The sequence below is a fragment of the Apodemus sylvaticus genome, chromosome 11, assembly GCF_947179515.1.
Source record: "Apodemus sylvaticus chromosome 11, mApoSyl1.1, whole genome shotgun sequence".
Taxonomy (NCBI): domain Eukaryota; kingdom Metazoa; phylum Chordata; class Mammalia; order Rodentia; family Muridae; genus Apodemus; species Apodemus sylvaticus.
The window spans coordinates 49,163,486-49,307,664 of record NC_067482.1 but is presented as its reverse complement, the minus strand read 5'-3'; positions in this window follow the sequence as shown (position 1 = coordinate 49,307,664).

The following is a 144,179-nucleotide window of genomic DNA, read 5'->3' as shown; positions in this document are numbered from 1 at the left end:
GCTGACCTCCAGTTGAACCAGCACCATTTGTTGAAAAGGCTATCTTTTTCCCACTGGAAGTTTTCCACTAATTTGTCGAAGATCATATGACCATAGGTATGCGGATTCATTTCTGGGTCTTCAATTCTATTCCACTGGTCCACCGACCTGTCACTGTACCAATACCATGCAGTTTTTAACACTATTGCTCTGTAGTATTGCTTGAGGTCTGGGATATTGATTCCCCCAGAAGTTCCTTTACTGTTGAGAATAGTTTTAGCTATCCTCGGTTTTTGTTATTCCAGATGAATTTGAAAATTGCTTTTTCAAAGTCTGTGAAGAAATGAGTTTGGATTTTCATGGGGCTTGCATTGAATTTGTAGATTGCTTTTGGCAAGATGGCCATTTTATAATTGGCCTATATTAAACCTGCCAATCCATGAGCATGGCACATTTTTCCATTTTCTGGTCTTCGATTCCCTTCTTCAGAGACCTGAAGTTCTTGTATAGATCTTTCACTTGTTTGGTTAGAGTCACACCAAGATACTTTATATTGTTTGTGGCTATTTTGAAGGGTGCCATATCCCTAACTTCTTTCTCAGTCTCCTTATCCTTTGAGTATAGGAAGGCAACTGATTTGCTTGAGTTGATTTTATAACCAGCCACTTGCTGAAGTTGTTTATCAGCTGTAGGAGTTCTCTGGTGGAGGTTTTCGGGTCACTTAAGTAGACAATCTTGTCATCTAAAACTAGTGATAATTTGACTTCTTCCTTTCCAATTTGTATCCCCTTGACCTCCTTATGTTTTCTAATTGTTCTAGCTAGAACTTCAAGTACTATATTAAAAAGATATGGAGAGAGAGGACAGCCTTATCTAGTCCCTGATTTTAGTCAGATTGCTTCAAGTTTCTCTCCATTTAATTTGATGTTTGTTACCAGTTTTCTGTATATTGCTTTAACTATGTTTAGGTATGCGCCTTGAATTCCTGTTCTTTCCAAGACTTTTAGCATGAAAGGATGCTGAATTTTGTCAAATGCTTTTTCAGCATCTAATGAAATGATCATATGTTTATTTTCTTGGAGTTTGTTTATGTAGTTGATTGCATTGATGGAATTCCTTATATTAAACCATCCCTGCATTACTGGGATGAAGCCTACTTGATCATGGTGGATGATCGGTTTGATGTGCTCTTGGATTCGCAAAAATTTTATTAAGTATTTTTGCATCAATATTCATAAGGGAAATTGGCCTGAAGTTCTCTTTCTTTGTTGGATCTTTGTGTGGTTTTGGTATCAGTGTAATTGTGGCTTCATACAACGAGTTGGCTAGTGTTCCTTCTTATTCTATTTTGTGGAATAGTTTGAAAAGTACTGGTGTTAGGTCTTCTATGAAGGTCTGATAGAATTCTGCACTGAAGCCATCTGGTCTCATGCTTTTTTTGGTTGGGAGACTTTATATGACCCTTTTTATTTCTTTAGGGGTTATAGGACTATTTAGATGATCTCTTTGATCCTGATTTAATTTTACTGTCTGATATCTGTCTACGAAACTGTTCATTTTTTCCAGATTCTCCAGTTGTGTTGAGTATAGGCTTTTGTAGTAGGATCTAATGATTTTTTTAATTTCCTCAGTTTCTGTTGTTATATCTCCCTTTTCATTTCTAATTTTTTTTAATCTGGGTACTGTCTATTTGCCCTTTGGTTAGCCTGGCTAAGGGTTTATCTATTTTGTTGATTTTCTCAAAGAACCAGCTCCTGGTTTTGTTGATTCTTTTTGTGGTTCTCTATGTTTCTACTTGATTGATTTCAGCCCTGAGTTTGATGATTTCCTGCCTTCTACCCCTCCTGGGTGAAATAGCTTCTTTTTTTCCAGGGCTTTCAGGTGTGTCATTAAGCTGCTAGTGTATGCTCTTTCCATTTTCTTTTTGGAGGCACTCATGGCTATGAGTTTTCCTCTTAGCACTGTTTTCATTGTGTCCCATAGATTTGGGTATGCTGTGTCTTCATTTTCATTAAATTCTAAAAAGTCTTTGATTTCTTTATTTCTTCCTTGACCAAGGTATCATTGAGTAGAATATTGTTCAGTTTCCATGTGCATGTAGGCTTCCTGGTTTTTTTTTTGTTGCTATTGAAGACCACTTTTACTCCATAGTGATCTGATAGGAGACATGGGATTATTTTGATCTTTTTATATTTGTTGAGGTCTGTCTTGTGACCAATTATATGATCGATTTTGGAGAAGGTACCTTGAGGTGCTGAGAAAAAGGTATATTCTTTTGCTTTAGGGTGAAATGTTCTATTAAATATCCGGTCAAATCCAATTGGTCCAAAGCTTCAATTAGTTTTACTGTGTCCCTGTTTAGTTTCTGTTTTCCTGATTGGTTCATTGATGAGAGTAGAGTGTTGAAATCACTCACAATTATTGTGTTAGGTGCAATGTGTGCTTTGAGCTTTAGTAAAGTTTCTTTTATGAATGACGGTGCCCTTGCATTTGGAGCATAGATGTTCAGGATTGAGAATTCTTCTTGGTGTATTTTTCCTTTGACCAGCAAGAAGCGTCCTTTCGTGTCTCCTTTGATGACTTTAGGTTGACAGTCAGTTTTATCTGATATTAGAATGGCTACTCCAGCTTGTTTCCTGAGACCATTTGCTTGTAAAATTGTCTTCTAGCCTTTTACTCTAAGGTAGTGTTTGTCTTGGCACTGAGGTGTGTTTCCTGTATGCAGCAAAATATAGGGTCCTGATTAAGTATCCAGTCTGTTAGTCTATGTCTTTTTATTGGGTAATTGAGTCCATTGATGTTAAGAGATACTAAGGAATAGTGATTATTACTTCCTGTCATTTTTGATGTTATATTTTATATTTGATTGGTTATATATGGGGTTTCTTCTTTGGGGTTTGATGAAAGAAGGTTACTATCTTGCTTTTTCCAGGGTGAAGTTTATATCCTTGCATTGGTTTTTATCTGCTATTATCCTTTGTAGGGCTGGGTTTGTGGAAAGATATTGGGTAAAGTTGGTATTTTCATGGAATATCTTGGTTTCTCCATCTATTGTGATAGAGACTTTTGCTGGGTATAGTAGTTTTAGCTGTCATTTGTGTTCTTTTAGAATCTGCATGAGATCTGCCCGGGATCTTCTAGATTTCATAGTCTCTGGTGAGAAATCAGCTGTGTTTCTGATAGGTCTTCCTTTATATGTTACTTGACCTTTTTCTCTTACTGCCTTTAATATTCTTTCTTTGTTTAGTACATCTGGGGTTTTGATTATTATGTGACAGGAGGTATTTCTGTTCTGGTCTAGTCTGTTTGGAGTTCTGTAGGCTTCTTGAATATTCATGGGCATCTCTTTCTTTAGGTTAGGGAAGTTTTCTTCCAAAATTTTCTTGAAGATATTTGCTGGCCCTTTAAGCTGTAAATCTTCACTTTCATCTATGCCTAAAATCCTTAGGTTTTGCCTTCTCATTGTGACCTGAATTTCCTGGATGTTTTGGGTAACAAGCTTTTCACATTTTTCATTTTCTTTAACTGTTGAGTCCATGGTTTCTATAGTGTCTTCAGCATCTGAGATTCTTTCTTGTATCTCTTATATTCGGTTGTTGATATTTGCATCTATGCTCCTGATTTCTTCTCAAGATTGTCTACCTCCAAAGTTTTCTCCATTTGCCATTTCTTTATTGTTTCTAAAGCTTCTGTTTTTAGATCCTGGATGGTTTTGCTCAGCTCCTTCACTGGCTTGTTTGTGTTTTCCTGTAATTCTTTAAAAGATTTTTGTGTTTCCTCTTTCATGACCACAGCCTGTTGACCAAAGTTCCCCTGTATTTCCCTACGTGATTTTTGCATTTCCTCCTTATTGACCCATATTTTCCTGAATTTCTTTCAGTGATTTTTGTGTTGCCCTTGTAAGGGCTTCTAACTTTTGATCCATTTTCTCCTTGAATTTCTTTAAGAGATTTATTTATGTCCTTCATGTGTTCTTGTAACAGCATCATGACCAGTGATTTTAAATCCAAATCTTGTTTAAATCCAAATATTGGTGTGTTAGGGTATCCAGGACATGCTTTTAATGAAGTATTGGGTTCAAATGCTGCCATATTGCCTTGATTTCTGTTAGTAATGTTCCTACGTTTGCCTTTTGCCATCTATTTTTCACTGGTTTTAGTTGGTCTTGTTGTCACTGCCGGACTCACCAGTGCAAGCTGCCTCTTCCTAGCTGGCCTCCAGGTGCACAGCTGGCCTCCTGCACTGCCTGGAGATGGGGGCACCATACCCCAGGCTGTTCCCGATCCAGAGACAGAGACTGGAATACTCCCGCCAGAGGCCTTAGGACTGGATCCTCTGTTCTGCAGTTCCAGACTCACCAGTGCACGCTGCCTCCTCCCAGCCTGTCTCTGGGTGCACAGCTGGCCTTTTGCACTGTCCCCCGCTATTTTTTTCTCAGAGACAATTAAGTAGGAAATTGCTTAACAAACTTTTAAACTAGTCCATATGTATTGTCACAGAAGAGAAGAGGGCTATTATACCACCTTGATACCAAAAGCATATGTTTAACAAATGTCACTCCTAGCAGACAATATTGAAAGATAATTGGAGACTCTGTGTTCACAGTGATTTTTGTCAGGTGTGTGCTGTCTTGGGGAGAGGGAAGGACTAGAGGTTTCTTTGAGCAATTTGTGATCCCACTACTGATATGGCTGGAGATGGCTTATAGGAGGAATGAAGTCATACATGCTATTACTTATATAAATGGAAAGAAACTGGAAAGTGGAGGAGTATTCAGTCTACATTCTTTCCTCTTTCTTATCTGTTTCATGGGTGTCCCAGTGATACATATTAAGAAAAAAACAGCACAGAGAAATGTGAACATGGAAGTGGAAGAGGTTGTACAAATATGTATCCAAAAATACCTAAAAAACAATGCTATATTTAGTGTACTAAGATAAAAAGGGAAACACACACAGAAAAATTATTACTTTGTTATTTTAGACAAATAAGAATCAATACATAGTAGAGGAAATAAAAATGACAGAAAATTTAATGAGAAACAATAAAGATTACAGATTATTATAAATACTTAGACACCCTTATATGGATGAGCAAAAAAAAAGTCTTAATCCTACATATAAAAATTAATCAGAGAAAAACACAATTGGAAATATACATATATATATAATATCATTCATACTGACTATATATATACATACATATATATATATATATATATATATATATATATATATATATATATATATATATATAAAATCTTTTAAAAATCAAGGAATAGTCTACAGAGGAGTTTAAACTGAGAAATAGGAAGAAGAAAATTATCTTTTATTACAATTGCAGGGTATAAATGAAAAAATTTTTTAAAGAAATAAGATTGTTTTCATTCATACGATTTTCCTCCCGAGAGCTGTGATTGAAGGAATGTTTCACCATGCCTGGTACTAGCAACATAATTTTTTCAAAAGCAAATAAAAATCTCTTTGAAAAAAATTGGTAATCATTTATGGTAATCATAGGAGATAACTGAGATATGTTGTTAGTACTGGGCAAGGTGAAACATCCCTTCAAACACAGCTCTCAGGAGGAAGATCACATAGGTCTTGTTGAGTGTAAGTTTGAGTTCAGCTTGGTCTACATAGTGAGTTACAGCCCAGGCCAAAACTGCAGAGAGAGCCCCATTTATTTGTTGATTTTATGGGGATTCCATACATGAATATAATGTTTTTTAAACATACTCACTCCATAATTCACTTCGTAACTGTTCCCATTCCCAAATTCACTGTCTTCTCACCAATCCCTTTAAAAACTTAATGTATTTTTTTCTGTGTAATTAGTTTACCTTCAGAATGCTTTCTCCTTTTCAGGTTCCCCCTACCCCATCGGTCTCATAAGCCCTCTTCTTTCTGCCCATTTCCCAATCATCCCATCTCATTTCTCTGCCTGGTACTCCCCTAAAATGCTGGATCAACTCTTTTCAGAACCAGGGCCCTCTTCTTCCTTCTCCTTGGGAATCATTTGATATGCTAATTGTGTCTTGAGAATTCAGAGTTTCTGGGCTAATTAATATCCACTTATCAGTGATTGCATTCCATTTGTATTGTTTGTGATTGGGTTACCTCACTTAGGATGATATTTTCTAGTTCCAACCATTTGCCTAAGAGTTTCATGAATTCATTGTTTTTAATTGCTGACTAGTATTTCATTGTGTAAATATACCACATTTTCTGTATCCATTCCTCCATTGAGGGACATCTGGGTTCTTTCCAGCTTCTGGCTATTATAAATAAGGCTGCTATGAACATAGTGGAGCTTGTGTCCTTATTGCATGCTGGGGAATCCTCTGGGTATATGCCCAGGATAGGTATAGCAGGGTCCAGCAGTGGAGGAGTGTTCCTCTTTCTCCACATCCTCGCCAATACCTGCTATCTCCTAAGTTTTTAACCTTAGCTATTCTGACTGGTGTGAGGTGAAATATCAGGGTTGTTCTGATTTGTATTTCCCTAATGATTAATGATGTTGAACATTTCTTAAGGTGCTTCTCAGCCATCCGAAGTTCTTCAGGTGAAAATTCTTTGTTTAGCTCTGTATCCCATTTTTAATAGGGTTATTTTGTTCTCTGGGGTCTAACTTCTTGACTTCTATGTATATATTGGATACTAGCCCCCTGTCGGATTTAGGGTTGGTGAAGATACTTTCCCAATTTGTTGGTTGCTTTTACAGTGTCCTTTGCCTTACAGAAACTTTGTAATTTTATGAGGTCCTATTTGTCAATTCTTGATCTTAGAGCATAAGCTATTGGTGTTCTGTTCAGGAAATTTTCCCCTGTACCCATGACCTCAAGGGTCTTCCCCAGTTCCTTTTCTACTAGTTTCAGTGTTTCAGGTTTTATGTGGAGGTCCTTGATACACTTGGAGTTGAGCTTAATGCAAGGAGATAAGAATGGATCAATTAGCATTCGTCTGCATGCTGACCTCCAATTGAACCATCACCATTTGTTGAAAGGGCTATCATTTTTCCACTGAATGTTTTCAGTTCCTTTGAAGAAGATCAAGTGATCATAGGTGTGTGGGTTAATTCCTGGGTCTTCAATCTTGTTCCATTGCCTGTCACTGTATCAATACCATGCAGTTTTTACCACAATTGCTCTGTAGTACTGCTTGAGGTCCACGATACTGATTTCCCCAGAAGTTCTTTTACTGTTAAGAATAGTTTAGCTATCATGGGTTTTTGTTATTCCAGATAAATTTGAGAATTGCTCTTTCTCACTCTATGTATAATTGAGTAGGGATATTGATGGGGATTACGTTGAATCTGCACATTGCTTTTGTCAAGAAGGCCATCTTTCCTCTATTGCTATTTACTGTATTTTTAACATGCAGTATTGAGTTCAATTAGTATTCTTCGCATATTCCTGGGTCTGGGCCCATCAAATAAAATGTGGACAAACATCCAGAGATCACAGTGAGAAAGATAAATCTTCTAAATGTAACATTTATCCCCTATCATTAGTTAGGAATAGGAACTTGTGGACCACTCACCTTCCTAGCATTGTGGAATGCTGACTGCATTGAGCTTGTGAGGGTCTTTAACTGGTAAGCATAGTTGCTGTGATTTCATGCATACTTAGGTTATGTAATATGCAGAAGAATCCACTTGGTGGAGGCATCCTTGTATCTAACCTTTACAGTATTTCTGCCCCATCTTTCATGATTTTTCCTAAGACATGGGCAAAGAGTGTTTGATATAGATGATCCATTTGTGGCTACTAACTCTGAAACATTTATTTTGTCCATTTTGAACAGTTTTAACTTTTGTTCTTAACTGACATTCTCTTCACATGTATCTCTGTTGTGGACTAAGTGCCACATCATCCAGTGGACAAGGATATAATGTGTATGTAGAGGTATACACTATTCAAGGTACATATTCAAGGTATGTACAGTGAATTGTGATAACATGCCCATATAGCAAAAGGATAGCAGCAGGTTTACCTCTAGTGACTTCAAGCTCCTAACCACTGGTTACTAGTTAAATTTACATTTAAATGTGTTATCTCATGTAGAACAAAGTCTCAAACTCAATAAGAAAGAAAATGTTTATCTCAACAACATTCAAGTCATTATTGCATGGATGTTTAAAACAGACTTTTATTTGTAGACTGTGACATTCATAACTGGCCAAGAATGTTGATTTTTTTCTCTCAGGAATCAATATAAAAAAGAAAGGAGGTACTGGAGAAGGAAGACGAAGGATATTAAATGAAAGACATATATTCTTATTTTATAGATAATTGTATTAGTTTCCTTTAATGAATTCTGAGTTTTTAATTATGGTTAAAAGACATCCTTTCCTTCGGTCTGCTCTACTCTTTGTCTCTGCATTTCCTTTAGACAGGAACAATTCAGGGTTAAAATATTTGAGGTGGGTGGGTGGATACATCCATCAACTGTTACCAGTGGCTATCCACAGGATATGGTCTCTACAGGTTCTATCTCCCCTTTGTTGAATATTTTGGCAAATGTCTTCCCAGGCAGCTAGGACAAATGTCTTATGTATAGCTCACATCAGTGACACACCTATACTAACAGAGCCATAACTTCTAATAGTGCCACTCCTTGGGCCAAGCATATACAAACCATAACAGAATTTGACCTAACATTATTTGAATATAGCTACTGTTTATTTTGTATTTTAATATATGTATATATATGTATTAAATATATACATATATATGTTTAAAGAAAGTAAATCAAATACATCTGAAACTTGTTAAAATCAGGAGATAATGACATTGAATTATGGCTAATCTAAAATTGTAGAGTCCCAATTCCATGATTGTTTTCATGTTGCAACTATCATCTAACAGGTAATTGGCTTTAATTCTTGTGGGTTTGTATGTTGCACACAAGTGTGCTTTCCAGTCATACCCATGGCTTTCACAGCTGTTTCATGATATCTTAAATAGGTTCTCAGATCAAGAGCTGAGTTCAACACACATAGGATTAGTTCCATGTTTACAAGTGATAGTTGTTCGTCCTAAGTATGAAAACTTAGTAAGTCCAAGTCAAATTTGCTAGAACAGCAAGTAGGTCTCCCCATGCATTATACAATGTATTAACAATTATTTTCAGAATGTGTTCTCAAAATCATTTTGAATTCTCTCCCTGGGAACACATTCATTTAAATATTTAATAAATAATTGATTGAGTTTAAAAATGTTAATAGACTTATATTCTATTAGGACATATTTAGCTTACATTTTAGCAAATCTATGATTGGTCCTTTTAAGTAAAAGCCTGTATGAAGAAATTTCACCTTATTTAGAATTAAGTGGTGTTAGGATTTTAAGATTTCTTTTAGACATGAAAAAATAGTATGCCAGTATAGATATGAGAGTGAATTAAGATTGTATGAATCTGTCTCTGTCTCTGTCTCAGTCTCTGAGACATATATATGTATGATATATATATATATATATATATATATATATATATATATATATATATGTGTGTGTGTGTGTGTGTGTGTGTGTGTGTGTGTGTGTGTGTGTGTGTTTGTGTGTATAAACATACCCACATATACATACACAAACACGTATACATATATATGTATTTTATAACTTATTGGATTTAAGATTCTTGCACTCACAAAACCCAATTTTCTACATATCATTGCATGGCATCTTCAGAGCAATTATAAATTAGATTCAACTTCCAAAATCCTAACTTAATTACTTATGAGGAAAATGGATATTGAAGCAATCTTCTTTCTCATAGCAGCAATCTTCACAATTTTGGTTAGCTGCCAGGCTAATTCTCTTTGGAATGAACTAACTTTATTTATTTATTTTTTTGCAGGAAAGGGGAGAGTAACTCAGTAGCATTTATTGCATGCTTTTTCATAACAAAAAATTCATGGCACTTTGAGCCACACACTAATTATTTTATATTATAGTATCTCCCCTATAACTCACATAATTGCTGGTCACTCCTGAAGGTACAGACAGCAAAAGGCACTGTTCCAAGTTTTCAAATTTATGTGACTTTCAAATAAGATTAGATTTCTCTTCTTCCAAGAAGATGGATTTAAGAAAACATGATTTTTCATCATAGGCATACACAAATCTTAAGATGTATAATATGTTTATTTATATATTAACATAGCCTACATGTATATTATCCTATACAAACCCATATATTCTATCACATCCTGGAAGTTTAGATAACTTTGAAATGTGTCAGAATTTTTCACATTCAGATAATTAGAAATTAACACTGAAAATATTCAAAATGAGGAATAGCACATTTGATATGTTCATTCAGTTCTTTCACACTATACAGATATATTTTAAACATTTAAACACTTTTGATTATTTTCCTAGGGAGGCTGCAATAATTAGCACTGGCGATGATTTCAGACTATATAAATTTCTCATAGTTCTGAAATTAATTAACCAAAAATTCCCACTTCATTGAAAGAGAATGTGAGCCAGGCAGCACTATCTCCAGGAAACTAGAGAAGGGGACATATTCCATCACTTTCTGAATATCCGATGTGATGATGGCTTATGGTCAGATTAGCTTCCGCCCATCTTCTCATCACTCTTTGGGTATTTAAGTGTGTACTGTCCATGCGTTCCATTAATATCACTTTATAGATTCAATCTTCTTCATCTGCAGAGTCTGAATTTATAAATGCAAAATTTTTCCCATATAAGAGAAGACTTGCATGCTCCAAAGATTTTATTATGATATACTTGACAGCTATTATCAGCTTATGATATCTTTTTTCTATTAATCATGTCTTACACTTTGGTAATGGTGTGGATGTTATGCTTTCATCTACTTGGATGATTTAACTCAATGAAGGTTTTTAATAGTTTACTCCTTTCATATTTCTGTACAATGTTATTTTGAATAACATGTGTCACAACAGGAAAATATTCTTATTTTTTGGCCAGTAAAACAGAACAGATTGAGTTGACAGTTGTAAAGTGATAGTCATGCCAATTTCAACTGAATCAAACCAGCAGATTCTTCAAAATCACTGGACACCCTTCGGTCAGTGTTAGGCATTGCTAATTTGACTTGAAAAATGATGAACTGGATTGGAAGGAAGACTCACTTTCTCTCATTCACCTACTTGCATTTTGGGACTGAGAAACGGCTAGATCCTTGGACTTTCAATACTTTTTGTTGTTGTTGTTGTTGTTTTGTTTTGCTTTGTTTTCGAGACAGGGTATCTCTGTATAGTCCTGGATGTCCTGGAACTCACTTTGGGAGCCAGACTGGCCTTGAACTCAGAAATCCACGTGCCTCTGATCCTTGGACTTTCAATAACAACTGCTGCTGACCATTGTTGGGAGTTATACTACAGACTAAATGCAAGCTGTGCTTAAAAGTCTTCAGCAGAAAACTCAAATAAAAACACTTTCAGTGAGCAAACTCCACAGTCTTCTATGCACAGCACATCTGGAGAGAGTGATCTCCCAGCAGCGCCTTCACTTCTGAGTGCAGGGGTGAGATCTCCACCTTCTCTCTGGAGGAAACCAGTTAGAAGCACACAGGGCATAAGATCAGTGGAGCAGCTAGGATGAAAGTCTTCCTGCTGCCACTTGCACCAGGGAGCCAGGAGACACCACAGTCTTCTGTGCATAGCCTGCCAGGAGAGAGTGATCTCCCAGCAGTGCTTTCATGTTTGAGCTCAGAGGAGTAAGGACAAAGGCTTACAGGCCCACAGGAAGAACAAACTCCAGCCAGAGACAACAATACAAACTAGCACCAGAGATAACTAGATGGTGAAAAGCAACAAAAGAACCCTACCAACAGAAACCAAGGCCACATGACAACATCAGAATACAGTTCTTCCTCCACAGCAAGTTCCGGATACCCCAACACACCAGAAAAGCAAGAGTTGTATTTAAAATCCTATCTCATGATGCTGATAGAGGGCTTGAAGAAAGACTTAACTGCCTTAAAGAAATACAGGAGAACATTGGTCAATGGGTAAAAGCCTTTAAAGAGGAAACACAAAAATCTCTTAAAGAAATGAAGGAGATCATGGGTCAACAGGCAGAAGCCCTTAAAGAAGAAATGCAAAAATCCCTTAACGAATTACAGTAAAACACAAACAATCAAGTGAAGGAACTGAACAAAACCATCCAGGATCTAAAAGTGGAAGTAGAAACAATAAAGTTATCACAAAGTGAGACATCTCTGGAGATAGAAAACCTTGGAAAGAATTCAGGAGTCATAGATGCAAGTATCAACAACAGAATACAAGAGATAGAAGAAAGAACCTCAGGTGCTCAAGATACCATAGAAAACATTGATTCAACAGTCAAAGAAAATGCAAAATGCAAAAAGTGGGTAACCAAAAACATCCAGGAACTCCAGGACACAATGAGTAAACCAAACCTGAGGATTATAGATATAGAGGAGAGCATGGATTTACATCTTAAAGGCCCAGTAAATATTTTCAACAAAATTATAGAAGAAAACTTCCCTAACCTAGAGAATGAGAGGCCCACGAATATACAAGAAGCCTTCAGAACTTCAACCAGACTGGACTAGAACAGAAAGTCCTCCCAGCACATAATAATCAAAACACCAAATTCACTAAAGAGAGAAAGAATATTAAAAGCAGTAAGAAAAAAAGGCAAGTAACTTATAATGGCAGACCTATAAAATCACACCAGACTTCTCACCAGAGACCAGGAAAGCTATAAGATCCTGGGCAGACCTCATACAGACCCTAAGAGAACACAAATGCCAGCCCAGGCTACTATACCCAGCAAAACTATCAATCATCATAGATGGAGAAACCAAAATATTCAATGATAAAATGAAATTTATACAATATCTGTCCACAAATCTAACCCTACAAAGAATAATTGATGGAAAATGCCAACACAAGGAGGGAAGCTACACCCTAGAAAAAGCAACAAAGTAATCTTCCAACAAACTCGAAAGAATATACCCACACAAACATAAAAATGACATCAAAAATAACAGGAAGCAACAATCACTATTCCTTAATATCTCTTAACAACAATGGACTCACACCCCAATAAAAAGACATAGACTAACAAAATACTCATGTAAATCTTCAATTTTATCAGAAAGTGTAATTTCCATTTTTATTAATTTAGTAATGTTTTTATGTCTACCATTTTATCTGTATTCTTTTTCCTGATAATCGTCAATTTTAATATGTCTTTCTATATATTTCCTGTATTTTATTAGAAATGTTTTTAATGTAAATCTTTGCTTTTATCAGAAATGTTTCTAATTCCAACTTCAATTAATTTAGAACTTTTACATCTACAATTTTATATATAAATTTTTCCATAAAACAGTCAATTTTAACGTTTGCCTATATATTTCTTGAATTTTACCAGAAATATTTTCCATGTAAATCTTTGATTTTATCTGAAAATGTTTATAATTCTACCTTCAATCAACTTAGAATTATCCTTATGCCTATCATTTTATCTGTATAATTTTCATGATAATCTTTAATTTTAACATGTTTTTCTATATATTTATTCAATTTTATCAGAAATATTTTCCATGTAAATCTTTAATTTTATCATAAAGTGCTTTTTACTTCCTTTCTATAAAAAAAAGACAAAAAACCCAAACAAACAAAGAAAACAAAAACAAAAAACACTTTGAGCAAAGTGGCATGATACAAATTCAACATTTGAAATTCCTCAGCTCTTCCAAATGTCAATAATGAACGTTTTGGGAAAGAAATAAAAGAAATAAAAGCCAATTCTTAAGAAAATTTAAAAAATTATAAGGATATGGGTATATCTCAGATAAAGTACTAGCCACACAAGTGTAAAGACAGGAGTTCAGATCTCCGGTACCCAATGGTGAGTGAATCTGACTGCTACTCTATAGTCTGATTTGTCCCAGGCATAAGCTGGCTAGATAGAGTAGTCAAACTCTGTCTGAGTAAATAATGTGTAGAATCATCAAAGATAAGTATCAACATGTGTTCTCTACATTAACAGGTGCCCAGAGACATAATCTTTTACTATGTACTCCTATATACTTGGAAACATATTATACTCACATCTTATTAATATCCCCTACTCTCTCTCTGTATCTCTGTCTCTCTGTCTGTCTCTCTCTTTATGTCTCTCTGTCTCTCTCTGTCTCTCTGTCTCTCTCTCTGTCTCTCTCTTATACACACACACACACACACACACACACACACACATACACACACAACAGCAAGGGTTAGAGGAACATAAGTAGGAAGGAAAATTAAGTCAGGCTCCCTGAGATGGTGTCTTCTTTTCCTAGAAGACTCTGCCAAGAGAAAAAGCAAAAATGCACACTACTGATCATCTACAGAGGAACAATCTAGAAAGTAAAAAACTAAGGACCCTCCCTATTAAATATTCAAACCAGCATCTGCTTAACTGACATCAAGTCTCAAGCTTCCCCATTCAAAGCATATAAAATTATCAATTTGTTTTCCTATGAATCTTGGTTTTCTGGCTTTCTTTCCTGGTAATCCAGTTGGTTTTTTATGGAAAAGAATAAAACTTGTCAATTACATAAATACCAATGACCATATCCATTAAACCCAAACACAAAAAATAAATCAATAAAAGCACTTGTGTGAAAAAAATAAAAAAATGATGAACTGTCCACATTCTCCTTATATTTTATTTAGAGCAGGCTGTTACATATTGACTATTTCTATCTTTTCTAAAATTCGAGTATTTAATTACTCTTGTAAATATATTGGGTATCTATTTCACCAACTTTCAGTGACAGCTCCAAATTTAATGCAAATTTAATGGAAAAGGGAAAATCATTTGAAATGTAAATAAAATATAACAATTAAAAAATACCTGCAAAAAAATTTAATGTAGTATGGACAACCCACATGTGATTGAAATGAGAAAGAAGCTAATCCTATGAGCAGTTTTTGATATTGAAAATCTGAAATAGTTTCAAATACAAATTATGTTATATAAAACTAAAGAAAGGCTATGATGTACAGAAAACAAATACTTCATTGTTTGCTTTGAAAAGGATTCATAGAACCAGGGGGGAGGAGGATGGGATAGGGTGTTTTTAGAAGGAAAACCAAAAACAGGGATAAGATTTGAAATGTAAAATTAACCAATAAAAAGTTTTAAAAAGAAAAACAGAAGAGAATATATAAAAAAACGAGAATTAAAGATTTGCAGCACTCAGAGCAGTTGATAAGAAACTTCCAGAAATCCCACATTTGTTGCTTGGAGCCAAGTACAGCCATCACCACCAAATCTCATGCTCACTCCAAATACCCCTCCCTTCATATCCAGTGCTTTCTGCTGGGGCAGAAAACTAGTTAGTTTGCTCCACTGTAGATACCATATCCTGAACCAACCCAGATGATCCACTACCCACAGGGCAACTGACACTATAGCAGGAGACATCTAAGGAGATCTGCTTCACACAGGGCAACTGAACAAGTGATCTCCAACTTGTCTACACCCCTGAAGACACCACAGCTTGAAGGCATCCCAGGAGCTCCTCTGTACAGGGCAACTGGGCAACAGACACTGAAGTTTGAAGACCTCCTATGGGCTCTGTGGCATGCATGGCAATTAACCCAACAGACTGATAGCCTCCCTGGAATACTGCTATAGAGAAAAACAGAAACCACTGTCAGTAGACACCCCTGGAGAACATCTTCACACAGGACAATAGCCTGTCTGCTCCTCTGAAGACAAAACAGTCAGAAGGCCTCTCAGAGAATTTACTGAAGCCAGGGAAACAGATCAGCAGCTTCTCTGCTCCTCTGAAGAGCTCCCAGTTAGAAGGTGCCACAGGTGGTCTGCCACAGCCAGGACTAAAAGCCTATCAGGAGACCTGAAGCTTCCCAGAGGCAAAAGAGGCAGACTCCAGACAGAGTCACCAAGACCATAAAACACCATGGACAACCAGATAGCAAGAGGCAAGAACAGGACCATAAGCAACAGAAACTAATGTACATGGATACCATCAGAACCCAGTTCTCCCACCACAGAAAGCCCTGAATACACCAAAGCATCTGATAATCAGGAAGCAGACCTAAAATCTATCTCATAAAGTTAATAAAATCCACTGGATTGTATAAATAACTCACTGAAAGAATTACAGAATAACAAAGTCAAACAGGTAAAGGAATTGAATGAATCAGTCCAAGACCTGAAAGTGGAAGCAGAAACAATAAAGAAAACAAAAATGTAGGCAAACCTGGGAATGGAATACTTAGGAAAGAGGTCAGGAATTACATATGTAAGTATCACCATCAAAGTATAAGAGATAGAAGAGAGAATCTCAGGTGTAGAAGATACTGTAGAAGAGGTTGACAAAATTGTCTAAGAAAATTCAAAACATAAAGAATTCCTAACTCAAAGCATCCAGGAAATTCAGGACACAATGAAAAGGCCATATCTAAGAATAATTAGAATAGAGAACGAAGATTCCCAACTCAAAGGACCTAAAAATGTCAACAAAATAATGGAAAAAATATCCTCTCCCAACCTTATAAAAGAGAAGACTATAAAGGTACAAGAAGCCTATATAACACCAATTAAATTGGACAAGAAAAGAAAATCCTCTTGTCACATAATAATTAAAACATTAACCATCAGAACACTGAAAGAATACTAAAAACTACAAGAGAAAAGGGCCAAGGAACACACAAAAGTAGACCTGTCAGAATTAGACCAGACTTCTCAACAGAGACTATGAAAGCAAGAAGAGCATAGTCCAAAGTTATACAGACACTAAGGGAACACAAATGCTAGCCCAGGCTACAATACCCATCCAAAGTCTCAATCAAAATAGATGGAGAAACCAAAATATACCGGGACAAAACCAAATTCAGAGAGTATCTTTCTACCAATCCAGCCCTACAGAGGATACTAGAAGGAAAACTCCAATACCTACACCAAAGAAAAGACATTAAGCATCTTACCACAAAGCCAAAGAAGAGAACCAAAAGGAAATAAAGTCACCTACAAAAACAATCATATCAGGAACCAACAGTCATCTGTCTTTATATCTCTCAAAATTAATAAACTCAAGTCACACACACACAAAAAAGACATAAGCTAAGAGACTGGATAAGCAAAAAAGATCCAGATTTTGCTGCATACAAGAAACACATCTTAATAACAATGACAAATACTATCTTTGAGTAAAAAGTCTTCCAAGCAAATGGTCCCAGGAAACAATTTGCCATTCAATACCTAATAAAATAGACTTTTAACCAAAAGTTACCAAGTGTGATAAGGAAGGAAATTTCATATTCATCAAAGGGAAAATCAACCAAGAGAAAGTCTCAATTCTGAACATCTATGCTCCCACTGTAAGGGCACCCAAATTCATAAAAGAAACTTACTAAAGCTCAAAACACACACTGAAACCAACAAAATAATAGTGGGAGACTTCAAACCTTTCTCTCAACAATGGCAGGTCATTGCAACAGAAACTAAACAGAGACACAGTGAAACTAGTAAAGGTTATAAACAAAATGGATTTAATAGATATCTACAGAACATTTCACCATTAAACAAAAGAATACACCTTCTTCTTAGCACCTTATGGTACTTTCTCTAAAATCAAGCATATAATTGGTCACAAAACAATCCATGCATTCCAATATAACTATGGCCTAAGGCTGGTCTTCAATAACAGCAAAACCAAGAGAAATCCCAGATACACCTGGAAAGTGAACTATGCTCTACACAAAAATAACTTGCTCAGGGAAGAAATAAAGAAAGAAACTAAAGATTTGCTGAAATTTAATGAAAAATTTGACACACCCAAACTTATGGGACACAATATAAGAGGTGCTATGAGGACAAATTGTAGCACTTGGAACCTTGGGAAAGAATCTGGAAAGAGTGCCTGAGAGTTCTAGAACAAAAAGAAGCAAAAACACCCAAGAGTATAAGACAGAAAACAGTCAAACTCAGGGCTAAAATCAATCAAACAGAAACAAAGAGAACAATGCAAAGTTCTTTGAGAGAATCAACAAGATAGATAGACCCCTAGCCAAACTAACTAAAGGGCCTAGCAGCAGTATCCAAAATAAAATCAGAACAGAAAAGGGAGATATAACAACAGAAATTTAGGAAATTCCAAATATCATATAGATCTTACTACAAAATCCTATACTCAACAAGACTGGAAAATCTAGATGAACTATTTGGTTTCCTAGATAGATACCACATACCAAAGTTAAATCAAGAGCAGATAAACTATCTAAATAGGCACATATCCCAAAAGGAAATAGAAGTTATTAAAAAACAAAACAAAACAAACAAACAAACAAACAAAAACTCAGAACTGTAAAATGCCCAGGGCAAGATGAATTTAGTGCAGAATTCTACCAGAATTTCAATGAAGGCTTGACACCAATATTTCTCAAACTATCATAAAATAGAAACAGAAGGAACACTACTCAATTCATCCTATGAAACCGCAAACACTCTGATACCTAAACTACACATGGGCCCAACAAAAAAAGAGAACTTCAGACCAACCTCGCTTATGAATACAAATGCAAAAATACTCAATAAAATTCTTGAAAACTGAATCCAAGAACATATCAAAAGCATCATTCACCAAAATGAAGTAGGCTTCATTCCAGAAATGAAAGGTTGGTTCAATATATAAAAATCCATTAATATAGTCCACTTTGTAAACAAACTCAAAGAAAAAAAATCACATGATCATCTCCTTAGAGGCACAAAAACTATTTGGCAAAATACAATACCCTGTTAAAAGTATTGGAGAGATCAATAATTCAAGGCTCATACCTAAATACAATAAAAGCAATTTACTACAAACCACTAGGAAATGCAAAATTAAATGGAGACATACTTGAAGCAATTCCAATAAAGTTGGTGACAAGACAAGAATGTCCACTCTCCCCATATCTATTCAATATATTACTCAAAGTACTATGTAGAACAAGACAACAAAAAGAAAGCAAGGGTATATAAATTGGCAAAAACAAAATAACAGTATCACTATATGAAAATGATATGATTGCAAACATAAGCTACCCCAAAAATTCAGGGAACTTCAGCTGATAAACAACTTCAGCAACGCAGCCAAATATAGGAGTAACTCAAATAATTCAGTAGCCCTCCTCCTTTATACAAATGTTAAATGTGCTGAGAAAGAAATTGTGGAAACAACTCTCTTCACAATAGCCACAAATAATATAAAATATCTTGGGATGACTCTAACAAAATAAGTGAAATATCTGTACCACAACATTTCAAGTCCCTCAACAAAGAAATTGAAGAAGATTTCAGAAAATGGCGCGATCTCCTATGTTTATAGATTGGCAGACTTAACATAGTAAAACTGGACATCCTACTGAAGGCAAGAATCAATGCAATCACCATTGAAATCCTAACACAATTTTTCGAAATCATAAAAATAGCAATTCTCAAACTCATCTGGAAAGGCAAAAAAAAAAACCACCAAAAACCAGAGTATCAAAAACAATTCTTAACAATTAAAGAATGGATGGAAGAATCACTACCTCTGGTACAGAGATAGACACATTGATTAATAAAATAGATTGGAGACCCAGAAATAAAACAACTCACTTATGGCACTTGATCTTTGACAAAGAAGCCATACACATATAATGGAAAAAAAGAAAGCATCTTTAATAAAGGGTGATGGTCTAACCAGATGTGAATATATAGATAAATGAAAATAGATCCATATTTGTCACCTTGCACAAAGATCAAGTATAAGAGGATCAAGGACCACAGCATACAACCTGATACACTGAATCTAATAGAGGGAAAGTGAGAAAGACCCTTGAACTGATTGGCACTGGGGGAAATTTCCTAAACTGAACTCTAGTGGCTCATGCTCTAAGATCAAGAATTGATAAATGGGAACTCGTGAAACTAGAAAGCTTCTGTAAGGCAAAAGACATAGCCAATAAGACAAATCAGTAACCTACAGATTGGGAAAAAATCTTCACTACTCCCACAGCTGATAGAGGGCTAATATTCAATATACATTAAGAAATCAAGAAGTTAACCATCAAAAACTGAACAAGCCAATCAAAAAGTGGGATATAGAACGAAACTAAGATTAACAACAGCAGAATCTCAAATGGCTTAGATCAAGTAGGCTTTATCCCGGGATTGCAGGGTTGGATCAATATACGTTAATCCATCAATGCAATCCACTACATAAACAAACTCAAAGAAAAAAACCACATGGTCATTTCATTGGATGCTGAAAAAGCATTTGACAAAAATTCAGCATCCTTTCATGCTTAAAGTCTTGGAAAGAACAGGAATTCAAGGCCCATACCTAAACATAGTAAAAGCAATATACAGCAAACCGGTAGCCAGCATCAAACTAAATGGAGAGAAACTTGAAGCAATCCCACTAAAATCAGGGACTAGACAGGGCTGCCCCCTTACTCCTTATCTTTTCAATATTGTACTTGAGGTACTAGCTTGTGCAATTTGACAACATAAGGAGGTCAAAGTGATACAAATTGGAAAGGAAGAAGTCAAACTATCATTATTTGCAGATGACATGATAGTCTACCTAAGTGACCCAAAAAACTCCACTAGAGAACTCCTACAGCTGATAAACCACTTCAGCAAAGTGGCAGGTTATAAAATCAACTCAAGCAAATCAGTGGCCTTCCTATACTCAAAGGATAAGCAGACTGAGAAAGAAATTAGGGAAATGACCCCCTTCACAATAGCCACAAACAGTATAAAGTATCTTGGGGTGACTCTTACCAAACATGTGAAAGATCTGTATGACAAGACCTTCAAGACTCTGAAGAAGGAAATGGAAGTAGACCTCAAAAAATGGGAAAACCTCCCATGCTCATGGATCGATAGGATCAATATAGTTAAAATGGCCATTTTGCCAAAAGCAATATACAGATACAATGCAATACCCATCAAAATCCCAACTCAATTCTTCACAGAGTTAGAAAGAGCAATTCTCAAATTCATCTGGAATAACAAAAAAACCCAGGATAGCTAAAACTATTCTCAGCAACAAAAGAAAGTCTGAGGGAATCAGTATCCCTGACCTCAAGCAATACTACAGAGCAATTGTGTTAAAAACTGCATGGTATTGCTACAGTGACAGGCAGGAGGATCAATGGAACAGTTTTGAAGATCCAAAAATGAACCCATACACCTATGGCCACTTGATCCTCGACAAAGAGGCTGAAAACATCCAATGGAAAAAAGATAGCCTTTTCAACAAATGGTGCTGGTTCAACTGGAGGTCAGCATGCAGAAGAATGCAAAATGATCCATCCTTGTCTCATTGTACTAAGCTCAACTCCAAATGGATCTAGGACCTCCACATAAAGCCAGACACTGTGAAGCTAATAGAAAAGAAACTGGGGAAGACCCTTGAGGACATTGGTACAGGAAGAAAGTTTCTGAACAGAACACCAATAGCGTATGCTCTAAGATCAAGAATTGACAAATGGGACCTCATAAAATTACAAAGTTTCTGTACGGCAAAGGACACCATCAAGAGGATAAATCAGCAATCAACAAATTGGGAAAAGATCTTCACCAATCCTACATCAGATAGAGGGCTAATATCAAATATATATATAAAGAACTCAAGAAGTTAGACTCCAGAAAACCAAACAACCCTATTAAAAATGGGGTACAGAGTTAAACAAAGAATTCTCACCTGAAGAACTTCAGATGGGGGAGAAGCATCATAAAAAATGCTCGACTTCATTAGTCATTAGGGAAATGCAAATCAAAACAACCCTGAGATTTCACCTTATACCAGTCAGAATGGCTAAGATTAAAAATTCAGGAGACAGCAGGTGTTGGAGAGGGTGTGGAGAAAGAGGAACACTCCTTCACTGCTGGTGGGGTTGCAAATTGGTACAACCACTCTGGAAATCAGTCTGATGGTTCCTTTGAATACTGGGCACCTCACTTCCAGAAGATCCTGCTATACCACTCCTGGGCATATACCCAGAGTATTCCCCACCATGTAATAAGGGTACATGTTCTACTATGTTCATAGCAGCCCTATTTATAATTGCCAGATGCTGGAAAGAACCCAGGTATCCCTCAACAGAAGAGTGGATGCAAAAAATGTGGTATATCTACACAAGGGAGTACTATTCAGCCATTAGAAACAATGAATTCATGAAATTCTTAGGCAAATGGATGGAGCTAGAGAACACCATACTAAGTGAGGTAACCAAGTCTCAAAAGGTGAATCATGGTATGCACTCACTAATAAGTGGATATTAACCTAGAAAACTGGAATACCCAAAACATAATCCACATATCAAATGAGGTACAAGAAGAAAGGAAGTGTGGCCCCTTGTTCTGGAAAGACTCAGTGAAGCAGTATTCGGCAAAACCAGAATGGGGAAGTGGGACCGGGTGGGTGGGAGGACAGGGGGAGAGAAGGGGGGCTTACGGGACTTTCGGGGAGTGGGGGGCTAGAAAAGGGGAAATCATTTGAAATGTAAATAAAAAATATATCGAATAAAAAAATGCTCCTAATATAAAAAATCCGGGAAATCCAGGACAAAATGAGAAAACCAAACCTAAGGATTATAGGTATAGAAGAGAATGAAGATTTCCGACATAAAAAGCCAGTAAATATATACAACAAAATTATAGAAGAAAACTTCCCTAACCTAAAGAAAGAGATGCCCATGAACATACAAGAAGCCTTCAGAACTTCAAATAGATTGGACCAGAACAGAAATTCGTCCTGTCACATAATAATTAAAACACCAAATTCACTAAACAAAGAAAGAATATTAAAAGCAATAAGGGAAAAAGGTCAAGCAACAGGACCCAACATTATGCTGCAGACAGAAAACACATCTCAATGTCAAAGACATTACCTCAGAGTAAAAGATTGGAAAACAAGTTTTCAAGCAAATGTTTCCAGGAAACAAGCCATAATATCAGATAAAAATAGACTTTCAACCAAAATTCATCAAAAAGACACGAAAGGATACTTTATACTCATCAAAAGAAAAATCTACCAAGAAGAACCCTCAATTCTGAAATTCTGTGCTCCAATACAAGGGTACCCTCATTTGTAAGAGAAACTTTACTGAAGTTTTAAGCACACATTGCACCTCACACAATAATTGTGGGTGACTTCAACACCCTACTTTCCTCAATGGACAGATCAGGGAAAGACAAACTAAACAGAGACACAGTGAAACTAACAAGTTTTGGACCAAATTGATTTAATAGATATCTATAGAACATTTCATCCTAAATCAAAAGAATATAGCTTCTTCTCTGCACCTTATGGTACAGTCTCCAAAATTGAACATATAAATGTTCACAAAACAGACCTCAACAAATAGAAGATCAACCTAATCCCCTGTCTCCTATAAGATCACTATGAAGTAAGGGTAGTCTTCAATAACAACAAAAACATTAGAAAGCTCACATACACATGGAAGCTGATCAATGCTCTACTCAATGATACCTTGGTCAAGGAAGAAATAAGGAAAGAAATCAAATTCATTTTAGAATTTAATGAAAACTGAAGGCACACATACCCAAATTTATAGGACACAATTAAAGCAGTGCTAAGAGGAACACTCATAGCTCTGAGTGCCTCCAAAACAAAGCTGGAGAGAGCATACACTAGCAGCTTAACAGCACACCTGAAAGCTGTAGTACAAAAAGAAGCTAATACATACAAGAGGAGTAGAAGGCAGGAAATCATCAAAGTCAGGGCTGAAATAAACCAAGCAGAAACAAAAAGAACTATACAAAAGAAGAAAAAAAAAAACCAGGAGCTAGCTCTTTGAAAAAAATCAACAAGAGAGATTAACCCTTAGCCAGACTAACCAGAAGACACAGAGAGATTATCCAAATGAACAAAATCAGAAATGAAAATGAAGATTTAACAACAGAAATTGAGGAAATTCAAAAAGTCATCAGACACTACTACAAAAGCCTATACTCAACACAACTGGTAAATCTGGATGAAATGGACCATTTCCTAGACAGACACCAAACACCAAAGTTAAACCAGGATTAGATAGATCATCTAAATAGTCCCAGAAGCCCTAAAGAAATAGAATAGATAATTGAAAGTTTCCCAACTAAGAAAAGCATAGAAGCAGATTGTTTTAGTGTATAATTCTATCAGACCTTCGAAGAACTATACCAATACTCATCAAAGTATTCCACCAAATAGAAAGAGAAAGAACACTACCCAATTCATTCTATGAAGCCACATTTATGCTGATAGCAAACACACACAAAGATCCAACAAGGAAGAGAACATCAGACCCATTTCCCTTATGAATATCAATGCAAAAATATTCAATAAAATTTTTTGCCAACTGAATCCAAGAACACATCAAAACAATCATTAAGCAAGATCAAGTAGGCTTCATCCCAGTGATGCAGGCATGGTTCAATATACTGAAATCTATCAATGTACTCCACTACATAAACTCAAAGGAAAAAAAACCACATTGTCATTTCATTAGATGCTGAAAAAGCATTTGACAAAATTCAGCATCCTTTCATGTTAAAAGTCTTGGAAAGATCAGGAATTCAAGGCCCATACCTAAACATAGTAAAAGCAATAAACAGCAAACCATTACCCAACATCAAACTAAATGGAGAGAAACTTGAAGCAATCCCACTAAAATCAGGGACTTGAGAAGTCTTCCCTCTCTCTCCATATTTATTCAATATAGTACTTGGATTTCTACCTAGAGCAATTAGACAACTAAAGGAGGTCAAAGGGATACAAATTGGAAAGGAAGAATTCAAATTGTCATTATTTGCAAATAATATGACAGTATACTAAAGTAACCCAAAAAACTCCACCAGAGAACTCCTACTGCTGATAAAGAATTTCAGCAAAATGGCCGGATATAAAATTAACTCAAACAAATCAATTGCTTTCCTATACTCAAAGGATAACCATGCTGGGAAAGAAATGAAGGAAACCTGGCAGTGGTGGCACACGCCTTTAATCCCAGTACTTGAGAGGTAGAGGCAGGCAGATTTCTGGGTTTGAGGCCAGCCTATTCTACAGAGTGAGTTCCAGGACAGCCAGGGCTACACAGAGAAATCCTGCCTCTAAAAAACAAAAAACAAAAAAACAAAAAAACAAAAAACAAAACAAACAAACAAGCAAAAAGGACAGAAACTATACGATTCACAATAGTCACAAACAATATAAAGAATCCTGGTGTGACTCTAACCAAACAAGTCAAAGATCTGTATGACAAGAACTTCAAGTCTCTGAAGAAAGAAATCGAAGAAGACTTCAGAAGACGAAGAGTTCTCCAGTACTTGTCGATTGACAGATTAATTTAGTAAAAAATGGCCTTCTGGACAAGAGCAATATACAGATTCAATGCAATTCCCATCAATATCCCTACTCAATTCTTCACAGAGTGAGAAAGAGCAATTCTCAAATTTATCTGAACTAACAAAAACCCAGGACAGCTAAACTATTCTTAACAGTAAAAGAACTTCTGGGGGAATCAGTATCCTGGACCTCAAGCAGTACTCCAGAGCAATAGTGTTAAAAACTGTGTAGTTTTGGAACAGTGACAGGCAGGTAGATCAACAGAATAGAATTGAAGACCCAGAAATGAACCCATACACCTATGGTCACTTGATCTTCAACAAAGAAGCTAAAACCACCAAGTGGAAAAAAGATAGCCCTTTCAACAAAGGTGCTGGTTCAACTGGTGGCTAGCATGCAGAGGAATGCAAATTGATCCATTCTTATCTCCTTGTACTAAGCTCAAGTCCAAGTGGATCAAGGACCTCCACACAAAATCAGACACACTGAAACTAATAGAAAAAAACTGGGGAAGAGCATTGAACACATGGGCACAGGGGAAAATTTCCTGAACAGAACACTAACATCTTATGCTCTAAGATCAAGAATGGACTGCCTGTAATCCCAGCATAGGCAGGCAGATTTCTGAGTTAAAGGCCAGCCTGGTCAACAGAGTGAGTTCAGCACAGCCAGGAATACACAGACAAACCCTGACTCAAAAAACAAAACAAAACAAAAACAAAACAAAAACAAAAACAAAGAATTGACTCATGGACCTCATCAAATAACAAAGTTTCTGTAAGGCAAAGGACACTGTCAATAGGACAAAATGGCAACCAACAAATTGGAAAAGATCTTTACCAACACTACATCTGACAAAGGGTTAATATCCAATATATACAAAGAACTCAAGAAGTTGGACTCCAGAGAGCTAAATAACCCTATTAAAATGGGGTACAGAGCTAAACAAAGAACTATCACCTGAGGAGTATTGAATGGCTGAGAAGCACCTAAAAAATGTTCAACATGCTCTACAATCAGGAAAAGGCAAATCAAAACAACTTTAAGATTTCACCTCACACCTGTCAGAATGGCTAAGATTAGAAACTCGGAGACAGCAGGTGCTGGATAGCTTGTGGAGAAAGAGGAACATTCCTCCACTGCTAGTGGGAATGCAAGTTGGTGTAACCACTCTGGATATCAGTCTGGTGGTTCCTCAGAAAACTGGGCATGACACTTCCAGAGGACCCTACTATACCACTCCTGGGCATATACCCTGAGGAGTCCCCAGCATGCAATAAGGACAAATGCTCCACTATGTTCATATGTTCATATCATTTATAATAGCCACAAGCTGGAAAGAACCCAGATGTCCTTCAACAGAGGAATGGATACCGAAAATGTGGTATATTCACACAATTGAATACTACTCAGCTAGTGAAAACAATGAATTCATGAAATTCTCAGGCAAATGGGAGGAACTGGAAAATATCACTCTAAGTGAAGCAGCCCAATCACAAAAGAACACACTATGGTATGTACTCACAGATAAGTGGATACTAGCCCAGAAGCTTGGAAAACCTAAGACTCAATTCACATATCAAAGGATGCCCAAGAAGAAGGAAGAACAAAGTATGGATACTCTGATCCTTCTTAGAATGGGGAACAAAATACCCACAGAAAGAGATACAGAGACAAACTGTGGAGCATAGTCTGAGCGAAAGACAATCAAGAGACTACCTCACCTAGTCTTCCATCTCATATACAGTTACAAAACCCAGACACTATTATTGATGCCCACAAGGACTTGCTAACTGTAGCTGAATATAGGTGTCACCTGGGAGGCTCTGCTAGTGCGTGACAAATACAGAGTGGGACACTCTCAGCCAGCCATTGAACTGAGCCCAGGGTCCCTGGAGCTAGAGAAAGAATCCAAGGAGCTAAAGGGGTTTGCAGTGCCATAGTTGGAGCAATGATATGAGCCACTCAGTACTTCCCAGAGTTCACAGGAACAAAAACATCAACTAGATTGTACACATGGTGCTACCCATGGCTCCAGAAGCATAGACAGCAGAGAATGGCCTTGTTGGACATCAAAGGGAGGAGAGGCCCCTGGTCCTGGAAAGACTTGATGCCGCAATGTATAGGAATACCAGGACTGGGAAACAGGAGAGGGTTAATTGAGGAACGGGGGATGGGTGATGGCTTATGGGTTTTTCAGGGGGTGGAACCTGGAAAGGGGAAATGATTTGAAATATAAATAAAGAATATATCTAATAAAAAGTTAGTTCTGAGAAAAATAATGTGCTGCATGTCAGACTTAAAATAACTCAAAGCCTCTGATTCTTGGAACCTTGGGATGGTTGCACAAAATTTGTAGTTTTAACAGGAGAATGACCCAAGTATCTCAAGAGCTAATTATTCTTTTTAATCATTCACAACTAGAAAAATACATTGAAAATTTCTAGATTTAAATTACAGATATATCTAGATAGAGAGAAAATTGTCTTCTACTGCAATAAGTGCTCTGATTTAAAGAAATAAACAGGAAAAGAAATATTGTCTTCTGTGATTTATTGACTACAATGTATGTAATTCTATAACTTTAAACTAACTATAATCTGTGGTGCATTAGTTGAAGTGACTTACATTTGTACTTGGAAATATTTTTTCTTTCATAGCATAAAAAGAAATTATGATATCCTTAACCTGAGGGAATAAATGTGAATGTAGCATTATAAGTTTCAAAAACCCAAAGTGAATACAAAGTAATATTTATATCAGTTAATTCACCTCAGTTTCAACATCTCATGAGGAATGCCCTTTGAGTTCTACCCTCTACTGTTAACATGCTTTTATTATACCTGATAAACTCAAAGCTCTACTTTTTATTTCATTACCATAGTTGGCTATCTGGAATAAAAATTGATTAGGAATTCTTGAAATATATGTTACGCTTTTATCTTCTGGCAAAGGGAACACAGATGATAGAATAAAACTGGAACACATTGCTATTGTAATTAAAGAATATCAGAAAAGAGGTATAGAGGGGCATCTTTATGGCATTTCTTAGTAAGTAAAAGAATAAGTTATTTTGTTCTACAATTTTACATTGATAATATTTTTGAAAGATAAACTAAAATTGCACATACAGTCATCTTCCTGTAACAGTATTTAGACTGACCGAATTTTGTAACAACATATTCTTAATTATTCACATATATTTTATTATAATATCGAGTCGAGGAAGGCCAAACATTTAAAACATTATTACACTCAGGTTTCCAAATGTCTAGAGTTTATAGAAAATGTCTTTTTTATAGAGTTCTTGTGATGTGGAGCAGCTACTTTAAAATACCCGCAGACTGACACAGTATAAAACATGATTAGATTTCAGCAACAGCTCTTGTGGATGACAATAACACAAGAGGCAAAATTGACCTTTAGAAGTGAACTGTGTGCCAAAGTAAATGTTCATCAAAAAGAAATCCTATAAAGAGAAATCTCATGGTCCAAGAGTCAAAGCAAAATTGTGTTTCCAAAATATTCTAGTCTATTCTCCTTCCAGATGCAGAACTAATTGTAACATCTAAGTTTTCTGTTTTGTCTTATTATCTTCATCAACTTGCCACTACTAAAACAAACACTGGAACAATATAAAGAATAATGGTTAATGGTATTTTACAGCTTTAGAGTGGCTTGCTCCAACACAAGTTGCCCTTCTTCCTTAAAGGCCTATGACAGGCAAATAAGCTCATCATAGCAAAAGCATCTGCCCGAGTGAAAATGGTTTCCTCTAGTTTAGGGAGGAAAGAAAAGTATGGGACTAGAGCACAAGCCTTTTAACTTAAGGACCTCCTATTAAAATCTACATCATAAAGTTTCAGCCACCCTTCAACAGGTCTACATTTAGGCCTTACCTCATGAACATTATCAGAACTTAAAGATTAAATTAGAATATTTATTATAGTCCTAGATATTGCTATTGCATAGATTTGAATGAATTTCAAAAGGAAAAAGATAAAGATTTTTGTTTTCCTGCTGTTTTCTCTTTAATTCTCCATTTCCTCCTATCTGTATATGAATAAGGATGAGAGGATGAATATACAAAAGTAGTATATGACTGTACTGGGTGATTTTGTATGTCAACTTGACAAAAGCTGGAGTTATCACATAGAAAGGAGCCTCCGTTGAGGAAACCTTTCCATGAGATCCAGCTGTAAGGCATTTTCTAAATTAGTGATCAAGAGGGCAGTGCCCAGACAACTGTGGGCTGGTAGTCCTGGGTTCTGTAAGAGAGCAGGCTGAGCAAGCCAGGGGAAGCAAGCCAGTAAGTAACATCCCTCCATGGCCTCTGCATCAGCTCCTGCTTCCTGACCTGCTTGAGTTCCAGTCCTGACTTCCTTTGCGGATGAACTGCAATGTGGAAGTATAAGCCGAATAAACTCTTTTCTCCCTGGCTTGCTTCTTGGTCATGATGTTTGTGCAAGAATAGAAACACTGACTAAGACAATGACGAATGACAGCTTTTATTGTGCATTTTATAGCTTCATTTCCACACCGTGTGTGTGTGTGTGTGTGTGTGTGTGTGTGTGTGTGTGTACATTTATGTAATTTTAGAGTAAATGTTGCCATTGTAAACTTTTATTCACTATTACTTTAATAAGTAGACATGGGGTAGTGGTAGTCAAAATAAACTCTAGTGATCAGTCCTGAAAATATACACACAAGTAGCATTTTATAAACTGAGAAGGTTATATTTAGGAATTTATGCATAAACAAATACATATATGCAGGCAACTACAGCTCATTTAAAAAAGAGGCTTTAAATTTTAAGGGAAGTAGAAAGGGTGTATAGGAAGGTTTAGAGAAAGGCAATGAAAGGGAGAAGTGTTATAATATTATCATTTAAAAACCAGACAAAATGATTTAAATGGTAAAAGTGGAATTAGTTCATTCTGCTAGCATCTGACCTAAGTAGTGGCTTATATTACAATGACTGTCTCTGCAGAATGAGCTTAGAGATCAAGAGCAATAAATCCAACAAATGTTTTAGTTACTATTAGCATCCCTTGTCAAATTAATTCAAGTACTGACTTCAATATGGAGGAAATAAATAAAATAAAACTAGAAGAGTCCAGACGAGTAGAAAGTAGAAAGTAGAGCTTTTTCCACAAGTTGGAGGAAATAAGAGGTTCTCACCTGCAGTTAGTAAAGCAATAATCAGAAAAAGAAAACTAATGAGGAGCACAGTCTAATTCAACTCACATTTGCAGCAGAGATTAATGCAAGTCCACAGTACCATGTTCATTCTTAGAAGTTCTGGCTCAAATTGGAGCTCTCACAATTAAGACTCAATTCAAGTTGATCACCCCAAAATTCAATTGCACAAAATGACCGTCAGTAAGAAAACCGAAATATCATTTACATACTTTCAGAGTATGTATTATGGCGAGTTACATCAGAGAAGCATGGTGTAATTAAATAATTAACATTAATTAATTAATTAGTATTTAACAAGTATTTAATTAGTATTTAATTAGTATTAGTTAACACTAATAATTAACAGAAAAGATAGAGTCAGGAAAGAAAAGGCTTGTCATCAGTCAGGGAACTATATACAGTACAATGTTTATTTGATACCAGTACAGAGTTAAGTAACAAGATCTTAAGGAAGATTATTGTCTTTGAAGAGAAGTGCCACCCATAATATCATACCTGCAAGTGGAGTGGAAAACACTTGTGCATCTCTAGACAAGAATAAGAACATATTGGTTCTTATAATATGATTATCCTACAGACAGCAGTTGAGAAGTGATCGTAAGTCCATTTCTTCTGTATGTCTTAGTCATATTTTCTGAGAAATTCCCTTTCTTCTTTCTACTGCCTAAATCTTTGGAGGTGGAAATGAAATTTACATATCTTTGGAAGCCTAGCTTTTTCAAACACTCAGCTTCTAGTCTGCTGTGGTTTGTACCTAACCATGGAGTCACACGTGTTGAAGGCAAAGGATAAAGAATTACAACTTTGGACATTTAAAGAGATTTTCAGGGCTCTGACCTCCTCAATAAACTAATCTATTGAAGGCCTTAAAACTGAATGGGCCATTGCGAACAGTTCAAAGTTTTAGAGATTGGAACTAATCAAGAACTAATGTATCTTCCCTCTTCTCTTCTCTACTAGTTCCAGACTTTCATAATTACATGAGCACCTGCTTCATCATCCTTCTCTACCTTGACATACAGCCCCATACCTGGCCCAAAAACATGGAGTCAAGCCATTATAGGAGCAATGCTGCCTTTGCTCCTTTATACATATTTTTGCCAAATGTCTTATAATATTGATGGAGCAAGAAGACTCTGATGGTAGAAGATTGATAAGCATTTTAATTCTCTTAAGTGCATCAAGGCAACTGGTATACATAACTTTTCTTTCTTAAGTCCTTACTTCGACCTCAATATTACCCTCATTATAAAAACTGTTAAGAAGTATGATGGTTTTTCTTCATTGTACATAGTTCTAACTGAAGCATTCTTCTTCACAAAATGTTTTATTATTCATGTAACTTTATCTTTTATTTTTAAATTTGGAATGGAAAGCCAAGTCTATCTTCCAGGATAATACAATCAACTTAAATGAGTTTTCTCCCCAATTCCACATTTGTTTGGAATGCAAGAACTGTGATGAGAATGTGACCATGGGAACCTGAAGAGAACACTCTATTGGCACCTATACCTTTATTCCTAGTTATTACAGTGCAGACAGGTTGCTGCTCCAAAGCTTTAAAGAAAAAGATTACTTTATTGTCTGTAAGTGACAAGGATATGCTGACATGTTATAAACTTCAACTGGTTTTTATTTACTACATAATATATAATGGGTGTTGAATCAATTAATAAATTATCAAAGTTTGAAGTATTTTATTCAGTGTTATTTTTATTAAAAGTAATCATCAAATAGAACTAAAGTGTGTCCTTTTTAACTTACCTTTATTTTATTGAAAAAGGTATTGATCTTTAATACTGTTTCATTATCAATAATAGATTCCAAGTTAAATACAATCAGAGCTAACTACATATACAACTGTATGTCAATTTGAGAATAAGTTATAATATATATGTGTGTATATGTGTGTGTGTGTACACACAATGAGGAAAATAATCCTATACATAGTATTATCTTTTAATTTTAGTGTAAAATATGTACCTTTAATATCATTTTAATCTTATAATTGACAATATTGCTTGAAATTTATATTTGTGTTATGATTTTGATACATTTAATTCCCTTTATATTCTTCATTTATAATATTTAATTGTGATCACTACAATCATATGAATGATTAAATAATCATACTGTATGTCACAGTTGTGAGTAGCTACTATAGGCACAATAGAAAAATTTAATCTTTAAGTATAAAATATACTAAAATATACAAAATGTAAATATAGACTTTAATGTCTTATTGCCTTTGACTGAAGAATCCTTATAAATTTCACAATGCTTTACTTGAATGTATAACTAAAAAATAGAATTTGTAATTAAAAGTTGAATGAATTATGGTAAAGAAACTTTATTCTCTTAAGTAAATTATATTTGCTGAAGAGATATTTCATGGGTTACCTACCATCAGGCCTTATATCTTGAGATAGTCAAATAATAACGTTCACTACCTGTGAAAAAGTGATACTTGAAGAATGATAAAATAGGCTTCATAGATGCCATAGGTCAACACTGGGCATACCTGAGGAAGTAAAGACGGAAACGTTAAGATTAGCCAATTCACAACAAATCTCAGGAAACTTACACATGGTGTGAGGACAGAAATCACATAAGTAATTTGAGAAATAAGCCCAGAAGTACCATCCTGTTTGATCCATTCAAAACAGAGTCTTGTATCATACTTATTTTAAGGAGGTATGTCAGTAGCTATATTAAGCACAGTGTAAATTCCCACAGACTATCAGCTAAGTACAGAATACTTTCTATCTATAAGATGATTTACTATCTTATCTGTAATAAGTCAGGAGCAAATTATGAACAACCAGGACATCTGTGATGCTACACAGACTGATCAAAAATTCTGACATCTATTTTTGCAAAAAACCCTCAGCTTAGGATTTTGTGTAACAACACACTATGTAGCTTGTTGTGTATTTTGTATGATCAGTTATATCTCAGAGGGAGCTTTAGAGTATAGTTTTGCTAAAATTATTGATAAAATCAGAGAAAAAGAAGTAAATGTTCTATTATAATCGTCATGACATAATTACTCACAAAATTCTATTTAATGTAACTGTGATCAGAAATAATTACAATAAATGTTAACACTTGATATAATCTTTCATTAGTCTATAGAATATCCTTTATTTATTGTATTTTATTTAGTTTATCTTTTGACGTTTTTATTCAGTGTATTGGATGTGAGTCAGTGAGACTTTTATAAAACCCTTCTAATTTCTGAAAACTGTAGTTTTAAACATTTAACTATGTAGTTATATATTAGGTTTTAACAATCTATAAAAATCTTTGGAATATATGCTAATGTTTACATGTACACATAGAGAGATATAAATAAATAGGCATACATTTGCAAATGTATATATATGCATATACACATATGCACACATACATACATATATGCATATTCATACACACATACACACAAACATTGTTTATAGGAATGATGCTTCATCTCAACTGAATATAATTCTTACTGAAGCAAGAGGAATCATACTATTTTTATTCATAGTTTTCATAAAACTTTGCTGTAGTACCATTCACACAACTTATTAAAAATTTTGTAACAGACAGCATTTTTTATTGGTTATTTTATTTACATTTCAAATCTTATGCCTCCCTACTCCCTCCCCCATTCTCTCCACATCTATGAGGGTGCTGCCCTAACCACCTATTCCCACTTCAGCCCTACAGCATTCCCTACACTGGGTCATTGAGCCACCATAGGATCAAGGGACTCCCCTCCCTTTAATGCCAAATAAGGTTATCCTCTGCTACATGTGGACATGGAGCCTTGGGTCCCTCCATGTACACTCTTTGGTTGGTGGTTTAGTCCCTTGGAGTTTTGGGAGCCTGGTTGGCTGATATTACTGTTCTTGCTATGCGGTTGTAACCCTTTCAGTTCCTTCAGCCCTTTCTCTAACTCCTCCATTGGTGTCACTGTGCTCAGGCTGATGGTTGGCTGTGCATCCGCATCTGTATTGGCCAGGCTCTGACAAAGCCTCTCAGAAGACAGCTATACCAGGCTCCTGTCAGCTAGTGCTTCTTGACATCAACAACAGTGTCTGGGTTTGGTGTCTGCAGATGGGATGGATCTAGGACCCAACAGGAATGACCTTAGCCAAAATACCCAACAAAGGGGAGATAGAAACTATAGAGACCATATCCAGTGGATAGGCATAGCCCCTGTTTGAGGGATGGGACCACTGACCAATCTCAAAACTATTAATCCAGAATTGCTTCTGTCAAAAAGAAATGCAGGGACAAAATGTAGTCAGAGACCAAAGGAAAGGCCAGAGAGCTTTGTGATAGCACAATGCTCTTAATTCATGTAATTTTATCTATTCAAATATTCACTCAATATCAGCATGTAGCATATTTCTATATTCTTATACATGAAACAGTTGATAATTCTATATTTAATATCTGTCACAATTTGCTTGGAATATGGAAACATATACATACATTGTGACTACTGCCAAATAGAAGTGTGCACTTGGTGTTGTAATACAAACTTGTTTCAAATAAACTACAAAAAGTTTAAATGAACATAATTAGTAACAAATATAAAGCATAAATATTTAATATTTTATATTGTATTTTCTTTAATATTTATTCTTTTCATTTGTTCCATGTAAATTCTTCTATACTTTATTTGACACTGTGGTTCACAGCTTCTTTTTCATCAATTGTAAGAGCATGGCAATAGTGTTTTTCTTTAGAACTTAGGAAAAGGGTAGCTATTAGAGTACTTAGATAAATAGGATTGCTTTTTATTTCAGAACAAAAATTGTTGGTAGATAAATATGTGTACATAATGTCAGCATGGAATCTTCCTTTCAAAGGGAAAATTTAAGAACATAAACATGACTCATAAACTTTTAATCTTTCCTCCAAAATATGGTGATGGTTATATAATTTGGGAACATGTGAACACGAGGAGGCCGGGAGTGATGAGCAAGTATGAGTTTGCTAACTGCATCACCATGGAGCACCAGGGAGCCTCCAAGTTACTCAGAAGGGTAATTATCACCTCTCAGGCATCAGCCTTTCCAGAGATAGTGTTCACCCTCAGATAAAAGGGGAGGGCCCCTCACAGGAGTTCTGTGCCAAGCAGCAATGGTCTTTATTTTCAGAAGTAGTGGTTATGAATTAAGGCCCACTGCTGCTCTAATAATTAGGATTTGTGGTGTTTAAAAATTACTCCTATTAGACATGTAAAATGGTATTAATAGTGTGAGTGCCTGCTGAGAATTATAGAAACACCACTTCCTAAGACAGCTGTTCAATTGTTGTTAGAATGTGCAAACTCCCAGAAGGGAGGGTTGATTTGGAGTCAATCAGTGCCTGGCAAGGAAAAACAGCAATAATGGAGAGAAATAATAACCCCGAAGATATGAGAGTCCTCTTGAGCTGTTGGAACAATTACAACACAATCTACATCACTAAGGGATCACAGAATTGAAGAGAGGGAGTAAAGCTATATTCCCACAGAGATCTACAAAGACAATAGAATTTTCAAGGCAAGTTTACTTGAGAAAAACGTCCTTAGATTAGATTGGAAGATTTAACTTGTGTTTTTTAGTAGCAACTGAAAACCATTTGTATTAATTTACCCATCAAATCATTGATTGTATATGCCATATAAATGTTTTAACTTGCTAAATCTATAAAAAAAATTTTTTTCATTTAAGTGTTGTACATTAGTCAATCAATTGCCAAGTCAAATTGGGGAACCACTAAGGGAAATGTTTCCAGATAAATTAAATTTCAAATGTATTCTTAAAGAGCTTGCTGACAGAGCCTGGTAATGGCTGTTCCCTGGGAAGCTCTGTCAGACAGAGGCTGACCAATACTCAGTCAGATGCCAGCAGCCAACCATCAGACTGAGCACAGAGGTCCCCAGTGATAGAGTTAGGATAAGGACTGAAGGAGCAGAAGAGGATTGCAACCCCATAGGAAGAACAACAATATCAACCAACCAGACCCCCCAGAGCTCCCTGGGACTAAGCCTCAACCAAAGAATACATATAGCTCCAGCTGCTTATGTAGCAGAGGATTGCCTTACCTGGCATCAATGGAAGGGAAGACCCTTGATCCTGTGGAGACTCAATGCCCCAATGTAGGGGAATGCTAAGGCAGTGATGAGGGATGGAGTGAATGGGTCGGGGGACGGGGGGAGCTCCCTCATAGAAGCAGGGAAGGTGGAATGGGATGGGGGAATTGTGTAGGGCAAATTGAGAAGGAGGTGACATTTGAAATGTAAATAAATAAAATAACCATTTAAAAGATAGTAGCAAAAAATTCATTTTTAAATTTCCTTTTCCTTTTTTTAAAATATGATTTTAAAAAATATGATTTTACAGATGAGGAAACTGAGGCTAAACAGCTTGAAGATTTATTTATTTATTGTGTATATAAGTATATTAAAGCTGTACAGATGGTTGTGAGCCATCAGGTGGTTGCTGGGAATTGAACTCAGCTCACTCTGGTCCCAATCACTCTGACCCAAAGATTTATTTACTGCTAAGTATTCAAACATACCAGAAGAGGGCATCAGATCTCATTACAGATGGTTGTGGGCCACCATGTGGTTGCTGGTATTTGAACTCACAACCTTCAGAAGAGCAGTCAGTACTCTTAACCACTGAGCCATCTTACCAGTCCCAAATTTCATTTTCCTATTTCTTAAAATATTAGTGTGCTTAATAAAATAGAAGTTTATAATGTGTTAAAATATTTTATTTGCTACAATGTGTTGAGGATACAAGAAATATAACGGCATAAATTTAAGCTACTACTTTTCTAAAGAAAATATTAGGATTGTCAGCGCATCCTGGAAAAAGAATGGTCTGAGAAAAAAATAGAAGTAGTGTTTGAGTTGAATATGATGCAAATACAATGTGCACTTGTATGAAATCATAAAAGAAAAAAGAAAAAATTTAAAAATCTTGATTAATACATTAACTTTTAAATTAAGATTTACTACTAAGTAATATTTTGTTCCTTTTTAAAAAAGAGTTAATGAAAGAATCTTGTATGTAATTTTTAAAAAATATTTTATAAATATTTGATAATTATATACATTGAAATTTTTCATATTCATACTCTCCTTAATCTTTAAGATCTAGTCCTCTGCCACAGTTGTTCAATTTTCTGTCCTCATTTAGTTTAAACTAATTTTGTCCTAGTAGTGTTGCCTATAAACTTTTTGTTATGTGACTTTTGATGGGATGTCAAAACTTGTACATGTAGATTTTGTGACAATAGGGCAATGCTAACAAAACTCATTTGAGCAGTATATTGAAGAAAGGTATTAAGTATAATAATAAAAGTGGAGAAGAATTTCACAAGAAAGGATAGGTATCAGGCAGAGAAGAGAGCATGATGTATACTCATGGGAATTAGGGACAAATGCTATATGATAGTATCAGTAATGAAGAGAACGTAAAATTCTAAAAGACATGTCTGTTGTAGTTGTTCTGTTTCAGTCCTTGTATAGACAGTCATGTGGTTGAGACTCTATGGGTGTAGCTTTTCAGCAAACTCCCTATTCTTCTGGATCTTAAATATTTTCCATTCATTCTTCTGCAATTATTCTTGAGCTTTACAATAAAATGCAAAAGTAACTTTTATTGGCCTTATGTAAATGTTTCAGAATAAGCTTAGAATTTTTAGGTCTTTCTGAACTCTGACTGGCTGATTCAACTTAGGTGTTCTGCCTCAAAGGCCTCTCCATGCTGATTGCTTCAAATTTCTTCCCTAGGCTTTTAATTGAATTGTTCTGCTTGTTCTCCAATTTATTCTGTTTTAATCTTCTGGTTCCTTCTTGTTCTCTGACTTCAACCACTTCTAATGACTGGATCTAAAGTTTATGAACTTACCAACAAACTCTCTCCCAATTTACTGAACTGAATCCCACCAAACTACATTGACTGAACTCAATGGACTCTACTTAATTACGTTAACTCAACTGAACTGAATCAACTTGAACTCAACTTTCTCTCTTTTTGCATTTCTCTTCAATAATTTCCTTTGTCTATCTGCTCTCATGAGAGTTCAGTTTATCCTATCTCTGACTCATTCTTTCAAATCTTTCTCTGATTTGTCATTTTGTCTGTTAAATAATTAGATGCCACTTTCAAAAATGACTGTTTCCTTCTCCAAACTAACCTTACTTACACTGTTTGGGATTAAATGTGTGACTAAAGGTGTGCTTGTCTTCCAGCAGTTAGGTATGTTGCTGGATTAACATTCCATTAAAAAGGTAGGAGGCAAGAGTTTGGAATTGAGTAAGGAAAGGGAAGGTGGTATAATTATTTTGTAATCTCAAAATATAAAAGATACAAGCTTTTAAAATCCTATGGGAGTTATAGACTGGAGAATCAACTGTAGTCTAATTATATTGGAATGGATCATTTAGAGAATTTGAACACAGAGGTAACATGCATGGGATTAATTAGTATATCTAAAATTCAATCATAGAGTTATAAATGTGGGGGAAGAGAGTCCTTTTCATCAGAGCCACTTGTTTTGGACCTCCAATCATCACCAACTTTTTTCAACATGCCAATTAATGAGGATTTAGTAGGAGATGGGGATCTGAGGACATTAAGTTGGAGACTACCTTAGACATGCAAAAGAGCCAGAGTCAGGGAATAAGTAACATAAGGCCCAAAATTAGGTGACAATGAAGCGAGTAGTGAATGCGAGAGGGCAGAGTGTGCAATGCTGGGACAGAAAAGAGACAAACTAATTTCTTGATGAACAAGTAAACCTCACTATGAATAACTTAAGTAAAATTCTAATACAGTACCATATTTATGATATAATTCAGTATCTATGGGACACTCAACAATTTTAAAGCTTATTCCAGATTAGTTTCAATAAGAAAGAGGCATTTCTGGTAACATGTAATGTAAAGATGAACTGATGATCTCCAGTCTTCTTGTTCTTTCCAAGCAAGAAGAGAAATTATAATTAATTCCTCTTAATTTTAGCCTTCTTCTCAATTGCTATAGAACTGATGAAGTGCTGAAATTTCAGACACACCTTTCAAGTGCCAAAAATTTTCAGGCCCCCATAAACTGTAAGAAGTGAACTATCAGCCACCAGGGTGAAAGTCATTTTCTTATAAAAAAACATGGATGGAAATAAAAAGCATATTTGTCATCATAGAATTGTTGGTATGGCTCTAATGTCTACAGAGGCCACCATTAACAAGCAAATGTTAAAGAATAATGAGCTGATGATGCTCCAAAGTTGAATGATGGATGAACTTTTTTCTAAGGTACCATAGGGCATTAAATGATGAACACACATCAGGGCAAATCTTGCTTGCAATCTTGCAATCCATTCCCATGCATGTCCTGCACATGAACTTTCTAAACCTTAGTCAGACTAAGATATAAACATTTGAAAACAAAATTCTGTCATGACAATGCAATGTGTATATTTATTCATTTTCCTGAAAGTCCGAAAGTTTCAATGAGGTACAAAAGAGTAAGGCTTTGGGATGGTGTCATTCCTCTACATTTCTAAAACAGTTTGATTCTGAACACTAAAATTATTAATTTATATTATTATTACTACTATTATTATTATTATAGCTTATAAATTATTTTATTACTCACCTAACTAGAAAACAAAGCAGTTAAAATTTATATTCACATTTAATAAAATAACTAACGAGTTTTAAGAAGACATATACTCCGCAAACTGCAGCAGGTTTACCATGCATGAGTACCCAATAATAAGCCCTTAGTAGCCTGTGTAATTAGCTGATATCTCAGCTTCTGTTTTATGAGAACTCACTTACATATGCAGTTTCACATCAATATGTTTTTAAAATCTCTGTTGAATTAACTGAAGGAAAGTAAGCAGGTAACTAATTTTCCCACCCCAAAATCTGAATATATTTGGGTTTGTAAACATATGAAGATATTTACTTCCATCTAAATATATAAACTGTAAAGAAAATGTGAGTTTCATTAAGTATAAATTCATTTCCTGTATTCTATTTTACCTTTTAATTTGGCAATTACGCATGAGTATGAATATATTGCCATTGATTAAGGTGAGTCAATATATATTAAGAACCCAGAGGATATCAAATCTTTCTGTACCATAAGAATTTAAAACCTGGGTCTGCCTGCACTCAGGAACTGAGCACATAAGCAATTTGTCTGCCAGTCCACCAGGCTTGGGGCCTGTGTCCTGCCCAGAAAGCAGCAGAGGAAGAAATTCCCCGCGGCCATATTTGCTCCCTGCCAGGACAGAAAAGCATCACTAGGTACTGTATCACCCTGAGCTTTAGACCTCTGGGGTTGCAAACCACCAGGGGTCTGCCTGCACTCAAGAACTGAGCACATAGGTGGTTCATCTGCAAGCCAGTCGGTCACAGAACCTGTGTCCTATGTGAGAATCAACAGAGGGAGTGACCCCCACCATACCATCTTCACTCCATAACAGAGCAGTCAGAGAACACCTGGTTCTCCTTGACAACCCAAGTATAACATTGCTTGAGGCAAGACTGAGCAGGGATCCAAAGGCACAAAAAGGAAGACAGCATATCAGTAATCTGTGCCAGAGGAAATCCAGTCATCCAGTGTTGCAAAAATAACCTTAAAGATCCACAGTAGGTTGAAGCACCAGCCAGTGACAATAAGACCATCTAACACCAGGGAGAACTAGATGGCTAAAGGCAAATGTAGGAACGTTACTAACAGAAGTCAAGGCATTATGGCAGCATCTGAACCCAATTCCCCAACAATAGCAAGTCCTGGATACCAGAACACACCAGAAAAACAAGAGTTGGATTTAAAAGCACTAGTAAGGATGCTGTGAGAGGAACACATGAAAGACATAAAAAGAAATTCAGGAGGAAAATGATCAAAAGCTAGAAGCCCTTACAAGGGAAACACAAAAATCACTTAAAGAAATTCAGGAGAATATGGGTCAGAAGTTAGTAATCAATAAGGAGGAAATGCAAAAAATCACTTAAAAAATACAGGAGAAGTTTGATCAACAGGCAGAAGTCATGAAAGAGTAAACACAAAAATCGCTCAAATAATTAGAGGAAAACACAAACAAGCAAATGACAGAACTGAGCCAAAACTTCCAGGATCTAAAAACATAAGTAGAAACAACTAAGAAAGCACAAAGGAAGACAACTTTGGAGATAGAAAACCTTGGGAAGAAATCAGGAAGCATAGATGCAAATAACAACAACAGAATACAAGAGATAAAAGAAAGAACCTCAGATGCCAAAGATAACATAGAAATCATGGACTCAACAGTCAAAGAAAATGCAAAATGCAAAAAGCTTGTAATCCAAAACATCCAGAACATCCAGGACACAATGAGAAAGCCAAATCTAAGGATTATAGGCATTGATGAGAGTGAAGATTTGCAACTTAAAGGGCCAGCAAATATCTTCAAAAAAATTATGGAAGAAAACTTCCCTAACCTAAAGAGAGAGATGCCCATGAATATACAAGAAGCTTACAGAACTCCAAACAGACTGGACCAGAACAGAAATACCTCCTGTCTCATAATAATCAAACCCTAAATGTACTAAACAAAGAAAGAATACTTAGGGCAGTAATAGAATAAGGGCCAGTAACATATAAAGGAAGACCTATCAGAATTACACCAGACTTCTCACTAGAGACCATGAAAGCTAGAAGATCCTGGGCAGAGCTCATGCAGACTCTAAGAGAACACAAATGCCAGCTGAGACCACTATACCCAAGCAAAATTCTCAATCACTATAGATGAAGAAACCAAGATATTCCATGACAAAACCAAATTTACACAGTATCTTTCCACAAAGCCAGCCCTACAAAGGATAATAGGGGGAAAACACAATTAAAATGAGGGAAACTATACCCTGGAAAAAGCAGGATATTAAGCTTCTTTCATCAAACCCAAAAGAAGATAACCACACAAGTATAAAATTAAAATCAAAAGTGATAGGAAGCAATAACCACTACTCCTTAATATCTCTTAACATCAATGGACTCAATTTCCCAATAAAAAGACAGACTAACAGACTGCTTACATAAACAGGACCCTACATTTTGCTGCATACAGGAAACACACCTCAGTGTCAAAGTCAAAAACTACCTTAGAATAAAAGGCTAGAAGGCAATTTTATAAGCAAATGGTCCCAGGAAACAAGCCGGAGTTGCCATTCTAATATCAGATAAAATTGACTTTCAACCTAATGTCATCAAAAGAGACATGGAAGATCACTTCTTGCTGGTCAAAGGAAAGATCCAACAAGAAGAACTCTCAATCCTGAATATCATTGCTCCAAATACAAGGGCACCCTCATTCATAAAAGAAACTTTACTAAAGCTCAAAGCACACATTACACCTAACGCAATAATTGTGGGTGACTTCAACACTTCACTCTCACCAATGGACCGATCAGAAAAAAAAAGAAATTAAACAGGAGACAGTGATAATAATTGAAGCTTTGGACCAATTAGATTTAACAGATATATATAGAACTTTTCATCCCAAAACCAAATAATATACGTTTTTCTCAGCACTTCTTGGTACCTTCTCCAAAATCGATCATATAGTTGGTCACAAGACAGACCTCAACAAATATAAGATTGAAATAATCCCATGCCACCTATCAGATCACTATGGAGTAAAAGTGGTCTTTAATAACAATAAAAACAATGGAAAGCCCACATACACATGGAAACTGAACAATACTCAATGATACCTTGGTCAAGGAAGAAATAAAGAAATAAATCAAAGATTTTTTAGAATTTAACGAAAATGAAGGCACAACATACCCAAATCTATGGGACATAATAAAAGCAGTGCTAAGAGGAAAACTCTTAGCTTTGAGTGCCTCCAAAAAGAAATTTGAGAGAGCATACACTAGAAGATTAATGGAACAACTGAAAGCCCTGGAACAAAAAGAAGCTAATTTGCCCAGGAGGAGAAGAAGACAGGAAATCATCAAACTCAGAGTTGAAATCAATCAAGTAGAAACCAAGAGAACCATTCAAAGAATCAACAAAACCAGAAGCTGGTTCTTTGAAAAAATCAACAAGATAGATAAACCCTTAGCCAGACCAACCAAAGGGCACAGAGAAAATATCCAAATTAACAAAATTAGAAATGAAAAGGGAGATATTACAACAGAAACCGAGGAAATTCAAAAAAATGATCAGATCCTACTACAAAAGCCTATACTCAACACAACTGGAAAATCTGGAGGAAATGGACATTTTCTTAGGCAGATACCAAATACCAAAATTAAACCAGGATCAAATAGACCATCTAAACAGACCCATAACCCCTAAAGAAATAGAAGGGATCATAGATAGCCTTCCAAACCAAAAAAAGCACAGGACCAGATGGTGTCAGTGTAGAATTCTATCAGACCTTCAAAGAAGACTTAACACCAATACTCTTCAAACTATTCCACCAAATAGAAACAGAAGGAACACTACCCAACTCCCTCTTTGAAGCCACTATTGTGTTGATACCAAAACCACACATAGATCCAACTAGAAAAGAGAATTTCAGGCCAATTTCCCTTATGAATTTTGATGCAAAAATACTCAATAAAATTCTTGCAAACCGAATCCAAGAACAAATCAAAATGATCATCCACCATGATCAAGTAGGCTTCATCCCAGGGATGCAGGGATGGTTCAATATAAGGAAATCCATAAATGCTATCCACTACATAAACAAACTCAAAGAAAAAAAAAACGTGATCATTTCATTAGATGCTGAAAAAGCATTTGACAAAATTCAGCATCCTTTCATGCTAAAAGTCTTGGAAAGGACAGGAATTCAAGGCCCAAATCTAAACATAGTAAAAGCAATATACGGCAAACCAGTAGCCAACATCAAACTAAATGGAGAGAAACTTGAAGCAATCTCACTAAAATCAGGGACTAGACAAGGCTGCCCGCTCTCTCCATATCTTTTCAATATAGTTCTTGAAGTCCTAGATAGAGAAATGAGACAACATAAGGAGGTCAAAGGGATATAATTGGGAAAGAAGAAGTCAAACTATCACTATTTGCAGATGATATGATAGTATATTTAAGTGACCCAAAAAACTCTACTAGAGAAGTCCTACAGCTGATAAACAACTTCAGCAAAGTGGCTGCCTACAAAATCAACTCAAGCAAATCGGTAGCCTTTATATACTCAAAGGATAAGCAGACTGAGAAAGAAATTAGGGAAATGACGCCCTTCACAATAGCCACAAACAGCATAAAGTATCTTGGGGTGACTCTAACCAAACAAGTGAAAGACCTAGATGACTAGAACTTCCATGCTCCTGGATTGGCAGGACTAATATAGTTAAAATGGCCATCTTGCCAAAGGCAATCTACAATGCTATCCCAATAAAAATCCCAACCTAGTTCTTCATAGAGCTAGAAAGAGCAATTCTCAAATTCATCTGGAATAACAAAAAACCCAGGATAGCTAAAACTATTCTCAACAGTAAAAGAATTTCATGGGGATTCAGTATCCCAGACCTTAAAGTTTACTACAGAGCAATCATGAAACTGCATGGTATTGGTACAATGTCAGGCAAGCAGATCAATGGAATAGGATTGAAGATCCAGAAATGAACCAACACACCTATGGTCACTTGATCTTCGACAAAGGAGCTGAAAGCATCCAGTGGAAAAAAGATAGTCTTTTCAACAAATGGTGCTGGTTCAATTGGAGGTCAGCATGCAGAAGAATGCCAATTGATCCATTCTTATCTCCTTGTACTAAGCTCAACTCCAAATGGATCAAGGACCTCCACATAAAACCTGACACATTGAAACTAAATAGAAAAGAAACTGGGGAAGACCCTTGAGGACATGGGCACAGGGGAAAAGTTCCTGAATAGAACTCCAATAGCTTATGCTCTAAGATCAAGAATTGACGAATGGGACCTCATAAAACTACAAAGTTTTGGTAAGGCAAAGGACACAGTCAAAAGGACAAAATGTCAACCAACAGATTGGGAAAGGATCTTCACCATCCCTAAATCTGACAGGGGGCTAATATCTAATATATATATAAAGAACTCAAGAAGGTAGAACCCAGAGAACCAAATAACCCCATTAAAAAGTGGGGTACGGATGTAAACAAAGAATTTTCACATGAAGAATTTCGGGGGGCTGAGAAACACCTTAAGAATTAGGTGTTATTAATCATTAGGGAAATGCAAGAGGCCGACTGGGAGGACACAGCCAGTGTGCTCCCGTGGGTCGGGCCCACAGAGCTTAGGTTCAAGTCCTGAGGCCTCTGGCTGGAACCTTCACATCTCTGCTTGGGGATCCAGAACAGCCTGGGCTACAACACCACATCTCCAGGCCTTGCAAGGGGACAGAGGGGCACCCAGGACGCCGGCTGGGAGGAGTCAGTATGCTCTGATGTGTCCAGCAGGCCCCAGGCAGGAAACTTCAGGTGTCTGCTTTGGGATATGAACAACCTGGGCCATAGCACTCGGTCTCAAGGAAGTGCAAGAGGCCTGGTGTGCACCCAGAGGCAGAATGGGAGGACACAGCCAGCTGCTCCAGTGGGTTGGCCCCACAGAGCTTAGGTTCCAGTCCTGAGGCCTCTGGCAGGAGCCTTCAGATCTCTGCTTTGGAATCCAGTACAGCCTGGGATACAACACCTCATCTCCAGGCCCTGCAAGAGGACAGAGGTTCACCCTGGAGGCCGGCTGGGAGGAGTCAGTGTACTCTGGTGAGTCCAGCATGCCCTGGGCCGGAGCCTTCAGGTGTCTACTTTGAGATCTGAACAGCCTGGGTCACAGCACCCTGTCTCCAGGCAGTGCAGGAGGTCAGCTGTGCACCAGAGGCCAGCTGGGAAGAGGCATCTTGCACTGGTGAGTTGAGCATTGACAACAAGACCAACTAACACCAGTGAGAACTAGATGGCAAAAGGCAACCGCAGGAACTTCACTAACAGAAATCAAGGCAATATGGCAGCATCCGAACCCAATTCTCCTTTAACAGCACGTCCTGGATACCCTATCACACTAGAAAAACAAGATTTGGATTTAAAATCACTGGTCATGATGCTGGTACAGGAACACATGAAGGACATACTTTAAAAATTCAGGAGAAAATGGATCAAAAGTTAGAGGCCCTTACAAGGGAAACACAAAAATCATTGAAAGAAATTCAGAAGAATACAAAAGCCAATAAGGAGAACACAAAAACCACTTAAAGAAATACAGGAGAACTTTGGTCAACAGCTGAGGTAATGAAAGAGGAAACACAAAAATCTCTTAAAAAATTACAGGAAAACACAAACAAGAAAGTGAAGGAGCTAAGCAAAACCATCTAGGACCTAAAATCAGAAGTAGAAACAACTAAGAAAACTCAAAGGGAGACAACTTTGGAGATAGAAAACCTTGGGAAGAAATCAGGGGACATAGTTGCAAATATCAACAACAGAGTACAAGAGATAGAAGAAAGGATCTCAGACGCTGAAGATACCATAGAAACCATGGACTCAACCATTAAAGAAAATGCAAAATGCAAAAAGCTGGTAACCCAAAACATCCAGGAAATCCAGGACACAAGAGAAGACCAAACCTAAGGATTATAGGCATAGATGAGAGTGAAGATTTACAACTTAAAGGGCCAGCAAATATCTTCAATAAAATTATGGAAGAAAACTTCCCTAACCTAAAGAGAGAGATGCCCATGAATATATAAGAAGCCTACAAAACTCCAAACAGACTGGACCAGAACAGAAATACCTCCTGTCACATAATAATCAAAACCCCAAATGTACTAAACAAAGAAAGAATATTAAAAGCAGTAAGAGAAAAAGGCCAAACCAAGTAACATATAAAGGAAGGCCTATCAGAATCACACCAGACTTCTCACCTGAGACTATGAAAGCTAGAAGATCCTGGGCAGATCTCATGCAGACTCTAAGAGAACACAAATGCCAGCCACTACTATACCCAGCAAAACTCTCAATCACCATTGATGGAGAAACTAAGATATTCCATGACAAAACCAAGTTTACCCAATATCTATCCACAAACCAAGCCCTACAAAGGATAATAGGAGGAAAACACCAGTACAAGGAGGGAAACTTCACCCTGGAAAAAGCAAGATAGTAACCTTCTTTCATCAACCCCAAAAGAAGATAACCAATCAAATTTCAAAAATAACATCAAAAATGACAGGAAGTAATAATTACCATTCCTAATATCTCTTAGCATCAATGGACTCCATGCCCCAATAAAGACATAGACTAACCAACTGGATACGTGAACAGGACCCTACATTTTGCCGTATACAGGAAACACACCTCAGTGTCAAAGACAAACCCTAGCTTAGTGTAAAAGGCTGGAAGACAATTTTACAAGCAAATGATCTCAGGAAACAAGCTGAAGAAGTCATTTTAATATCAGACAAAATTGACTTTCAACCCAACGTCCTCAAAAGAGACTCTGAGGGACACTTCTTGCTGGTCAAAGGAAAAATTCAACAAGAAGAACTCTCAATCCTGAACATCTATGGTCCAAATGCAAGGGCACCCTCATTCATAAAAGAAACTTTACTAAAGCACAAAGCACACATTGCACCTAACACAATAATTGTGGGTGACTTCAACACTGCACTTTCCTCAATGGACCGATCAGGAAAACAGAAACTGAACAGGGACACAGTGAAACTAATTGATGCTTTGGAACAATTAGATTTAATAGATATATATAGAACATTTTACCCTAAAGCAAAAGAATATACCTTTTTCTCAAACCTTTTGTTAATAACCCTTGCAATGCATTTACTATAAAGTACAATTAAATTATTTTCAGATTAATATTATTTTCATATATTAAAAAGTATGAGTTTTCTGTTGATTTCCTTTGCAGCATATCTATCATCAATTTAAAAATAAGTTTGTTTTTAAAATTATTAATATGTAGATAATATATGAAATGCACTGGTACTCAAAAAGTTTTACCTTATCTTTCTGCTGAGGGAAAGTTAGACAATGCTACCAATTTAGTTTTGATAGTAATCACTGAGCTTGAAACTACACACACACACACACACACACACAGACACACACACACACACTTACAAACACACTCTCTGCCATGCAGTATGATTTTGCATTATTATGAAAGTATTTATTGAGGTTATACCAAACAACTCAGGTGTTCTTTGGACCTCCCCATTCCTTCTATTTTTGCATTGCCTTCTTTATCCCACTGACAACTGAAATTTACTTTCCTAGGTTTTTCATTTGTTGCTTCAGGGCTAATAATGAACCACACACACAATAATAAATACTAGATATGAACCCTAGACTAAGAGAAAACCCTACTATTACCAGTCAAGAGAAGTCTCTTTAGGAGTGGTTTATTAAATCAGTACAAATGACTTCTGAAACAATATAGACTATGGCCACTGCTCATGGTTGCCTCTCCAGAAGTTATATGTAAAAGTCTCCATTGCTGATGACACCTGATTCTTAGGATACTGAACGTGGCGGACTTGAGATCCAGCTTACTTAAAAGCCAATTTTCTGTGATCTACTTTATATGTGAACAGAAAATACCAACTCGGTAACCAAGTGAGCAGGAGACAGAAGCAAATTATAGTCTTACCTAGTTGATATACCTATGAATGATAATAATATTTATAATGACAAGATATTCAAAAAGGTACAGAATCATTCACATGGGGGTAGTAACCAAAATTGTCTAATTGGACTTACTCTAAGGCTTACTCAACAGGAAGGAAGCAGTGCTTGGTACTGTAAACCTAGCCAGATTTGCAGGGCTAGTGAGATAACAGAATCAACTACAGCAGCTTTGCTAGAGCACCATAATTCCTAGCTTTATTCTAAATCCTATCTTTATATAAACAGATAGGTCTAGCTATCACCCCCTCATCAAAAAACCTACTTTTTGTAGCAAATGGAGACCATCAAAGGAAAACACAGCTTTTCCAAGTACAGAGATAAACAGATTAAGAAGCACCAAATCCCAGTAGGTAACTCTAAATGAAAACATCTTGATTTATAGTTCAGATGTCATGTAAGATGGTGGGATTCTAATAGCCACAGTGGCCGAGAATGTGATATATTTAATAAAATGTCTGTACAAACAAGATATGAACAATGATAGTATCCATGGACAAACTTGTGTCAAAGGAAAAGTAGTATAATTGATTTTCAATTAAAATATATAGACACAAAATAAAATAAAATATATTTAAAAGTTTAATTTTTCTTCTTTTGATTTTGCCATATAAACCAGTAAGTAAATTTTGAAAATATATTAAACAATGTGAAGAGAATTAGAGGATCTTATACAACACCATTTAGTCAACGTGTTTTCCTCATAAAGTTTATACTATATGTCTTGCTTTTGTTTTGGTTCTTTTAAAATTAAATAGAAAAATCACTAAGGAGCTATTGTATTGATTACTTCATGATGTTTTATAGAACCTTTAATACATAGGCATTAATGATTTTAGTCACATCTTTCATACATTCTTACATACAACATTAATAAATATGTATCTTATGAAAAAGTATTTTATATATTTTCTTACTATTTAGAAAGCAGTAGCATTGTAACAAATGTATTGTCTAGTTTTTAAGTAACATTATGTGCACACTATATTTCACACTACCTGAGATATTCATTTAGCTTCATTGATATTTGATTTGAATGCTATATTTATTCAATATATATATATATATATATATGTATATATATACACATGTGTGTATATGTGTATATATGTGTTGCCACATATATCTATATCTATATCTATATCTATATCTATATCTATATCTATATCTATATCTATATCTATATATAAATTACCATAACTTCTCAAAAAGATGATGAATACAGGCCTGGGGTTTAAGGAAGAAGTTAATTAAAGTGATTGACAATACATTGCCAATTTATTATAAGATAAGGAAGAATTTAATATTTTATTGAGAGAGAAAATAAAGTGCTCAATCTTTATTGATTAACAGCTTATGGTGCAAACACCAAATTTAAACAGTTCATTTGATTTTGTTTCTCAAATGTTTTGCTCACATTCAAAATATTAGATATTGCAGGTAGGAAATAAGACATTTAATGAAGATCTGTGTCTGGCTTACTATCTTGCAAAAATGAATAAATGGGTTACATAAGCCAAAACAAATCATACTCCCAACTTTTACCATACAATTGCTGCATTCAAACTGCCGCTTTGTTCAACTTTACCATATATATTCAAGGGAACATGGATTATATTTCAGAAGGTAGCTATAAAATATGTCCTTCAGGAACTGTCATTCCTATTTCATTGTCTTGTTACATTATGTATTTATTTCCTATTTATTTTGCATGAGATTAATTTAATATACAGAATGCTTAAGGAATAAATAAGTTGGTGACTATGAACACATCATAAATAAAATTCTCATGTGATCTAGCTATCTCATACCTTATTTTTAAAATAAAATATGGGCTCTAGCTTCTTTTCTCTGTCATGATACGATATGGTAGCAACAAGTTTACAGGATGTCTTAGTGTTCAAGAGCGGTAAAGAGACACCATAACCATGGCCAAATTTATAAAAGTAAGCATTTAACTCGGGCTTGCTTATATTTTCAGATCTTTAGTTCATTATCATCATGTCAAGAAGTATGGCAGCATACTGGAAGACATGGCAATGAAGAAGTAGCTGAGAGTTCTACATCTGGATCCTCAGGCAATAGGAAGAAAGCCACTGAGCCTCACCTGGGCCTTTATAAGCATTCAAGTCACCTCCAGGGACCCACCTCCTCCAACAAGGCCATGCCTCCTAAGCCTTACAAATTGCCTTCTTCCCTGGTGACCAAGATGTGGTGTGACATACTTTACCATGTTACAGTCTTCATGAGGGGAATCACAGCAGAGACTCAGGCAGAAAGTAAAATTATAGTTTTGTTGAGTAGAGTCACTGTAGGAAAAGCTACTATTGAGGGTAGGCTGCATGGTAGATGGCCAGGTGTAAAAGAACTTTAGTGCACTTTTGGAGGATCCTGTCTTATCACCGTAGCATCCTTCCTCCTTTATTCTGTCCTCGCTCCCTTCTTCCCTTCATTCCTCTCTCAAGCCCTCCTTTTTCTCCCTCCCTCTATTCCTCCCTCCTTCCCTTTGTTTCTCTGTCTCTCTCTGTATCTTTGTCTCACTCTCTCTGTATCTGTCTCTCTATGTGTGAAAATATCTGCCTCTCTTCTGTCTCTGTCTCTTTGTCTCTCTATGTGTCTCTCTGTCTCTGTCCATGTCCTTGTCTCTGTCTCTATATCTCTCTCTGCCTATCTCTCTCTCTCTCTCTCTCTCTCTCTCTCTCTCTCTCTCTCTCTCTCTCTCTCTCTCTCTCTCTGACACACACACACACACACACACACACACACACACACACACACACACACAATACTTTTTCCCCTAAAAATCCTTTGTGAGTATATTATGGCTCTGATGTTGTGGTTTTTGAGTTATGAGCTTTCTTAGTGTACAAATATGCAAACACTTGGCTTTCTTTATGTACTTTTTTATATATGTTTGTGTGGGGGGGTGGTCTTGCTTTCTTTTCCTTGTTGATAGTTTCAACCTATTCTGATATATTTTATTTTATTTTATATCATTTTTTTTATTTTATTTATATTGGTCTGCCTGAAGAACATGTTTGAGTCCTAATGAAAGATAGATGTGTGGCAAATATGAAGAGTATAGTAGTTGGGGAGGAATTAGGAAGAATAAAGCGAAAAGAAACTATAACAGGACACAGTATATGAAAAAAATATTTTCAATACAAGAAGAAATAAGAATAAAGCAGAAACCATAGAGGTATGCTGCTCCCAAGAGTTTATTCTTTTCATTTTTTAGGAGCTGGGTACACAATGATCAACACTGGGCCATCCCACATCAATTAGCAAACAAGAAAATACTCCACAGACATTCCCAAAGTCTGAGGGAGTCATTCCTTAATATGCTAGGTCTGATGGAGGCAATGCCTCATGTGGGATTCCCTCTTTCCAACTATAGCTAGTTTCTAGTAGAATTACAATGCCTAAAATCTGCATTAAGCTTTTTCATTGATGCAAATGATATGTCACCTTATGGAGTATTTGCCATTTGCTGTTTCAGAAGCAAATTTATATTGAATTATATAAACACTAGCAAAATTAGTTTTTCCAGTAAAATGCCTGATGAGTTGAAAACTTTCTATAAAATATGAGCCTATAAAAGGGAGGTCAAATCAATATCCATATCCAATTTATTTGATTTTGCTTCTGCCTATATAGTGAGGCACCAACCTCTGCTGTACTCATTCATACAGAAAATGAGTAGAGATTCAATGGACTGGAACTTACGTTTGCCAGTAAGATTAGCTTGTTTCTAAAACCAATTTGTGTGTGTGTGTGTGTGTGTGAGTGTGTGTGTGTGTACACGTATGTGTGTGCACACACACTCGCACATGTTTGGGTATGTTAGTATATGACATATATGTTTGTATGTATTATTTACTATCATTATCAGCAGGATAAGATTTAAAAGGAGGACATAGCTACCTGAATTTAACTATCACATTGAACTATCCACGGTATAATCATTAGTAAAAATTTGTTGCTTCCCTCCCTTCTGCCTCTTAAACGTAGCTCTGCAAAAACTGAAAACTTTGGTGTTAAGCACCTCTGTAATTTTCCACATCTTATTATCTTTAAGGAAACAACTTAGATTAATGTGTATAAATTCACTTATTTCTTCAAATAAAAGCAGGGTTTAATGAATATTAGAGGAGACTCAAAAATAACATGATACATATATATATATATATATATATATATATATAAAATGAAGTCTACATGTTAATTGTTTCTCTTGTTTTCATTTTAAGATGACCAATTTTTTGAACTTGATTGAGTTGCACATGGAACACAGCTAAGTATGTATATAAAATAAAAACAACCCACAAAATAAATGAATAGAAATGGGAGGATAATGGAGAACACTGACATGCATACTTTTCAAGTAGCTTTATGTGCTTTAACCTGATTATAGTGAACATGGATCCACTCCTGATGGCATAGAATTTGAAAATCCCACAGGATGGGGTGAATAATAACTGAGGTGTATGTCATGTAAATAAAACCAATAATTAAAAAGTTTGACTCATTGATTATAACATATACCAAAACTTAACATTCACATTAATATTAAGAGATGGATACTATATATTCTGGGTACTTCTTAGTGATTTTTTAACTTTTCACTTTTTATAAATTAAAAATCTATTTTGAATCTGTAGTTGTGAAATTTGATTAAACTATCAGTTGGATTTAAGGCAGCCTATCATCAGAGCATAAAGAGGCTTTAATGTCTTCAAAACTGTTTGGTTTTTATTGAGTAGCTTCTAAGCTAATTTAGCTACTGTATTGATTTTAATCAAATGTTCTTCAAATGGCAAGCACCACATGACTCTGGCCCTAGGTGGGTTCAGTGCATGAGGGGCAGTTCAGCTTTCCACAGATATCTCTTTCTAATGATAATGACACTTGAAAATACGTTCTGCCGTGTTTAAAAACTAATGAACAAACGTGTAAATAGAACATTTTATCAAGATACATAATAAACGGAATGTTATTGATAGTTAAGTATAACTTTATTCTTTTGTTTCATAATATTCAGAATTATTAGATAAAATTTTTCTCCTGAGATAATATTAAAATTCTTCATTTTTACTAAAATATGAAACTTTTAATTAGTTCTCTTGACATTTTGACTTTGTTTTTGGTTTTTTGAATTTGTTTTTGTCCAAACAGGGTATCTCTGTATAGCCCTGGCTGTCCTGGAACTCACTGTATAGACCAGCCTGGCCTCAAACTCAGAAATCTGCCTGCCTCTGCTTCCCAGAGTGCTGGGCTTATAGGCGTGTGGCACCACTGCCCAGTTGAATTTTAGACTTTTTAATCTTTGTTTTTGCAAGTAACAAGTTTTCCACAATATATATTATATATTTAAAATTAGAAAATAAACATTTTATAATATAGTCAATATCTTTACACAAAAATATGAAATTTATTTGCTAATATATTTTAACTGGGATTTAGACTTAATATATAATAGCAGAATAAATCATAATACATAAATTATAGAAAAATACTGATAATAGATTTGCTACTCTGAATCTCCAGTGGTTATTATGAAGTGTGAATGTTTCTCATACAAGGAAACCTGTTTATAACACTGCTATCTTCCCTTCCACATGCTGAATAATTTAAAGAAGATGTTGATTAATGCATGAGTATAAAATAAAGCAGGCTGTGGTTTCAAAACCTGTCCAATTTTTACTTGCTGCTATAAAAACTGTTGAAGGATTTTTTTTCTCCTGTTTTGAGAAAAGTCTGTATGGTCAAGTTGTCTCAAACGCACAGCAATGCTATTGCCATGGTATTCCTAGTACTGACATGCAACCATGTACCCTACCATCTGGTGCAGTTTAAAATAATTTTTAATAGTAACCATTCATTAAGATAGATATCACTAGCCCTTAACTGAAGTAATAAATGTTAAAACATTGAATGTAATAAAATGAAATTCTTGGCTCTTTTAGCAGTGTACCTGGGAGATATTTTAGTGGATATTTTCTTTATTGACATTTCAATTTTTATCCCCTTTCAAGGCTTTCCCCCTGGAAATGCGCTATCCCATCACTCCTCCCTCTGCTTCTCTAAGGGTATTCCCCACCCATCAAGCCATTCCTGCCTCCCTCCCTGGCATTCCCCTCACTAGGTTTTCAAGGGGCCTCAACTTCACAGGACCAAGGGGCCTCTCCTCCCACTGTTGCCAAATAAGGCCATCCTCTGTGACATAAGCAGCTGGAGCCATGCGTCCCTCCATGTGTACTCCTTGGTTGGTCCTTTAGTCCCTGGGAGCTCAAGGGGGTCTGGTTGGTTGATGTTGTTGTTCTTCCTACGGGGTTGCAAACCCCTTCAGCTCCTTCAGTTAGTCAGATTTTAGGTACATAGGTAAATATATTTGTAGGATTATTAATCATTGTAGTCTCTTATTCATAACTAACAACATGAGAGAGGAACATTTTAATTAGTTTTCATTGATTTGTTTCATAAAACTAGACAATAATCCTATAATATCATTAGCTGTTTATTAGTTTTATAAGATTTTTTTTCTTATCAAAAAACAGACCATGGTTCTCCCTTATTAAGTTAGACTCATGTACTTTATTTTTTATATTACAGAAGTTGACAATTGATGGATTTGGGCAGTTTTAGAGACTATATTTTCCATTTTTAAAGTGTTTTAATTCTTTACATATTGTGGGATTTTAAAGATACACTGTTTTACATTCTGATATTATTACAAGAGCTTGGTGAAAAAGAAATGAAAGGCCATGGTTAACAGTAACCTCTTAATATCTTGACAATTGTGCTATTCAGTTTTGTCAAATTCACAGGAAATTTGGTCAACAATGAGGATATGCATACATAAGAATACCCTGTAAGCAAAAATGAGGCTTGTTGTGTTGTAGAAGGGCTCAGCCTTTTGGACATGATTCACAGCTAGGATGTGAGCCTTGGTTTTAAAGGAAACGAGCAGAAAAAAACAATGAGCAGGTTCAACCATGGCCCAAGTGAGCCATGATAGAGAGCAAAGGAGGAAGCAGGTTCCTCCATGGTTTCTGCTTCAGTTTCAGCTTTCAGATCTCTGCCTGAGATTCCATCTTTTTTTTTAATTGAAAGTACTCTTTATTTACATTTCAAATGCTATTCCCTTTCCCAGTTTCCCCCTCCCAGAAAACCCCCAACCTATCCTCCCTCTCCCTTCCACGTGAAGATGCCCTATCACCGAACCCACTCCCACATATCCTCTCCCCTTGATTTCCTCACTCTGGGACATCAATCGAATCTTTATACGACCAAGGACCTATCCTTCCACCAATGGCTGACAAGGCATTCCTCTGCTGGAACCATGTGTACCCCTTAGGTGATGGCTTAGTTCCTGGGATCCCTGGGGGGCTGTCTGGTTGGCCAACATCATCTTTCTTCCCCTGATTCTGCAAACCCCTTCAGCTCCTCTAGACCTCTCTTCAACTCTTCCATTGGGGACCCCACACTCAGTCTAATGATTGTCTGCTTGCATCTGCCTCTGTATCTGTAAGGTTCTGGCAGGGCCCCTCAGGAGACAGCCATACCAGGCTCCTTTCTACAAGGACTTCTTGGCATCCACAATAGTTGATAGGATGAATCCCCAGGTAGGACAGTCTCTGGATGGCCTTTCCTTAAGTCTCTGCCCCATAATTTGTCACTATAATTGCTCCTATAGGTATTTCATTCCCCTTTTCAGAAAAACCGAAGCACTCACACTTTGGTCTTTCTTCTTTTTGAGCTTCATGTGGTTTGCAAATTATATCTTGGTTATTCTGAGCTTTTCAGCAAATATCCACTTATCAGTGAGTGAATACCATGCGTGTTCCCTTGTGATTGGGTTGTCTCACTCAGGATAACACTTTCTAGTTTGATCCATTTGCCTAAGAATTTCATGAATTCAATGTTTTTAATAGCTGAGTAGTACTCCATTGTGTAAATATACCCCATTTTCTGTATCTGTTCCTCTGCTGAAGGACAGCTGGGTTGTTTCCAGCTTGTGGCTATTATAAATAAAGCTTTGTGGCTATTATAAATAAGGCTCCTATGAACATAGTGGAGCATGTGTCTTTATTATATGTTGAAACTTCTTCTGGGTATATGCCTAGGAGTGGTATAGCTGAATTCTCAGGTAGTACAATGTCTAATTTTGTGCGGAACCACCAAACTGATTTCCAGAGTGGTTGTACAAGCTTGCAATCCTACCAGCAATGGAGGAGTGTTTCTCCCTACATCCTTGCCAGCTTCTGCTGTCCCCTGAGATTTTCACCTTAGAAATTCTGATTTGTATGATGTAGAAACAAATGGGGTTTTGATTTGCATTTCCCTGATAACTAAGGATATTGAGATTTCTTTTAAGTGCTTCACACCCATTCAAGTTTCCTCAGTTGAGAATTCTCTGCTTAGCTCTGTGCAACATTTTTAATAGGCTATCTGACTCTCTTGAAGTCTTTGTATACATTAGATATTAGCCCTCTATTGGATGTAAATATCTTTTCACAAACTGTTTGATGCCATTTTATCTTATTGACAGTGTTTTTTGCCTTACAGAATCTTTGCAATTATATGAGGTCCCATTTCTCAATTCTTAATCTTAGAGCATAAGCCATTGGTATTCTGTTCAGGAAATAGTCCCCCGTGCTTATATGTTCAAGCTCTTCCTTGCTTTCTCCTCTATTAGATTCAGTGTATCTGGTTTTAAGTGGAGGTCCTTGATCCACAGGTGGACTTGAGTTTTGAACAGAGAGATAAGAATGGATCAATTTGTATTCTACATGCTAACCACCAGTTGAACCAGCACCAATTGCTAAAAATACTGTTTTTTTCCACTGGATCTTTTTAGCTCCACCGTCAAATATAAAGTGACCATAGGTGTGTGGATTCATTTCTGGGTCTTCAATTCTGTTCTATTGATCTTCCTGCCTGTCTCTGTATCAATACCATACAGTTTTTGTAATTATTGCTCTGTAGTATAGCTTGAGGTCAGGGATTGTGATTCTCCCAGAACTACTTTTGTTGTTGAGAATAGTTTTCCCTATCCTGGGTTTTTTGTTATTTCAAATGAATTTGCAAATTGTTCATACTAGCTCTATGAAGAATTGATTTGGAATTTTAATAGGGATTGCATTGAATCTTGCAGCAAGATTAAATTAATTAATTAATTAATTAATTAATCCTGCCAATCCATTAGCATAGGAGATCTTTGCATCTTCTGAGTTCTTCAATTTCTTTCTTCAGAGGATTGAAGTTATTGCCATACAGATCTTTCACTTGCTTGATTAGACTCACAACAAGGTATGAAATATTATTTGTAACTATTGTGAAGGTTGTCATTTCCCTAATTTCATTCTCAGTTTGTTTATCCTTTGTTTGAGTAGAGAAAGGCTACTGATTTGTTTGGATTAATTTTATATCCAGCTACATTGCTGAAGTTGTTTATCAGGTTTAGTAATTCTCTGTTGGAATTGTTGGGGTCACTTATATATAAGATCGTATTATCTGCAAATAGTGATATTTTGACCTCTTCCTTTTCAATTTGTATATGTTTGACCTCCTTTTGTTGTCTAATTGCTCTAACTAGAACTTGATGTACTATATTGAATAGATAGGGAGAAAGTGGGTAGCCTCATCTGGTCCCTTTTACTTTTAGTGGGATTTTAATTTTAGTGGGATTACTTTTAATTTTAGTGGGATTGCTTCAAGTTTCTTTCCACTTAGTTTGATGTTTGCTACTAGCTTGCTATATATTACTTTTACTATGTTTGGTTATGAGCCTTGAATTCCTGTTCTGTCTAAGACTTTTAACATGAAGAGAAGCTGAATTTTGTCAAATGCTGAAAAAGCATCTAATGAAATGATCATGTGTTTTTTTTTTTCCTTGAGTGTGTTTATGTAGTGGATTATATTGATGGATATATATTGAACCATCCCTTCCTTCCTGGGATGAAGCCCACTTGATAATGGTCAATGATCATTTGGATGTATTCTTGGATTTGGTTGACAAGAATTTTATTGCATATTTTTGCATCAATTTTCAGAAGGGAAATTGGTCTGAAGTTCCCTTTTCTTGTTTTGTCTTTCTTTGGTTTAGGAATAAGGATACTTGTGGCTTCACAGAATAAATTGGATAGTATTCCTTGTGTTTCCATTTTGTGGAATAGTTTGAAGTGTATTGGTATTAGGTCTTATTTGAAGATCTGATAGAATTCTTCACTAAACCCATCTGGTGCTTTTTTATTTATTTATTTATTTATTTATTTATTTATTTATTTATTTATTTATTTATTTATTTTGTTTGGGAGACTGTTAATGACTGCTTCTATTTCCTCAGGGTGTATAGGAATCTTAGGTGGTTTATCTGATCATGTTTTAACATTGGCACCTGGCATGTGTCTAAAAATTTTCCATTTCATCCAGATTTTCCAATTTTGTTGAGTATAAGCTTTTGTAGTAGAATCTGATGATTTTTTTAATTTACACAATTTCTATTGTTATATCTCCCTTTTTATTTCTGATTTGATTAATTTTGGTACTGGCTCTGTGCCCTCTGGATATTCTGGTTTATCTTGTTGTTTTTTCCAAAGAACCAGCTCCTGGTTTTGTTGATTCTTTGTATAGTAGTTTTGTTTGCTTCCATTTGTCTGATTTCAGCCCTGACTTTGATTATTCCCTGTCATCTACTCCTCTTGGGTGTATTTTCTTCTTTTTCTTCTGGAGCTTTCAGGTGTGCCATCAAGCTCCTTCTGTAAGCTCTCTCCATTTTCTTTTTGGAGGCACATAGAGCTATTAGTTTTACTCTTAGCACTGCTTTCATTGTGTCCCATAATTTATAGTATGGAGTGTTTTCATTTTCATTAAATTCTAAAATCTTTCATTTCTTTCTTTATTCCTTCCTTGATCAAGTTATCATTGAATAGATCATTGTTCAGCTTCCATGTGTACGTGCATTTTCCATTTATTTATTTATTTATTTATTTATTTATTTATTTATTTATTTTATTTATTTCTGGGACCTAAGACCAGCCTTAGACCGTGGTGATCTGATAGGGTACACTGAATTATTTCAATATTCTGGTATCTGTTGAGGCCAGTTTTGTGACCATTTATATACTCAATTTTGGAGAAGGTACCATGAGGTGCTGAGAAGGTATATTCTTTTGCTTTAGTATGAAATGTTCAGTAAATATTGGTTAGATCCATTTGAGTCTTCTTGGTAGATTTTTTCCTTTAACCAGGAAGTGTAATACCTTATCTTTTTTTGACAACTTTTGTTTGAAAGTTGATTTTATCTGATATAAGAATGTCCACTCCTGCTTGCTTCTTGGGACCATTTGCTTGGAAAATTGTTTTCTAATCTTTGACTCTGAGGTAATGACTGTCTTTGGCACTGAGGTGGGTTTCTTCTATGCAGCAAAATGTTACGTCCTCTGTCTTCTGGCTTTTGTAGTTTCTTGTGAGAAGTCTGGTGTAATTCTGATAGCTCTGCCTTTATATGTTACTTGTCCTTTTTCCCTTACTGCTTTTAATATTCTTTCTTTCTTTAGTGCATTTGGTGTTTTGATTATTATGTTACTGGAGGAATATCTGTTCTGGTCCAGTCTATTTAGAGTTCTGTAGGCTTCTTGTATGTTCATGGGTATCTCTTTCTTTAGGAAGACAAGTTGTCTTCTATAATTTGGTTGAAATATTTACTGGCCCCTTAAGTTGAAAATTTTGCTCTCTTCTATACCTATATAGTCCTTGGGTTTGGTTTTCCCATTGTGTCCTGAATTTCCTGTATATTTTGTGTCTGAATCTTTTTGCATTTTGCATTTTCTTTGACTGTTGTGTCCATCTCTTATAGAGTATCTTCTACACCTGAGATTCTCTCTTCCATCTCTTGTTCTGTTGGAGATACTTAAATCTGTAATTCCTGACCTCTTTCCTAGGTTTTCAATTACCAGGTTTGCCTCCATTTGTGTTTTCTATGTTGTTTCTACTTCAGCATTTAGTTCTTGAATCCCTTTATTCAATTCCTTCATTTTTTTACCTGTGTTTTCCTATATTTCTTTCAGTAAGTTATTGATATCATCCTTAAAGGACTCTATTATCTTCATGAAATAAGATTTTAGGTCAGTTTCCTGATTTTCAGCTGTGTTGTTGTATTCAGGGCTTGCTGTGGTGGGAGAACTGGGTTCTGACAATGCCCACTTATATTGGCTTCTGTTGCTTATGGTCTTGCACTTGCCTTTCACCAGCTGGATATCCCTGGTGTTTGTTGGTCCTGGTGATTATCTGAATTCTGTCTCTTTTAATCCTGGGTTGCTTCAGGTATCCTTGTAGACATGCAGTCCTGGCTATAGCAGACCACCTGTGGGGCTTCAGTGGGGGGCTCTTCACAGGGGCAGAGAGGGTACTTATATGTTGCACTGACTGCAGTAGATCTCCTGGGAGACCTTCAGACTGTTGACTCTAGGTGCAGCAGGTTCTCTAGGATAGATCAGGAGATGGTATCTTCACTGGAGCAGACAAGCCACAAGTCTGCTGCAGCAGAAAGGGCAAGTTTCCATTGTTTTACTGTCATCTGGATAGTCAGCTATTTGACAAAATAAAACTTTTATTTCCTAACTTGTTTTTGCAATTGTTTAATTATAGAAATAGAAAGGAAATGACAATACTATAGTAGAGTACCATGATATTCCAAATACACATGTTAAATGCATTAAATATATCAAAGGAAGAATGCATGAATTGATGCAGCAAATACCGAATTTAAGGTGTTTGTAGTTTTTATTGCAATTTATTTACATTTTAAAAATTATTCCTGCAAAACTATATTAATTCCATGCTTGTCATAACCACTATATATTAAGACATCAGCAAGAGAGGGAGATATTGAGAGAAACAATTTTCCTTTGCAAAGGTGAAAATAGTCAAGCATTTGATAATATAACTACCAACAAATAGAAAGGGTCTACTAAATCTTAGGACTGCTTATCCTAGACAAAATAAATAGAAAAAATCCAGCCTTAGAGATAGTCATTGAAACATGAATATTGCCTCTTAATCTATACAATGAAGTCATTATGAAAATCAGATATGTTATAAAGTACCTAATGCTTTTATTAAAGGCATCCTATCAAAATATAGAAATAAGTAAGAATAAGTTAGTGGCTAACTGAAGTGGACCAGAATATAAGGTCACTTCCTGCTTGACCACCTAGGGTAGATTCCCAAGACACAGATGGTAGAAAGAGAAAAACAAAAGAAACTAGTTGTCTTCTGACTTCTACACATAAACCATGAGACACACACACATAAACACATACACACACACACACATACACAAATCATAAAATAAAGTAATTAAATCAAATATATTAAATATTTATACTAATATAATATAATATAATATAGTAATATATTAAATATATTATGTAAATTTTATTAAATTAAATTATGTAAATATATTTAAGTCCAAAAGAGAAAGCATAATGAAGAATTTTAAGCTTATACTAATCTCCAGTTTTGTGAAATATATGTCTTTATTATTTCAACCAATATTTATAGTTCAAATTATGTAGATATTTATGGAGGATACTGAAAGAGTAAAAGCTAGATGAAGAAGAAAATGAATAACTGTAAATTCATCTACTGTGACAAAATAAAAAGTCAATACTATTTCAAGTATATGGCATTTTCCCAAATGACTTACCACTTCATTTCATTTTCAACCTATTAGGTGAACATAGCCATAGGTTGTGACTCATTCCAATAATCCTTGGACATGAGAGTATATGGCTTTACATTATCATAGGCTTTACAATGGCCTATAGTATATAGTGAGTTCTATAGTGAGAGGCTTCAGAATAAGATCATGTACCAAAGTAACAACAGAACCCCAAAAAACTACAACAACAATACTGACAAGAAGAAACAAACAAGTAAAGTGTGTGTTCTCAGTCCACAGAAAGAAGATGCATTCACAATGGTTTAACAGGTCTGTTTTAACTTTCCTATATTCTGTGATGTTCAACATACAGAGATCAAGACTCTCTGGACTTGTGTCACATGTGACATTGTCACATAATAGATAATTTATCTATTTTTCTATCAAAGGACATGAAAGATGGTTTGGATTCAGGAAACAACACATGGCAGAAAAAGGAATCTCATCCTCGAATCTCAAAATTTTAAATCCAGAAATGTTCCTGTCCAATGGACAAACAGGGATAAAGAATGGAATAGAGACTGATGGATAGGCCATCCTGAGACTGCCCCATCTAAGGTCTATCCCATCTGCCAGCCAAACCCCCTCACTATTGCTGAAGCCAAGATGTGCTTGCTGCCAGGAGCCTGATATTGCTGTTCCCTAAGACATGAACAATACCTTTCTAGATACTTATAACCAACCTTCCAACTAAGACTGAAGACTCCAGTTGGGGAGCTAGGGAAGGACTGAAGGAGCTGAAGGGGATTGCAACCCCATAGGAGGAATAATATTCGCTAACTGGATTACCCAGAGCTCCCAGGGACCAAAACCATCATACAAAGGGTACACATGGAGGGATCCTGGACTCCAGATACATGTGTAGCAGAGGATGGCCTTATCTGATATCAGTGGAAGGGGTGGGAGGCTTGATGCCCCACATTAGGAGGATGCTAGATGGGTGAAGTGATAGTAGATGAATGGGTGGTGGAGCACCTCATAAAGGCAATGGGGAATGGGAAGGATGGACAGCATGTGGGTTTGGTGAATGAGTAACCTGGAAGGGAGATATTATTTGAAATGTAAATGAATAAATTAATTATTAATAAAAATAGGTACATGAATGAATACATCAACTAATGGTTTGTTTTTTTGTTGTTTTTATTGTGGTTTTTTTTAATGATGGGTAAATCTATCCAGATTGAAGTGTTATCACAACTCTCTTTCCTCTGTGTTTGCAGTTGAAGTGAACCGTGGGAAAGTCTTAAAGACAGAACAAAAAAGAAGCAGAGTTGACAAGGGGCTCTTTAGCAGAGAGTAGAACTGAGAGGCATTGGGTATGATGTCTGTGTCTGATTACTTCTTTCCTGAATTCTGTTCCAGTCTCCTTGATTCCCCAAATAGGAGAGATTATCAGCTTAAAAAGTGGCCACTTCTATAGAATAATCTTTCCCAAAGTCACAGGCCTGAGAACAGTAGAAAACTTTAGTCTGTTCTGTTATGAAATCAGCTTATACTCATAGCACTCTTGCTTTCATCTGATCTTTTGGTTGTGAAAGCAATAGTTGCTCTTCCCTGTACTCATGAACTTGTGTGCATGTGTGTGTGTGTTTGTGTTTGTGTGTATCCACATGTACTGACACAGTCATATACATTCACACCAGAAGATGATTCAAGTACATGAAATTTTTTGAACAATGATAGTAGAAAATTTACCTGGTGATGTTTTTGATATAGAACGAATTAACATCATACCTGCCTCTCCATGAGATAGAATTTCTCATGACAAGTGGCTTTTTCTTATTTTTCTTCACACATTCACTCTTGCTGTAAGCTCTTTCAATCTCTATGGAACTTGTTGTTTCTTCACTATAACACACACACACACACACACACACACACACACATACACACGCACACACAGCTAAGATTCTTTGTGGTTAACGCCTCTTTATTGGCTATACAGATGTTCATCTTTCTGGTTTCCTTTTCCTTTAAATGACAATCCAGATGTCAAGACCTGGGAAGCTACTCTTTAGCAATAAGCTTGAATAAGATCTATGCTATCATTCAATGCTTTTCTTCATATTTATCATCATTTTATTATTAAATAATTAAATACTAAAAATTAAATTCTATTCATTTTCATTTTCTATCACCCATCTAGACTTCAAACTTCTTAAAATATTGAATGTACTTTTTAATTAGTTAATCTGCCTTGGCTCCCAGAAGGGTTTTACATGCACTGCACCTGCTCAAGCACTCTCTGGATTCAGGAGTGTAACACACACAAACATACACACACACACACACGGACCCACACACACACACACACACAAACTCACATTTTGATACACCTTTACTAGCTCAATGGCTGGACACTTTTAAACCTCCTCACAGCTAGCACATACTTATCTCCTATATTCCTGGCTTAATACCTCTAAATCCTGGTTCCTTCTGGTAAGCTCCATATTAAGGCCACAGATATTACCTCTGCACTCACATTGTTGCATGTTTTCTCTCCTGCAGCTCTTAAATCTGATCTCTCTCCTGAGTCATGGAGAGTTTCCTCTTCCTTTCCCTCTCCCTTTAGTACCTTGCCTATACAATCTAAATGTCCCACCTCTAACTCCTTACACAGCCATTTTGCAATTCTTTATTACCAATTGAAGCCTGCTGGGGACAGGGACCCTCAGGTCTGGAAGTGCAGCCTTGGGAGTCAAATTTAAAAAAAAAAAGCATTAGAACAAATTTCCAACAATTGGCAATCTCTATCATGTAATTTTTCCTTACTGTGAGAAAATATCAGGTAAAAGCAATCTAAGGGAAAACGGTTTTTGTTTGTTTTGTTTTGTTTATAGACTACTATGGCAGAAAAAAAATTATGGTGAAAGGAGCAAAAGATGCCCTGGTCACAACAAATATGCCATTAGAAAACAGAGAAATGACACACATGTTAATCCCATTTGCTTCATTTTTATGAGTTTGGGACTACATCTCCTACAATGGTGCTACTCACATCTGAGATGGATTTTCACATCACTGACATAATCTAGAACATCTTGACAGAGGAGAAAGACAGAGGAGAAATGTGTTTCCAGGGAGATTTGAAAACCATCAATTTGAAAATCAAGATTAATCACCACATTATTTATTGGTTATTGTATATCTGATAAATATGGCATCATCTGGTACATTGTGTATGTTTGCGTATGTGTGTGTGTGTGTGTGAGTGTGAGTGTGTGTGTGTGTGTGTGTGTGTGTGTATAAGAGATAAAGAGACCTCAAAAAATGTAATTATAAGTTATAAGGATATTTATTTAATGCTGTGGTTTTGCTTTTATAATTTGCATATAAAATATGCTTTCTCTAATTACCTACAAAGAAATAATCATAGAAAATTTTCAGTATTCAATATAAGGGATAATACTAAATAAGTATTGATAAAGTATCATGTGCCTGCTCTTTCTGTATACAAAATTTAAGTGATTGTTCAATCAATAGTAGTACATTTTATCTATTGTTTTCAGTGAAGACAAAAATATGTGTGTAAGTGAATTAACACTGTAAACTTTTTTCTTGATTTTCTGTTTCTTTTGACTAATCTTATTTTATTATTCCCTATACACTTGACTTCCTCATATATGGTTATTTTAAAAACAAGTATTTACAAGCTCCTGGCTTAGCATGAATGCCAATGCTAGTAGTGCTGAAGAGAATTAAGAGATGGTCCCTTATTGACATAATGGCTACTCACTACCCATCAGTAAGAAGGGGGAACAAAATACCCATAGAAGGAGATACAGAGACAAAGTATGGAGCAGAGTCTGAAGGAAAGAACATCCAAAGACTACCCCTCTTAGTGATCCATTCCATATAGAGTTACAAAATGCTGACACTATTATTAATGCCCACAAGTACTTGCTGACTGGAGCAGGATATAGCTGTCACCTGGGAGGCTCTACTAATGCATGAGAAATACAGAGGAGGACCCTCTCAGCTATCTATTGAACTGAGCACAGGGCCACCAATGGGGAACTAAAGAAATGAGGACTCAAGGAGCTGAAAGGGTTTGCAGCGCCATAGAAGGAACAATGATATGAGCTACTCAGTACTCCCAGAGTTCCCAGGGACAAAGACATCAACCAGATAATATTCAGGGTGTTACCCATGGCTCCAGATGCATAGGCAGCAGAAGATGGCCTTGTTGGACATCAAAGGGAGGAGAGGCCTTTGGTCCTGGAAAGGCTTGTTGCAACACTGTAGGGGAATACCAGGACAGGGAAGCAGGAGTGGGTTGATTGGGAAACAGGAAGGAGAGAAGGCTTATGGGACTTTCAGATGGGGGGGGGAGCACCAGGAAAGTGGAAATCATTTGAAATGTAAATAAAGAACATATCTAATAAAAAGATGTGTATTCACTTTGAGTAGGTTGATAATAATTACTTGGTTATCATTTAAATATTGTAAAACTAATTCCATGACAATGTTAAACTCTCGGAAAGTTTATTCTCATCTTTACCCTGTGCTTCCACTTGCAGTTTCATTAAAGTGCACACAGTGACATAGTGAGAGACAATGAAAAACTACTCTGCTCTCTAACTAAGAGTCACTCGCTGGAGAGGAGTCCCAAGAGATACAATGCAATGAGAGCAAGCACACTGGAACTCTCAGGGGGATCTTTGGACTCAATTTTCCAAGAGTGGCAGAAGAAAAGAACAGAGGTCTGTCAAGTTCCGGAAGATCATCACTGCCAGTCCCACGAGAAATGCGTAGAGAATGGGCATTGCTTTTGTAGCTTTTAAAGCAAGCCTACTCCAGTCTAATACTGCTGTCAGTGCCCATTAAACTGCACCATGACCTGCTTTAAAGAAAGAAATATTGGAAAGGCAAATGACAGCTTGAAATCTTCATACGTAGTGTCTGCATGGACCTGATGGGGGATAGAGAATAATTTTAGGCTTGAGGACTGCTGCTGAGCTACTGAGAATAAAGGACTCAGAAAGGACAATGGGTTTGAAGAATGAAGAGTTCTTACATTCAGCCCAACCTTTTACTGTAATTCAGTCTGAGATGCTGAAAATACCTTATATGTTACTGGTCCTTACAAAATTAGTATTCTCCAAACTTGCAAAAGACCTTTTGTATCTCTAGATTAGATAAAAAATATTTAATGTAATAAAGTCTTCATTTGCTTAAAAAAATTAAGGAAATTACAGAACTTACTAAGCTTAATCAAAATCACATGAAAAATTTTAACCTTTCAACTTGAATATTATGATTATTTTCTGCTATGAAAAAATATCATTGGTTCATTATGTTTTTACCAAGTTGATAATATAACAAAATAAACAAGAATCAGATTTAAAAAGTCTTCTAAAGCAATATACTTTAAAAATTATAATTGTAATGTTGGAAATTAAAAAGGATATTGCTTAAATTATGGAACTCCTATTATGAAATCTAACTATCTGAAAATTCTTAGCCTCTTAATGTTTTGAGAAAAGAGAAACAACTTTGTGTGTAAGCATATATAATATTTGTGTCTCTGTGCTCATAGATATATGCAGGTCTACTAAACTGTACACAGGTTGACTTCATGGGCACAGTATTACTCTATCAATCTCTCTATAAATTTAAAAATCTTTTTAAAAATACCTTTGTCTATATGTGTATATATTTTAGTGTAATAAAGTCTTCATTTGCTTAAAAGAATTAAGCAAATTACAGAACCTGCTAAGCTTAATGAAAATCACATGAGAAATTTTAACCTTTCAACTTGAATGTTATGATTATTTTCTGCCATGAAAAAATATTGTTGGCTCATTACAATGTTTTTACCAAGTTGATAATATAACAAAAAAAGAATTAAATTAAACCTTATATATATAATATAAACCTAATATATATATAATATATATATCTATGTAACATACCAAAGATATGCCTCATGCCTCTAGAGGACACCAAAATGCAGTCAAATCACTTGGAAGTGGACCTACCAATATCTGTGAGCTACCAACCATGTGGATGCACAGTAATTGAACCTCAGTCCTTTGCCAAAGCTTCCACTGCTCTAACCCATTTAAGCATCTTCCCCATGTGCCTTTAGCATACTTATTGAAAATTTGCTCACTAATTCATCTGGACAGACTGGCAACAAGTCCATGGTCATTGTTATATCTGTTTCCACAGCTTTGAAACAAGCCTTGCATTTTCTTAAATGATAGCTACCAATACTCAGGTAGTCATTCTAAGCTATCTTCCTAGCCAGGAATTATTTTATTAGTAGTAGCCAACATTTTTGAAAAATTTTTCATGAGTGCTCTTTCTGTATATTCAAGGTTATAAAATCTGATATGGTAATGTATTAGAGTATTTATTTATAGAAACTCAGAATCTTATTTTATTATATACCTAATTTCTTTTGCATAACATTTGATTAAAGTTATTAATACTAAATTTGATTGATTTGTCAGTATAATCTTATTTTATCTGAATTATATTTGTAACTTGCTTGCCATTTCTGCCATTCCCTTTGGAGGTCACATGAATATTCTTTTCTGTAGAAAATAGAGTAGATTAATTTAGGAGCAAGCTAAAAAGCTAAATACAGTATTTTCTGAAATTTTTAATTTTCACAAATCTTGTAAAATGATTCCATTGAAAAACATTCAACATCTTATTTTTATGCACATTAGATTGATATAAATGTGATGTATATGTTTCTAAACAATATTAATCTCTTAATATGAAGCATTATATATTTTAATATACGTCTGAAAAGTTTTCCTGCACATGTATATGTGCTCAGTAAGTATGCCTGGTGACTGTGGAGACCAGACAAGGAAGTTGAATCATCTGAAACTGGAGACACAGGGCATTATGATCTACTATATCATGCTTTGGACTCAAACATGACTCTTCTGCAATACTAACAATTCCTCTAACTGAAGGAACCATCTCCCCAGCTATAATCATGAGCTTTCAAAATCTACTATGGGTGTATCAACTCTCAATCAGTACTTATGTACAAATTTTCATTATTTTCAAGGACAATCTTATTTTAAAATTAAGGAATGCAGAGACGTACCAAAACTTTTACAAATTATTTCCAACTGATTTATTTTAGAAATCATTCAGATATCAAAATGAAATACTAAATGCCAGCCTCAAATTTATTGTAATATAGGTTTAAATTTTTTTTCATTCTTGGGACAGGGTTACTACAGTCATGAAATCTGGGATTTAAAGGCAAGAACATAAGGAAGCCAAATATATATCAGTAAAAACAAATTATTTAGAGAATGATTTAGAAAAAATGAAAATGTGATTGTTTTACTATTTCTTTTATACAGAGTACAATTGTTTGGAATGAAATTACACCAGCCTCACAGAAATAAGGCATGTAGCTGAGGAGGTGCCTTTTAGTATTTATGGCTTCCTAAAATTTCCGTTTAAAACATGGATTCCACCACAAATGACAGTCTTCTTACCCACGGCATGAGCCGCACATGAGCAGATACAAATTACAGGCATCTATCTGTATAGAACATATTCAACAGCAAATGCAAATGACATGTAGTGTTCTTGATTAAATATCTGTGTTAAAGTTTGTTATGGTAAAAACAAGATTGGAGATTACAAGTGCACTCTTAAAACAGCAAATGACAGAAGGACAAATGTATAGTAAAAACTGTAGTGCAAGACTGCTTTTGTTGTCTTAGCCAGTTCATTTTCATGATAAAAAAGAAAATAAGAAACAAGAAAAACAAGAAAACAAAGCTATCTCACCAATTTAATAAACTGCCTGGAGAATAAGAGTTGATAATAACATTTGCTATTCCCTTTATTTATTTTGTGCATGAATTTTAATATTGTTATATCATTTCCCTCTTTCCTTTTGTTCTTTCATTCACCCATATACACTTTCATGCTCACCTTCATGGCCTTGTTTTTACTTTGTTATATACCTGTATATATGTTTATATATATATTTAAATTATATTTTCATATATTCATATTATGTACTTATAAGTATATAAATATTACCTGGTGGGCCTGTACAATATTCCTTATATTTAGTTTTTCATGGCTGGCAATTTTGTACTACATAACTAATCATTGTGCTTTCTTCTCAAGTCACCATGGACTTTAAAAGTGACTGAACTAAAACTTTTATCACTTCTAAAAAAATTTTAGGAATCCTCTCTATGTTTTCCAAATTATTGCAAAATTCTTAATTTTGTGCTTTTGATACAAAAACTTATAAGAAAAGAAACTTAATCTTTCAAGACTCTTTAAAAACAGAATGGGGCCATGCAGTGGTGGTGCATGCCTTTAATCCCAGCACTTGGGAGTCAAAGGCAGGTAGATTCTGAGTTAGAGGCCAGCCTGGTCTACAGAGTGAGTTCCAGGACAGCCAGGGATATACAGAGAAACCCTATCTCAAAAAACCAAACCAAAACAAAGCAAACCAAAACAAAACAAAACAAAAAACAAAAAAACAAAACAAAACAAAAAAACCAGAATGAACAACATTAAGTAATTTGTTTAAGAATTTTATTTTTGTTTGAGTCCTAAAGATCCATTCTCAATCACACAAATGCACACAAGTACACAAGTGGGTGATGACTTGACAAATGTCTTTCTTTTATCATGTATGTTTTAATATGCGTGCTTTTTAGCTGTAATGCAATGACAGAACATTTATAATCTGTCTTCATAAGTAACATAAATATGTTTTGAAAAGGGTTTGTGAATCTATAATAGTTGCTTTCTATTTGTTCTCAAAAGAGGGGTCTCTGAAGACAATTAAGCAGGAGAGCTTCAAACCGTCCACTTGGACCAGTTGAGGAAATGAAATTCAAGGAGGTGAAAGCAAAGGGTGTCTGCTAGATTCTGAAAATACTGAAGAGATTAAGGAAGCAGATGCAACTGAAGCTCATAGGCCAGAGTGTTCTTGAAGGAAGGAAATCCACAAAGAAAGACGACCTGAAGGAGATTCCCTTCAGGTCTTAAGATCATGAACATCTAACCTTATAATGCACATATTGACTGATGCCCAAGAAGAAGGAAGAACAAAGTATGGATACTCTGGTCCTTAGAAGGGGGAACAAAATACCCACAGAAAGAGATACAGAGACAAAGTGTGGAGCAGACTCTAAGTGAAAGACCAACCAGTGACTACCCCACCTAGTGATCCATCCTATATTCAAAACCCAGACACTATTATCAATGCCCACAAGTGCTTGCTGACTGGAGCAGGATATAGCTGTCACCTGGGAGGCTCCACTAGTGCATAAAAAATTCAGAGGGGGCACTCTCAGCCAGCCATTGAACTGAGCAGAGAGTCCCCAATGGGGGAGCTAGAGAAGGGACACAAGAAGCTGAAGGGCTTTGCAATGCCATAGGAGGAAAAATGATATGAGTCACCCAGTATTCCCAGAGCTCCCAGGGACAAAGACATCAACCAGATAATACACATGATATTACCCATGGCTCCAGATGCATATTCAGCAGAGGATGACCTTGTTGGACATCAAAGGTAGGAGAGGTCCTTGTTCCTGGAAAGGCTTGTTGCAGCCAGTATAGGGGAATACCAAGACAGGGAAGCAGGAGAGGGTTGACTGTGGAATAGGGGAAGGGGAGATGGCTTATGGGACTTTTGGAGGAGGTGGAACAGGAAAGGGGAAATCATTTGAAATATAAATAAAGAATATATCTAATAGAAATAATAATAAAAATAAAAATAAATAAAAATATCACACACACACACACACACACACACACACACACACACATACACACACAAAGCTACCAAGCTCAAGAAGAATGCTGTGGAACTACCCATAGATGCCATGCACAGCCTAGAAGTGTTTCAGGTCACACCACCTAACATGAAAATACATTAAGACAATGACTATATATTCCTTCAGAGACTTTTAAGCACATGTTCCAGAGGCCTTTATTTCTTCTAATACGATGAAATATCTAGTAATCTGTAGTCATGTAAATTGTGACATATTCATCAAATGAAATACTTCTCAGTCAGAGAATCAAACAAAATATTGATAGATCTATGATTCAATTAAACTGAAGAAGGCAGGAAAAAAATCCTGTTTGAATTAGCTTCAGGCAATTCAAAAAACCAAGAAAATAGTAAAACTGCTTGCCTACAAGTTAGCTTTTGAAGGGTGGAAAGCTTAACAATGTTCATTACAATAGGAATAAAATACCATCTTTCTTTAATGATACATAGTCATAAAATTACAAAGTTAAGGCAAGGGACACTGTTAAAAGGACAAAACGGCAACCATCAAATTGGGAAAGGATATTCACCAACCCTACATCTGATAGAGGGCTAATATGCAATATATACAAAGAACTCAAGAAGTTAGACCCCAGGGAACCAAATAACCCTATTAAAAAATGGGGTACAGATCTAAACAAAGAATTTTCACCTGAAGAAATTCGGATGGCCAAGAGGCATCTTAAGAAGTGCTCAACATCATTAGTCATTAGGGAAATGCAAATCAAAAAACCCTGAGATTTCACCTTACACCAGTCAGAATGGCTAAGGTCAAAAACTCAGGAGACAGCAGGTGTTGGCGAGGATGTGGAGAAAGAGGAACACTCCTCCACTGCTGGTGGGGCTGTAAGATGGTATAACCACTTTGGAAATCAGTCTGGAGGTTCCTCAGAAAACTGGACATGACACTTCCGGAGGACCCTGCTATACCTCTCCTGGGCATATACCCAAAGGATTCCCTGGCATGCAATAAAGACACATGCTCCATTATGTTCATAGCAGCCTTATTTATAATAGCCAGAAGCTGGAAAGAACCCAGATGCCCCTCAAAGGAGGAATGGATACAGAAAATGTGGTATATTTACACAATGGAATGCTACTCAGCAATTAGAAACAATGAATTCACAAAATTTTTAGGCAAATGGTTTGATCTGGAAAATATCATCCTAAGTGAGGTAACCTAGTCACAAAAGAATACACATGGAATGCAATCTCTGATAAGTGGATATTAATTAGCCTAGAAGCCCTGAATACCCAAGGCACAAATCGCATAACAAATGACTCCCATGAAGAAATATGGAGAAGGTCCTGATCCTGGAAAGAACTGATCTAGCATTGGAGGGGAATATAAGGACAGAGAAAAAAATGGAGGGAGGTGATTGGAGAATGGATAGAGAGAAGAACGTTTATGGGACATATGGGGAGGGGGGATCCTGGAAAGGGAAAATCATTTGGAATGTAAACAAAGAATATAGAAAATAAAAACATTAAAAAAATAAAACAAAGCTTAAAAAATAGAAAAAATAGCATAGTCTTATTTATAAATATTAATGTTAACTTTAAGAATAATGATTGACTTTGTATATTGCTTTTATGTACTTATCAAACAGACCAAACTTTCACATATAAAAAATGCAAGTCTGGAGGTGGTGGCACATACCTTTAATCCCAGCACTTGGGAGGCAGAGGCAGAGGCATATGGATTTCTGAGTTCGAGGCCAGCCTGGTCTACAGAGTGAGTTCCAGGACAGCCAGGGCTACACAGAGAAACCCTGTCTCGAAAGAACAACAACAACAAAAAAATGTTAAGTGGCTTTAGTGGAGGAACAATATTTTGATTTACATTTGATATATGTTTCTAATGGCGGGTGTTATTGTGTTAGTAAAGTGGCAGTTGCCTCTATGGTCATATGTGTTTGTCAATTTTTGTAAACAGACATTTCATAATTCATTGTTCTTTTATGAGGTTCCAGAAACCATCAATGTTGCAGGCACCATTACCCACGAAATAGAAAACATAACATTTAACCTGCCTGTAATGAGATTTCACAAGCACATTTAATTCACACACATAAACTTCAGAGGGAAAAGAGAATATTGCTCTCTAATAGTTTTTCTGGGAAAATAAAAAAGTTCACATTGCTTTCTGTCACATATTTGCTTCTTAGATGCTCCTTCATGAAATTAAAAAAAAAGTGCTGATTGGTGTATCAGCTAGAAAATGAGCTGCAATTTCTCCATCAATTCTCTTCTAACATTGCATATATAATTTTTTCTAACCTATGTGACTTAAAGGCTGCCAGGCTCATACATAGTCATAAGGTAAACAACTTTTTAAGAATACTACTTTACATGTAACAAAATAACATTGTAACAAATTTATAAATGTCAAATAAGGATATAATTCTATGTGAATTTAATTATCTCCCTCACAGAAAGCTTTTCTAATAACAAAAACAAGAAATAGTGACTATTTACTGTTGTTATTATTGACACAATGTTATTATTTACACAATGAATTTAAACTACAATTTTAAGGATGACAGACGTGGGTTTGCTATAGCTGCTTAACAACTATTTACTGTTGTTATTATTGATACAATGAATTTAAACTAAAATGAAAGAACTTCTTAATTGACTAAATAAACGGGTTATGAAGAGATAAATTACACCACTTATAACCTAAAAGAATTTGTGAAAATAAATAGAAAATAATATTAACACGAACAAATTAAATATTGGGCACATCAGACTAAGTAAAACCCCTAGGAATGATTTGTTAAATTTGGGAATCTACAAGATTTATTTCTTTATCAACCCATTCAAAATTTAGATTTTAGTATAAAGTCATTTCAGGGAAGTCATTGTAATGTCATCAATTAGTGTAAATGCAATTTTTTTTCTTGACTCTTGTATACATTTACAAAATGCAAAGTGGCATTTTAAATGTGTAGATGGCTGGTATTGAGTTACATATCACCTAGGCAACACTTCATCCTTCCTAATTCATATTTAATATGTATCATTAATATAGGAAAACGACTCTCAAATGTGCTAGAGCCACACAAGCATGGTTGAGAAAACACAAGGATTCATCCTTTTGACTGAGGGTCTGCCCTTGGCCACAGAATCCCACAGTTTGCCCTTGAGATATAGTCTCACACCATTCTGCATTCTATAGCTCCATCTTGTGTCATTCCGTTATTTACAATTGCTTTCCTTTTTTTTTTTTTTCTGGTGTGCTCATAATTATACTTTTGCTCTCAGAGGACACTGAAGGACGACAAAAGTGGGTGTGCTGTAGCTGCCTGAGCAAATACTTTGCACAAGCGGTAACAGTAAACAGATGGGTGGTGCAGCTACTGTGCAGTGCATTTGATGACCATTCCATCAAACTCCCTGGTAAACAGTGAAACTCTAGTTTAACCTTGAGTGTCTGTCTCCTTCACTTCAAGCTCATGTGTGATAAGGAACATCAGCAGAGCATTGCAGTGGCCAGCTGCTTTGATCTTCAGCAGCTTATTAAACTAATCCTTTTAGTTTGGGTTCATTTTTAACAAACAAATTGATCCTGACAGTAGATCTTTATAATCAGTGAGCTTGTCTTCAGGAGTGTCAGATTTCATAGATAATAGTCTGACTTGTTTCTTAAAGTATTACTGTAAACATGGATTTTGATTTCTTGTTCTTAGGGTGTTTAGCAAGTTAAAGGTAAATGCAAACACAGATTCAATATAGGACATATGTCCTTAGAGTTCTTGAGATAAGACAACTGCATGGGGAAAGCTGAACGCCACAGAAAATATAAGATGATGAATTAAAAAGAAAAGAATTTAATCTGGTTTCTTAAGTAGTTTATCATTGATAAGTATTACAAAAACATTATTGGCAAATTGCATCCTCTTTTTTTGCATGTTGCTGTAAACATTTAAATTACTATACATATTTATTTAGCCTTTTGGAGCTTTCCACACTATATGGAGGAGATAATATAGAAAAATCTATGGGAGTTGGTTTTCTCCTACCATATATGTAGTGGAGAAGAGAATTGAAGCTAGATTGTTAGGTGAAGAAGCCAGTGAATTTACATGGTGATTCAAAACCATGCTCTTGTTTCATTTTAACTGAACATAATTTTATGCATTATCTTTATAAATCTCTTCACTGACTTTAATGAACGTATAAAATGATCTGCTTTCCCCCATAAAATTAATATCATCCTAACTTTAGAAGATAAAACATAAATAATGTTTGCTAAACATGAATAAGGTAAAATTAAAGTCCCCTTATTAATACTATTTCATGTTAAGACAATTATTTAACTTAGCAAAAATTAATTGTTAAAAACAAAGTCATTTCAAAAATGGGAACCTTTGTTAAAAAGCCTATGTTGTTACTTACTTGTGTGCATTCCGTATTTGTGCAGAAACACCTGGGCATGAGTTGAGTTATTGTAGAGTGGAGAGGCTGAGTCATTAGCATGTTCACTTTCACTCTCTGCTTTTGGCAGTGGATGAATTTTTTCTTCAAATTCCTGCTACCTTGACCTGCTCATAGTGATGCACCATAACTTGGGGAATTGGAAGGCAAAATAATTTCTCCCTAAGTTGCTTTGCATTATTATAAGTTGCTATTGGTATTATTGGTATTATTGGTATTATTCTTATACCAGAAATGAAGCTAATGAATGTCATGATGCATTAAAAATGTACAGTATGTCACATATGATAGAAAGATTTTTTATTAATAGCATTAAGGACATAAGATATATCAATAGTGAATTTTAAAAAACTGGTATCCCATCTAGTATAAGAAATTTAAATGAATTGTAAGAAATTACAGAAAAATTTCTGGAATCATTTAATAATCCAAATGTGTCCAGTTGATGAAATATTATATTGATAAAGAATAATATCACATTTTTTGAAAACATGGATTTTGTTTCTTTAAAAAAAATTTATGCATAGATGGGTGGTAATGCCATACTACTTTAATCCCAGCCATTAAGAGGCAGAGCAGATGAATCTATGATTTGGAGGCCAGCAAGTTCAAGGACACCCAGGGCTATACAGAGAAAACTTGTCCTTAGTCATCAAGGAAAATCAAATCACAACAACTCTGAGTTTCCATCTTCCACCAATCAGAATGGTGAAGGTCAAAAACTCAAGTGACAGCACATGCTGGTGAGGATATGGAGCAAGGGGAACACTCCTCCAATGCTGGTAGCAATGGAAACTTGTACAACCATTCTGGAAATTAATTTGGTGGTTCCTCAGAAAACTGGAAATAGTTCTACCTCAAGACCTGGCTGTATTATTTCTGGGAATATACTCAAAAGATGTTGTACCATACAACAAGGACACTTGTTCAATTATCTTCAGATATATTTTTAAGAGGCAGAAACTGGAAGTAACCTAGATCTAGGTCAATCAAAGAATCCATCATGATCAAGAAGGCTTCATCCCAAGGATGTAGAAATGTTTCAGTATATAGAAATCCATCAACATAGTCCACTATATAAACAAACTCTAAGAAAAAAAATCACACGATCATCTCTTTAGATGCTGAGAAAGCATTTGACAAAATTCAACACCCCTTCATTATAAAAGTCTTGGAAAAATGAGGAATTCAAGGTCCATACCTAAATATACACACCAATCCAGTAGCCAACATCAAACTACATGGAGAGAAATTTGAAGCAATTCCACTAAAATCAGGGAATAGACAAGGCTTCCCACTCTCTCCCTACCTATTCAATATAGTACATGAAGTTCTAGACAAAGCAATTAGACAACAAAAGGAAGTTAAAAGGATACAAATTCAAAAGGAAGAAGTCAAAATATTACTATTTGCAGATGATATGATAGTATACTTAAGGGGCTGCAAAAATTCCCACCAGAGAACTCCTAACCTGATAAACAACTTCAGCAAAGTGGATGATTATAAAATTAACTCAAATCCTCTACTCAAAGGATAAAGAGACTGAGAAAGAAATAAGGGAAATGACACCCTTCACAATAGTCACAATTAATATCAAATATTTGGTTAGTGTGACTCTAACCAGACAAGTAAAAGATCTGTATGAGAAGAACTTGTATTTGAAGAAAGAAATCGAAGATTTCAGAAGATGGAAACATCTCCCATGCTCATAGATAGGCAGGAATAATACAGTAAAAATGGCCATCTTGCCAAAAGCAATCTACTGATTCAATGAAACCCTCGGCAAAATTCCAATTCAACTCTTCATAGAGTTAGAAAGAGCAATTTGCAAATTCATTTTCTCAAAATTCAAATTCTCAAGAATAAAAGAACTTCTGGGGGAATCCCCATCCCTGACCACAAGCTGTATAACTTATCTTTTTAATACAAGTTTTACTTTTTGACTAAATTTAGTTTATTATATATTGTCATTTAATACAATTTTAAATTTAAATATATTTTGATCATTTTTCCTCTTGCTTCCTGATGATCTTCCTTCCTTACCCAGTCAACTTTCAGTTCATTATCTTGAAACAAATGAAAATACCAATGCAAAACAAAACCCCCAAGCTAAGAAAACAAAATAGAATCACTCCTACAAAAATAAAATAAAATAAAATAAAAACCAACCAGATCAACAAAACACACCACACTATAACCAAATAAACACAAACACACACACATACACACACACACACACACACACACACACTCCAATGACTTTGGCATTCATATGATGGCATTCACATGAAGCAGACAGCCTTTCTGTCTGTGTTTAAAGCTATTGACCAAGGAGTTTCCAGGTTCCTACAGGGGCTACTGCCAAAGGCATCCAGCGATTAAAGAAGTTACACAGCACACGTTTTTTCTGAGGAAACAAAGTTTAACATACTGGGGCTGGCGGCAATCTCTATGGTCAGCAGTAAAACTGTTAACTCTTCTTGGGGTCAGCGAGAAAGAGAAGAAGAGAGAAAATTTACATGTACACACACACACACACGCATACACACACACACACACACCACAGTTGATGGATGGGGGAAAAAGGTTGCAGCCACATAACACCAATTTTTATTCTTCTGAAGCTTGAATATCCCAAGAAAATCTTTCAAGCAGTATACAATTATAATGTAATTGCATTTCAGTTTTCTTCTAATAAATGATTATGAAAAACAATATGTATTCCAAATCAAATACAAGAATTAACATTATATAATACAGGGAAAGAGAAAAAATGATTATCAAAACCCACATACATTCACAAACAACTTGTTATAGATTAACAACGTGTAATCAAGTAAGATAGTTTTCTCAGACAGTTTCTCTTACTGGCAGGCAGCAATTTGTGGTCACAAATAAAGAAGTAATTATTTTATTCATCTTTCAAACTAATCTTGTAAAAATATTAAAAGAAACACATACCTAAATTTTTAAATAAAAATTAGTCATATCAAGATTAAGTCCTCAAAATTCACCATCTACTTATCAATTCTTAATAAATAATATTAGGAGGCTGAGGGCAAAAACTAAAATACAAAATCAATTATCACCATTTCAGCTTCAGAGAGAGTCACGTCAGCCAGTGCTGTCATTGTCCTGGTTCCCTGATCAAAAAGGGTCCCTAGCTTAACTTAATAAAGTTAATAAAAGTGTGTCTCTTGAACTTCATATTGTTCCCCAAGATTTTTTACATCACAGACAGTAGTAAAAATGTTTTCTAAGGGTGGTAGTCATTGTTGACAATCTAAATATTTAAATTTTTCTCTAGGGTGATGATAGAATCATTAATCTGCTCCAGCTGGAATTCCTGGAAGCGATCCAGCATTACTATTGTGAATGTCAGAGATTATGCCCAGTGAGGGACTGAAAGTCCCTTCAAGTTTTAACATGATTCTTAGATTAAGACTGGTGTGAGGACAGCAAGCAGGGAAGAACTCTATAACAACATATAGTCCTCAGGACACATAGGCCTAAGGGATGTGCCACATAGAGGCCCATTCATGGGGCTGTGGAAAGGTAAGGGCTGCATTCTATGAGTTGTAAAGCCATTTTTGGTTCTTCTTGTGTCACTCTTGGCATACACACACACACACACACACACACAACCTGTGGAAAATCTTACATGTTGGTCAACTATCCTGAACATGAGGCCTATGCCGGATTGTTTGATATAACCACTGTCACTCTATTGTAGAAGACTTATTTTTCTTCTTCAAGCAGGTGTAAGTGACAGTTCAGTTATTAACCTTTAACTGAGATGGCTAGGTTTTATTTCTTACTTCATTTTTTTTAGAAATAAAACAACATAAACTACAATATAATTAACAAAACCAACACCTAGCATTTGGACTCAATCTACCAACAAGAGCAAAAAGAATAAGAAGATAGCATAAGGATCAGAGACCCACTGATTCACATAATCACATAATTCACATAATGAACCAATCAGGAATCCCATAAAAACAATAAATGAGAAGCCATAAAGTAACTGCAGCGGACCAAATACAGACGTGTGCCAAGCCCTGTATAAGCATTGGTCTCTGTGGGTTTAAATGAGTTTGTGTTCTTGCCATCTTCGATGCTCACTGGTTCTTACACTATTTCTGCCCCCCTATTTCTCAGGAGTCCTTTCAACTCTGAGGAACAGTATTTGATGGAGTAATCTCCTTTAGGGTGGTGTTTGAAGGTCACATATGCTGTGTAATGTCTGGCTGTGGGTCTCTATATTTATCCCCATTGCAGGAGGAAGCTTCTCACATGGCAACTTAATAAGGCACTCTTCTATGAGTATGACAGAATATAACTAGGAGTCATGTTATCCCTAATTTTGTAGGCCAATATTTATTTACACATAACTCCCTGGACTACCTAGTATCAGGTTTTCAGTCAAATAAGTAGTGCCAGCTATTGGTTCCAAATAGCATAACTATAGGGAAGGAAGAGATTTAACTGATTAAGAAAGGAAATAGAAAAGTCATGGATAGATGGAGGACAGGGATTGGCATGGGAGGATAAAGTGTGGAGGGGGAGAAATGAGGAGTTGTAGTAGGGAATAAAGGGGAGAAAATTAAAATTAACTATGCATTTATGAGATTTGATATAAATGAATGACTAAATAATGGGGAAGAGAAGATTCCAATTGGCTACCTCTTAGCTCCCAATGAAATTTCTAGTACTGACTCTAAGTTACACCCAACTGATCTCTGGGCCAACAGTGGCCCATAGGAATCCAGAAACAATTCAGGTTATTGCTAAGATTATGTAGGTTATTCTCCATAAACTGACAGCAAGGTCGCACTGCTGAAGACATCACCTACACAACTTATTTGAGATGAAGATGTCAAACTGTGCCTACATAGAGGTTTCACCCCTATGTTTCTTTGATATGTTACAGGAACATTGTCTGCAGACTCTTAAAAGTGAAACATTAACAAAAGCTTTGTCTGCAATGGTGTACTGTCTGTAAGATCCACAGAGGTAGAGGTAACACAAACTTGTAAAGGAGTAATGAACCAATAACTGATTTGACTTGATACCCACTTAGCAAGACCACACCCATACGAGTTAATGTCTTAGTTTTTAATCCGGATTTGAAAAATCACATTCCAAAAGCTGAGTCACTGTTGAAAATTCTGTATTTACATTATTCAATGCATTACATATAAAAAATATAAACAAAACACCAAGATTTGGTGAATTTCAAATTATGGTATGTATAGACTATATCATAGCCTCAGAAATAAAAAGATGAATTTCTTAAAGAAATTTGGAAAAGCTAAAATGCAGAAATACTATTTAAGTAACTTATTTATTCAATGTATGATTTATATTACAAGCATGTATCCATATATCTATTTATTTAATTTAGTACTTGTGTGTATGTGAGGGAATGCATGCTCTGTAATTCCTATGGAAATCAGAGGTCAATTTGCTAGGATTAGTTTCTTTCTTCTAAGGTAGGAGTTCCAAGTATTGCATTCAGAATCGCAGGCTTGGTGTCAATTACTTCAAGGTTGAGTCATATCACTGACCCTTAATTTATGTGTTTAAAGAATGTAGCATTTTTTTCTTTCTTTTGTTTAATATGTGAAATATTTAAGTAAGGTGATAATTGTCAAGAAAGTTTAATAAAAGGTTACCTCTATAAACAAGGCACTTTTTTTTTATTTAACCTTGTATTATTCGATATATTTTTTATTTACATTTCAAATGATTTCCCCTTTTCTAGCCCCCCCACTCCCCGAAAGTCCCATGAGCCCCCTTCTCTCCCTCTATCCTCCCACCCACCCCTTTAAAAATATATTTAGCTTCAAGTTTGTTTAATATTTGTAAAATAATTCATTGAGGCTCTGTATTAGTTTAGATATATAAAACACATTCTAGAAATTTAAGTGCCAATAAGAATAACTGCTTAATATGAATGAAAACATAATAAGATCCAGAATTTTAAGTAGAAAAGCATATTTCATGCAGTTTATCAGTAAATAGTAGGAGGTTTAATTTGATAGCCTAGAAGCACTTCTGAGTGATATATTTGCTTGTGTAATCAGAACATTATGAAGTAGATTCCTATTTTTACACATTCAGCTAGTATATCACATCTGAGGGTGTGGGAATGAGTTTCACTAGAAAATGTGTCTATGTGTGTGAAAATTTTCAAAAATTAAAAATTGCTGGGCGGCGGCGGCGGCGGCGGTAGCAGTGGCTGCTCCAGCTGAAGGGCCATCAGCAGTGGAACCAAGGCGACACAGGGTCCAGTTAGGCCCTGCGCCCACGACCACTGACCTTCGCTGACCAGCCGGGCGGCAAGCAACTGCGGTTCTGCGGAGCCTTTCGCTGCACGGAAGCCACTTCAGAACTCGGCTGCCCGCCAGTCAGGAGAGACTCACCGCCATCTTGATCCCGGGCTCCAGAGATCCGTCAGACTGAGGTACACAAACATAATCCTAGGCCCAACACCGCAGGGGTCTGAGCCAGACGGGCGTTGGCCTGCACCCAGGCCCTGGGCTGTTTGAGTGGCCATCGGGGCGCCAACCCAGCCAGGAGTTTTTTTTTTGCCCCGGCCGGTGCACGCGCCGCCATTTTGCCTACAGGAGCCAGAGTGCTCCGGAGGGCAGAGACTGCTAACAAGCGTAGCCTGAGGCTAACAAAACGGGGGTCTAGGCCCCAAAAGGCACAGGACTGACCCCAAGAACTGGGCGGCTTGGTGGGCCATCTGTGTGTCAACCAGCCCAGGAGGTTATTAGCACAACAGACTCTCCCGGTGCTTTCGCGGAGCGCGGACGCGCACGCCCGCCATCCGGGTCACCTGGCGGACCCAAATAACAGACATAGCCCTAGGGGAACTTTGCTCGGACCTTGGCCTCCCAGGCGTTTGCCTGGACTCAGGGCCCAGGCGACAAGGCTAACCTAGTGTGCGCCAGCCCGGTTGGGGAAATCGGCTGCCCAGCGGAGTGAGCGGAGCACAGGGGAGGTCACAGCAACATTCACCTTCGGAGCTCCCTGGGGGTGCACACGGGTTCCACCTGGTCCACAGACACAATCTGGGGCAAGGCCTCAGGCAGAAGCCCCCAGCTCAACTCTCTCCGCTTCAGATCAGCCTGGGTGGCCGCCACATCTCCAGGTCCCTCAAGAGGCTAGTGGGGGCTTCCGGGCGGCCAGCTGGGAGAAGTCGGTGTGCTCCAATAAATCCTGCGGGCCCCAGCGGGAGCCTTCAGGTGCCTGCTTCGGGATCTGAACAGCCTGGACAACAGCACCCTGTCTATAGGCAGTGCAGAGTGTAAGCTGTGCACCAGAGGCCAACGGGGAAGGGGCAGCTTGCACTGGTGAGTCCAGCACTGACAAGACCAAGTAACACCAGTGAGAGCTAGATGGCAAAAGGCAAACGCAGAAACGTCACTAACAGAAATCAAGGCAATATGGCAACATCTGAACCAAATTCTCCTCTACCAGCAAGTCCTGGATACCCCATCACACCAGTAAAACAAGATTTGGATTTAAAATCACTGGTCATGATGCTGGTACAGGAACACATGAAGGACATTGAGGAGAAAATGGATCAAAAGTTAGAAGCCCTTGCAAGGGAAACACAAAAATCATTGAAAGAAATCCAGGAGAATACAAAAGCCAACAAGGAGGAAATGCAAAAAACACTTAAAGAAATACAGGAGAACTTTGCTCAACAGGCTGAGGTCATGAAAGACGAAACACAAAAATCTCTTAAAGAAATACAGGAGAACTTTGGTCAACAGGCTGAGCTCATGAAAGAGGAAACACAAAAATCTCTTAAAGAATTACAGGAAAACACAAACATGCAAGGGAAGGAGCTAAGCAAAACCATCCAGGATCTAAAATCAGAAGTAGAAACAACTAAGAAAACTCAAAGGGAGACAACTTTGGAGATAGAAAGCCTTGGGAAGAAATCAGGGGACAGAGATGCAAATATCAACAACAGAATACAAGAGATAGAAGAAAGAATCTCAGATGCTGAAGATTCCATAGAAACCATGGACTCAACAGTTAAAGAAAATGCAAAGTGCAAAAAGCTTGTAACCCAAAATATCCAGGAAATCCAGGACACAATGAGAAGACCAAACCTAAGGATTATAGGCATAGATGAGAGTGAAGATTTACAACTTAAAGGGCCAGCAAATATCTTCAATAAAATTATGGAAGAAAACTTCCCTAACCTAAAGAGAGAGATGCCCATGAATATACAAGAAGCCTACAGAACTCCAAACAGACTGGACCAGAACAGAAATACTTCCCGTCACATAATAATCAAAACACCAAATGTTCTAAACAAAGAAAGAATACTAAAGGCAGTAAGAGAAAAAGGCCAAGTAACATATAAAGGAAGACCTATCAGAATCACAGCAGACTTTTCACCTGAGACTATGAAGGCTAGAAGGTCCTGGGCAGATCTCATGCAGACTCTAAGAGAACACAAATGCCAACCAAAACTACTATATCCAGCAAAACTCTCAATCACCATAGATGGAGAAACTAAGATATTTCACGACAAAACCAAGTTCACCCAATATCTATCCACAAACCCAGCCCTAAAAAGGATAATAGGAGGACAACACCAATACAAGGAGGGAAACTCCACCCTGAAAAAAGCAAGATAGTAACCTTTCATCAAACCCAAATAAGTTAAGCAATCAAATTTAAAAAATAACGTCAAAAATGATAGGAAGTAACAATCACTATTCCTTAATATCTCTTAACATCAATGGACTCAATGCCCCAATAAAAAGACACAGACTAACTGACTGGATACGTAAACAGGACCCTACATTTTGCTGCTTACAGGAAACACACCTCAGGGTCAAAGACAAACACTACCTTAGAGTAAAAGGCTGGAAGACAATTTTACAAGCAAATGGTCTCAGGAAACAAGCTGGAGTAGCCATTTTAATATCAGATAAAATTGACTTTCAACCCAAAGTCATCAAAAGAGACTCTGAGGGACACTTCTTGCTGGTCAAAGGAAAAATACAACAAGAAGAACTCTCAATCCTGAACATCTATGCTCCAAATGCAAGGGCACCCTCTTTCATAAAAGAAACTTTATTAAAACTCAAAGCACACATTGCACCTAACACAATAATTGTGGGTGACTTCAACACTGCACTTTCCTCAATGGACCGATCAGGAAAACAGAAACTAAACAAGGACACAATGAAATTAATTGAAGCTTTGGACCAATTAGATTTAACTGATATATATAGAACATTCTATCCTAAAACAAAAGAATATACCTTTTTTTCAGCACCTCATGGTACCTTCTCCAAAATCGACCATATAATTGGTCACAAGACAGACCTCAACAAATATAAAAAGATAGAACTAATCCCATGCCTCCTATCTGATCACTATGGAATAAAAGTGGTCTTCAATAGCAACAGAAACAACAGAAAACCCACAAACACGTGGAGATTGAACAATACTCTACTCAATGACACCTTGGTCAAGGAAGAAATAAAGAAAGAAATTAAAGACTTTTTAGAACACAATGAAAATGAAAACACAACATACCCAAATCTATGGGACACAATGAAAGCAGTGCTAAGAGGAAAACTCATAGCCCTGAGTGCCTCCAAAAAGAAAATGGAGAGAGCATACATTACCAACTTAATGACACACCTGAAAGCCCTAGAACAAAAAGAAGCTATTTCACCCAGGAGGAGTAGAAGGCAGGAAATCATCAAACTCAGGGCCGAAATCAATCAAGTAGAAACAAAGAGAACCATACAAAAAATCAACAAAACTAGGAGCTGGTTCTTTGAGAAAATCAACAAGATAGATAAACCCTTAGCCAGACTGACCAAAGGGCACAGAGAAAGTATCCAAATTAACAAACTTAGAAATGAAAAGGGAGACATAACAACGGAAACTGAGGAAATCCAAAAAATCATCAGATCCTACTACAAGAGCCTGTACTCAACACAACTGGAGAATCTGGAGGAAATGGACAATTTCCTTGACAGATACCAAATACCAAAATTAAATCAGGACCAACTAGACCATCTAAACAGTCCCATAAAGCCTAAAGAAATAGAAGGAGTCATAGAAAGTCTTCCAACCAAAAAAAGCACAGGACCAGATGGTTTCAGTGCAGAATTCTACCAGACCTTCAAAGAAGAGTTAACACCAATACTCTTCAAACTATTCCACAAAATAGAAACAGAAGGAACACTACCCAATTCCTTCTACGAAGCCACAATTACGCTGATACCAAAGCCACACAAAGATCCAACAAAGAAAGAGAACTTCAGACCAATTTCCCTTATGAACATCGATGCAAAAATACTCAACAAAATTCTTGCCAACCGAATCCAAGAACACATCAAAACGATCATCCACCATGATCAAGCAGGCTTTATCCCGGGAATGCAGGGTTGGTTCAATATACGGAAATCCATCAATACAATCCACTACATAAACAAACTCAAAGAACAAAACCACATGGTCATTTCATTGGATGCTGAAAAAGCATTTGACAAAATTCAGCATCCTTTCATGCTTAAAGTCTTGGAGAGAACAGGAATTCAAGGCCCATACCTAAACATAGTAAAAGCAATATACAGCAAACCGGTAGCCAGCATCAAACTAAACGGAGAGAAACTTGAAGCAATCCCACTGAAATCAGGGACCAGACAAGGCTGCCCCCTTTCTCCTTATCTTTTCAATATTGTACTTGAGGTACTAGCTCGGGCAATTCGACAACATAAGGAGGTCAAAGGGATACAAATTGGAAAGGAGGAAGTCAAACTATCATTATTTGCAGACGACATGATCGTCTACCTAAGTGACCCAAAGAACTCCACTAGAGAGCTCCTACAGCTGATAAACAACTTCAGCAAAGTGGCAGGTTACAAAATCAACTCAAGCAAATCAGTGGCCTTCCTATACTCAAAGGATAAGCAGGCTGAGAAAGAAATTAGGGAAATGACCCCCTTCACAATAGCCACAAACAGTATAAAGTATCTTGGGGTGACTCTTACCAAACATGCGAAAGATCTGTATGGCAAGAACTTCAAGACTCTGAAGAAGGAAATGGAAGAAGACCTCAAAAAATGGGAAAACCTCCCATGCTCATGGATCGGTAGAATCAATATAGTTAAAATGGCCATTTTGCCTAAAGCACTATACAGATTCAATGCAATACCCATCAAAATCCCAACTCAATTCTTCACAGAGTTAGAAAGAGCAATTATCAAATTCATCTGGAACAACAAAAAACCCAGGATAGCTAAAACTATTCTCAGCAACAAAAGAAAATCTGGGGGAATCAGTATCCCTGACCTCAAGCAATACTACAGAGCAATAGTGTTAAAAACTGCATGGTATTGGTACAGTGACAGGCAGGAGGATCAATGGAACAGGATTGAAGATCCAGAAATGAACCCACACACCTATGGCCACTTGATCCTCGACAAAGAGGCTGAAAACATCCAATGGAAAAAAGATAGCCTTTTCAACAAATGGTGCTGGTTCAACTGGAGGTCAGCATGCAGAAGAATGCGAATTGATCCATCCTTGTCTCCTTGTACTAAGCTCAAATCCAAATGGATCAAGGACCTCCACATAAAGCCAGACACTCTGAAGCTAATAGAAAAGAAACTGGGGAAGACCCTTGAGGACATCGGTACAGGGAGAAAGTTTCTGAACAGAACACCAATAGCGTATGCTCTAAGAGCAAGAATTGACAAATGGGACCTCATAAGGTTACAGAGTTTCTGTAAGGCAAAGGACACCATCAAGAGGACAGATCGGCAACCAACAAATTGGGAAAAGATCTTCACCAATCCTACATCAGATAGAGGGCTAATATCCAATATATATAAAGAACTCAAGAAGTTAGACTCCAGAAAACCGAACAACCCTATTAAAAAATGGGGTACAGAGTTAAACAAAGAATTCTCACCTGAAGAACTTCGGATGGCGGAGAAGCATCTTAAAAAATGCTCAACTTCATTAGTCATTAGGGAAATGCAAATCAAAACAACCCTAAGATTTCATCTTACACCAGTCAGAATGGCTAAGATTAAAAATTCAGGAGACAGCAGGTGTTGGAGAGGGTGCGGAGAAAGAGGAACACTCCTCCACTGCTGGTGGGGTTGCAAATTGGTACAACCACTCTGGAAAGCAGTCTGGCGGTTCCTCCGAAAACTGGGCACCTCACTTCCAGAAGATCCTGCTATACCACTCCTGGGCATATACCCAGAGGATTCCCCACCATGTAATAAGGATACATGCTCTACTATGTTCATAGCAGCCCTATTTATAATTGCCAGATGCTGGAAAGAACCCAGGTATCCCTCAACAGAAGAGTGGATACAAAAAATGTGGTATATCTACACAATGGAGTACTATTCAGCCATTAGAAACAATGAATTCATGAAATTCTTAGGCAAATGGATGGAGCTAGAGAACATCATACAAAGTGAGGTAACCCAGACTCAAAAGGTGAATCATGGTATGCACTCACTAATAAGTGGTTATTAACCTAGAAAACTGGAATACCCAAAACATAATCCACACATCAAATGAGATACAAGAAGAAAGCAGGAGTGGTCCCTGGTTCTGGAAAGACTCAGTGGAACAGTATTTGGCAAAACCAGAACGGGGAACTGGGAAGGGGTGGGAGGGAGGACAGGGGAAGAGAAGGGGGCTTACGGGACTTTCGGGGAGTGGGGGGGGGCTAGAAAAGGGGAAATCATTTGAAATGTAAATAAATTATATCAAATAAAAAAAAAAGACAAAAAAAAAAATTGCTGAAACATTTTCCAATTTGAGTAAAGGCAGAAGTTTAGATTCTAAACATAAAATTGTGTTTTGTTAGGTATTAGTGATATCTTTATTCCTTTCAATCATTTTTCAGTATTTTATATATCTTACAAGTTAAAAATTAAATAAGTAAAATTTGAATTTTTTAAACAAAATGAAAGTACCTGTTGTATATTTTTCTAATTGGTTTCTTTGATCTTCATAGAACATGATTTAATATGTATATTCAAAAACAAGAAACCAAAAATTTTTTAAAATTTCATGGTTTACTACTTTTTCTTGGTAATTCCTTCTTCAGCTCATCCAGTCTTATCAATTTTAACTATGAGAAGTTAATGTGTATGGGTTCTATCTTAAACATTTGGCTTCAATATCTCAAGTGAAATGTTGGCATATCTTTCCCATGTTCCATTTTATGTAAACAGTAGGACATAATTGAGTCACTAAATCCTTTGCCCTTCTAGTTCCAGTTTTCTGGGTTTTTTTATTTGTTTGTTTTGTTGTTGTTGTTGTTGTGTGTGTGTGTGTGTGTGTGTGTGTGTGTGTGTGTGTGTGAGAGTGATATGTTTTTTTCATGAATATATGAGGCTACATCAGAATGAATTCTATGCATCATATATGTGTACTAGAATTTTCTAAGTGATTGCTCATGATTTACCTACATACTTGGAGGTATTTTCTTCGTTTCTCTTCTTTTATTCTTGAGCCCTTGTTTTTTACATTTATCTGCCAACAATTCCTTCAGAGAAACATAATCCTTTCTTACAGAATACCTCTAAACTGCCCCAACCTCCAATTCATTCCCAAAGCTTTCACAATTTGTGAAGTATTTCTAAAGAGAGCATTATACTTTTCCCCAAATCCATTTTGATATGAACAATGACAGAATGATAAAAATAGGATACATTAATTCAGAGAAAGTTGTGCACCACTCAGCTTCAGATTATATCCCATGATTAATATAAAGTATGCCTATATTAAGTTGTAGATTTTTGGGTTGACATAAATGACTACTTACATTCTTGGAGGCCACTGGTGACCACAAATGGTCCCTGTGCATTAAAAGTGGAAAAAGTCACATGTATACTATGAGTTCCAGTTTGTAGTAGAAGGTGTCTGCAAAAAGCATTCCTAATTCAGTGAAGAGGGACTTAGAGAAGCATATTCTGCTCTGCAGAAAAAAAAATAATTGTGGTAATTTTATATCTAATGATCATATTGTATCCAGTCAATATAAATGAAGGAGAAGCCAGGCATTAGTGGTGCATGTCTTTAATCCCAGCACTTGCAAGGCAAAAACAGGTGAATCTCTGAGTTCAAGGCCAGCCAGGTCTATAGAGTGAGTTACAGGACAGCCAGTGTTATACAGAGAAACCAACCAACCAACAAACAAACAAACAAGAAATGTGTTTTCATCATTATTAGGAATTGAACTCAGGGTCTTACAAGAACTAGATAAGCACTCTAATATTTATTAATAGCCCCATTTTTCTTTCTGGTTTTCCTGTGGAAATATCATCTTGCTTGATTGCTAGAGATAGCCTAGAACTTGCTGGGTAACCCATATAGTGTTTGCATTTGTCATCCTCATTTTTCAGACTTCTAAATACTAAGAGTTACTTGGATTTGAAAAGAAGCCTGGATATAAGACATTTGAATGATGATACATTCCTGATGTTGTGTAACCACAATGTTCCAGGGTATTAATATATTTTCCTGTCCAAGATAAAAATTTCTTTTCTAGGTTTTATACACATAATGTCTTATAAAGGTTGGAAGTATTGTTTTGAGGTAAAACATAATCCCACTTCTATTACAGCAAAACTCACATTCTAACCAGACTTAGATATTTTGAAGTGTGACATCCTTTTTTTATGAGAATAACATTTAATTTATATTACAAATAAAATTATCAATGTTGTCTTATTCAATGGAACTAGGCATTAAGATAAATGAAATCTATAGTATGAATTTCTCATATTTAATAGAATACCTATCCCTTTTGTCTGTGTCCCTTCTGACCCTAACATGAAAGGGAACAAAATATAATACTGACCCTTACATCTTTTTCTAGCAGAAAATGGCTTCTGGTGAGCTAGACCATGACTTTCTGGTACAATTTATAAGTAAAAATAATAAATAATCAATGGTAGTCGAGAGATGTCTCAGTCTTGAAAGAAAAACACTGCACTTTCTGAGAACCTAGGTTTAGTACCAGAAGAAGCTACATAAACACTTCTAACTCAAATTCTGTCCATTGGGATGCCCCTTTCTGGCCTCCATAGGCATGCAAATAACGTAGGCAATATATAAAAATATAAATATATATACACTAATGAGCAGTTTCAAGATGAGAATATGAAACTACACAAATTTAAGTATTCAAATAATTAAGAATTCTAATAATTAATTTAATTCTAATAATTAAATAATTAAGTTTACTCTTGATAGTTATACCAAGCATTTAGTTAGTTGATGGTTTAAAGTAATTTTCAAAAATTATTTATACTTGATATCTATAATATGTACCAATATCATGTGCTATATCCTTTTATACGCTGTAAAACTAAACATATGGCATAAAATCTCTTTATAAAAGGTTTAATAAGCTGCTTAGCAATTGAGCTCAGATTTGAAGTTGTATCTCTGATTCTTCCTTGTATCTACCACAAACTTACATACAGTGATATGTAAGTTATTCCTTGGAGTAAAAAAATATCATTATTGAAGTTAATTATTATAGATATATACTAAAGCTTTCTGTGTAAAGGAAAAAGAACTTTACTCTGGCTTGGGGAAATATGAAAAACCTATGTATAATCACATTCTATTAGATTATAATCTGTTTTCTAGGGTCTTTGTCTTCTTACTGTCTTTAAGAAAATAAGTTGTTGTGAACAACTATTTCCTAATGGGTAATACCTATCAAGAAAGGGCTGATCATCTAACAACTATCATAAACTGAGGTCCTCAAATTATCAGTCATTTAGGCATGCTGAGGGTGATCAATAACCACATGAATTTGCAAGAGAAGTGGTTGAGTCGCTGCTGATATGAATTCAACTTGAAGCAAAAGAAATGAATAACTGTTTAGAATTCTTCCCAGCAACAGTTGTGAAATAATAATTTTCATTGTCAAATGGAAAACTCATAGCAATACTACATATGTACCTCAGTGAGGAAAAAAGGGCTTTGGTAATTATGTATAAATACACAAACCTTGGGTTTCTAGCTAACCAAGATTATAGCAAAATAATACTTTAACTTAAACATATGTATTGTACATATGGTCATATAAAACTAACTCATATTTAAATATTTCTTCATGTGAAAATGATTCCATAAGAGATATATATCACAGTTAGATAAATAAAATTAATTACTTAAAAGTATTATGCCTAAGTGTCTTAGCTCAGATAATGAATAAAACTTTTACAAGTAGAGAGGGCCAAGAACTTCACTGAGACATTTGTCAAAACTTTGACAGCCTGTGGCTTTTTCCCAGAAAATGCCAAATTCTGAGGCCACCACTACTCTTACAGACTACAAAAATAAAAATAATATAGTTTTAAAATTTCTCCCTGTGTAATGAAAGGTTAAAAGCTGAAATGTCTGTTGCCATAGCAATAGTTTTTTCTTGTTTTTTATTTATTTACAGCACTTGTATTTTCTAAAAGTCCATTAAAAGGTAGGAAAGAACCTCTCAGGTCTTAGCATTGTGGTAAACATGTAGCTTCATTTAGTACAATATTTCAATATTTGTTCATTTTCTTCTTGAGAAGCATAAAATATTCAATTACTCATTCCAACAGCTTTAATGAAGTTTGGCATTTTTACTTCAGTACGTCTTAAGAAAGTGAATATGTACCAGTTGATCCCACTGAATCAAATTAAATGCACAAATGTATCCCTAAGTATCCACACAGTCCTCACCATGATTCTCAACAGTCTTCTAGGCAGGGTCATTCCTCTCATTCACTCACAGCTGTATCAGGATGTCTCATCCTATTTTTCTTTACTTTTTGATAATGCATATTAACTAAGATACACTATACAAACTAAAGGAGGGATGGTAATATTCCAATCTCATAAAACAACAGGTATTTACTTTAGAATTACCTGAGGTTCAATTAGAGGTCTGAGTTTTGCCATCCATGAATTCAATTATCCAAAATTGCTTTGTATTATGGCTCAGCATCTTTAAATCAAAATTCCACAAATGGTTTACAAGGGAAAGTAAGTGATGATTGCCACATACCAGCCTAGGCTTGGAGAGGGGATCTCAGGAAGGGGTATTGGAAACTGGAGAAACAAAAGGGTTGAAGTCAAATGGTGGCTCCATGCTGGTGGTGCATGTTCTGCTTGAGACAACTTTACAGCCTTCTCTCTCTTTGTTCTGGTTTCTTTCTCCCTCATACCTTTTTCCTCCCTCTGATCTGCTTTTTCTCCAGACAGCTCCCTCCATGTACTGCATGTGTCAGTTCCCAAGCAGAACTCTCTTGCTAGTATAAAAACTTCTCTGGATAGCCTATCTCCTGCAGATCATAAGCCCAGTCTTTTATCTTAAGTATCAATCCACTCATTTACTTTAGGTTTCCTTTTTATTATCTTATGAATCTGCATCCTGTGACACCCTCCCCCACTTCCCACAACCCCTTAATTCTTAAGAAATAGCAAGCACACATTTTCTTTTAACATTGTGAATTAATTCAGAGATAAGCTTGCCTCTGTTAAGTGCAGACAATAAACTAACAAATAACTAACCTCATCCTGAAATTGGAATTTCTATCACACCTCAGCCTAACCTTGCTGTGTCCCAGTCTGACCTTGAACTCAGGAATTTGTTTCACTTTATTTCTGCATGTTTTTGTATCTTTCTGTGAAGCTGGCTCATATTGTAGCTACCTCTGTTCCTCTGTATTCATTAAGCCCCTAATAACTCATATTACATCCTTATATCATGCATAGTTGAGAAATGTATTTTTTTTCTTTTCACAATAATTTTATTTTTTTTCAATTGGATATATTCTTTATTTACATTTCAAACATTGTCCACTATCCTCATTTCCCTCTCCCAGAAAACCCCTATCCTATCCTCCGTCCCCCTGTTTCTATGAGGGTGTTCTTCCACACACCCAACTCCTACCTCGCTGCCCTCTATTCCCCTATGCTGGAGCAATATGGAGCATTCATAGGACCAAGGACCTCTCCTCCCAATGATTCCTGACAAGGCAATCCTCTGCTACAAATGGAGCTGAAGCTGCCTGTACCCCTTGGTGCATGGCTTAGTTCCTAGGAGCTCTGGGGAAACCCATGTTTTTAGAGTAATTTTCCAAAGCCTTAAGGGGTGTTCTGAAGGTCCAGGCATTTACCATTTTGCTGAGAACCACACCTTTGTCTCCTGCACTACTGCTGTCTCAGATTTTCATGGAGCCATTAACACTAAGAGGGAGGAATGTAAAATATGTACATTATTATAGAAATTAGCCTTATGCCTTTGGCAGCCATAGACAGTCATGGGGACACATGTCCTCTGTCCCTATCCCAGGGATAGGAACCAAATCATTCTGACCCCAGCAAGGCTCTGCTGGACTCAGCAGATGAGCATATGCTTCTAACAAAATCATACCAATCATAGCTATCCCAAACTGCAGCAAGGCTAGGACAAACAGGCCCTACTCTATTTGTCAAGTGTTTAGAATCCATTCCTAGTTGCCATCCACATATTATTGACTTTTCTTATGTGTGTTTTTACCTCTGTAGAAGTGGTTTTTGTGTGTGTCTGTGTGTGTGTGCGTGTGTGTGTATGCACGCATACCCATGTATATGTATAGAGAAGTCACTTTTGGGCATATTTCTTTTTTGCGTTATTTGTAAGACTCTCTCTCTTGAAACTGAAGCATATAGGTAAAGCTAGTCTGACCATCCAGAGTTCTGTTTCTGCCTTCCCAGTGCTGAGAGTGGAGGTGGCCATAGCCATGCAAGTATCTTTTGTATGTGTGTCTATACATACTCTGGATTGAGCTCAAACAGTCATGCTTAGATGGCCAGATCGTTTTATTGGCAGAACCATATCTAGGCATTTGTAATCACTCTATAAGGCTTTCTTTAACTTTGGTCTACTCCATTGTTGTATTACTTTGCATGCCAAAGTAGTGCTCATCCAGTGAAATGCACCTAATTTCCATTGCTTTAATTTACCTTAACATTCATTTGCTTCCTCTTATACCTCAATAGGACTGTGTATAGTTCATTAAAATTTCTGTAAATTTATGTTGTTTCCTCACCTAAACTTGGATTCGCTTTTTATTAATAAATTTGTAGAGTGTGTTGCTAATAATAACCAAGCAGTTTTAAAGTCATCCTGGGACTGATTATCTCAACTCAGAAAAATTATCCTTTTCCAACAGTCCCACATGCATTTGGCCATAAAACAAACAAGCAAACAAACAACCAAAGCATTCTAGTGAAGTTTTATGACTAATATAGTTTATCTTATTTTCTAATCCTGATAATTCATTCTCATACCTCTACAAGGACATCCTTCTCTCCTGCATTTTAAACTTCCTCATTCTATCAAGAATAGAGAACATGGAGTAACTATGATATAAATGCCCATGGTAAATAACACTTCTAGGTAAATTTACACCATTTATTGTTGTGATAACTCCAAAGTGTAGCATAAAACCAGTGTGTATTTATTAGCTCAATAAATGATGAACTTCATTGCTATTAAAAGAAACACTAGAGATTAGTAATAGAAGACACAATACCATATAATGGTATGTGCTTGCTCTATGACACCTGTATATTTTCACTTATTTGAAGGAAATGCTTTGTCAAATCCCAATATTCATTTGAGAATACATAGTTCTTATAATATGAAAATTTAAGCATAATTTAAACATTCTATATTTGTGAGCATATGTTTTCAATATCCTATCTGCTAAGTAAGATACATAGTATGGATAGGGACATTGAATTAGAGCTGAAATTTCTGTTGTGAATGAATTAAATGGAAAAGTTTCTGAAAAAGCCAGTAAAGTGAAATATTTGCAAGTAGTTATTTGATGTAACTGGTAGCAAGCCATTTGGAGCTGATTTTTTTTTTTAATTTGTAGGTTGCTTCAGAGAACTACAGAACATCAACAACATGTTTCTTCAAAATATAGTGCTTAAACATGATTCTGAGCTCCCTGATGTGAACAATCTATCCCTGTTGAAATGTCCTCTAATTTTACATCAATCGTCTAATGATCTAGATTACCCATCGCTTCTAGTTATCTTTTCATGTTTTATTTGGTTAAAGAAAAATTAGCTTTACATTGTGAAAATGCATACTGTCAGTGAATTGTGAATTTGTGAGGAATTGTGCTGTAATTACTGAATATTGGCTCTCCATGAACATGTTGCTTCAGTGTGGGAAGATCTGCCAAGGAAATTAAGTTTCTCTCCTCAGCAGTCCGTCATTACAGCAACAATGGAGGAAATCAAGTGAGACGTGGAACCATTTTTGATTGCCTTAAATGGCACATTTATTCGTGCCAGCAAGAATCTATGTTTCAATATAAATTGAAAACTGGATATGAAACAGTCAGTGGATGTGGACCCTCTCGGGTTGAATGTAGGTGGATCAGCTTTTACTTAACATCTGTTCAGGCTGCAAATGCAGGGGAAGTTTGATATGTTTACTCAATTGCACTGCTTCCTGGATGCCAAGGCAGAAAATCTGAAACATGTGACTTCTATTCACACTCCGAGGGAGCTATTTAGAACAAAGGTGATGATCCTGGAAGAAAATATGGAGATGCTGACTAGAATGGCAGCGCAGTTGGAATTCATTGCTGCCAGCAATCAACAGTCCTTAAATATCAACACGGCAGGATTTTGTTAACCACCTCACAGGATAACTTAGAAAAACATTTAAGAAAGAATAGCAAAACAAACCTGGTATATTTTTAACACATCAAGAATATCAATGTATAGTCTCCATCTTTTTTCTCTGTTCTGCTCTTCAACTCTATAAAACCATGAAGTATTTAGCATAGCTTTCTAAGTTAGACATGTTATTCTCAAAGCAAAAATGTTCTTAGAATGGTTTGAATACTCAAATACACTTTACCTAGCCAGGCAGCATTTTGTTACAGAATCAAAAATCTGTAAATCAATGCTCGCTGACAGAATCTGCACCTACAAAACTAATTGGTCTATCTGGTTACTAATAATCATGGGTTAACTTTAACTCTTAAATACCTTGCTGTTATTCACCTCTGTATATGACCAACATCGCTGTTACAATTAAGTATATCCCTTGAAATATACAAATGGAATCCCTAGATTCAACTAACCTCAAAGCTAAGGCAGTCATCACATAATATGGAAGCCTGTAAGCACAGCTGTCTTGCTTTGCTCTAATCTGCCATTGAATAGGCCCCAATGTGTTTAAAAGTGTTTTATTTATGAGTTTATGTATTATGTTGCAAAAATAGTAAAGAGACTAGAAGCTACCTCATGGAAACATGAAATTTACACAAACCTGTGTCCACATAGTCACCTACATTTTGTTTCACAATGAATTATTTTTTTATCCTGTTTTAGAGAAGAATGGAATTTTCTGTTTCAACAAAAAAAAAAGAATCACAAGGAAATCCTTTAGTAAGTAATACTCTCTTTTTCAGAATAATGAATTGAAACTGATTTTACATACATACATATATATTATATGATATTAGAATATAAATTATATAATATTAGAATAAAGCCTTATTAAATCAAAATCATTTTCACTGATGGAAATGAATGTTTTACTATTAATGCATAGGTTCTGTGCTATGTTTTTAGTAGTTAGAATCAAAATATCTTTCATTCTTAAGATGCTCAGTTTAGATTGGGAAGTAAAAGGACAGGAGCTGCAATCAGTACTATGATTTTTTTTGAACGACTATATTCCATAAAATATCCAGGAGGGGTAACAAGGAGTCATAGTTTAACCTGTTATGCCAATTTTAAAAAGTATCACAGTTGTTATTTGAAGTGGATGTTGAAAGATAAATGAAATTTCACTGCCTAGAGAAGAAAAATATAATGGACTGAGGAAATTGCCTGGAAACATTAAAAGTAATGGGGTCTTAATAATGAATATTAGTAGAATTCAATGCATGTTACCTGCAAAACTATGCAATACAGAAGACAAAACCACAAAAATATAAGAATTTAGAATCCTATAAAGGGCTGCAGGAAAGAAAATATGGAAAATCCAGTTTATCAAAGATGACCATGGCTTTTGATTAGTGTGAAGCTGGTTTTTCCACACCATCCCTTGGCCTTTATCTTGTCTTCCTCTTCTTTAACACATGCTATGATCCTTGCCATGTACATTTTTATAAGACAGCAATAAAATCCTCCATACATTTATACTAGAGTTACTTAATAGATACAATGTGATAATATTAAAGAATTTTTGCATACATTACAAAATAAATGGAAAGACATGAATGTTTACCTTCATAACAATATAAATTTTCCAGATGTATTTGAAAGAATGAGATAGATCTTTTTATAAATAGTGAAACATGAGCAAGGTCTTTCCAAGCAACATTACATCAATATTTATTTATAAATCACTTGGTTAGAATAACAGAAATGACCAAGGTATTACAGGTGCATTACCAATAGGCATAAAAGTCATCATTATTTTTAAATATTTTACAAAACATTATATATCATATGAAATAGGTCAACATTGCAACTATTCTTGAGAACATACAATAGTTAAGGAGTGTAATTTAGGGTTTGATAAGGTTACATGAAGATAAAAATTGCTTTAAGAGAATTATATGCATATAACTTAAATTTATATATTTAAATAAATGAATTTGGTAATGAAGAATATATAAAATATTAAATGTGAGTACTGGTAAAGAAATGATACTGTATTTGTATCTATCCCTTGACAGTAACAGTGTAGGTACTTATTTTAATGAGACTATGATGAAATTAACTTAAAATACTCTAATAAAGATTTAATGACAAGGAAATACAGAATCTATTTACTATATTTATCCTAATTTCTCTCTTGTTAAATATTATCTGGGGGTCTCAGAATGGAAAGGGAATGCAAAGTTATCACTTTAGAAGTACTGACTGCCACATTTCAAATTAAAACCAGGCAGAATTAAATTATAGGTGTTTTAGTTAAAGTTTGATCTCATAGTAACTTACTGCAATCAACCAGCGTAAGGCTGTCTTCTAAAATGCCTAAACAAATACAAGAGCCAAGCACTTTAGGACTAACCAAAATATCTGACAATAAACCATAACAGTATTTGTTTTAGGGAGGTCTTAGGTGACTAATGTCAACAGGATTTCAACAATAGCAGCTATGTTTGTAGGCTATCAATTTTCACCATCATGTAACTACAGAAAATATCCTGTGGTAACAAATATATGATGTTCCCGGGTCCCTCCACCCACGTATACATAAATTAATACAAAGAATTTCAAGAAGTGAAATGTTGCTTAAAGTTGTATACATATGCATGTGATTTAAAAGTCCTTCTCATTAGGAGGGTAATCACACCATTGGGCTAAGTACACACACTTCAAATCATAAACTGTAGTAAAAATCAAATATGGAATGACACATTTATTTTAAACCAGTGAGTGCCGTTTCTGTGAATTTGGACCATTTGTATGCTTGAGGTTTAATTTTGAAACTTTCTCTAACTTTAATTTTAAGATAATTCTGTAAGTATTAAAGTCCAAAATTATATACTATGATTATATAATTTGTTCCACTGAGATATGTGTCTTTATATAACTGATATATAAGTTTTACATTTGTTTTATAGATGTGATCTTAGAGGGAGTATATGTGTGTAGAATCTTTACAATTAACAGGATATTAAATGTTGAGATTGAGGCAGTATAAAACAAAGCAATTGAAATATTAACATAACAATTAACTTTTAAAGGGAAAACCTGGCTTTTGTAATTTGCTCACAGAATGTCATATTTGTACTTTGTCAAGACTGATAGGGAAGAACAGTGGGGCGTGTTATAAATCCTGCCAGTGCCAATGATGAGAAAACACACAGATAAGCTTGCTCGCTGGAGTCTGGCACGAAAAATGCCATGCTGAGCAGAGTGCATGCTGGAATGAGAACTTATTCATTAAGGGTTCCACCTGAATCTGATTTCGTTATCCACATTAGAACAAAAGACATCCCTAAAACTACTCATCCTTCCTTTTAAAAAGTCTAGTTGAACACACTGCACTTTTCTTTAACAAACTCTCCTTAAGTTACCAAAATTTCCTACAGGTTATTCCTGTGCAGTTTTATACTGTGGAGATTTTACTGTTTTAACAAAAGGCCTGACTAATTTAAGCCCATGAAAAGAAGCAGTTAAGGTCAGTGAAATAGCATTATCATATATTGTCTTCTTCAGTGAAATACTTTTAAAGAAGAACTGTCCACTTATACCCAATCTGGTCATTGTCAGAACCTGTCAGGAATGCTGACATTTCCAACCTGTTATTCAGTTCCCCTTTGCATTCAAAGAGTTAAGGGATAAGTAACTACCTTTTAGAATAAATCGAAGTTAAGAATATTGTCTAGCACAATGTTTCTTCCTATGGGAAGCCAGACAGTTGAGAGCATGAAATGAACCAGAGATAGAATAGAGCATCCAATGGTTCACCACAGAGATTCACAATAATCTTCAAAAATGACTCAAGTGGGTTGTCCTCCAAATGATTTGACTATACCAACAATCTGGTAAATGTTAAGGGTTCTAACTGCTTCTCTGTAAATAAGTAGTCAATTAGTATTAAAATGTATAAAACAATAAAAATCTTGGAATAAGTACAGGCAGAAAACAGTTACAGCAATATAGTATAATGAAACTAATTTTTTATTTTTATATTTTAGCTATTTGACCCAATAAGTGAGTCAAGGATATCAAGCTGTGTCTACTTTACTTTTCTTTTTGGTGGAAATATAAAATAATAAAACAGACTATAAAAAAGCAAAGAATCATTTTTTTTCTTTTTCTTTTTATCACTCAGGTTCCTACATTGTTTCTTCAGTACTAAGGTTTTTCATAGGCATTCACAGAGAATGAAAGGACAACCAAGAAGTTTGTATTGATCTTACCTAGGTCCTCTGCATAAATGTTATCATCATATAGCTTGGTGTTCTTTGGAAACTCCTAACAATGGGAGCATGGGCTATCTCTGACTATTTTGCCTGCTCTTGGGACCCATTTCTTCCCATGGGGTAACTGCGTTACCCCATTTGGCCTTGATAAGAGATTTTGTAGCTATTCTTGTGACTTGTTATTCTGTATTCAGTTAATTTCCATAGGAAGCCTGCTCCTTTCTGACAGGAAGTGGAAGCATAGTAGATCTGTAGTATAAGAAAAATTCAAGGGTGACTGGGAGAAGGGAGTGAGACAAAAGTGTGGTTGGTATATAGTATTTGAGAGAAGAATAAACTTCAAAAAATATTCTGATGTATGAACACATAATGTTCCATGTATAACCTCTGTTGGAGTATGTTTTTCCCATGATTTTTATCTTAGCTCATTTGTCTATAGCATATATAAGACTATCAATAGCTCCTTCTTATAAAATTTCACCTACTACAAAATTATTGTAATTACATTAAGACATGTGATCCTGTCCTATTGAACCTTTAGGTCTTTGAACATTTCTGATCATAAAAGCCTATCAATTGGAAGTACAGATCCTCCAGAAGTGAACTGTACTTGAGAACGCAAACACACAAGCACAAACAAACACATACACACTCATGCACATACATATCTCCTAACTTTAAACACTATATTCCTTTGCATTTCAAATGAATATTTAAAAATTGATTCTTCTTTGTTTAACATATTTCAAAAGCTTTCTCCTCCTCCACTCCTCCCATCTCCCCCAATACCTCCCATTTACAGGAATCCAATCCTCCTCCATCTGCCATCAGAAAAGAGAATGCTTCTAGGAGATCAAGCAAGCATGGAATAGTAAAATTCAATAAAATAAGGCAAATGTCCTTACCCTGAAGCAGGACAAAGCAAACCAACATTATAAAAGTCTTAAGATTAGGCAAAAGACTTAGAGATGTATCAATACCCACAGTTAGGATTCTGACAAAAACAGCAAGCTGAAAGCCACAACATATACATAGAGGACAAAGTACAGACTAATGCAGGACCTGTGCTTGCTGATTCAGTCTCAATGAGCCCATATATAACTCTCTTATTAATTTAGACATACTCTCCTGATGTTCTCCATCTCATCTGACTCCTAAAATCATTCTCTTTCACTCTTTCACCAGATTTTCCAAGCTCCAAGAAATAGACTGGATAGAAACTCCAAATTAGATTTTTTTCCACACCCACTTCCATCTCCTGCCAGTTAAATCCTCTCTGATGATGACTGAACAAGGTATGATTATAGCAGAATATCATTAGGAATCTTTCACTGAATTTTAGTTTCAGTACAGTCATGCATGTTTGGGTCTACCTTAGGTCTCTGGGCAATGCAGTTTCTGCCTCCTGACTATTCAAGCAGGATCAGGGATGGACTTCTTCTTCTTGAGTGATCCTCAAGTTATATCAGACATTGGTTGGCCCTCCCTACAAACTTTCTACTAAGATTGCCCTAAAACACCTTGCAGGGAGGATGGATTGCTGGTCAATAGTTTTGTGACTGGCTTTGTGTCCACATTGCTCCTCTTTTGGTAACCTGTAGAGGACATTCCCATACAAAAGCAACTAGATTACAAGAGAGAAGGCTTCTTGTGGGCACTAACTACGTGTTAAATAACATAACATGAAGATATTGCTCTCAGCAAGAGACCTGTTTTCAGTTTGCAGAGGGCATCATTCTGTACTTGTTTGGTGAACCCCACAAGACACTCCTTCACCCAAACCTATAAAATGCAACCCAGTCTTGCTATTGGAAGTCATTTCTGGTTACAAGATATAGCCTGTGAGTCTCCTCACTTCTGCATACAAGGAGTTCTCACTAGGGTAACTCTTACATTGACCAGGGAGTTTCTACTATACTGTATTCATACATAACCTCACAAATGACCCCTGAATTCAAGCTTTCTCTTCCAGTACTCCATCCTTCTATCCCATACCCATCTCTTGATTCTTCATGCTCCTCTCAGCAGCTTTCCCCAGTCTACCCAAAAAAATGTGTAATTGTATTCCTATTCCCTTTTCCCACTAGACCCCCCCTGCTCTGAACCTACACTTTCCATGCCTATGGATTGTTACTTGGTTGTCATGAGGCTGGGTTACCTTACTAAGGATGATGTTATTCCTAGGTATAACATATTCCAGCACATTTTATAATGTCATTTTGTTAACAGCTGAGTAGTAGTACTCCATTGTGTAAAAGTCCTACATTTGTTTATCTATTTTTCAGTTGGGACATTTCTAAGTTGCTTTTACTGTATTGATATTATGAGTAAATCTACAATGCACATGGTTGAGCAAGTGTCCTTATGGTAACATGGAGTGTCCTTTGTTATGTATATGCCTAAGACTGACATATTTGTTCTAGAAATAAATTGATTCACAATTTTCAGAGGAATATCGATTGTCATAATGTCTACATGAATTTGTAGTACCCTCCTACCAGGAATGTGGGATTGTCTCTTTTGCTTTGACCTTGCCAGAATGAGGTATCATTTGTGTTATTGATTTTAGCCATTCTGACAGGTGTAAGATGGAATCTTAAAGTAGTTTTGATATGCATTTCCCTGGTGGCTAAGGATATTGAACACTCCTTTTAGTGATTCTCAGACATTTGTGATTCCTGAATCAAGAATCCTCTACTTATATTTGTACCCTATTCTTAAGTGGATTACGTGGGTTTTGATATCTAGTTTTTGAGAACTCTATGTATTTTGGAAATTAGACCTCTATCAGATTTAGAGTTGGTCAAAATCTTTTCCCATTCTGTAGGCAAGAACTTTGTCCAATTGATGGTCCTCTTTGTATTACAGAAGCTTTTCAGCATCCTGAAATCCCATAATTAATTGTTGATCTTAATGCCTGTTCTTTCAGTGTTCTGTTCAGAAAGTCATCTCCTGTGATTATGCATTCAATACTAGTCCCCACTTTCTCTTCTATAACAATCTGTATATTTAGTTTTATGTTGAAGTCTTTAATCTACTGGAAATTAAGTTTTCTTCAGGATAATAAAAAATGGAAACATCTACATTTTCCTACAGGAAGATATCAATTTTGACAAGCATCATTTGTTGAAGATTCTGTGTTTGTTTGTTTTGGGGAGTTTTTGTTGTTCTTGCTTCTTTTTCAAAACTCAGGTGTCCATGTGTGTTTGAATTTCTGCTGTTTCTTCAGTTTGATTTCACTCATCAACTTGTCTTTTTCTATGCTTAGACTATGTGTGTTATTTTTTTAATTGATATAGCTCTATAGTTGGGGATGGTAGTAACTCCAGTAGTTTTTTACAGTTTTAGCTATTCTATTTTTGTTTGTTTGTTTGGTTGGTTGGATGTGTTGTTGATTGGTTCTAATGCTTCGACTTATTTTGACTTGCCAAAATGGAATCCTTACAGAACTGAGACACCCTTCCCCAAGCTGACTTTGATTGAAAATAAAGACTGATAATAAAGCAAATGGCTGAGCAGAAAAACAACAGAGGCAAGACTTTTTAGATTGTGTGAGTGAAGGTACGGGAGAAAGAGGGAAGACAGAATCATAATGGGGAAGCAGAAAAATGAAATATAAAAGTCTTCCAACATGTAAGAATTTGGGAAAATGGCTATAGGGGCCACTTCCCCAGTTGGGTTTGGGGTAGCAGAGATGAATCTTAATTTGGCAAGTTGAGTCAGGAAAGGTGGAGGGGAAGAGATATGCTAGCCACAGGGAGAATCTGAAATGCCCAGCTATTGAGCTAGTCATTACAAATCAAATTAGCTGGTGTGTGTGTGTGTGTGTGTGTGTGTGTGTGTGTGTGTGTGTGTGTGTTTGTATGGGGGGTGGGGTGTATGTGCTTTATTTCAAAATCCACAGAGCTCTTGTCTTTGTTGGGTGCAGCACCTGCACAACCCACTGGGAGCCAAACTGCTTTAACTAATTTACCTCCATATGGTTGCTTGATTGATTGGTTTTGTTGTTTATCTATACAAAGTAAATAATTGCCCTTTAAAAATCTATAAAGAGAGGTATTTCCTTGAATGTTTAGATTGCTTCTGGTAGGAAAAGTATTTTTACCATATCAATTCTACCAATGTATGAACATGGGAAATCTTTTCTTCTTTTGGTATCTTGTTAAATTCCTTTCTTCAAATATTTGAAGTTCTTATCGTAAAATTTCTCACTTATTTGGTTTGAGTTATCCATTATATTTTATATCATTTAAGGCTATTCTGAAAGTTTTGTTTCCATGCTTTCTTTCTCAGTCTGTTATTTTATATAAGAGAGGTACTGATTCTCAGGGGTTAGAGGAGTATTAGTCTTGAATCCAGTCAAATCACTGATTATCGGTATCATCAGTAGGAGTCTCCTGGTGGCATTTTCTGGTAGCTTATGTATACTATCCTATTAGCTGCAAATTAAAGTACTTTAATTTTTCTCCTAATTTGTATCCATTTGATCATTCCATTGCCAGTTCAGTTATAGCTAAAACTTCAAGTATAAAATTAAATAGTTTTGGAGATGGGGAACAAGCTTGATATTTTCCTGAGTTTAGTGAACTTGATTGAGGTTCCATCTATTTAATTGGATTTTGGCTATAAACTTGCTAAAATTTAACTGTACTATGGTCAGGTATGGCTCTTGCATTCCTAATATCTCCAGTACTTCTATCATGAAGGGGCTTGGAATTATATCCAAAAACTTTTCTCTATCTAATGATATGATATTATGTTTCTTCTACCTTTTAATTTTTATATGGTAGATTTCATTTACTGATTTTTGTATATTGGACCATTCTTGAATCGTTGGACTGAAGCCTACTTCATCATGGTGGATACTTTATGTTGTATTTTTATATTTGGTTCATAATTATTTAATTGAGTATTTTTTGCACTTTTTGTTTATAAATGAAATTGGTTTGTAATTATCTTTCTTTGCTGGTTTGGGTATTAGGGTAACAGGCCTCAAAAAATGAATTAGGTACTGTTCATATGTTTCCCATTTTGTGGAATAATTTAAGGAGTAATGGTACTAACTTTTCTTTAAATATCTGGTAGAATGCTGTGCTAAAGGTGCCTGGCCTTGGGGGATTTGTTTGGAGACCTTTTATGATTGCTTCTATTTCACTAGGGGTTAAAAGTATATTTAAACTTCTTATTTGTTCTTGATTTGTCTTTGGTAAGTTGTGTCTATCTAGAACATTATAACTTTCTCTTCAATTTTTCAATTTGGTAGAATACAGACGTTTAAAGTATGGCTTTATGATTCTATGGATTTTTCTCAATGTCTCTTGTTATATCCCTCATATCATTTCTGATTTTATTAATTTGGATATTCTCCATGTCTTTTAGATAATCTTGATAAGGATTTGCTATTAATGTCATTTTATTATTGTTTGATGAAATAGAGTTTTTCTCTATCTTCTTTCCTTTCTTTTCTTTGAGATCAAAGATCTGTATTTCTTTATTTCCACAAGTATACTTTAAAACACTTAAATCAATTACCTCTATTTCTTTCTTCTATCCTTAAAACAATGCTATTTTCTTTTATTCCTCCCTTCCAAGGATATTAGTATCTATGTATATATAATTATAGTCCCTTTCCTTTTACATAATTTGGATTAACACAGTTTGCTATGTATTTAACTTCAATTAAATTCTCTTCTATTTTCTATGTAAGCCTATTTTCAGGCTAATTTATGAATGAATGTCATACTAAACTATCCCAGAATTCACACATTCCAAGAATCCAGTTGCCATGACTTCTTAAATTCCCATCAACTCCTCCATTCCCATCTTATTTAGCCTGGTTACAGGTCCCTGCCATGTCCCAGCAGAAGCTCAGAATTTCCACAGCTTGGAGAGTACCCCATGGCTATCTCTACTAAGATACCAGTTCTCCCCACCTCCTAAACTTAAAGGAAAGTAATATATATTTTATTCAAGATTCTCCAATTAATTTTTCAAAGAGAAATTCTTGAGAGACATATTCAGTGTCATCTGTAGAAATAATTATTCATAAATAAATCCCTGTGGCAGATTTGGTACCCACCCCAATGGTTTATATTGCTGAAAGAAAGACACACATACATACAACATTTATATTTTAATATGCCTTAAACTGCACCATAGCTGAATAACTGCTGAACCTCCACGCTGTTAATCTGCCTCCTGCTGATAATCTCTAGTTAATAGTCACTAAACTCAATATTCTATCTTGGCATCTCTAGATCCAGTTGGGCAGCCCTCTAGGCCACACTCTCCCAGTTCTGTCACATGGCAGCTACATCTCTCTGGTTCTCTACTCTTCACAGGTATGGCACCTCTCCTCCTTGCCATACACTGTGGAAGATCTTCTTCTTCTTCTCTTCTTCCTGGTCCCAAGTCCAGGAAATCCTAAAACCCTACATCTCTCTTTCCTCCCCAACTATTGATTATTGGTGCTTTCATTTACCAATCAGAACCAACTTGGGGGAGGCTGATTCTCAGAAACCATATTCAGGGGCTCTCACTGTAAGCAGTATTTTTGAGGAGGGTGCATTAATATTCATAATACAAGCAGCCTCAATCACCCTTGAAAAAAATAAAGTAGACCTAGCCTATCTGTAAGCTAATCTATGATTGTCAAGATAAATAATTTTATCATCAATAATAATTTTTTAGAAGAAAAAGAAATTCATGCTTTACTTTCTCTTATAATGCTAACCAGTCTATTAGAATTCCTGTATATTTTAAACATGGATTCAGAATCTAGAGATTTTCAAAGTCTTCAGTGTTCTAATCTAGTTTGAACTTCCACTATTACAAGTCCAGGGCTAGCAATCTAATGTTTTTCTTTGTCTCCTACTTCTAGACTTGTGAGGATTTTCTTCTGCAAAAATATAAAGACACATTATAAAAACTGAGCTGTTGTAGCAGTATTATTATTATTATTATAGTGCTTGTATTCACATTATAAAAGAATACTTAACAAAGTTATTAAAAGCCCATAGCATCTTTTAACCCCTGTTATTCCTTTCATGTCATCTGTGTTCACTTATAGGTTCATACCAATCACATAAGTCTAATTACTACTGATTAAAGTTTTATTCTTTCTTTCAGCTGACTCCAAATGATTTGTACATTTTCTTTAAATTTTATCAAATACTCTGTGTATGACATGAAGATAGCACTCAGTGGTTATGTGCACTATTAAGCTTAAAGACACCTGAAAGTGCATTTCTTGGTGTCCATGATATACTTTTGCCTTCTCTAGAAAATACACAAAAAGGAAAAATTAAAAATAAAATCTCTGTAAAGTGTAAAGTTGTATTTGACTTCTTGCCCCCCACCCCCATGTGTGTATGGTGCATACATATATGTTTATGTACTTGGTTGTGTGGTGAGTATGTGTGTGTGTGTGTGTGTGTGTGTGTGTGGTGTGGTGTGCGTGTGTGCGTGTGTGTGTGTGTGTGTGTGTGTGTGTGTGTGTGTGTGGTATGTGTGTGTGTGTGTGTGTGTGGTGTGCATGTGCGTGTGTGTGTGTGGTCTGTGGTGTGCATGTGTGTGTGTGTGTGTGTGTGTGTATGTGTGTGTGTGTAATACCTGGCTGTCATTATAAGGAACCCATTCTACCTCCAATAGTATATGAGCTCTCATTGGCTTATAGCTCAAAAAAAAAGGAAATAAAAGCTAGCCATATAATCAAGGAATATTCCTGTTTTGCTTCTTCAACTCCCAGAGAACAACCATGGGTCATTATGATATTTTACTGTTAAGTATGCTAAACTCAGTTTCTCATTCTTGGGAACCAAACACTATAGCAACTGAGTTATATTTCCCATCTAATATCTATATTTAAAATTCATAATTACAAGAGGTAATTGTTGAGATATTATAGAAATTATTACAATTACAATTTTTTTCCTTTTTCTAATTTGTCATCATTCAAATGCTGCCAACTGGGTTATATTTTCTTATTTACATGTAAGTGATTTTAATTCAAAAGCTTTTATATAAGTACAAGTAAGGGTGGAATGTTTACACAAATCTACTTAGATAAAATAGTTATTTTATATTGCATCTCTCATTTACTGTGGGAAAATATGCCTTTGATTTGCATAAATTAATGCAAATGAAATATATGGAATGCATACAACTAAACCTAATGTTCATTGAATTTTTTCAATGTTATTAAAAAGGATAAAATTTTCTTTTTTTGTTTGTTTGTTTGTTTTTTTTCGAGACATGGTTTCTCTGTATTCCTTGGCTATCCTGGAACTCACTCTGTAGACCAGGCTGGCCTCAAACTCAGAAATCCGCTTGCCTCTGCCTCCCAAATGCTGGGATTAAAGGTATGCACCACCACTGCTGGCAAAATTTTCTCAAAAGATTTCCTAATGTTCTAAGAATGTTCATTGATTAAAACCTTTGTGTGGAAGAGTGGAAACCATTTTTGAGACTCATATGTAAACAGACTGAAGCAGTATATTCATTCATTAATCCCCATTTATGGTTGGAGAAAGAAGGTCATGATAGTTTCTAGACAGCATTCTATTGAAACCCCAACTTTTAGACTCAGTTGAAAAACCCTGTCTCAAAAAACAAATGTAGAGATTGAAAAATTCTTCAGATGCTATTCCTTGCTTCTTTTACATGTGCCCACTTGAGAAAATATAGCTACACATGTAACTACACCACCCACACATTCCATGTGTAGACAACACCCCAACCCACAAATTCCAAATTTTTAAAAGAGAAAAAATGGCTGACTGAGAACTATTTTCTTCATAGTTTATAAGTATAAAAGTTGTTTATTAAAATATGTCTTTATCATTGTGTATTCAGAGTTATTTTCTAGTATTCAATTTTAACCATATAGATCAATAGTTGAAAATTCAATTTTACAAAGCCATGTAATTTAAACATGTCCCAAGGCTATTATGAACATTTAAAGGCAACATCGATCTGAATAGCTTCAGAGGTGGCAAAGATCTACGAGGAAACAGGGAAGGCAAAACCATACTATGAATATAACTTATAAAAACACAGAAATTATAGGCACATAAATTATAGTAAAAACAGAAATAAAGGCACCTTCAGAGTTAAAGGAATGGTGTGAATATTCAAAACTTATTCCAAGAATAAGAAATAAAAAAGCAAGCTGTGTTAACAATAACAGTGAGGAACAGCTAATAAGCAGCTCATTGTTTCAGGGTTCTCATTCAGTCTCTATTTCCAGACTCCTGCCTTAAGTTCCTGCCTTGTTTTACAGCAATGGCAGGTTTTTATGTAGTCAAACTTTTCTCCATAAGTTGATTTTTCTCATGGTGTTTATCATATTAATAGATAACAAACTAGACTGGAAATGTACTAAAATGCTAATGCTAACAAATGATACTAAAACTTTAAACACCATCTGATAATAAACCCATTTTCATATTTACAGTATATATAAAAGAACATTCTTACAGAATGACACCCTAACCACTTTTAAAAGTTTTCAACATTAAAATGAATGAAACACAGTGCTCTTAATTATAGTAATAGAATGTTTTCATTAAGAAATAAAGTTGAACAAAATTATTGCTGAAATTATTAAAATAAGAGAGCAATAGAAGCAACAAGAAAAAATATCAGAAACAATAAGAAAATGTATAATGCCAAATAAAATAAAATATTATAGGTATGTTTATAAATATATAATATATACATATATATTACATATATAATATATGTAGTATTTGCCAAAATATAGGAGAATTTAGAAATTTGAATTCATATTAGACTATTAAATTAATATATCTTGTAGTTCATTATGAATAATTTATTAATGGTCAATATTTCAGTTATTTTTTATGTCACATATATATTAAATGCTGACATAAATGTCATAATATGTATAATGTTCAAACATTTTATATAATGCCCTATGCTTATAATATCTTTTTCCAATTAGAAAAAATTTTATTGCTTAAGGATTTTTTATCAAATAAAATCTACAGTCCATAAGCTAGGGGCTACTCTTTTACACGAAGAATGTATCATTTTTTTAAAGATTGAATTGGTAAAATGACTAAAGATTTTGATTTGACACTCTATATTGGTCATGGCCTGAAAAGTTATGACTGACAGCTTGCTTCAGACCCCTGAGACAAATCTTTAGAAGAAGGGTAGTGTCCAAAATCAAAGTTCACAGAAAAGGTCTGAAACAGTGCAAGGCTAATACTTCAGAGGGTAACAAAAGCTGCCAAGGTCAAATTAAAATCAATCCATCAGTTTATAGGCAACTTGTGTAGCAAAGACAGGGCCATAGTTCTGTGATTCTGTTCCACACAGTCAAGTTGGGCTATTTTTATGAATTCTACTCAGAAGAGCAAGTGCAGTCCCTTATGAAAGTAGCACATACACTGTCAATCCACTTCAACTGTCTGATAGGATCTCACTCCCTTCTACATCTTGCAATATTCATTGTATCATGAAGCTGGAGCTGCATAAATATATCATTTAACAAAATTTTTTTTGTCATGTCTCAGCTGTGAAATATCTCTATAGCAATGAAAATAAATGGCTTCCAGTGATACGATGAGGCTTTATTGGTAGGTAGAGGGAGACACCTTTAAAGAGTGTTTAGAAAAGTGTTAATAGAGCTAGTATCACAATCTGTATTCCTTTAAAATATTAGTTAAAAATACAATATGCAAAACTCACTATGTGATTAAAATGCACATTTTCAGGCTAGAATCATATAATCTTCAATTCATGAATATATCCCCATATTTACCTAATATGGCTATATAAAATGGTTATAAAAATCAAGAAACACTTTAGAGTTTAGAAAAGAACATCCATGAATTTGCACATGTAATTGGTGAGAATGCTGAGGACAAAATAACATATTTTGAGAAACATGTACATTATTTCATTAAATTAAACAAAATTATTTCTTAAATAATTATTTTCATTTAGAATGATTATAAAATGTAATCTGTCATGTTTTAGGTAATCACATAAGCCTAAATAGAAAACCATTAAAATATTTTTCCCATTCATAATATTTTTGATATGAAGAGCAAATCAGGTAGTTTTTAATAATACAAAATCAGATTTTTCTTCAAGTATTTTTCGATCTATACTTACAAACAATATTTCTTAATCCAATTCTAATACTAATCAACAGAAAAATGTGGAGACTTCAGAATCCTAAAACTGTAATTACCTAGGTCACATTGATTCACATGGTTGAATTGGCTAAGCTTTTCATGATGTCCTGGTTAAGCAGCTTGTCTTATGGTACAAAAGTTACAGATCAGGGTGAAAAATAAGTTTCTTTGCTCCCCATTAATTATTTTCTACTTTACATCATCTTGTGATGTTCTAAAGATTTCTAATCATATATGTTATACAATTTTCTGTAACTATATTAACTATATATTTTTAGTTAAAATATATGCTAGGGACAGTGATATTATTAAATAGTTTGCTATTATTTTATTGTTATTCATAGGGATATTTTTGATTCATGTATAGTTGTGATAAATGCATGTCTAGTGCCAACTCAGGCCAATGAGAGTGTGTCAGATCCCTTGGAATTTATGTTATAGATACTTATGAGCTACAACGTGGGTTCTGGGAACCAAAAATGGAAGAGTATCCAGTGCTCTTAACCTCTGAATATTTCTCCAGCCTAATAATATTATTGCAAATGACATATAATAATGTGTCTGTGGGGCTTAAATGAAATAAAGTAGAAACATAAATAGAGATAAAGCAATGGAAAGAAAATTTAAAGAATGGATAGCAGTAAATTAATTACAACTTGAAAAATATTTCAATGATAAAATTAATATATGAGAAAATACTTATAATAATATTTCTTCTAAACTTACAGTAGCCACTATGTATTTCCTGAACCAATACACCATGTATAATATTTTATATCCTATTGTACAGAGCAATATTGGGGCATTCATGCACTTTGTTGGAGTTTGACATTGGTCAAGGACTATCTCTGCCTTTGGGCAGGAATCTGCCTTTAGTACATAATAGGGAAGTAGGTTAAAGCAGGAATTTTTATCCTAGGGTGGAGAAGCTCAGTGAAGGTTAAGCTCATTGTTCCTCCAGTTCTAGGAATTCCTGAATTAAGCAGTTAACCCACCCAGCTCCCGGAACAGTCAAGACATGGACCTCCAAGAGAAGCTAGACAACTTCCACCTGGAACTCAGCCCGGAGTCTGGGGGGAAGGGTTTGCCCAAACTGTTAAGAAGTCTGACCACCATTAAAGTTTCCAACCTTGATCAGTGAAATATTGTCTTGGCCTTTCTTTCTTTTCATCCCTTCCCCATCTATCCCTCGACTTTTGTTCCAGCAATCCAGTTCGTAATAGCTGCAGGCAGCTATGGAATACAACAGAGTGGTGCCCGGACGTGGGGCTGGATTCAAGAAGGCTTCCTGAGGTGATCATGTTTTGGTGAAGCTTCGCAGAAAACAAAAAAAGGAAAAGATGGTATCCTGCATGGTAAGCTAGAGGATACGGAGTAAGTGAGACAGTATGGACCCAGTGCTGAACTCGCTTAGGGGGCAGACAGTGAAATATGGGGTAGGAATTTGGTAGGCATTTGTCCAAAGCACTTAAGAGCTGATTCAGATGAAAAAGAAAAGGGTTTTAAAAATAGGCATATGTCCACAGCCTCTAAGAGCTGCTTTAAGAGGAAAATGGATGCAACTGCTTAACAACAAGAGCGCTACTCTTTCTGTGTATCTTTCTGTGTTTCCCGGTGCAACGACTGTTTATCTATGTGTATGTTTATGTCCTCTCTGGGTTTTTGTGTGAATGACTGTTTGTTTAATGTTAAAAAGAAAACTTGGTAAGGATTTCATCTGCTGGCAACCTCTTGAGCCAGCTGCAGTTTGTGCAGGGACTGATTTAAAGCCGCACTGCAGTGCAGCTCACTCACCCAAGAGGCAAACATGGCTGGGGAAAAAGCTGCTTTGAAAAGCCCAGAAGCCTCAAGGTTTGGGACAACTTTGGTTTAACTTATGAAATTTGTGTAATCGCTTTATTATTGTTTCTAATTGGTTTTAACGGTATAAGGTTTTGCATATCTTGACTAAACAGTTATAAATTAATTGGTTATGATTTAAAAGGTATAGTGAAAAGGTTAGTTTAAAACTGGTGGTTCAGTGTTGGAGCCATCTTAACTAGCTACAGGTGGCCTAACACAATGTATGCTTTGTTCTTGTTTATAATTGGTCTTAAAGGTATATTTTGCATGTCTTGACTATATAGAATATTGGCTTTTAAGTCAGTGGACATGATTTTAAAGGTATATGTTATTAACAAAAAGTTAGGCTAAAGCTGGTAGTTTAGGGTAGTCACCATTTTTAAACAACACATGGCATGATGCAACCCAGGAAATACAGGCCTTTAAGATGCTCCTAAATTGGCATGGTGTTTTGTGTGAATTTTTTTTTTTTCGAGACAGGGTTTCTCTGTAGCCCTGGCTGCCCTGGAACTCACTCTGTAGACCAGGCTGGCCTCGAACCTAGAAATCCACCTGCCTCTGCTTTTCAAGTGCTGGGATTACAGGCGTGTGCCACCACTGCCCGTTTTGTGTGAATCTTAACCTAGAAATTAGACTTATAAAGATTAAGATTTAAAATAATGTCTCTTTAATAAGTTACACTGTCATACACTTGAACATAAGAACTGGTAGACAAACCTTGTACTGTAAAAATGTGTTTGCCATTGATTTTAAAGAAAATAGATTGTTTAAAATTGGGATTTGCTTCCAAAATTGCAGTTGTGCCCTAAAGCAAGGAAAAATTGAGTTACAATAAAAATTATCAGTGTGTCATTGGCTGCAGTTTTCAGTTTGCAGGCTCACGATTCTTAAAATATCTTGTAATTAATATAACTCCGAGAGTGATACAGCTGTGGCCATTATAGGCCCATTGCCACTTTTCCACAAGTTTATTGGCTACAATGGTAGAAGCAAAATTTAACACTTCAAGATTAAAAAGGAGATCTCAGTGGAAATGTATTTGATATCAAGCAGGTTCTTTGACTACGAAATTACAGGTTCCTTTTGTTATTTAATCCTCAAAATGTCCATGCAGGGCAGGTAGATAGGGGTCTGGTCTTAGATAAAAGGCTCAGATTAGAACATATTTACATTTGAGGAATCTCATACAATGTCCTTGCCAAGGACTCAAGGTGGATCCTAGGGCAGATAAAAAAAAATTTACATTTGAGTTAATGCAAATCTTCGAGCTGCCTCAGGGAAAGCTAGTGAGGAAGTTTGAGAAATTTTTTCAGCCTTACAGGCCACACCTAGGGAGTGTTTGGCTTAAAAAAAATTCTTGACTTATCCAGGTGTTGTTTAAAATACAGTTAAAATCTCTGAAAGGTCAATAAGACTATAAAGGCATTAACATTTGGCCTGTCTACTCCCCTACAAAATTATTGTGGATTTAAAAGGGTTGATTTTTGCTTTACATTCTGATAATTATACAAAAATTTGCTTCTAACTTTAAAGAAACAATAAAGCAATTTCATTAGAAGGTTTTTGCCTCAAGGATGGCTAATAATAGCCTTACCTCATGTGAGAAAAAATGTTTTGTATCTGTTTCAATACAAGAAGCTAGGATCTTAAATTTTTCAGTGTATAATGTTCATGGAATGTTTGTTACAGGCCTTTGCTACTAACTATGTAATTATAGAATTTTTAGGTAAATGATTTTCAAAGGTTGTTAGGATATATTATTTGGCTTTATCTTATATTTACCTCATCTTAAGCTTGCCACAGGAGGTCTTAAACCTCTATTTTCAAGGTAGAAAACGTTTGTTCTTTGTTTCAAGCAGCAATCAAATTATTAATGGTTGATCTATTACATGACAAGCCTTTTTAGGCAAAATTAATAATTGTTATCCAAAAGATAATTTGTTACCATCAGATCACATGTTCCATTAAGTTTCTCCCTGCTTATGCACAAATACTATAGCAGCTATTTTTGAGATGTTAAAAATCAAGCTTTTAATAATAGTAAATATATATATATATATATATATAATGGTTTATAATTGCTTAAAATGGTTCCATTTTTAATACTGCTAATTCTTAATTTTTACAGTTTATGCAAATGTAATTCAAATTTCAAAGGATATGTTTTGTAAATGACTGTCCTTTAGATATTTGAAAGCTAAACCAAAGGCTAGAGAGACAGCTATAATATGCTCATATAATCAATCTTTAAAAAGGTACCTGGACAAGACCCCTTAATTTGTATCCCAGACAGGCTATATAGAAACAATCAGATGTACAAGCATATTATTTATATCATCAAAAGGGTAATGGCTCAAAAAATAATTTTGTATTTTGTGCACATCAAATTATAAAGACTTGTTCTTGATGTCCTCAATTTTTACCTCTACCACATAATGGTGTTAATCCTAGAGGACTTAATTATTACAGATAAATGATATTCATATTTCTAATTTAGAAGATTAAAAAATATGTGCAAGTGACTAATGATTCATTTTTAGGCTTTCTAGTTGCAACTGCTCTAACAGAAAAAGCAACTAAATGCTATGTTTATTTTCTATAATTACATAGTTATTGCCTATGTTATGGCATATACTTTGTGTTACAACTTAAATTAATAAAACAATACCTTCCTGGAAGAGAGAAGAGAGGGAAAATTGTGTCCCTGTGCATATCATTTAAATTATGCTTGCATATTTTTAAGAAAATTTTAAAATTTGGATGCCAAGGAACTCCTTGCTGAGTGTATATGACATCCTGTAATTAGGCATATTGATGTCTAGGTGAAATGAAGGAATTCACTTATTGACATATGCCATGATCCTGATTTAATATTGGGGAAGAAGGCATGTCCCCTATGTTTTTTCCACAGAATGTTGCAGAAGCATGCTAGCTGCCAGAGTGATTGGTGTGGCATGCTGAAGATATGCTGACTGTGTGCTTGCTAAATGCCCAGAAAAATGGGAACATAAGAGATATATTGGGTATATGTTCTTGACTTACCTTAATTGTCAAATGTCCCAGGTTAGATAAATTACCTAGCTTCAAGCTTTTAGACTTTGTGTGACAGAGCATGAAAACTGTTAAGCTAGCTTAGGAAAAATAAATCTAAAGAGGACTCTTTTCTTTAATGTGATCAGCTGACTCAACCATAGACTGGTCTAGAAATAATTCCAATATTGAAGATTCCAATTTTGAAGATGGCTAACAATCTTCAGCCAGTTGTGTTAATTTAAAATATAGTCTCCTCTTTCCACTTTTCCTGAGAAGTAACAGCTTATTTCTTGATACACAAGGCTACCACTACCACCCCAGAGGCCAGGCTTTGTGTCCTTAAAGTTGCTAATTTGCAACTGAGTTGAATACTTCAGGGACAAGTTAATCCCATTCCACCTTTAACTCTTAACCTTGTTTGTTAAGCAGACTGGCTTCCCTGGATGGAAGGATTGCCTGTCTGTTAAAGACACTTGCAGACCCCCTGGCTTCAAAACTTACACAAGTGGATCTCCAAAAAGGGAGCCACATAGAACTCAGAAATATGCTTCCCCTCCTGGTTAAGGCCCGCCTTCTTTTTTTTTTTTTTATTCGATATAATTGATTTACATTTCAAATGATTTCCCCTTTTCTAGCCCCCCACTCCCCGAAAGTCCCGTAAGCCCCCTTCTCTTCCCCTGTCCTCCCACCCACCCCTTCCTACTTCCCCGTTCTGGTTTTGCCAAATATTGTTTCACTGAGTTTTCCAGAACCAGGGGCCACTCCTCCACTTTCTTCTTGTACCTCATTTGATGTGTGGATTATGTTTTGGGTATTCCAGTTTTCTAGGTTAATAACCACTTATTAGTGAGTGCATACCATGATTCACCTTTTGAGCCTGGGTTACCTCACTTAGTATGATGTTCTCTAGCTCCATCCATTTGTCTAAGAATTTCATGAATTCATTGTCTCTAATGGCTGAATAGTACTCCATTGTGTAGATATACCACATTTTTTGCATCCATTCTTCTGTTGAGGGATACCTGGGTTCTTTCCAGCATCTGGCAATTATAAATAGGGCTGCTATGAACATAGTAGAGCATGTATCCTTATTACATGGTGGGGAATCCTCTGGGTATATGCCCAGGAGTGGTATAGCAGGATCTTCTGGAAGTGAGGTGCCCAGTTTTCGGAGGAACCACCAGACTGATTTCCAGAGTGGTTGTACCAATTTGCAACCCCACCAGCAGTGGAGGAGTGTTCCTCTTTCTCCACACCCTCTCCAACACCTGCTGTCTCCTGAATTTTTAATCTTAGCCATTCTGACTGGTGTAAGATGAAATCTTAGGGTTGTTTTGATTTGCATTTCCCTAATGATTAATGAAGTTGAGCATTTTTTAAGATGCTTCTCTGCCATCCAAATTTCTTCAGGTGAGAATTCCTTGTTTAACTCTGTACCCCATTTTTTAATAGGGTTGTTCGTTTTTCTGGAGTCTAACTTCTTGAGTTCTTTATATATATTGGATATTAGCCCTCTATCTGATGTAGGATTGGTGAAGATCTTTTCCCAATTTGTTGGTTGCCGATTTTCCTCTTGATGGTGTCCTTTGCCTTACAGAAACTTTGTAATTTTATGAGGTCCGATTTGTCAATTCTTGCTCTTAGAGCATACGCTATTGGTGTTCTGTTCAGAAACCTTCTCCCTGTACCGATGTCCTCAAGGGTCTTCCCCAGTTTCTGTTCTATTAGCTTCAGAGTGTCTGGCTTTATGTGGAGGTCCTTGATACATTTGGATTTGAACTTAGTACAAGGAGACAAAAATGGATCAATTCGCATTCTTCTGCATGCTGATGTCCAGTTGAACCAGCACCATTTGTTGAAAAGGCTATCTTTTTTCCATTGGATGTTTTCAGCCTCTTTGTCAAGAATCAAGTGGCCATAGGTGTGTGGGTTCATTTCTGGATCTTCAATCCTGTTCCATTGATCCTCCTAAGGCCCGCCTTCTTTTTTTTTTTTTTTTCAAAGGCTTTTTCAAGATTCTTCTTCTGCTAAGAAAATGGAAAATTATAAATACACATTAGAGTATCAAAACACATCTGGTTTAGCATCTATGCCTGCACTGAGCTAAGCATGTATAATCAGTGTATCTAGGAACTTCTACTCTTCTTCCAGTCCACACAATCCAGTTGAGGTCTGTGCAGAGTTAGCAGCTGATTGTTTGGCCACATTTCTGGGGGCTCAGAGATACCTCAGCAAATGCTCTCCTGTCCATGTGTGAGGACACAGGTGGTTAGTACCTGCTACTGAGACTTTCCCTTCACTCAGGCTTCAGAAGGGTCTCTCAGACTCTTTTTATCTTCAATTGCACACAGTATTGTTGCCATTGTTCTCAGTTTCAGAGTTTCCCTGTATAACCCAGATGAGCCTGGAATTCAGAGTATAGCCCAAGCTTGTCTCAAATTCACAGTTCTCTGACATGAGTCTCCATATTTCTTGGATTTCAGGTGTATTGAGCCAAGCTCGGCTCTGAAGTCACTTTTTAATCCATTTATTTTTTTTTAAATATTTTTTTATTCGATATAATTTATTTACATTTCAAATGATTTCCCCTTTTCTAGCCCCCCCACTCCCCGAAAGTCCCGTAAGCCCCCTTCTCTTCCCCTGTCCTCCCATTCACCCCTTCCCACTTCCCCGTTCTGGTTTTGCTGAATACTGTTTCACTGAGTCTTTCCAGAACCAGGGGCCACTCCTCCTTTCTTCTTGTACCTCATTTGATGTGTGGATTATGTTTTGGGTATTCCAGTTTTCTAGGTTAATATCCACTTATTAGTGAGTGCATACCATAATTCACCTTTTCAGTCTGGGTTACCTCACTGAGTATGATATTCTCTAGCTCCATCCATTTGCCTAAGAATTTCATGAATTCATTGTTTCTAATGGCTGAATAGTAGTACTCCATTGTGTAGATATACCACATTTTTGCATCCACTCTTCTGTTGAGGGATACCTGGGTTCTTTCCAGCATCTGGCAATTATAAATAGGGCTGCTATGAACATAGTAGAACATGTATTCTTATTACATGGTGGGGAGTCTTCTGGGTATATGCCCAGGAGTGGTATAGCAGGATCTTCTGGAAGTGAGGTGCCCAGTTTTCAGAGGAACCACCAGACTGATTTCCAGAGTGGTTGTACCAATTTGCAACCCCACCAGCAGTGGAGGAGTGTTCCTCTTTCTCCACACCCTCTCCAACACCTGCTGTCTCCTGAATTTTTAATCTTAGCCATTCTGACTGGTGTAAGATGAAATCTTAGGGTTGTTTTGATTTGCATTTCCCTAATGACTAATGAAGTTGAGCATTTTTTAAGATGCTTCTCTGCCATCTGAAGTTCTTCAGGTGAGAATTCTTTGTTTAACTCTGTACCCCATTTTTTAATAGGGTTGTTTGGTTTTCTGGAGTCTAACTTCTTGAGTTCTTTATATATATTGGATATTAGCCCTCTATCTGATGTAGGATTGGTGAAGATCTTTTCCCAATTCGTTGGTTGCCGATTTGTCCTCTTGATGGTGTCCTTTGCCTTACAGAAACTTTGTCATTTTATGAGGTCCCATTTGTCAATTCTTTCTCTTAGAGCATACTCTATTGGTGTTCTGTTCAGAAACTTTCTCCCTGTACTGATGTCCTCAAGGGTCTTCCCCAGTTTCTTTTCTATTAGCTTCAGAGTGTCTGGCTTTATGTGGAGGTCCTTGATCCATTTGGATTTGAGCTTAGTACAAGGAGACAAGGATGGATCAATTCGCATTCTTCTGCATGCTGACCTCCAGTTGAACCAGCACCATTTGTTGAAAAGGCTATCTTTTTTCCATTGGATGTTTTCAGCCTCTTTGTCGAGGATCAAGTGGCCATAGGTGTGTGGGTTCATTTCTGGATCTTCAATCCTGTTCCATTGATCCTCCTGTCTGTCACTGTACCAATACCATGCAGTTTTTAACACTATTGCTCTGTAGTATTGCTTGAGGTCAGGGATGCTGATTCCCCCAGATTTTCTTTTGTTGCTGAGAATAGTTTTAGCTATCCTGGGTTTTTTGTTGCTCCAGATGAATTTGATAATTGCTCTTTCTAACTCTGTGAAGAATTGAGTTGGGATTTTGATGGGTATTGCATTGAATCTGTATAGTGCTTTAGGCAAAATGGCCATTTTAACTATATTGATTCTACCGATCCATGAGCATGGGCGGTTTTCCCATTTTTTGAGGTCTTCTTCCATTTCCTTCTTCAGAGTCTTGAAGTTCTTGTCATACAGATCTTTCACATGTTTGGTAAGAGTCACCCCAAGATACTTTATACTGTTTGAGGCTATTGTGAAGGGGGTCATTTCCCTAATTTCTTTCTCAGCCTGCTTATCCTTTGAGTATAGGAAGACCACTGATTTGCTTGAGTTGATTTTATAACCTGCCACTTTGCTGAAGTTGTTTATCAGCTGTAGGAGCTCTCTAGTGGAGTTCTTTGGGTAACTTAGGTAGACGATCATGTCGTCTGCAAATAATGATAGTTTGACTTCTTCCTTTCCAATTTGTATCCCTTTGACCTCCTTATGTTGTCGAATTGCCCGAGCTAGTACTTCAAGTACAATATTGAAAAGATAAGGAGAAAGGGGGCAGCCTTGTCTGGTCCCTGATTTCAGTGGGATTGCTTCAAGTTTCTCTCCATTTAGTTTGATGCTGGCTACCGGTTTGCTGTATATTGATTTTACTATGTGTATGTATGGGCCTTGAATTCCTGTTCTTTCCAAGACTTTAAGCATGAAGGGATGCTGAATTTTGTCAAATGCTTTTTCAGCATCCAATGAAATGACCATGTGGTTTTGTTCTTTGAGTTTGTTTATGTAGTGGATTGTATTGATGGATTTCCGTATATTGAACCAACCCTGCATTCCCGGGATAAAGCCTACTTGATCATGGTGAATGATCGTTTTGATGTATTCTTGGATTCGGTTGGCAAGAATTTTATTGTGTATTTTTGCATTGATGTTCATAAGGGAAATTGGTCTGAAGTTCTCTTTCTTTGTTGGATCTTTGTGTGGCTTTGGTATCAGCTTAATTGTGGCTTCGTAGAAGGAATTGGGTAGTGTTCCTTCTGTTTCTATTTTGTGGAATAGTTTGAAGAGTATTGGTGTTAACTCTTCTTTGAAGGTCTGGTAGAATTCTGCACTGAAGCCATCTGGTCCTGTGCTTTTTTTTTGTTGGAAGACTTTCTATGACTCCTTCTATTTCTTTAGGCATTATAGGACTGTTTAGATGGTCTAGTTAGTCCTGATTTAATTTTGGTATTTGGTATCTGTCAAGGAAATTGTCCATTTCCTCCAGATTCTCCAGTTGTGTTGAGTACAGGCTCTTGTAGTAGGATCTGATGATTTTTTGGATTTCCTCAGTTTCCGTTGTTATATCTCCCTTTTCATTTCTAAGTTTGTTAATTTGGATACTTTCTCTGTGCCCTTTGGTCAGTCTGGCTAAGGGTTTATCTATCTTGTTGATTTTCTCAAAGAACCAGCTCCTGGTTTTGTTGATTTTTTGTATGGTTCTCTTTGTTTCTACTTGATTGATTTCGGCCCTGAGTTTGATGATTTCCTGCCTTCTACTCCTCCTGGGCGAAATAGCTTCTTTTTGTTCTAGGGCTTTCAGGTGTGTCATTAAGCTGGTAATGTATGCTCTCTCCATTTTCTTTTTGGAGGCACTCAGGGCTATGAGTTTTCCTCTTAGCACTGCTTTCATTGTGTCCCATAGATTTGGGTATGTTGTGTTTTCATTTTCATTGTGTTCTAAAAAGTCTTTAATTTCTTTCTTTATTTCTTCCTTGACCAAGGTATCATTGAGTAGAGTATTGTTCAGTTTCCACGTGTATGTGGGTTTTCTGTTGTTTCTGTTGCTATTGAAGACCACTTTTACTCCATAGTGATCAGATAGGAGGCATGGGATTAGTTCTATCTTCTTACATTTGTTGAGGTCTGTCTTGTGACCAATTATATGGTCGATTTTGGAGAAGGTACCATGAGGTGCTGAGAAAAAAGGTTCCATAGAAACCATGGACTCAACAGTTAAAGAAAATGCAAAATGCAAAAAGCTTGTAACCCAAAATATCCAGGAAATCCAGGACACAATGAGAAGACCAAACCTAAGGATTATAGGCATAGATGAGAGTTAAGATTTACAGCTTAAAGGGCCAGCAAATATCTTCAATAAAATTATGGAAGAAAACTTCCCTAACCTAAAGAGAGAGATGCCCATGAATATACAAGAAGCCTACAGAACTCCAAACAGACTGGACCAGAACAGAAATACTTCCCGTCACATAATAATCAAAACACCAAATGTTCTAAACAAAGAAAGAATACTAAAGGCAGTAAGAGAAAAAGGCCAAGTAACATATAAGGGAAGACCTATCAGAATCACAGCAGACTTTTCACCTGAGACTATGAAGGCTAGAAGGTCCTGGGAAGATCTCATGCAGACTCTAAGAGAACACAAATGCCAACCAAAACTACTATATCCAGCAAAACTCTCAATCACCATAGATGGAGAAACTAAGATATTTCATGACAAAACCAAGTTTACCTAATATCTATCCACAAACCCGGCCCTAAAAAGGATAATAGGAGGACAACACCAATACAAGGAGGGAAACTTCACCCTGGAAAAAGCAAGATAGTAACCTTTCATCAAACCCAAAAGAAGTTAAGCATTCAAATTTAAAAAATAACGTCAAAAATGATAGGAAGTAACAATCACTATTCCTTAATATCTCTTAACATCAATGGACTTAATGCCCCAATAAAAAGACACAGACTAACTGACTGGATACGTAAACAGGACCCTACATTTTGCTGCTTACAGGAAACACACCTCAGGGTCAAAGACAAACACTACCTTAGAGTAAAAGGCTGGAAGACAATTTTACAAGCAAATGGTCTCAGGAAACAAGCTGGAGTAGCCATTTTAATATCAGATAAAATTGACTTTCAACCCAAAGTCATCAAAAGAGACCCTGAGGGACACTTCTTGCTGGTCAAAGGAAGAATACAAAAAGAAGAACTGTCAATCCTGAACATCTATGCCCCAAATGCAAGGGCACCCTCTTTCGTAAAAGAAACTTTATTAAAACTAAAAGCACACATTGCACCTAACACAATAATTGTGGGTGACTTCAACACTGCACTTTCCTCAATGGACCGATCAGGAAAACAGAAACTAAACAGGGACACAATGAAACTAATTGAAGCTTTGGACCAATTAGATTTAACAGATATATATAGAACATTCTATCCTAAAACAAAAGAATATACCTTTTTCTCAGCACCTCATGGTACCTTCTCCAAAATCGACCATATAATTGGTCACAAGACAGACCTCAACAAATATAAGAAAATAGAACTAAGCCCGCCTTCTTATGAAGGATATTTATCCACTTTTTTTCTACCTCCTGGATTTCAAATTAATAAAAAAAAAAAGGGAGGAAATGTACAGAGCCATATTGGGGCAGTCATGCTCTTGGTTGGAGTTTGACATTGTTCAAGGACAATCCCTGGCTTTGGGCAGGAATCTGCCTGTAGGACATAATAGGGAAGTAGGTTAAAGCAGGATTTTTTATCCTAGGGTGGAGAATCTCAGTGAAGGCTAAGTTCATTGTTCCTCGAGGTCGCCCCTTCCCCATCTATCCCTTGGCTTCTGTTCCAGCAACCCAGTCCATAATAGCTGCAGGCTGCTATGGGATAAAACATCATATATAATATTTTAGCTTATTTTGTTTGTTTTTACATAGATATTTTTAATGTATATTATTTATTTTAATTTGAGTGCTTCATGCTTTACTTAATTCCATTTGAGATAATGGACATTCTTACTCTAGGGTACTGTCTTATTCCACTCTGACTAAAACTGGGCGTGGAGAAAATATAATCAATTTGTCATCAGATAAGCTTCATGAACTACATTGTTCTTTGTTTTAGATTTAGAGGTTCCTCCTAGCTCCCTTTTTGCATTGAAAGGCAGAAAGTTATTATATAATACTTTTAAAAATATAATTTACTTTTTGGTATTACAATGTACTTACATCATTTCCCCCTTTTTATCTCCTCTTTATATTACCCTATCTTAGTTTCTTTCAAACTAGAGACTTTTTGAATTACTTTTTGTTACATGTATATATATATGTGTGAACATACATATATATGCCTAATATATCCAGCTCAGATTGTATGTTTTTAAGGCCCTCATTTCATTATTGGATTAGAAAGTAGGGGAAAGATGATTTCTCATACTGTATCTTACTTTCAATATTTCTGACTTACCAGTAGAATGTTTAGTGGAGGATTGCGGCTTCCCCTTTCTTCTTTAGCAAAAAAGGATACACTGAACCATGGCTGCTGCTTAATGAGGGACTATAACATGCATACCACATGTACTTTTTTTTGCTTAACAATTATATATATATATATATGCCATCAATAAAGAATATTAGTCTCTTTCCTTTCAAATTTGATAACTTTTAATACATATGTCCAAGTTTTCAGATTTTATTATCCTTATATGATTGTAAAAGTAGCCATAAATTTGGTTATTTGAAAAGGAGATTATATTATAAATATAATAGAGACAAGTAATGTTCCATTACAGTATAAGACCTGAAAATGCCTTTTCTTCTAGAAAAAAAGAATGAGCTTGTATATTTAATAAACTATATACTTATAATTTTTTATTAGCAACATTTTATACTTTTTCATATATAATTTAAATGTTTATCTATATATTACTTATCATTCACTTTATGTGTGTATGTATGTGTGTGTGTGTGTGTGTGTGTGTGTGTTTGTGTGTGAGCATTTATGCCATGGTGTTTAGGTGGAAATCAGATGACTTGGAGAAGATGGTTCTCACATTTCATCATATATGCAGCACTCCAAAGCAAGGTCTCTTTGGTGGTAAGTGGTTTTTCAGTCAACCGTGTCATAGCCATCTGACACACTCTCCATTCATTTTACATTATCATTGAGAATTTGAGCATTTTTTCTAGGCATATAAAAATGTTGAGTAAATCCATCATCTACCCCTCTTCTCCAATTATTTTCTTTACCTCCAACCATGTTACCTTCTCAACTTCATGTGTCTATATATATATATATATATATATATATATATATATATATATACACATGTGTGTGTGTGTGTAAATTGGTGTTGTCTCCTTTTAAAAAATGTACTTTTTCTACTTCTACTTAATGCTGATCAAATATATGTAATTTGTTCATGATTGTTCACTTAATGTAACATGGGGAGAATCAAACTGAAGAGGCAAAATCTCTGAATAAAACTTACTCGGTCACCCCTAGCAAGTATAATTTTCTTTCAATATAGTATAAATAGACTCTTTCAATATGCTGAAACTAGCTTTTGATAAACTAGCTTGTAGATAACAGCTAGAATTTTTCATGTCCTCTGACTCCTATCTGCATTTATTTCACCAATAAGTTCTTAGCAGCAAATTCTAGAGGATAGTAAACAAAGGTAATAGCAATGGCCTTCTGTGTCTATTGAGTCCATGGGGCTCCAATAACCTTAATCTCGAAAATCCATTTCTAGCACTAAACTTTTTAACTGATAGGCGATAAAAACTATGGGAGATAATGATCCCCTCTTTAATTCCATTAATACTCCTTTTATTTTTATGTATGGTTATAGACATATACGCATATATTTGCGATTCCTATTTAGTAGAAGATTACCATATAGCATTTTAAACAGTGTTTAAATAAGTAAGGGAAGAAATGTATCTGCCTATAGTCTCTCCTCTAGTGTGAACTTCTATTCCAACACCATTTAACAATTTCATTTCCATTACTCAGTTTTCCACCATTAAACATCCTGCCTTCTGTTTCCTTACTTTGATTTCTATGAACACATTCTCATGAAAGCATGTATGCTAATTTATATGGTTATGCCAACTGAAAAACACTATCTAAAATTTCAAATCCTACATCAACATATGAAAAAATATGATTCCATGTTTCATTTCTAACAACATTGAAAGACAGGATGTCATGGCTATTTAAAACTTAGTAATATTTTAATGGAAAATAATAGTTGTTAAATAATTAATGATGGTAATAATGTTTCTTAATCTTTTCATATAGCATAGAAACAGACATTCTGAAATATACAGCCATATACATGCATTAATTTGTATGAATATGATTGTAACTCACACATTCTTATAACTTAAGCAATGTAGTTTTAAAGAACATGAATTTGGCAAACCACAGTATACATTACAAATACAATAATAAAGTCTTCTGAAAATACAAGTTTTAGTAAGGTATAATCAATCATATTAAACATGAAAAAATATATAGATATGAAAATAAATGTGCTGTTCCAGCTTTGTAACTTAAAGCTAACAGTAAATATTTTCAAGGTTTGATATCATAATTATATGTAATATGAATTATTCATAAGTATTGCTTAATTTGTCTACTTTTTACAAAATCTTCAAGAATTATATTTTGTTTTCCATGTGATTTTCATCATGTTTATAAGGCTTTCCCATGAATTGTTTCTTTGGATTTAGTTTTCAACTCTACTTCCAGCTCAGCTTTAGTTCAATTACTTCTATTATTTCCAATTCAGAATTGCCTTCACCAATCCATTCAGCCTTGTGTTCTCTTTTCCTTTAGTTTTATTTCTTTAAGTTCATCAAAGTTTTTTTCCAGGTTTGTAAACAATGGGAATATCCTTACACAAAGCACAAATACAAATGGATCAATAATAGACAGGGCCCCCAGGTGAGAGATGGGGCCACACACCTACATAAAAATTTTTTGACCCAAAATTGTTCCTGTCTAAAAGAAATTCAGGGACAAACATAGATCAAAGAAACGGAAGGGGAAGGCACCCATAGGGAGAACAAGAGCATCAAGTAACCTGGAACCCGCAGAGCACCTAGAGACTAAAGCCCCAACAAAAGTGCATACATGGGCAGGTCCGTGGCCCTGAGCACATATTTAGCAGAGGACTGCCTTCTTTGGACTCAGTGGAAGAGGATGTGCCTAATCCTGTAGAGAGCTGAGGCCTCAGAGGAAGAGGAGACTGGGGGCAGTGAGGTGGGTGTAGAGAGTGGGGGGGAGGAACACCTTCTCAGAGCCAAAAGATTGTGGGAATGTGCTGAAGAACTCTAGGAGGAAGAGCTGGGAAAGGGGCAACATTTGGAATGTGAATAAATCAAATAATTTAATAAAATCAAAGCCTAAAGGATTATGGGTAAAAGATATATTCTAGATATTAATTTTAGTATATCAGAGTTTGGATAAAAATGGTTCATTACCTTACTAATGTGCTACCCCTTCATAAATATTTATAAAAAAAATAAAATACACAACAAAACACCCAGTAAAATGTTGTATCTCCTTGGGGCAGGTCATTCTTAAGTCAATTTGTGGTGTGTGATTTAATTTTATTTGTAAAATAAGCCACTTATGTTATTTTGGCTTCTGAATGCACTTCTTTCATTTAGGGGCATGTAAACTGAAAAAAAAATCTTTTAATTACTTATATATCAGGAAAAGTAAGCCAGATCTTCTCTAAAGAGTATGTGTCAGTAAGAATATGATTATGAGCCAGGCATTGGGCATGCATACCTTTAATCCCAGCACTTAGGAGGCAGAGGTAGGCAGATTTGTGAGTTCATTGCAAGCCTGGTCTATAGACTGCGTTCCAGGACAGCTAGGGCTATATAGATAAACCCTGCCTTGAAAGACAAAAGAAAAAAAGCAACATGACTGTGTTTCATCAAAATGTATGATAGAGTCTTCTGTTACTTCAAGATGCCACTATACTTAAAGATAAGGTCTTCAAGAACTAGAACAGAAATACAGACACAGTCATGGGAATCATCCTTAATTACACAGAATAAGTACTCTTGTAGCAAATTGGGATATAGAGACATAAGAAAGACAGTGTGGTCACACAAGAAGATGGGCATCTATAAGCTAAGGATTGGAGTCTAAAGTATACCAAACTAATCAAAGGTTGGTTTCATATTTCTACCATTCATATATATACTACATTTCTACTGTTGAAGTCAATATGCTATTTTTTCATTGCGAAAGCTCTAAATTAATATGCATATTGAAACTAGAAACCACCCTAATGTGTATGGTGATCTGAGAACATAGATCTTCCTGAAGTGTTAAATGTACCAACACTTAATATTTAACTGTATTCTGCAAGACTATTTCAAGTTTCAAGATTGAAGATATTAAATAACAGATCTTTAAATACTTTTACATGAACTTTATTTTGAAAAAAACTATTTCCACTTGAAAACCGATGATGAAACCTAATAAGATATGATTTTGTAAGTAAAAAGAATAAACAAGTTAAAGATAGGGAAGAAGCAATTCATCCAAAATGGGAAGAACAGTAAAATCGTTTGCAAAGATTTCAGAAAGGTGAAGTATATTGTTGCCTATAGAGATAAAGAGAGAAAATGAAAAAACAAACAAACAAACAAACAAAAAAACCTCACTGACAAATAGCCAGGACCTCTCCAGAAAATTTTCTCCATAGTTTCTCAAGTCAGAGTCATGACAATAGGTTATTTCAGAATAGATTCTTCCTCTTTAGTCTCCATGTAGTAGATTTCCTGTACTGCTACAGTTCATACTGCTGAGCTGTTATTTTCATTTATTCTTCTGAAGATCTGGATTGAAAGTGGTAATAATGTTTGGGTTTTGAAGCAGTGCTTTAGATAAAATACTTTACTCAATAGGGAGTAAAACAGGATTATGCAGGACTCCCATAGCCAAACTAAAGTACTCAAACTCTATTTTCAACAGTGATTTTTATGGAAAACCCTACTATATTTGAAAATATTTCTCAGTTATCATAATAGCAAATTAGTGTTTACTGATATTTCAAAAATTTTTAATAAGATAACAACCAATAAAGTATAAAGTTAGACAAGGCACACTCTATATCTTATCAAAGGGCATTCGTTTCTACACCTTACTCGTATATGAGCATTTATTTCTAAGTTCATATTACCTAACTTTATGTTCTCATAAAATGTGAAATAGGTTCCACCTACTCACTTCACAGGATGTTGTGAAAATTAATGAAGTAATATGTAGAAAGCTCCAGAAGCCTTTAAATAGTGTCATAAAAATCAGTATTTTATCTCAGTAGGTCGGTCCCATTTTTTCTACTTACTGATTTCCAACATAGAAATAGAAGACATAATGGACAGCTAAGTGAATAGAAGGCAGATAAGAGCTTGGTGGGAAGAGGAGGAAAGATAATACATAATAATATAAGGAAATAACTTCTAATTTTAGTGCAATTATTTTGACCATCTAAACATGTAGACTTTAGTTATTTGCAAACTTTCAATATTTGAAGCTATCTGTTTTCTCCCTTGTATTAGTAGACAGACTTAAAGAAATAAGGTTAATCTTCATTAAGTTCATTATATTTTTTCTGCCATTTGATGAAGCAGTTTCTTTTAATGAAAAAAATCTACCAAGACCTACAATTTTCAATATATATTTTTTAAAAGTCCACTGTCATAAGGCAATATATATTTTCCTACTTAATGATGTTTAATATTTTGGCCTCATATAATTCATTCTGAGTTAACAAATATCAAAATGTATATTGATATTTGTAAATGAGTTGTTTTCAAGCCTGATTTTGATGAAACAAAGTAGAATTAAAAAGCATAGTTGGCAAGTAACTTGAGATCTCTAAAAATGGAACAGACCTTGCATGCAAAGTCAGATGTGCTGTGAGATTATGTTAACTAACCACTTTCTATTCCAAACGCAGGAACAAAAATATGTTTCCATTATCATGAAAAACCTCACAATTCCCATAAACTGTTAGTAAATTCCAGGCCGTAGCAAATCTCCTCGAGCCTCAAGATTAGTCTTCCACTGAACCTCATGCTGACAATATATGGAATTTGTATATGTAAAATTAAGCTGAGAGCCTGTGGTATTTTACAATAATCCCACTCCCCAAAATGACCGGAGATTAAAGTTAAATGTCCCTCATTGATGTAATAAGCCTGAATTATTCATCCAACATGTATATGTTATCTGGAAAAGGAAAACAGGATGAACACTTTTCAAATGGAGATGAGATTTTAACCTCTAGATGTGCAACAGTGAATCTTCCAAGTGATACCTCAGAAGGCACTGTCATCTGTAGTTGGGAGATTACTGAAGTCTGCCATCTAAGATGAAGATAGCGGTGTACCATGGCTGCCCTTCATATGATGCCTGTCCCCTCACTTATGATCTCACAACTACAGTTTTCTGAGTCCAGGCAGAGAAAGAAATAATACTGCAACAGGAAGAAAGATTTGTTTGGCTCTTAGAGTAGAAGGATACTTAAATTGAAATAATCCAGACTGATGGAATAAAAAATTTGATCTTAAATTTAGATTTCTGCTTTTATAAGAATATATATATATATCATCATTTAAACTAGTCTTTATATAGATATTGTACTTATAGAATATTTGATAGCTTAGTACTATGAGACTGTCAAAACTATGTCTCATGTGCCTGGAATTTCATTTGAAAACAAAGAGAATTATGTTTTCTATGAGCTTTGAAAAGGAATTAATAAAATTCAATCAAGCCATTTTATTTTACAATCAAGATTCCATTGCACATATATTATGTAATGTATGAAAACTCTCCTACATATCATTCTTTGAATGCAAATTAGGATATTGTTCAAGTAATGAAAACACTAAGAAAATTTCCCTGATGAAAAAATGAAGTTATTGATTTCAAAATTAATTCTCTTAAATATTAACATAATTGATATGCTATATTTCATATGCTCAATTAATTCTAATTTTTGTTAAAACAAATATGTTTGTGGGTATGTATGCGAGTATATTTTTCTTCTTGTTGATCCTTTAGATTTAAAATCAGTTGGTGAAAAGCACTCATCCTCATAATGCTTACTAGTGAGATTATGTAGGATTATATTTAAGTGTTCCATGAGTAAAGAAATAATTAATTTGTGCTATTCATGTGGTAAGGACAATATAAAGTATCAAAGAAAATATCGGTGACATTTTTGTTTACTTGGCAACTCATATAATATTTCAAAATGGAATGTATCTTCCAACTAGATGGAGCCTTTAAAAGAATTCCCTTCAAATTTTGCTTTCTCATTATTCCTGGTAGTAAAATAATTTCATTTAGATTGTTTTTTATTGGTTAAGTTTAGGTTGAAAGTAGTTTTTTTTTCCTACACTATATTTTGACTATATTTACCCATCAGCAAAATTCAACCAGACACCTTCTACCTTCCAAATCTGTACTCTGTTATTTCTCTTTTTAGAGAAATAAGCCTCATTTAGAGAGATAAGTCTCATTGGGATACAAAAAGATAGTTTTAAAATTAACAAAATAGTCAGATAAAATAAAATCAAGCCATTTGCCTAAAAATTTTGTGAATTCATTGTTTCTAATTGCTGAGTAGTACTCCATTGTGTAAATAATGGTTTGATCTGGAAAATATCATCCTAAGTGAGGTAACCCAGTCACAAAAGAATACACATGGAATGCAATCTCTGATAAGTGGATATTAATTAGCCCAGAAGCCCTGAATACCCAAGGCACAAATCACATAACAAATGACTCCCATGAAGAAGTATGGAGAAGGTCCTGATCCTGGAAAGAATTGATCTAGCATTGGAGAGGAATAAAAGGACAGAGAAAAATGGAGGGAGGTGATTGGAGAATGGATGGAGAGAAGAAGGTTTATGGGACATATGGGGAGGGGGGATCTGCGAAAGGGGAAATCATTTGGAATGTAAACAAAGAATATAGAAAATAAAAATATTAAAATAATTAAAATAAAATCAAGCAAACCTGTATAGAACATGATATATAAACATATAAAAGAAGCAGAAGGAAAAAAAACACAAGAGGGTGTTCCCACACCCACCCACACACTCACTCTAGCCTCCCTGCCCTCAAATTTCTATACACGGGGGCATCAAGCCTTCACAGGGCCAAGAGCCTCTCCTCCCATTGATGCTCAACACAGCCAACCTCTGCTACATGTGCAGCTAGAGCCCTGGGTCCCTCCATCTGCATTCCTTGGTTGGTGGTTTAGTTCCTGGGGACTCAGGGTGTCTGGTTGTTTGATATTGCTATTCTTCCTATGGGCTTGCAGACCCCTCAGCTCCTTCAGTCCTTGCTCTAACTCCTTTATTGGGGACCCAATGCTCAGTCCAATGGTTGGCTGTAAACATCTGCCACTGTATTTGTCCAGCTCTGACAGAGCATCTAAGGAGACAGCTATATTAAGCTCCTGATTTTATTAATTAATTAATTAATTAATTAATTATTTTTTCTGGGTGCAGTGAACTTTATTCATGGCATTTAAGAAAGTGGGGCTCCCCACTCCCCTTATATTATTATGTGTATATGGGATGGAAAGTGAGGGAGATTCTCAGTGTTTTGAGTCAAGTTGGGACAGGAACTACTCAGCAACCAAGGACCTCTCTCTTGTGCTCAGTGTCTTGACTGGGGCTGAGTGGTCCAGGGTTTCTTACTCATTGGAGTTCGTGTAGGGCAAGAGTCCTCCACCCTGTTGTTGTAGCCATACTTGCTGTCATAACAGGAATTGAGCTTTACAAAGTTGTCTTTGAGAGTAATGTCAGGCCCATCATCAAAGATCGAGTGGAAACTATTGTTGAAGTGGCAGGAGAGAGACTGGTACTCATTGTAGCCCAGGATGCCCTTTAGCAGACCCTGAGATGTCTGTTTCACCACCTTCTTGATGTCATCATACTTGGTAGGTTTCTTCAGGAGGCATGTAAGGTACACGATGAATTCAATGGGGGTAGGAACTCAGAGGGCCAGGACACTGAGCTTCCTGATCATCTCTGGGATGACCTTGCCACACCCTTGTCAGCACCAGTGGATACAGGGTTGATGTTCTGGGCAGACTCATGGGTATCACACCATAGCTTTCCAGAGGGCCCATCCACAGTCTTCTTAGTGGCAGCGATGGCATGGAGCAGTGTAATGAATCCTTCCATGATGTCAAAGTTGTCTTGGATGACTATGGCCAGAGATTAGCAGTTAGTGATTCAGGATTGCATTCCTAACAGTTTTGAAAGAGTTGTCATACTTCTTGTGGTTCACACCTATCACAAACTTGGGTGATGAACAGAAGGGGCAAAGATAGCAAACCCTTTGGCTCCACACTTCAAGTTGATGCTATTTCTATGCACATTCCACTTGTTTCAGAAATAATAAAAACCACAGAAACAGTACATTATTGTGTTTGAAAGTGATAGTTGTCGTGATCTTTGTGCCTTTGTAAAAATTCCTTGTTCTTTAGGTTTATAATCTAATGATAATAATAATAGAAAACAGTGTTATAAGTATAAAGTAAATTAAAGTTTATGGAACACTTAAAACACTTGGCCCAGAAATAGATAAAGAGACAATGTGTGGAGCAGAGACTGAAGGAAATACCATCCAGAGACTGCCCCACCTGGGGATCCATCCTATATGCAGTTACCAAACCTAGTCATCATTGTGGATGCTAGGAAGGGCTTGCTGACAGTATGTAGCTATTCCCTGAGAGGCTCTGCCAGAGCCTGACAAATACAGAGGCAGATGCTCCAAGCCAACCATTGCACTGTATATGGGGTTCCCAATGGAAGAGTTAGAGAAAGGTCTGAAGGAGGAGAAGGGGTTTGTAACCCCATAAGAAGAACAACAATATCAACCAACCAGATCCCCCAGAGCTCTAAACCACCAATCAATGAATATACTTAGAGGGACCCATGGCTCCAGTTGCATATGTAGCAAAAGATGGCTGTGTCCTTTTAAGGCTTGATGCCCCAGTGTAGGGGAATGTCAGGTGGGGGAGAGGTATAGGTGTGTGGGTGGGAGAACATCTTCATAGAAGCAGAGGGAGAGGGGATAGACCAGGAGGTTTTCCTAAATCAGGAAACCAGGAAAGGGATAATACTTGAAATATAAATAAAAAAAAAATCTAATACATTTTTAAAAGATTTTGTGAAATGAAAATTGTTTCAGTTTGTTTCTTTTATATAATATAGAATTCATACTTGTAGTTTTGTTGTAATTTTTTAAACTTATATTATATTCACATCCCACATAATTTGTACCTTTACCTTGAATTGCTATCATTTTTAACTTTTCTGAAACTGTTAAGGTATTTGGTAACTAATGAAACAAATCTACTGGACATGTCCAACACTCAGAGATATTCATATAGCCACTTACTAAGGTAATTTGACCCACAACTACATAACACTACTTATGGATTAAACCATTCCAATAGCATTCTAGAGGGTTAAAATCCCTGTGGTAATGTGAAGACAAGAAGAACATGGATATACTATATCTTGTAAGTGCTATGCTTGGAAGGCAAGACCATGGTTATTATACATGGGAAAGAAGCAAGGTGTAATCAATTCTTAAAGGTCCATTGCCTGAATGTTAGTCAGAGAACAAGGATATTTTTATATATTGCTTTTATTTGTCCAAGTAGAGTGTGGGCTGCTTATTCCTTGTGTGAAATGAAGGACTAGATGGTCTATGGTAGGAATAGAGGCAGTCATTTCTTACAGAGAATAACAGGGGATTTAATTTTGTGATCCCATTCACCTCTACTGCTCTTAAAGTAATTGTAAAGATATAATACCATTACTGACCATTATTGACAAATATGATAAGAGGGAAGATGTCACTACCTAATGGCCTTTTCAATTCTGCTATCACTAGCATTATTCACCATTGAAGAGTTAATTATAAAGTCTAAATTTTGAGTGGGAAAACAAATCCAAAATTAAAAGTAGAAAAAAAATTCACATAAGAAAATTGGTTTATACATAAACTTTCAGCATCAAATACTGGAATTTTATGACAGTTGAAATTAGATGTGGTCTAGGTTTTGTCATTCTATAGTTGGGCAGAGCATAATAGTCACAGAAATGCACTAGAGTGTTTTGATAATGAGTTCTACACTAGGTTTTGAAATACTGGATTTATCTGAAAGATGAGCTGTCATCCAGCCTGAAGCTCAGCTTCCGCTTCCACACCAACTCATGCTTCCATGGAAAAATGGTTTTGGTAAGAATGAAATATTAGTTTGCATGTCTGCTGTTTAACTTGTTCTAAAAAAAAACTAGATGACATCCTGTTCTTTCATAATATTATCATCTAGAACATAGTAGCATATAATATTTCAAAGACAAGTTTTTCTCATATGCAAAGGAGACATGAAAATTATAAAATTACAAGCTGGTAATTTGAAAGTTAGGACCAAACCATCTTCATATTAAGGGTAATAGGTGGGCAATGGCATCATATCCAGTATACTCTTTCAAAGAATATAATGCTTGATTTTACCTAAAAGCTTCATTATATAGAAGTAAATCTTGATGAGTATTATTGAGTCCATCTTGTCCTGTCCAATGGACCAGATACATTTTTGTTTCATATACTTAACATAGGATAGAAATAAGTGAAGTGGAAATTATTTGCCTATATGTGAAACTCACATTCCTACATTGACTTATTATCACTAGATGATGTTCACTGAATCTCTGACTCTCTTTTTCTCTCTCTTCTCTTCCTTCTTCTCCCTCTGTCTCTACCCTCCTCTATGTATGTGTTATGAGTACATATCTTGTGGTATATGGGATCACATATGTGTTCATGCTAATATCAGTGAATATTCATGTGTATGTGAAAGTCAGAATTAAAAAATGGATGCCTTCCTTGTTACAGTACAGATAAGGTCTATCACTGAAATAGAAGATTAGTAGTTGGGTTGAATGACTGGTCATCCATTCCCAAAGATCTTCCTCTCTCTGTATGGCCTCTTTCTCCTCTGTTCAGTACTACTATTACAAATCATGTCTGTTTTTTAAAATATGTGCTGGGGAATTGAAATAATTTCTTAATGTTTGTATGGAAAACACTGACTGATTACTCAAGCCACCATTCTTATTTTTTAATGTATTATCCATGACTTCATTCACATAATCATTCTTAAAGTTAGGACAGAAACTTTATGGCATCTGATAATATGTATATCTTCTTTTACAGTGAAAGTTGGCTGTTAACTCTCCTTGTCAATAGTGTTAGAACAGAAACTTCAGTTTTGATCCTGAAAAAATCAAATTCAAACACAGAAATTATTATTAGTTATTAATTTTTACATAGTAATAACATCATATCTGAATGCATAGTATGTGTGTTAATAAGTGTCAGAATAAGCTCTTCCTTCCTTTTACCAAAATGACAACACACTGCTTTTCCCTAACAGTTTATATATATATGTTATCACCTCTGTACATCTCCAAATGGCAGTGGTATCCCAGTCATGGCTGATTCATGACAGAACATGTCTCACTGCCTTTCTCACTGTTAGGATTTCCTCAAATCATATCAGTCTCACACACTCTGTATCTCTGCATTTGTAATTACTTTGTAGCTGATATAACAGATGTAGTATTATCTGCATTCTTGATGGAAATGAGATATTTAAGAAAACCTTCTCCCAAGTAGTATTAACTTCAGTTTATATTTGAGTCTGCTTTAGATATATGAGAAAACATTTGTATCTGTCTCCTACTTGTAGACATTAGTGTGCAAATAGTAATGAGCAAAACACTCATCTTCCTATTAGTGAGGATCCAGAATTAGATGCCATTCTGAGCAGTGAGTTTCAAGATCAGTGACAGAACAGTATACATATAGCATTAAAAGAACTAGAGTATATTCTACTCTTCCTATTCTACTAGACATATAGCATGCTATGTGACTATATGGGTCAATAGTCAACATAGCATGTTATACGGCTAGAAGAATGTTCATACTAATATTGTCATATTAAATACAATATGACAAAAGGTAATTATTGTTACCTTAACAAGTTGATCAATATTTGATTGTACATATGTATTTATTGCTTATACTTTTAGTTATTGATGAATAAATATTTCAAAAGTTCAGTTCCATGAATTTGAGATTCAAAGATTACACATCATATTTTAACAATTATTTGCACAAAAACATCACTGGCACCGCAAAAATATGCTTTTCTCCAGATGCTTGGATATAAAACATCATTGCTCAAATACTTGGCACCATATTCATTCTATGTAAAGGACGTTTTATGTCTAATCTACAGCTTCCATGACTTCTTCTCTGCTTGGCTTCTGCTTTGGCATGTCTCCTAATTTCTTTGGAAAACAGAAAAAATCCTATTTTTTAGGTTTGAGGTTCTTCATATATTTCTACTCAACACAGAGGACCTGTCTATTGCAACCCAGATTATTAATGCTGAGCCTATTCCACTTTTTCAGACTTCTTCACTCTCAGCATTGTGGACCTAGATGAGTCATCAGTTACTAAACAACTGACCCTATACAAATGCTGTGAATTTAGCACTCCATGGGATCAAGCACATTCAGTGAGAAGCAAGAGATTAAAAAAGTACCTTTCATATTGATATATTTTCTTTCATATCACCAAAAGTTCTTCTGACAGGAATAGAATAGTGTACTGACATAGAAGATATCCTGCCAGACATAACACTCCTTTCTTTGAACACAAAACCATCCTAAATACAAAGTTTCCTTTTTTTCCTGTAATCCTCATGAAGCCTTATACAATAAACTTATGAATGACATTTGTGGTATCTCAGACTATGTTTAATAAATCTTTGGTAAGACATTCATTTACATCAAATTCAATCTCTTAAAGGAAAATATTCTTCCCATACCAAGGTAATTTGATTAATGTTTTATACTAACATTTTCCTTATATAATTAAATATTATTTATCAACATGTATAGCAAAGAACAGTGATATAGACATAACTTTCAACATTATTTTGGGGGCTGGAAGCTCTGCATATGCCAGGTGATGTTAGTCATGTCATACACAACAGATCCTCAGTCTTGCTTTTCTCTTTGACTTAAGAAGATGTGTAGGCTGCTATGGTCATTTCAATTTAACAATCTCATTATTTTCTATTACACTTATATCATATACATGATTATTTGTCAGATAAAGTATAAAATGATTTTCCAAAGATCATAATTGCTAAAAATAGATGTATGAAGCTAAACCTAGACAGTAGTATGAAATGGTACTTTATACCTGGTCAAGAAACTATGGCTGGAGAAGTTAATAACAACAAGATAATGTTATTCTTGAAATAGCAGGGAATTGAGAAAATGTGTTTTACAATATATGTTGTTTGCTTAAGACACTCACTTTCCACATATGAGATTCATTTATTTTTAATAGTCACTAGGTAGTGATTTGGGGGCCAAAAGGCACAGTGTCTAGTTATTAGTGTAGTTTTATGATCTATTAAATTTGCTGTTCATAATGGGGTATAGAATTATCTGGGGAAATTAGCAATATTGGCTTTTAAAAAGTGTGGCTTTGTAAGGTTGACTGAATATACACTCCAAATGCAGATAAAGTGGTGTCCAATAAATATGACTTGACTAACTTGCATAATTATTAAAATCATCCTACATTTTTCCTAAATTCTTCCCTTCCTGGTATTTGAGTATTTCCTTTTGATCAGTAAGAACACTGTAGCACAGCGATAGAAAATGTTTGTCTCATTAAAATTTAGCCTACTGCAAGTTCAGAGGATTCTAAGTGTATGTATAATTTTATTTCCGCTGGGTGATTTTTGTAATGTGTATGAGCCATTCTCTCTAATGGAAAGTGCAATGGTAAGGTACTTTAAATAGGCATTAATCCTTGGAATACATCTGCAAGTTAGGTAAGCAACATGAAGCGTGGAGCCATAACACGCATTATCCATATTCATACACCTTCACAGCTGCAAAACTGGAAATCACAAATCATGAACAAAGGACATTTTCAGAAGGAATGGAAGATACATTTGGGATATTTCCTTTTGGATTATTATTTGAATATTAAGTTAAAGAGCCAAAAATTCAAAATATATTTTTTAAAAATGAAGCAAAGTTAAAATAAAGGAACATGAAGCCTTATAAAAAAACAATCACTATATAAGAAAGGAAGCAGGGAAACTTGAGGGTTTTTAACTAAACGAAGGCTTTGCAGCAAGTTTTCTTTTCCTGAAAAGTATGCTTTTCTTCAGTGTCTTTTTGGTGAATGAGTTAATTGAGATGTCTCAGAAATCCACTGAGATGTGCATGTAAAAGAAGGCAAAACTGAAATCTAAACAACAACAAAAAATGATCTTGCATTGTCATTATTTTGAAAAATAAAGAGCACTTGTGCATGTATGGATCACAGAACTATAGTGTTTTCATTCACTCAGTTTTCTAAGTGTGTCTGTTTAGTCACTATCTGAAAGACAGTAGCTAGGTTTTGTCTTCATCATGTCCTGGAATACACACTATGTTAATTTTGAATTTCACTAATGGAAACATAGATACAATTGTCTATTAAGTATGCCAAAGAAAATTAACGATACTGAAATTCCTTTTTTTCAGTAAATCTTTAACTTATTAATGCCATTTAAATTGAACTAAATTCTTAATACATGCATACTTACATAATAAAATGTCACCAGACACAGTGAAACTAATAGAAAGGAAACTGGAGAAAACCCTTGAGGACAGGGGCACAAGGGAAAAGTTCCTGAACAGAACACGAATAGCTTATGCTCTAAGATCAAGAATTGACAAATGGGATCTCATAAAATTACAAACCTTCTTTAAGGCAAAGGACACTGTCAAAAGGACAAAATGGCATCCAACAAATTGGGAAAAGATTTTCACCAACCCAAAATCCAACAGAGGGCTAATATTCAATATATGCAAAGAACTCAACTATTAGACCCCAGGGAACCAAATAACCCTATTAAAAAATGGGGTACAGAGCTAAAAAAAGAATTTTCACCTGAAGAACTTCGGATGGCTGAGAAACATCATAAAAAATGCTCAACTTCATTAGTCATTAGGGAAATGCAAATCAAAACAACCCTGAGATTTCACATTACACCAGTCAGAATGGCTAAGATTAAAAATTCAGGAGACAGCAGGTGTTGGCGAGGGTGTGGAGAAAGAGGAACACTCCTCCACTGCTGGTGGGGTTGCAAACTGGTACAACCACTCTGGAAATCAGTCTGGCGGTTCCTCAGAAAACTGAGCATGTCACTTCTGGAGGATCCTGCTATACCACTCCTGAGCATATACCCAGAGGATTCCCCAGCATGTAATAAGGATACATGCTCCACTATGTTCATAGCAGCCCTATTTATAATAACCAGAAGCTGGAAAGAACCCAGGTATCCCTCAACAGAAGAATGGATGCAAAAAATGTGGTATATCTACACAATGGAGTACTATTCAGCCATTAGAAACAATGAATTCATGAAATTCTTAGACAAATGGATGGAGCTGGAGAACATTATACTAAGTGAGGTAGCCCAGTCTCAACAGATCAGTCATGGTATGCACTCACTAATAAGTGGATATTAGCCTAGAAAACTGGAATACCCAAAACATAATCCACACATCAAATGATGTTCAAGAAGAATGAAGGAGTGGCCCCTGGTTCTGGAAAGACAGTGTAGCAGTGTAAGGCAAAACCAGAACACGGAAGTGGGAAGGGGTGGATGGGAGAACAGGGCGAGAGAAGGGGACTTATGTGACTTTCGTGGAATGGGGGGGCCAGTAAAGGGGAAATCATTTGAAATGTAAATAAAAATATATCGAATAAAAAAATGGGGTACAGATCTAAACAAAGAATTTTTACCTGAAGTAATTCAGATGGCTGAGAAGCACCTTAAGAAATGCTCAACATCATTAGTCATTAGGGAAATGCAAATCAAAACAACCCTGAGATTTCACCTCACACTAGTCAGAATGGCTAAGGTAAAAAACTCAGCAGACAGCAGGTGTTGGCAAGGATGTGGAGAAAGAGGAACTCTCCTCCACTGCTGATGGGATTGCAAGATGGTGCAACCATTTTGGAAATCACTCTGGCGGTTACCAGAAAACGGAACATGGCACTTCCGGAGGACCCTGCTCTACCACTCCTGAGCATATACCCAGAAGATTCCCTGGCATGCAATGAGTTGTTCTAATTTTATATTTACAAATTGAGTTGATGAGTCACATAGAGGAAACCAACTATTGTTTCAGTAAGCACTGAACATATCTGCATCCAGAGACTAAGGATAGACAGTAAGGATACAGTAAGGTTCAATGCTAATAGAAGAGGTTTTGATCAAGAGTTCATAAAAATTAAAAATGCCTACTATAAGGAAAAAGATACATTATACTAAAATGATTGGATATTAGATCAGATATAATAAATTTTTTTCCTAAAATTATCAAGATGAATTTTCTGAGATCTAATTCTGTACATTGACTAAAGAAGTGTAAATACCCAAAGCTCCCAACATTTTTGTGAATATGATGAAGAATTTTATGGCAAACCTTGGAAATTTTCAAATACTAATTCTTAAGCTCAAATTATACATTATTTCTTTTAAATAATACTTAGGATCTTGATTTTTCCTTGGCATTTAATATTTCTTTCCTGAGAAAACCTAAACACCTTCCATCTGTTTACTGAAAATCCATCCTAAGTTTTCCTTCTTAACTGTGTTTTCCTGATGTTGACTCCAGCCATTCTAAATTAACCAAATTCCATCTCTCTGTAAAAGTTTCATTTCCTACTCCATGACCTTTATCTAGAAAAAATTAAATGTTACCCTTTGAATATCTGATTATCTAATTGTGTGTGAGGTTTCCTTGATAAATATTTGGAAATGGTATTCTAAAGAGGAGTCCAGCTGACAATGTACATCAATCATTACATGTTTGAAATTCAGAAATATGCATGTGTGGTTCATAGCTGTATTATTGGTCAAAAGAGTGT